Source organism: Mustelus asterias, chromosome 5 (genome assembly GCF_964213995.1).
Source record: "Mustelus asterias chromosome 5, sMusAst1.hap1.1, whole genome shotgun sequence".
NCBI lineage: Eukaryota > Metazoa > Chordata > Chondrichthyes > Carcharhiniformes > Triakidae > Mustelus > Mustelus asterias.
In genome coordinates this window covers 68,132,046-68,276,224 of record NC_135805.1, presented here as the reverse complement: position 1 = coordinate 68,276,224, position 144,179 = coordinate 68,132,046, and the positions used below count along the sequence as shown (strand labels likewise).

The window sequence follows — 144,179 nt, the reverse complement described above, 5'->3', positions numbered from 1 at the left end:
AGTGCTGTCATAAAGCATGTATGACAGCAGTAGTTGTTGTACTAATTCCTTAGTAAGATGTGCATGTCGAGCGCTCCTGTAACTTGTATATATTATTGTGAGTATTCAATAAAAATGACCTAAAGCATTTGTTACCACTCATGTGTGTGATTACTAAGTTTGTGTGATGAACCTGGTAATGCAACATGGTGGCAGCCTTGCATTTTTGAAGATCACATTACAGAAGTAAATTTGAAGTACAAAAGTGACGATCAGAATCTTGCTGATTTACTTCAGTAGTCATGTAATGGAGCTAGTCCAATGATTGGAAGAAGCCAGAAAATCATGAATTGGGACAACACAAGTGGTCTGCTACAAAGAGCATGAATAATACAAGACACTTCCCAGGGATTAGTACTCAAAAAAGCAGTGAGTAATGTAAGGTTTGATAATCCTACAAAATTTAAGCATTTGTTGGTAGCCTGTAACGCCAATGGATTTCATTTCTTAACGGTTCTTTAAATAGTTCAATCAGAATTTTTGTTAGCAAGACAATGGGCAGCCAAGGCATTGGGATGCTTTGCAGCTATTGTTTGTGAGAAACAGATATTTAATTGTTTCATGGCTTGAGTTGCCTAAAAGTTGTGTTCAGCAGCTCTGTTTGAAGAAATGGCAAAATGTTGTTTGCTCTTCAAATAACATCTTATCTTTAAACAAAGCACACATTGCATTAATTGTACCAGAAGGAGACCTTTATTTTCTGATATTGTGATAGAAAGCATTCTTAATATTTTTCTTGATGGTTTTATTATTTGTGGGAATAGATCAAAATGTGCTGACAAGAGAATGAGACTTTTCTTGTAACTATTTTATCAAGAGAAATGCATTATTTGTTTGCAATAGAATGTAAACTCTGAGGGGCCAAGGAAACAAAGGATGAACATTTGTCTTTAGTCTATATGGTTCTAATTACCTAAGTGGGGTGACATGTGATGGTTCACACCATAAGTCAATGGAAGAGGTGAATTTGGACTATTTCCAGGAAAAGGAGGAGGAATGAGGTTGACAGGTAAAAGTTGGAAAATTGTCATCCTTGTTGGCACAGTGTCATCATGGAGAACAAGGTGAAGAATTAAAATGACAAGCCATCGGAATTTTGGAGTCATAGCTGCAGACTGAATGGAGGTGTTCCTCAAAGTGGTCACCCAATTTACACTTGGTCATCCCAGTGTAGAGGAGGTGACACTATGAGCGGCAATTAGATTGAAGGCTCGCAGCAGACTAGATGGAAAGAATACCTAAATTGTTGTTTTAACTGGAAGTGTTGAGTGTTGGAGTGTTGAATAAGAACCTGACCATCAGATGTGAGGCACTATTTGTGGCACAAGTCTGGCCTTTATTTTGCTCCTGTGCTGTGGCAGTCACCCAAGAAATCTTCAACTTTATCTGGAGATTGAAGGTAGATCATGTCTGCATGTACAGGTCTCTGGATAGAAGAAGGAGAAATGTACCCAATGACAACCTCATCTTCATATACAGTTGCATCAAATTTCGATACACAAACACCAACAAGTGTTACTATGTGCTGAGATTCTTTCTATCTGTCTCCCTGGTTTGCAGATGTATTTGGCATGGTTGCCATTGAAGGCTCAAAACATGTGGTCAATTCTGTACCTTCCGTCCCTCACTGAAAGGTTTTTTTCAGAAAAACATCATTGACCACAAGTCCACCTGACAGTGGTCCACACATAACGTCCTTGAGGCCCTGTAGGAAAAGATGGTCAGCCACTTCCCTCAGGAGTCTGTCAAAGTCATTTGTCAGAATGCGTCATGTTGCAGTGTACCTTTAAGGGATAGCGGCATTACATCACTAGAAGGTAACTGCACCATGCAATCCAGTCTTAGGTTGATTTTTTGCAGAGTACATTCACAAAGCTCTGCTGCTGATTATTTCAAGCATTTTACCTATATATGCATGTACCTGGTCTAAATACTGGATGGTGGCACAGTGGCACAGTAGTTAGTACTGCTGCCTTACAGTGCTAGGGACCTGGGTTTAATTCCGGCCTCAGGTCATGGTTTGTGACGCGTTTGCACATTCTCCCACGCGTCTGCGTGTGTTTCCTCCGGATGCTCCGGTTTCCTCCCACTGTCCAAAGATGCGTGGGTTAGGTGGATTGGCCATGCTAAATTGCCCCTTAGTGTCAGGCGAATTAGCTAGGATAAATTCCTGGGGTTATGAGGATAGGGCCTGGGTGGGATTGTGGTTGGTGCAAACTCGATGGGCTGAATGGCCTCCTTCTGCACTGTAGGATTCTATGATTCTAAATAATTGAACCCAGAATGTGTTTACATACTCCCATATGAGCAAGTGGTGGATATATCAGTGAAACGTGACACTTTATTGCCAAAACTTTCAAACAAGCACCAAGATGTAATTTGGCTGGTGGTGAGATGGGTACTCCCTGTCAGTTCATGCACACCCAAAGCCTGAGCAGCATCACACATTGCCCTCAAAGCACCTGCAATGGGGAAGAGGCCATCATACACCTCCTTCTGAAATGTGCCTTTGCAAAGAAGGTCTGGAAAGAGATGCAATGGTTCCTGTTGAGCTTCATTTCTGAGCAGCTCTGCATGCAGGATCCAATGCTCTACAGGCTGTTTCCAGGGATGGACTCCAAAACAAACATTAATTGCTGCTGGAGAATCATCAACCCAGTGAAAGACACTCTTGTGTCTGCCTGAAACTGATTGGTCTTCCAGTGCACAAGTGTTGCAGATTGGCACATTCCAAGGTACAGGATTATGCACTGAGGGTCACGCTAAAGTTCAGGACATCTGCCAAAAGGCTCAATGGGGAAAGACCACAGTTTAAGGCCTGCCTGCCATTGTACACTGAGGGGCTGGAAACTGGGTATAATGTCTTGCTCTGTATGCTTGATAAGAAATGTATATTGTATATATCATACGCATTGCAATTATAATAAGGCATCTCAGGGTGCAACATGCTGTACGGCAAAAAGTTGAATTTTATTGCACTTTCTGTAATTCCAATTTGAAATGCTATGGAAGGTACTTTTGCAATTTTATAAATAAACTATCTTTTTTGGGGGAAAAATAACAGGTTTGATAAAGGTGGAAATTCTGTTGCAATCATCCATCTTGCATGCAACATGCATTTTTTAGAGGTCAGCAAGGGATTTGGGCAGCAGAGCTTTGGCACAGGTTTATCTTGGCTATTGCAAGAACTGAAATACCATAAGGTTCCGAATGGTGGAGCACTTCACAAGTGATTAAATTATTTTTTCTCAAAATTTTGTTTATTTTTACATATATATGCATCTGTAGTTCAGTATATTTGCTTATATGTCATTAGTTGCTGTTAAGAGTTAACCTATTGTTGATTAAAGGGTACTTTTTCCAGTTGGTGTGCCTGGTGACAGTCTCATCCATTGAGAGTACCTTTCAGTAATTCTGATGTCCACTGCTCATGGTTTTACAAAATCAGCATTAATTAATTTGGTTGAAAATGTTTTCAATCCATTGCTAAAACATGAAAACATAAAGCAAAAAGTATAAAAATAAAAAATAAAAGTAAATCATGCGAATGCATCCAGTTGTAAAGTGTGCATGTCTCAGTGACACCTGTACAGTTTACAAATGGATGAACTCACAAAATGCATCCAGATTATTTAACCATGAGCTCTTGCACAACAGTTATCTGTTGAATCCACTCACTGATAATATTAGAGCATTTTCACAAAGTATGCTTATCTTGTATGTATAATTGCTAACAGGAAATAGATAAACATAAGCATACAACAGATCTCGGAAATAAATATTCGGATAATGAATAAGCCGTGATACAGATTATCTGATTAATCATTGCACGTAGAATTTCACTTTTTCTGAAACAGATTTTTTTTTAACTCAATAATGTTCATTTTGGCTGGTTGACACATTTTGAAAAAAGATGTCACCATTGTTGAGAATTATTCAAAATTTTTTCCGAGTTAAACCTTGAATGAAATTCCACTTGACAAATGTCTCTGATATAATGTTATTTCTGAAACGCTGCATGGATGTTTCACTCTCCTTGCTGTAGCAACTTGTGCATTGTCCTGTACTTCAAGTTTCTCATCGTTCACCTCGGAGATCATAATATATTCCGATAATTTAATATATGAATAAATAATTACACTTACTGACAATACTTAAAGAATCTCTGGCATTTGTACTAAAATTTAAATGCAAATTTAATTTATGCCTACCTTAAAAATCCAATGCCTCCAAAAATATTCCATCTAACTTCCTGGTCTCAAACTTTTCCTATCACAAGTTTCTAATAAAAAAGATCTAAATGCTAATAAAAATACACCATGACGACAGTATAAGTATACACTTATTGGGAGAAACTTCCCCTTTGAGGTGGGGATCATGAGTTGGGAGATTTCCTGACATCACGGTCCCGTCTCCTGTCTGGCACTGCCCACCCATGCTATTTTCATGCATAGGAGTCAGGGGCAAGCTGGAGATGCAGCTGCCATCTCTCAAGGGAGGGCAAAGACTGGAATGAGGTGGGAGACCAGGTTAGAAGGCCTGTCTCCATGCACTGGGAAATTGGCCTCGTTCAATGCATGAGTGTTAGGCATCAAAGTCTACACCTCATCTCTGATCCCCCTAGTCCCACACATCCTTTCATATCCCAAATGCTTCCCATCCTCCATGCACCTTCCATCCACATACATGACTCCTCTATACCTCCACCTCTATCCTTATGCTCCCTCATACCAACCACGTCCCACCACAACCCTCCACCACCAATCCTCACTCACCCACTATCTACAATTGTCAGAACCCAGGAGTTCCATAATAACATTAGGAAGACTTTGAGATGCTCATGGATCTATTAAAATAAACAAATAGTCATTCCAACTTCACTTGAGGAAGCCTTAACCCTATTAAAATTTGACGCTCAATACTGTTGAATGCAGAAGAGCACTTTATCCACTTGACATAGCACTCTAATATACCTGCACACTTTCATAATTCTAGGTCAATTTAATGGTCACAGAGTTGGCCACAAATACTGGTCACCAGGGAAGGAGGAGGGGTCTGGGGCTGAGCTAAGAATCTGGGTTTAACTAACACCGATCTTGCATTTGACATTGGTGGCACAGCAACGAACTTGCCTTGGCAGAATTCATTTAAAATTAGAGGTAGATAACATGTTAAATGATGTTTCCTCCTGATCCGACCCATGTGCGGATCGGTTTGTGAGGAGCAGGAGAGAGGGAAAGGGCTTGTGTGTATGTGCCCCACACTGAGCAGCCTCTGTACATGAGTGTGTGTGTGTTCAGTTCACTCCAAGTCTCAGGGTTCTCTCTCGTTCTCACACTCACACACTCGACTCATGCACGCACTCACTTGCGCGCGCACACACACACACACAAACACACACACTTACTTTCACTCACACACACACTCACTCTCACACACTCACACACACACTATTACTCTCACTCACACTCACACACTCACTCTCTCACACACACTCTTTCACACATAAACATATACTCTCAGTCTCTCTTTCCTGCTTTAGTAAAAAGGCCCAAACATCTCCAGTTTCACTTCTTAACTCTATCTCCTCATCCTTCATAATATCCTGCTGAGCTTACAATTTCCCTTTTCTATTATGGATTCAGGCTGTCACTCCAATATCCCTTTATACCACAGGACTTTGTCCTGGAGCGGAATGCCCAGCACACGCTTGTCTGTGAACACATTGAGGTAGGCAGGTGGCCACTTGGGAGAGGGTGGCAGTGCTGCCCGAGTCCAGCCCCACAGAAGACATGATTAGCTTCATGTGCACCCCACTCTCCTGTGCCCTGCCTGAGACATCACTGAGGAGCAGAAAAGCCAGAATGATGAAATTTTGGAGGTCTTGAAGAATTTTGACAAACCATTTTGAACACTCTACTAATGTTGTTTATAAGTGCTATGTGTTCAGCAGCAGAGCTCAGGAAGAAGAGGAGAATATTGACCAGTATGTGACTGTACTGAGAAATCTAACTGAATCTTTTGAGCTTGGGCATTTAAAGGATAATCTGATCAGATATAGGATTGCCTTATGAATGAGAGCCTGCCATGAGAACGTATACACTGAGGGTAATACCATTGAATGTCAAGAGCAAATGTCTCTCTTGTTGAAGATGTCATTTGTGTGGTGTAAATGTTGCTTGCCACTTATCAGCCCAAGCCTGAATTCTGTCCAGGCCTTGCTGTATATTGGCATGGGTGGCTTTGTATCTGAGGAATCCCGAATGGTGCTGAACATTGTGCAGTCATCAGTGAACAAGCCCACTTCTGACCTTATGATGGAGGGAAGGTCATTGATGAAGCAGCTGAAGATGTTTGGGTCTAGGACACTGCACTGAGAAACTGCTGTGGTGACATCCAGGGACTGAGATGATTGACCTCCAACAACCGCAACCATCTTTCCTTGTGCTAGGTATGACACTAACCAGTGGAGAATTTTCCCCCTGATTTCTATTGACTCCAAATTTGCTAGGGCTCCTTGATGTCACATTTGGTCAAACGCGGCACTGATGTCAGGGGCAGTCACTCTCATCTCAACTCTGGAGTTAGCTCTTTTGTCCACATTTGAACCAAGGTTGTAATGTGTTCAGGAGTTAAGTGATCTTGATGGATCCCAAACTGAGAATCAGTGAGCAGCTTATTGCTGTGTAAGTGTTGCTTGATAGCACTGCCGACAATCCCTTCCACCACTTTAGTGATGATTAAAGGTAGACTTATGGGACGATAATTGGCCAAGTTGGATTTGTTCTGCTTTTTATGGGCAGACATACCATACAACTTTTCACCTTGCCAGATAGATGCTATGTTGTCGCTGTTCTGGGACAGCTTGGCTAGGGGCACATCTAGATCTGGAGCACAAATCTTCAATATCTTTGCCAGAATGCTGTCAGGGTCCATAGCGTTTGCCATATCCAGTGCCTTCAGTGGTTTCTTGATATCACGTGGAGCGAATTGAATCGACTGAAGACTAGCATCTATGATGCTGGGGACCTCAGGAAGAGATTGAGATGGATCATCCACTTGGCACCTATGATTGAAGATGGTTGCAAATACTTCAGCTTTGTCTTTTGCACTGATGCAATTCAATGTGAGGAAGTGTGAGATGATGCATTTTGGCAGGAAGAGTCAATGTAGAATAAAGAAAACATTCTAAAAGGGGTACAGGAGCAAAGGGAGCTGGGTGTATATGCACATAGATCATTGAAGGTGGCAGGATAAGTGGAGAGAGCAGTTAATAAAGCATACAATATTCTGGGCTTTAATAATAGGGGCATAGAGTACAAGAGCATGGACAGACATGATGGCACAGTGGTTAGAACTGCTGCCTCACAGCGCCAGGGATCCAGGTTCGATTCCCGGCAATCTGCTGATTGTGTGGAGTTTTCATGTTCTTCCCGTGTCTGCAAAGGTTTCTTCTGGGTGCTCCAGTTTCCTACCACAGTCTGAAAGATGAGCTGGTTAGGTGCGTTGACCCGAACAGGCGCTGGAGTGTGGTGACGAGGGGATTTTCACAGTAACTTCATTGCAGTGTTAATGTAAGCCTACTTGTGACGAATAAATAAATAAAACTTTAACTTTAGGTTATTCTGAACTTCTACAAGATGCTGGTTAGTCCCCAGCTGGAATTTTGTGTACAGTTCAAGGTACTACACTATAGGAAGAATGTGAATGCATTGGAGAGAGTGCAGAGGAAGTTTACAAGAATGGTTCCAGGGATGAGAAACTTCAGTTATGAGGATAGGTTGAAGAGATTGGGACTGTTCTCCTTGGAAAGAAGACAGCTGAGAGGAGATTTGATAGAGATGTTCAAGATCATGTGGGGGCTGGTCATGACGGGGCTGGACAGAGAAGATAGGGAGAAACTGCTCCCCCTCGTAAAAGAATCAGGAATGAGCAGACACAGGTTTAAGGTGATATGCAAAAGAAGCAAACGTGATGTCAGAGAAAACCTTTGGAATAGAAACAATATACAGGTGTACGGGGGAAAGGCAGGGGGATGGCATTGAGTCATGATGAATGGTTAGAGCTAAATGGCCTTCTTCTGCACTGTAACAATTCTGTGATTCTGTGATGTATTAAGCTCCTTCATCCATGAAGACGGAGCTATCGTGGAACTTCCTTCAGTTAGCTGTTTAATTGACCACCATCATTCAGAACTGGATGTGGTAGGACTGCAGTGCTTAGAATCCCTACAGTGCAGAAGGAGGCCATTCAGCCCATCAAGTCTGCACCGACCACAATCCTACCCAGGCCCCACTCCCGCAACCCCTCATATTTACCCTGTTAACCCCCTGACACTAGGATCAATTTAGCATTGCCAATCAATCTAACCTGCACATCTTTGGACTGTGGGAGGAAACAGGGGCACCCGGAGGAAAACCACGCAAACACGGGGAGAATGTGCAAACTTTACATCGAGAGTAACCCGATGCCGGAATTGAACCCGGGTGCCTGGCGCTATGAGGCAGCCATGCTAACCACTGTGCCACCGTGCCGCCTTAGTTCTGACCCATTCCTTGTGTGAACACTTAGCACTGTCCATGGCATTCTGCTTCCGCTGTTTGGCATGCAAGTAGTCCTTTATTGTAGATTTACCAGATTGACACCTCATTTTTAGGTATGCTTGATGTTGCTCCTGGCATGAGCTCCTCCACTCTTCATTGAACCAATTCAGGCACTTCATAAATGATTGGGAAAGTTAGCATGATACATCTTCTCCACACTATCCTCAGTCAAAAACTGAGGCAGTGGTGAAAATTGTCAAAAGGACCATCAAAAAATCAAGTAAATCCAGTACAGATGTGTACAAGGCAATCTTGGAGTGGAGAAACACACCTACTGGAGACCTAGAAAGTAATGAAGCCCACCAACTAATGTCACACCGCACCCAAACAACTTTACAAAAGTTAAAAAACCTACTTAAGCCAGAAATAGAGTGACAAAATCAAAGTGAAAGAAAGCCTATTTTCACTCTGCGAAGGCAGCCAGATCTTTGCCAGAGCTGAGAATTGGAGGGCCGCTAAGCGTGCACACATTCAACGCACCCAACAACAATCAGTCTACCTGGTAACTTGTAAAGCAGTTGACACCTCGATTGTACATGGTGAAAGTGAACAATCAGATATATCATCACAACTACTCGGGCACACAGGTGCAACCGGAGAAGCACCTCCTTCACAGCAGACAGCGACGAGGAAGATTTGATTTAACCAGTGGAATAAAGAACAGAATGACCATCAGTCCCTGAGGCCAACTGCTCCCCAACAAATATGATGGATCAGCAGCAACATTCACCACAGCAACGACATACCTTGGAGAGGCAATGTCACCCCAGGAACCAACAGACACCAGACGAATAACCAACAATCCATTAAAAGACCTGAACATTTTGAAGATTATGGGTGCGATCTGACCGGCCGTTCACCTCCTGCTGCTGCTGCAAGCGAGAATGGAGAAATTGGCGCCCAGCCAAATCTCCATTCACTGCAGCAGGACCAGAAAATCCCACCGGTGTGAGTGACCGTAAGATTCTGCCCTATATATGCAATGAGTGTATAGAGACTGACAAAATTGAGACAGACTAGAATGAACAATTTTCCATTCGTGCATGATGACTCTCTTTATTGACCATATAGGTGGGTAGTGTGCAACTAAATAACCGTGCATACAATGTGTTTTTCTTTTTCTGAAAAAGGGGATGTTTAGAGAAATGCCTTTGTGCATGGCTGGTCCTTGTGTACTGTGTCTTGCCGTACTCGTATGGCCTCTGAGCTCATTTGGACAAAACAAAGCATTGAGACAAAAGCTATTTTTAAACACCGCACGGAACACATGCCACATCTCAGTGGTTGCATTGGCCTCCAGCATTTACATTATGTTGTACTGAGGTTAGGTAAGGAAGAATTTCCGGCTTAATAAGCGGTCACTTTCAGCTCAGCCCTGTCCACACTGATGACCTTGTTTGGGTGAGAAGGGGCTCCACCACCATACAAGGCCATTCTGAACTCTCTCACGAACACCAGCTGGTATATCCAGGTTTTGGTGGTGTTTCCGGCTAATGCAAGCAAATTCAGGGCCAATGTATCTTTGTGCCTTAAGGCAGGTGCCAAGTTACTTATTTCAAATGAGATATTAAATTAAAATTGGGGACCCTTTCTCCAATGCATTTTTTATTACGTATCGTCTCTCAATTGGACAAATATTTCAGTATTCCTGGTTTGCCTGACACTGAAACACATACTTCCTGAAAAATGAGCAGATGCTGGATGAGTCATAGACCAGCTGACATTCTGCTCTGCACACCCAAATATAAAACGGTTCAATAAAAGGGGTGCTGCTCCACTTCTGAATAATTACTGCCATTTTAAAAAAATATATGCATTTTTTTTACACCGCAAAGGAGTCATGCAAATATGCCAATTTTAGTCCTCCTTCCAGTGGCAATGTCTTTAAAACTGTCACTGAGTTCACTGGTTAGGAATAATGAATGGTCTTTCCTGAGGCCTGAAGGAGGTTTATTGACAGTAAAGGCAATAATTGCCCAAGGTCAAAAGTTGAGGTAATTTTGATTGCCATTGGGCAAATACTTTGATGGTATTCTTGGAGACAGATCATCGCTGTTATCAGCCAATAGGCACTGAAAGACCATAATGTTAGACAGTGACATCACAGAACAACAACATATAAATATTGATGGCAGATTAATACAGTTGTGCGTAAGTAACAGTGAGAGTTGTGAAATCCTACCTATGCTAAAATACCAAATAACAGACTAAAAACGTTATTGCAAACTCAGGATAACTCCTGTAAAATTCAGGCTAATAGTACTCGAGGCCAGAAAATTCAATTTGTCGTTTAGTTTTTTTAAATGTTGCTGCACGTGGAGTGCACTGAACAGCACCTTTTGTGACATAGATCTCATACCTGGAAACGTTTATAGTTTCATCCTGAACCTGTTCTGCTTTTCTCCAAGACTGAACACCCTCACCAACATGTGAATGGCATGCTAATTTGGGATACAATTATTGTGAACATCCAAGTGACGTGTTAACTACCTGCACTTTTAGCATCAGAAACCTGTATCCTTCAGCTCTGTGTATCTATGTAAGGTCCTCCAACTCACGATTTTTCTGAACATTTTTTACAAATAACTAATTATGGCGATGATGGAAAGGTTTTCATACATATCACAGTCTTTCAGCTGATACAAATCCAAAATCTTTACCAAATAGAAATATTTTTTATTGTTATTGTCTTACAGTAACAACATTTTCTTCAAGCTGTTGCTCACTTGAGATCAAAAGCAAAGCGTGCTTCGAAATTAAGGCCAAGAGCTTGACTGTTGCTCTAGCAACCCAAAGGGTAAAGGTCACTAGTTTACCAATTATAACCTGCAAACAATGCAATCAATGATTGATTAGAACATTGAGCTAATAAGTTCAATAAGAAGACTAGGTTGTTTGAGCCCCCTTGACAAGAAGTCAAGCAAACTCTGATGTGAGAAACATTAGTAGACTGCAGTCTCTGTAGCAAGTAAGGTTTGTTTGGCTGAGGGTGGGCTGGTCTAGGCTGGGTTGGGGGGATGGGAATATGTAATTCCAATTCATCAACCTAATCTGTAATTATTCTGTTCAGATTCTAGACTGAGGTTTCACGGTGGCATTCTGTTTCTCATTTTCTGCAAGAAAGGGTTTTGGTGCTTTCTGGAACATGAACTTTGCTTACTTACATTTGCTCCGCCGGTCCACGGATCAGCCAAAGCTAACTATGGACATTGTTTTTGATAAATAATGAAGCACATATGTGTTAGATAACTTTCATTGACAGACTAAACAGTCTGTATTTTCCATGCTAAGTGGGTGCATTTTGCAAAGAAACTTAGAATCTTTTTATCTTTGGTGTCACATGGGTCTCTTATAAATGGAGGTTGAGCTGCTAATGTAAAGTTCTGGTTAAATATTGTCTCACAGTTTGCCTTATGCCTTCTGTTGCTTTTACACTAAAGGCTGTGCAATTGTTAAAATCGGTATTTACTCAGCAATTAAACTTTTTTAGCTTCAGGATTTTGCACTCATTACACTTAAAACCATCTGTTCCAGTTTGATGACAGAATCTTTTTGGCTGATAAGTAAATTTTCCCAGAATGCTTTTCAGTTAACTTGATTCTGTGCAAGGTGATTCTTAGTTTTCTAAAAATTTAACACTTTTTTCCTGTTGAGAAATTTTCTGTTTTTCAAATGTGAGGTTAGCAGTTGAATTATGCCTCCCTTATTTAAAAAATCATATTCAATTGATTATTTGTTATGGCAGCATTAGTTTTATTAGGCATCCTTTATTCGTGGTGCATGGGTGGCATAGTTTTCTACGGATACAGCTGGGCTGTTACTTATATAACATTTGCAAGAAGATTTATGTGTGGCTTTACTCTTTGACCATTAAGTTCCTCATTGCAGTATCTTCACACTTTGTTTTAAACCTGATATGTTCAACCATTGAACTCCCACAAAGGGTAAATTGGGGATGAAATTTGACACCCTGCCAGCATATGAAGGCGGTGGGTATACATAAAATAATACAGGTGGCTAGCCTACCTCTGAGTTGCACCCCCCCCCCCTTGCCAATTAAAGACCACTTAATGGCCTCTTTCTACCTCTGCCTCCACAGTACAGTGGGTGGAGGAAGATAGAAAGAATGTGCTCAGCCCGGATAGAAGGAAAGTAGCCAACCCACTACTTTTCCAACTTATGCTAGAAGGTAGGATGTTACCACAATTGGGGGTTTCTCCTGTGCCCATCGGAGGCACACTAACAAGTTGATACCATCCTTTGTGTCCCCCTCCTCAGTCTCTTGAACCCAATCCCCCTTTCCCCAACAAGGTCCCTGAACGCAACCCCCCCTGGCCAAAAACCCCACTTTCCTTACCGTCCAGTATCCATGAGATCTTCAGGACTCCCTTGCAACCCCACCTTTGGCCATTAGTGCATTCTGGCACTTTTGGGGACTATTCAGCTGTCATAGAAACATAGAAATTAGAAGCAGGAGTAGGCCATTCAGCCCTTCGAGACTGTTCCGCCATTCACTTTGATCATGGCTGATCATCGAATTCAATATCCCGATTTCCCCCCTTCCCCACATATCCCTTGATCCCTTTAGCTCCAAGAGCTATATCTAATTACTACTTGAAATCAGACAACATTTTGGCCTCGAGTACGTTCTATGGTAATGAACTTCACACATTCACCACCCTCTAGGTGAAGAAATTTCTCCTCACCTCAGTTCTAAAAGGTTTACCCCTTATCCTCAAACTTTGACCCCTAGTTCTGGACTCCCCCACCATTGGGAACATTCTTTCTGAATCTACCCTGTTTAACCCTGTTAGAATTTTATAAGTTTCTATAAGATTCCCTCTCACTCTTCTAAACTCCTGTGAATATAATCCTAACCGACTTAGTCTCTCCTCAAACGACAGACCTGCCTTCCTAGGAATCAGCCTGGTAAACTTTGTTGTACTCCCTCTATAGCAAGGACATTCTTCTTCAGGTAAGGACACCAAAACTGCACATAATATTTCAGATGTGGCCTCACCAAAAAGGCATGTCTTGAGGTGCAAGCAACTTTTAAAAAATAGAACTGATGATATTTGCCACAGTTTTCAAAATGAGCATTCTATCTTTGTATTTTAAAGAATTCAAATAGATTGATACAAAGACATGCTCACGTCAAATATTAATTTTAATTCATCAGCTGGAGACAGGCCTCCAAGTTTTTAAAATATAGTTTTTAACTATATTTACAATATATACAATTGCAATAATTGTCGCCAATCGGATGGGCCGGCAACTTTCAAGGCAGGACTTCCTATCCCTGAGGGGTGGAAGTCCAACTCTCACCTTGTTAAAGCTATCCCCAGTATACTTTCACTGCATGCCAGCTCTTTTCACTAAAGCTGGTGAGCTGCTGACTTTTGTACCAGGCGGGGGTGGATTTGTTGGGGGGGGGGGGAGGCAGGCAAGCAATATACCCCCCCCCCCCACTCCTAAACTTCACCCCTGGAGTTCTGCTGCTGAGCACCTCCTCGGTTGTGGTTTTCGTCTATGGCTAAGTTATACAATTGAGCACATATTCCATTTAAACAGTAACAGCACTGAAACATAAAAATCTAAGAGGAATACATGTTCAGATAAAGAATTCTTTAGAATAGGGAAGTTCATAAGGTGTTAACCAAAGGACAAAATCTTCCTAAGAGGAATTATCAGAGTACAAACTTCTCAGTCCGCTCTGTCACCTCCCGACACCCTTTAAACAGAAAATCACCCACAGACATAGAGTCATAGAATCCCTATAATGCAGAAGGAAACAATATGGCCCATCGAGTCAGCACTGACTCTCTTGACAGAACATCTTACCCAGGCCCACCCCCCTGCCCTATCCCCGTAACCTCACATATTTACCCCACTAATCCCCCTAACCTACACATCTTGGGACACCAAAGGGCAATTTAGCATCGCCAATCCACCTAATCCGCACATCTTTGGACTGCATGCCCATCCTGCCCCAGCATTCATAATCATTTAACAGCCTTTGTAAACTCTTACTGGGATCTTCAGGGGGCTGCTCCTTAATTGGCATGGAGACTAGTTCTCTTTCCAATTAAGGACTCTTGAAACTGGTGGGTCCATCAGAGAGAAGCAGCAAGATGCAATGGTAGATAAATAAGAGAGGGGGGTGTTCCAAAAAGGAGGGGCCCTCTTTCAAATTTAAAAAAAATTTAATTTAAAAAGTCATCTAAATGTAGACACCACTGTACAGGGGAGGGGTATTGCCTCTACAGGGCCGCCTCTGGCTGTGCTTGAACTCTGCGCCTGCCTTGAGCACTGTCCCATCACTTGTCATTGAATGCTTGCCAACAGGTGCCCCGACTGATGTGGGAACTTGGAAGCCGACTGGAAAATTTTAATTGATCTCCTTAATTGCAGTTAAATCGGGCCTGTTGTAGCCTAATTGGTTATTCCCCCATTTGTGGGCAGGTTGTCCTGTTAGCCCTGACCCCACCTATGTAAAAATGGCCCAGAGACAGGATGGAATCAATACTCTGGCTGGTGAGGCAAAGTTTTGGCCCAGCCTGCCTCCAAAACTAGCCCCAACAAAGGCCAAAAATCCACCCCATGTGACCAGCCTCCATATAAATACTGAACACTTCCCACTGGCTCATTTACATCAAGATCCAGTCTTGGTTGCGGTGTAAATATCCTCCGGTTAAATATTGGTAAGACTGAAGACATCATCACCATCATCGGCCACTACCACAAATTTCATCCTTCCCACCCATTATTTCCTGCTGAATGAGATGATTCACAACCTCGCTATCTTATTAAACCGTAAACTGAATTACTGAATTCATTTACTGTCCAACACAAACACTTCTACCTCCATCTGCCCATGCCACAGTGCACGTGCTGTTGAAACTCTTGTTCATATCTTTATCATCTCTAGACTTGATGATTTCAATACACTACTGGTTAGCCTCCCATTCATCATGCTCAGTTAAATTCAGCTTATCCAATGATGCACTGTCCATGTCCTGTTCAACTTGCACATCAGTGCTGTCCGGGCTGGCCTACATTGGCTTCACATTCTTCAAATTGATGTTTTAATCCTTGTGTTTATCGCTGTTCATGGCCTCGACCCTCTTCACCTCCATAACTTCATCTAGCCCTATCATCCCAGAATTTGCTATCCCTCTGCTTGTGCCATCTTATGCAACACTCCTCCTTTCACCTCACCATTAGTGATCATGCCATCAGTCACCTAAGCCTCACACTTTGCATTTCAACTCCAGAACAGCCAATCTTCCTTTAAGACAACCCTTTAAAAATTTGCATCCTGCCCACAACAGGAATCATATTGGGCAGGGTGCGGACCATGAAAATGTCCATTGACATTGGGTGGGATTTTCCAGTCTTGGAGCAAGTACGGTCGGAAAATCCCACCCGGCATGTCTTTGACCAGGCTCTCAGTTAACTCTGTTAACATTTCTTCTTTTGGTTCCATGTCCATTTTTTTTATCTGATTTACCCCACGAAGCATCTTGGAATTTTTCAATGTTAAAACCGCGATATAAACCTAAGTTATTGGTGAAATGTTAACTGAGGTGAATCTGTATTCCCCTCTCTACGATAAAAAGCATATTCCGCCTGAATACGGAAAAGAAATTCTGAAACCCAAAGGTCAAAACCAAGGTATAATGGTAATTAATTTTGGTGCAGTTCCTGTCTGAGATTTATGGAACATCTGGTACTCAGAGTACTAAACACTTAGCATCTCTTTGCTTTTGTGACTAGTGGATTGTACATTAACTGTCTATTTATTCAGTGATATCACTCCAACATTGTCCAATACAGAAACCAAATAATTACTATCATAGCACAAAGCAGATAAAACTAGAATATTAGATAAGATGCACAGCTCCAGTTTATCATCAGGGTTCGCTTGTTTTACTTCAATCACACAATGTGATAGACTTTTCATGAACCTTTGATTCAGCCTTTATGTGGGGGAAAGAAAAAATCATTAATTTGATTAGTTTGTCCCTTCGTTATTTTTAGCAAAAGTGACGTTGCTGGGATCATCTAGGTATCAAGCAGTCAACATTCGGAATGAATTACAATTATTAGTTTAGAATTCTTGCGCCTTGAAACGAAACTTGAGCTGAATAAACAAGGTGGTCATAACTTGGGTGCACATTGTTTATCAGATTTTATGAAATTAATTGTTAGTGTTTGATTTTGAGATTTTTATTAAGTTTACCCTTCACCCAAAGGGTTGTGAATCTATGGAATTCCCTGTCCAGTTGAGGCTACCTCATTGAATATTTTTAAGGCAAAGATAGATAGATTTTTGAACAGTAAAGGAATTAAGGGTTATGGTGAGCGGGTGAGTAAGTGGAGCTGATTCCACGAAAAGATCAGCCATGATCTTATTGAATGGCGGAGCAGGCTCAAGGGGCCAGATGGTCTACTCCTGCTCCTAGTTCTTATATTTGTATAAGAATATAAGACATATTTCAGAAGCTTCTGGAGGACAATTATGCGAGAACATGTCAACAACATTGTGTGGGGACATCAAAGCACTGCAAACGTTATTATTGAATTTCCTTAAGGTCCTAATGTACATTTTAATTGATGTTCTTTGAATTTTGGAGAATCGGGATACGTCAGGTCAGCAATGTCAAATGTGCATTGGTCTATCCATCAAGGTTTGCACATGTTGACACTGATAAGCTGATTTTGTACCACTGAATGAAAACAGTACATTTCACTTTGAGCTTGCCCAAGGTTTAACACAGATAGCAGAAGGACATATTTTACACAGAGGGTCGTGGGGGCCTGGAATGTGTTGCCGGGCAAGGTGGTGGAGGCGGACACACTGGGAACGTTTAAGACTTATCTAGACAGCTATATGAACGGAGTGGGAATGGAGGGATACAAAAGAGTGGTCTAGTTTGGACCAGGGAGCGGCGCGGGCTAATTGTTCTTTGTTTCTCGTTTCAAGGCTTCATTCTATGATCATCTTGCTGGTGCCAGTACAGAGCGAGACTGCGGATAGTTGGGAACCTGTCTCGGGGGCAGGGAATTCATATGGTGTTCGTGGAAGTGGAAATGAATAGGGTTGGGAAGCATTTTCCGATCAGGGCCAGTGTGATCTCCTGGACTCGTTCCGATCGCCTCAGGGGGTCGGAGAGGAATTTCCCAGATTTTTTTTCCCCATATTGGCCCTGGGGTTTTCACTCTGGGTTTTCGCCTCTCCCTGGAGATCACATGGTCTGGAATGGGGGGGTGGGGGTGAGTTAATAGGTTGTGATGAACAAAGCATCGTAGCTGTGAGGGACAGCTCGGTGGATAGGATATTAGTATGTAGATAGGCTGGAAAATTGGGCGGGGATCCTGGATTCAGGATTCAATCCTGGACCGGGGAGCGGCGCGGGCTTGGAGGGCCGAAGGGCCTGTTCCTGTGCTGTATTGTTCTTTGTTCTTTGGCACAGATCATTATGTATCGGATTTCTTCATAGCCATTAACACGTCAAACAGGTGATATAATGCCATCACAAAACAACTCACCAACACACAAATGAAAATGGAGATTAATATTCCAACGTCACCTGGATAAATGGTTATCTTATCATTTAGAAAATGAAGAGAATTTCCTTTTGATACAGTTGACAGGCCAGTCCTCAATTCAAAATAATACTTCAAACAGAAAAATAAGATTTTTACTCAGTCATGACCAGTAACTATGGGTGACACGGTGACACAGTGGTTAGCACTGCTGCTTCACAGCTGCTTCACTAAGGGAATGTGGCAGGGCCTGGATGGGGCAGGATGTAAGGGGAAGGGATAGTATGCTGTGCACTCTGCAACCGGGAATTGGGGGGAGGAACGTTGCGCATTCTGGAACCGGGATCGGGGGTTGGAACGCAGCACACTCTGCAATTGGCAACTGACCGGGTGGGGTCAGCGAATGACCGGGACAGGCCAGGGGTGTTTGGAGGCAATCACCCAGGACAGGGGTGAGGGGCGATTGGCCTGGCCGGGGTTGGGGTGTGATCAGCCACGCCAGATGTGGGGAGGCCATCGATAGTGCAGGGAAGAAAGGCCAGCAATTGCAGAGGGGGAGGTCAGTGATAGCAGGGTTGGGTGTCTGACAGATCTCTCCCTGCGTTGTTGCACAGAACAGAGAGATCTGCGCATGTGCAATGGCGCCCTCTGATGTAATCTGCTTGCTTCCCAGTGAGCTTAGGCCCCGCCCCATCCCTGCTGGCGGGAAACAGATCTTGCTGCATTTTTTTGCTCAGATTGTGGTAAGATTGGATTTTTAGCTTGCCTAAAAAATGGATCTGAAACTCTCCCATTTCCACGCTCGTTCAGGACTCAATGTTTTGGTTAGATTGCCCCCTGTTGTGGTCTGGTCAAATGTTAAGCACCATCTGATGCTATGTAACACAATCTAAAATATCACATCTATAGTTAATCTTGCTGCTAGGTTGAGCACAATTCATCAGGAACCACTGCTGCCCACCATTGGCTGAATAAAATGGCAAGGGAAGCGGTTGGAGATGGCTCACTGTCTCTTCCCTCCCTGAAGCAAAGTTGGCACAGAACCAACATGCTCCATGCTGACCCAGCCTACAGTCAGAACATGATGCCAAGCAGATAAACGAAGGCCAAGTGGGATTTCCGCCATTCACCTCTGTAGCTGCTGGTCTAATTGATTAGCTGGCAATTCCAAGAGCCTGTCAGGGGCAGCTGCTAAGACTACCTGAGAAGGAGGAAGAAGGCCCATGGATCCTGGGGGTACGCCTGGGATTTTGGACAGACAGGGTGTTTGTGTAGGTAAGGGAGGAGGACCAGGGAGGGGGGTTGGTGATGGGTTTAGAGTTGCGGTGTGTAGAAAGGAAAGGGGGTCTTGCTGTTATAAGGGCAGCCCCACAAAAAGAGCAAACACCCACTTCCTTCCTAACCTTTGAAGAAATTGCTAAAAGAAATCAGGCTGCCCACCTCCCACACCAAATATTTTATGGCGTGGGCAGCATATTATTCTTTAATTCATTCATGGCATGTAGGTGTCACTGGCTAGGCCAGAATTTATTGGCTATCCCTACTGTCCTTGTGAAGGTGGTGATGAGCTGTCTTATCGAACCATTGCAGGGCATATGGTGTCAGTTATACTCACAGTGCTGACCTGGAGGGAGTTCCAGGATCTTGATCCAATGACAGTGAAGAAATGCCAACATATTTCCAAATCAGGATGACATGTGGCTTGGATGGCAATGTCCAGGTGATAGTATTCCCATGCATCTGCTGCCTTTGTCTTTCTAGATGGTAGTGGTCATGATTTGGAAAGTGATGTCTCAGGAACCTTGGTGAGTTCCTGCAGTGCATCCTGTAGATGGTACACACTGCTGCCACTCTCCGTCAGCGGTAGAGGGAGTAAATGTTTGTGGATAGGGTGCCAATTAAATGGGTTGCTTTGTCCTTGATGGTGTCAGGCATCTTAAATGTTGTTCTTAAGCACTTACCCAGGCAAATTGAGAGTATTCCATCACACTCCTGACTTGTACCCTGTAGTTGGTAGACACACTTTGAGGAGTCAGGAGGTGAGTTACTTGCTACATGATTCCAAGCCTCTGATCTGCTCTTGTGGCCACAGTAGTTATATTATTAATCCAGATCACTTTCTGGTCAACAGTAACTCCCAGGATATTAATAGTGGGGGATTCAGCAATCAAAATGCCATTGAATGTCAAGGGGCAATAGTTTGATTCTCTCTTGTTGGAGTTGGTCATCGCCTGGCGCTTATTTGGCATGAAACAAAAACAGAAAATGCTGGAAAATCTCAGCAGGTTTGATAGCATCTGTGGAGAGAGACTTGTTTGGCATAACTGTTACTTGCCACTTGTCAGCCCAAGCCTGGATATTGTCCAGATCTTGCTACATTAGCACATTGATTGCTGCAGCATCTGAGGAGTCCCAAATTGTGCTGAACATTGTGCAATCATCAGCAAACATCTCTACTTCTGACCTTATGCTGGAAGGACACACTACCCTGAGGAACCTCTGCAGTGATGTTCTGGAACTGAAAAAATTGACATGCAACAATCCAACCACAGCCATCTTCCTTTGTGCTCATTATGACTCCATGTATGGTTTAGGCTTGGTAACACACCTAATTGACACTTGATTATTTATTTGAACATGGTGGGCAGGGTGCCATCAACCTCTCACGTTATGGAGGTGGGCGGGAAGGTGGTGCACTGGGCACCCACCCTATTTTATGTGCCCTTCCACCCTAAACACACCTGGTGAGACACATAAAATACAGCCCTCTATATGTGTTATTTAATGATATAGAAGGATTACGCAAAAGCACTGTGTGGTTCATTTATGAGGAACAGGCACTTGCGAATATATATACATGGACAGAAAACATGAAGACATCAGCAGCAGGGCTGTGTTCTGCTCCAGGCTGAAGTGAAACAGAGACCGGATCATGTGACACAGTTCCCTCAAAGTGATGGCACTCTGCTATCCCTTAAAGGCATATTACAACAGAAGGATCCAAACAATGTGTGGAACTTTCAACTCTGCTGGAAAATAAAATAGTGCCAATATTGGAATTTCACATACATTCTGCCCCATTACAATTACCAAAGTGTCTCATGTTTTCATGGTACAGAATGAAAGAAGGCATGCCGGAGAGATCAATTAGGATCTCTGGGTGCTGGCTGATTTAATATCAAACAGACAGTTCCCCCCAAAAGTTCAAAGTTCCAATTAACATTTTTTACATCTGATCTTTCCTTGCTAATGCAGTTGTAATTTATCCTTCACGTGTTACTCAGCAAGTTTGCTCATTATATAAATAACATATGAATCATTACCCAATTACACATCCTCTGTACAAATGGAAGGATTTGCATATGCTATTGCTATTATGATTTGGAAGGAAGTGAGCATTCATTAGTCTAGAAATTTTCCTGTCACAACTTCTGTCTAAATTTAACAGTTTATTTTAATCATACTATTTTTTGAGCATATTTGATCTCTATGAAAACATGTAGCTGCACATTTTGTCATATTTTTCCAGTGTTGCATTATAACATTAAATATTGTTTCAATCAATGCTAATCTTCCAATTTTATTTGCTCTTTGCATTAAATTAAAATCGTTCTACTTTAAACTGACCAAAAGAAGAATGCATTTCAAGATTGTAAAAAGTGACATGTATCAGGGATCCATCCAGAAGTGTAGGGAAACATTGTGGAATAATTCAAGAAACAACTACATTTCTGTGTGGGGGTGGGGTGGTGTGCAGTGGGAATATATATTACCTTTTATCTTGAAAAGGACTACTAAAACATACTAAAATGGGTTTCCTCATCTATGGGCAGGATCCTCCGATCTAGTCCATTCCTGCCCCGCTGCCAATGAGAATGGTGCTCAGCCAAAACTCAATTCATTGCAGTAGCGCTGGAGAATCCCAGCCATGGAGGAGGTGGGAGGCTTTTGGCGCATTTTTTTTTAAAAAGTAAAAAGTTCATCTATTAGTCACAAGTAAGGCTTACATTAACACTGCAATGAAGTTACTGTGAAAATCCCCTAGTCACCACACTCCGGCGCCTGTTTGGGTCAATACACCTAACCAAGTATCTCATGATTTGGATTCCTTGTGTTTAGAAATATTCCCCTCTTGCTTTCCCAGATTCAAATTCACCTTGTATCAGCTCATCCCATTCAACCTCCCCCCACCCCCCCCCCCGCCCCCACTCCCTTATTAACAATATACTGAAAGATTACTTTCATTTAGTTGCCCGCTGTTACTATTCCCCTGTTCCTGATATATTCTCACAGCTCCAGTTATATTTTCCTTCAAGGCCATTGGTCCGAGTTTTATTAAGGCTAAGTCATCTAGCTCATCCTTGCTCCATAACTGGTCTGAATGGTTCAGGAATTTGAATCGTTCCCTCACAGACCACATCTCCAGCGATGCATTGACAAAGATTGTTGAGTGGATAGCTACCAATCTCCATCTAAAAAGTGCAGATCTTGTAATAATTCGCCTGCATATGGGTGATACAGTTGTTAGCACTGCTGCTTCACAGCTCCAGGGACCTGGGTTCGATTCCTGGCTTGAGTCATCGTCTGTGTGGCGTTTGCACATGCTCCCCGTGTCTGCGTGGGTTTCCTCCGGATGCTCCAGTTTCCTCCCACTGTCCAAAGATGTGCGGGTTAGGTTGATTGGCCATCCTAAATTGCCCCTTAGTGTCCCGGGATGAGTAGGTTTGAGGGATTAGTGGGGTAAATATGTGGGGTGATGGGGATAGGGCCTGGGTGAGATTGTTGTCAGTGCAGACTCGATGGGCTGAATGGCCTCCTGCACAGTAGCGTTTCTATGATTCAGAAGCATAAGTTGGCCAAATTTGAAATTTCTTTGCAAATTAGAAGTGGAAGATGATGAGGAGAAAATGTGTTGGGGTGTCAGTGGCAGGAGGAATATTCTAGTAATCTGTTCTGAGTCCCCTTCTGTTTAAAATATCCACAAATAATTTGGAAGAGAGCAGATCTTGCAGAATTTTAGAATTTGCTAATGATAAGCTAATAGGTTATACGATCCTGTGGTAAATATATGTTGGAGAAAATAGTTCAATGGATATTTGTTGGGCTGAAGACTGGCAAGGGTCTTTAAAGGCAGAAAGGTTTTCGATTCTGCTGCTTCAAAAGAAATATGTTCACATGTCTAAAAAGTATCCTTTAACAAAGATAAGAGTCAAAAAAGGAATTGAGTATGACTGTTGATCATTTATAGAATTGTACCAGTTATTTTAAAGTTATCACCAAAACTGGCTGAAAACTTGAACTTTTAAAAAAAACAGACAAAAAAATCAAAGACTAAGGTGATGAGCTTACAACCAAGATGGCGACCTAATTTTCATTACTGTACATTTCACATTCCAACCCATTTAGATAAATATGGCGTATCTTCAAAATCCCATGAGACAATTACCTCAGAGAAATGTAATAAATCATATTTGCTATTCCAGTAGCACAATGTCCAGATACTCAGCTGGGTGGAGGCAAACATTCAACTCTAATCACTTGAACAATGGGATCTGGGCAAAGACGGGGTACACCCAGGCCTGACCTAATCAAGTTACAATTGGAATACATGATCATGTTTCAATTTCTGGTCAGTTGGAGAGGGCAGTCACATATGACAATCCAACCCTTTTGTATTTTTTGAGCACGCTTTCTCAGCTGAACTGATAATAAACAGCCGAGAGTCTCTCTCTCTCTCTCTCTCTCTCTCCAATCAACTTGCATATTTTTGGGCCTTGTCTGCTATTATTTGAGTCTCTCTCCATGTGCAGCAGATAGAGATTTTGCAGAAAGAACTTAACTCGAGCTGTGTCTCCAGAAGAACAAATTGATCGTCCATTTGCAGTTTTTAACCACTTCAACATAACAAGCAGAAGACAACCGAGTGAAAGCAGCAAGTCCATCGCATCCAGCCTGAAGCCAGCTGAGTCACCAAACTACAGACTATGAATTTCTTTAACTTTTATGGACTCTAATTTGATGAACCTTTCCTTCTCCACTCTGCTATCTGTATTTGGCTGTGAACAGACTTCAAGTGTGTGCAAAAATCCGTGCTTGTTTTATTATTTTATTTGGATTGATTTTGATATAGTAAAGCTAACGCTAAACTCAATCAAGAAAATCTATCCTTTGGGTTCTCTCTGAATTGGAATTTCCCAGCAAAAATAAAAAGTTGCAGTCAAATGAGGAGGGAGCAAAGAGGGGAACTATTTGCCCCTCCTCCTCACCTGGTTGTAACATCTACAAGGTAAAAAGGAAAGATTGTAGACAATAGATCAACACTGAGGTCACATCTTGAAAAATCTGTGAAATATTGGACCTTCTCCTTCATTCTTTTGACAATATGATAGAAATTAATTCTTTGGCATTTGTAATAACTCAAGACAACTCCATGTGACAGGTTACAAAGTAAAGTGTTGATTGTCCAAGAAAAACTATGTACACTAAGGGATTAACAGCACAACTATACAGGTCTACTCCTAACAATGCCCTGGCTCCAACTGAAGCCCTCCAGTTCTGGGCCTGCAGGCCCTCGCTGCCAATTGGCCCAGGCTCACTCACTCCACTGGTTCTGGTCTGGTCACATGGCCCACAAAGGATCGCCCATTAAAGGGGCCATATTACCACTGCTTTCTCTCAACGCTGTGCCATAGTTGCTCACCAAAAGCCATGATGCAGATTGGAAATATGCAAATAAGCAGACCTTCCACTTAGCAAATGGGACATGGAATTAGAGTGGCAGATGTGGCTAGAAAGTTACTCTGCTCATTTTCTTACATTTCAAATAATATTGAGATGGTTATCAAGGCAGAAAACAACAGTTTTCAACAAACCCCAGAAAAAACTTAGCATTTTAACATAAATCTTATGGATACTTTATATATTATGGACACTTCATGACTTTTTGCTTGCTGTGTGTTGAGCCTAGTTCACTAACAGCACTAAGTGGAATTTTGGGCTTGTGCTTTTCTAGTCATTTGCAATAATGGATGGAAAGTTGTGTTCAGCATGCGGCCTGCTCCACTGCCAATTAGCCTTTCCATCATCCACAAGACATTTAATGCCATTCATGCCTTGATCATGAACTGAACTGCTGCTGCCTACCATTATGACAATTTAACCATCTTCTTCTCCGCTTGCAAGCTGAAGCTGCATATAATAGGTGTGAGCAAAAACGGACAGGTTTCAGGACATATAACATCAGACTCATGAGGAAATAACTCTGCAATTGATTGTACACCAGAGCATGGGAATAGTAGAAGAATCTGAAGTCAAAAACCTTCTTTAGTGCAAGCATTGTGTCCTCTTTCTCATGCTCTTTCATCTCACCCGACTCACTCAGTTATAATTGGAACCAAAACATTTGCTAAGATGAGCTTGTGGCTTGTTCTGCAGCAAGAGATAATTGCAAAGGTTATTGTGATTGTCCCATTTTAATCCCTGCTCCTCTTTACTTTTTCTATGGTTTGCTGGCTGTGCATGTGCTGAATACTGTAGGCATCCACTTTCAGACACTGCTAACCATGCAACAGCATCTCCGTTACATCAAAGCTGAGGGATTCAGATAGTGAGATAGGGAAGCTGGATCAGGTGCAGGGTTGCCAACTATGTTAAATGTACTCCTGGAGGTTTGATTACATGATTTATTCCATGCTCCAGCCACAGTTTGGCCAACATAGAATCATAGAATCCTAACAGTACAGAAGAAGGCCACTCGGCCCACCAAGTCTGCACTGACAACAATCCCACCCAGGCCCTATCCCCATAACCCCACATATTTACCCTGCTAATCCCCCTGACAAGAGGCAATTTAACATAGCCAATCAACCTAACCTGCATGTCTTTGGACTGTGGAAGGAAACCAGAGCACCCGGAGGAAGCCCACACAGACACGGAGAGAATGTACAAACTCCAGACAGTGACCCAAGCTGGGAATTGAACCCAGATCCCTGGCGCTATAAGGCAGCAGTGCTAACCACTGTGCCACCGTGCCACCCCAGCCAACACATCCATCTTTGTGATGCATGGCCTTACTACACCAATTGGAAAGCAAAAAGATTCATTGCCCAATTGGATGATGCTTGACTGTTGGCCAAAGTGCCTTTCCCACTTCCAACCACCTGCTCCCCTCTCTCCATTTTCAATTGTTTTATGCCTGGTAAAGAGAAATGTTCAAAGAAAATGACCAAAACAAAATACTTTTTAATGTCCTCATGATTTTTCTCCAGGATTGCTCATAGCAGTGTCCTGGAGATTGATCTTCAATTCCTGGAGACTTCAGGCAGAATTCTCTCTTTTGAGACGAAGTCCCATGGCACGGGTGGGAAGAGGAGAGGTTTCCCACTGAGGAGGTGGCAGGAAACTATCTTCTGTCTCTGACCTCGCTTACGATGCACCCGGGAGTTTTGAGCCATGTTCTGTGGCGGGGTGGGTATGATGCATGCGTCTGCTATCATATCTGGGTGCCATATTGAAAATGCACCAACCTCACTGTCCCACCTTTGAAGAAAGAAAATGGACCTCCTGAAAATGAAAATGGCTCCAGGGACACTCCGGGTTTGGAAGATGACCCCCTTGGTGATACTGAATCTGGAAAGCCCACCTGTAGATGTTCCACCCCTACCCACTGCTGTGATGATCTGGGGTCCACTGTTGCTGGCAGCCTCCATTCTGAACTCCGGAGGCAGCATCAGGCATTGTTCAGGTAAGTCCTGACTTCTGCATGCCATATTTTCCCATTGGTGGGATGCAAATCAGTTTCCAGTTCTTCCTGGGACAGGATTCCGGTCCCTGTACTCTGAGACCTACAGCCAATTTCCCACAGGCAGTTTCCTCTTCTGTTTCCTCACTATTTTCCAAAGAGCTTCACTTCCTCTCTGTTGCTACTGCTTCCAGGCCAATGGTCACCAGGTCACAGGAACCAGTATTTCTTTATTATCCAGAAGTTATAATTGATCACTTGACAACTTATACAAACACTTAAAAGTCCTTTCGCAAACATTTTTTTTAAAACAACAGCAGAATCCTCAAACATTTTAAGGCAAATTTCCCTGTTGTTGTTGCTTCTGGGACAAAAATTGCAATGAGAATATTCTTGGAATAATTTCAGATACTGTTTTAAGAGTAGACTTAGATCCATGGTAGTTTAAATGCAGCAACTGACAGCGAATGAAAGCAAAGTAGAGGAAAGTGAATTTAGGCACACACGATAAATACATTGATGCTTTTGGTGAATTGGATATTTTCTGTTCATGGTGTTCATAGCCTGGCTGCAACTGGTTGACTTTCTTCTCCTGTGCTTTGGATGCTAATGCCTCATTGCATAACAAAGATGTGTAGCCTGCAGAAGATGATACAAAAGGCTGTCACCAGACTGAACTGCAGAATAACCTGACCTGTCAAGCTACCTTTAACTTTACTTAGTTATTCATGGGATATAGGCATTGCTTCAAAGGGCTAGCATTTATTACCCATTCCTAACTGCCTTTGGGAATGTGAGTATGAGACAATTTCTTGAACTGCAGTTCACATTATGTAGGTACACTTACAATACTATTAGGGAGGGCCCTTTTGATCCAGTGACAGGAGCAGCAATATATTTCCAAGTCAGGGTGGTATGTTACTTGGAGGGGAACTTGTGGATGGTGGTGTTCCCTTGTGCATGTGGTTCCTGTCCTTTTAGGTGGTAGGGGTTTGGGAAGTAGCCTTGATGTGTTGCTACAGTGCACTTTCCACATGGTAGACATTGCAGCCATGATGAGACAATAGTGGAAAAAGTGGTGGATGGGGTGTTGATCAAGTGCACTTCATTGTTGTAGATGGTATTGGGCTTCCTGAGTATTGTTGGAGTGGAATTCCTCCCGGTAGCTTGGGAGTAATCTGTCACACTTCTGACTTATGCTGAGCTGGTGGGTGCTTGGACCTACCTTGGCTGATAGACTGATGACCTTCAAAATGTCCTGACTAGCAGGCAGCCATCTTCATTTACATATGTTTCTACATCCTGCAAAGCACTGGGTGGTGCTTTGCAATAAGACTATTGCCCTAGAAATCCAAAGAGGGTCACCTTCCTCTACCACACTTGTTGCAACAAAATTTCCATTGAAGTATCTGGAAATATTGATGTGCCTGTTTTTTTTTGCACCTTATCGTCTTTGCGTGATGTATTTTTAAAAAACTTACGAGTAATTTTTATAGTTTGTCTACTTTGAGGTGCTACTATGATCTTTAAATTAAAGTCAAACAGCATAAGTACATTAATAAAAACAAAGTTTCCTTTGGAGTGAGAAAGATTATCACATTAAGACAGATGGTAACTGTTTGTGTGAAAATGTCCATATGTCTTTGGCGGTATTAAAATTACTTGAATATGTGGTAACATTGTTTATTCACCTCATTACTATCCCATCATGTTTGATAAAGTCGTTTAATTATTGCCTCTAGTGAAAAAGTAAAGCCGCCGTAAACATATATTTACCAAAATGAAATGTATTCTGAATTGGCCATGAATACGAGCTCTGTTGTGAAGGTGAAGCTGTCATTATTCAACATTAGTTGGGGTTTTAAAAGTGTGTGCCATTGGATCATTATGTAACTTCACTGTATCTGGTGGTTGTTCAAACATTCACTCTGATTTTAGTACTTTCCTAAAGTAAACCCGATCCAGCTGTTGGAGATTTAAAATTACTCATTTGCAATGTTTGTTTTTCATAAATCTCTGTTTACTTGAAGAAAGAGTGTCACACAGTATTCCAAAAATGCATGTTAATGATCAAGTCTCAGCTTTTTACTTCACAAACTTTCTTAGTCTTTGACCTTGGCAAACCATTGTCAGATAGTGCTACGACACATATTCCACAGAAACAAATTAAACCATAGATTAACGATGGCTAAAAGAGAAACGGGACAGCCAGCCACTTCTATTTTGCTTCTGTACACTTCAAGTTTGTTGAATAGTGTGCACATAACAGCACAGTTCAGACTTCAGCATTTATATTAAATTATCAGGCTAGGAAAAGCTAATGAACAGCTTTTTAAAAAGCTGACACAACCCCCAAAAAGCTGACAATTCAAAAAAACACAATAAGCATCTAAAGAACAGCACTGAGTAATAGTTTATGATCACGGCCTCTTCGAGATTTAGGACAAATTATTTTTTGTACAGTGAATACATAGAATTATAGAATCCCTACTACGCAGAAGGAGACCATTTGGGCAATCGAGTCTGCACCATCCCACTCATCTCTATCCCCATAGCCCCATATATTTATCCAGCTAATCTCCCAACACTAAGGAACAATTTAGTACGGCCAATCCATCTAACCCGCACATCTTTGGACTGTGGGAGGAAACTGGAGCACCTGGGGGAAACCCAAGCAGACACGGGGTGAATGTTTAGTTTGTTTATTTATTAGTGTCACAAGTAGTCTGACATTAACACTGAAATGAAGTTACTGTGAAAATCCCCTAGCCGCCACACTCCGGCACCTGTTCGGGTACACTGAGGGAGAATTTAGCATGGCCAATGCACCTAATCAGCACGTCTTTCAGACTGTGGGAGGAAACCGGAGCACTCGGAGGAAACCCACGCAGACACAGGGAGAACATGCAAACTCCACACACCGGTCACCCAAGGCCAGAATTGAAGGGGCGCCTCTGGCACTGTGAGGTAGCACTGTGCCACTATGCTGCCTAGGATATATTATTATTATATACAGGATATATTATTCCTGTTTTAGGATCACTTTCTGTTGCTATGACTTGTTTTCAATGAAAAGTAAAACTTCATGGCCTCACGTATGATATACAATGAGTAGTGTTATGGACAGGAGAGAAGGGCAAAACGGAACTCCTTTATTCTCTGGCCACCTGCCCATTATGTGGAGATGCCGGTGTTGGACTGGGGTAAACACAGTAAGACGTCTAACAACACCAGGGTAAAGTCCAACAGGTTTATTTGATAGCAAAAGCCACTAGCTTTCGGAACAGGCTGTTCCTTCGTCAGGTGGGTGGGAGTTCTGATCACAAACAGGACACAAAGACACAAACTCAATTTACATGAATAATGATTGGAATGTGAGTCTTTACAGCTAATCAAGTCTTAAAGATACAGACAATGTGAGTGGAGGGAGCATTAAGCACAGGTTAAAGAGATGTGTATTGTCTCCAGACAGGACAGCTAGCGAGATTTTGCGCATCCAGGCAGGTTGTGGGGGTTACAGATAGTGTGACATGAACCCAATATCCTGGTTGAGGCCGTCCTCATGTGTGCGGAACCTGGCTATCAGTCTCTGCTCAGCGACTCTGCGCTATCGTGTGTCATGAAGGCCGCCTTGGAGAACACTTACCCGGAGATCAGAGGCTGAATGCCCGTGACTGCTGAAGTGCTCCCCAACAGGAAGAGAACAGTATTGCCTGGTAATTGTCGAGTGGTGTTCATTCATCCGTTGTCGTAGGGTCTGCATGGTTTCCCCAATGTACCATGCCTCGGGACATCCTTTCCTGCAGCGCTGCAGAAAAGGATGTCCCGAGGCATGGTACATTGGGGAAACCATGCAGACCCTACGACAATAGATGAATGAACACCGCTCGACAATCACCAAGCAAGACAGTTCTCTTCCTGTTGAGGAGCACTTCAGCGGTCACGGGCATTCAGCCTCTGATCTCCGGGTAAGTGTTCTCCAAGGCGGCCTTCATGACACACGATAGCGCAGAGTCGCTGAGCAGAGACTGATAGCCAGGTTCCGCACACATGAGGACAGCCTCAACCGGGATATTGGGTTCATGTCACACTATCTGTAACCCCCACAACCTGACTGGATGTGCAAAATATCGCTAGCTGTCCTGTCTGGAGACAATACACATCTCTTTAACCTGTGCTTAATGCTCCCTCCACTCATATTGTCTGTACCTTTAAGACTTGATTAGCTGTAAAGACTCATATTCCAATCATTATTCATGTAAGTTGAGTTTGTGTCTTTGTGCCCTGTTTGTGATCAGAACTCCCACCCACCTGATGAAGGAACAGCCTGTTCCGAAAGCGAGTGGCTTTTGCTACCAAATAAACCTGTTGGACTTTAACCTGATGTTGTTAGACTTCTTACTGCATCTGCCCATTAGCAGAGGTGTTTTTTTGGTTTAAAATAGACTTTGATGTTTATTCCAAGAAACGATGATTTGTGTAGTCAATTTTTAAAGTGACTGGCAGCGAACCCTCTTTGGATTAAATTGGCAGGTTAGTTTATTTGCGCATTTAAACCTGGGGACTGATCACAACTTCACACGCATAAGCACCCGTGCATGCAGGCACGCACACCTTAAGAGAGATAGGAAAAAGGGGGTTTTACAACTATGAGTAACCGAACAGTAAAATAAAGTTACAGAAGAACATATCAGTTCATTTGATTTCCAAAGTCCAGAAATTCCAAATCCAGAGGGGTTCCATCAGGGAAAAGTTCCAATTTGGCTGAGTTTCTGGCTGAAGGCAGAAGTGCAGAATTTCTTTATCTCGAAAACATGAACAAAAGTTGTAGCTAGCTGCTTCATGCTGTTATAATGCAATAGCAACATGGGTTGCTAACAGGATTCTATTATGAAGCCAAAAAGGCATTCTGCCCATCACACACACATGAATAATGTGGTATATGAATTTCAGTACCAGTGTGATGCTAGATATATAAGTCATTTGTCCCAAAGACTGGCAAATCATTTCAAACAGTATGTTCCAACCATTGTTTGCAAAGGCCAAAGTACAGATTATACCCAGCAAGCCTATGTTCGAAAACCCAAAATACAGGAGGCAATTTTACCATCGCGCAGCACCCACTTCGGGCGCAAAAACTTGGTAAAGTTGGGTGTGAGGCGAGTAGCGTGATCCATGCCAGCCTCCACATTGGTTACCCCTTGACCAAGGCCCGAAAATGGCTGCGTCGGGACCACGCCCGAAATGGGCGCAACAACCATTTAAATGCATTTGCATGCATTTAAATTGACTTAATGGGCTGCACGCCCAAATTTACTGGCACTTACCCCTTTAGCACCGCGTTCGCCCATCCAGAATTGGCGTGAAACAGACATGCTCCATAGAAGTCCAATTTGGGCACTCCAGTTAGTGAGGAGGTAGGTGCCTAGCGTCCGACTGCTCTCTGCTTGAGATTGATTTGGGAGGGGGGAGGAGATAGGTCCGCTGCCACTCTGCCTGTGATCACTGGGGGTGAAAGGGGGTCCGCTGCCACACTGCTTGTGATGAGTGGGGGTGAAAGGGGGTCCACTGCCACTCTGGCTGAGATCGGTGGGGGGGAGGAAGGAGGGGAGGGGAGGGGAGGGGCCCGTGATTGGTCTGGGTGGCGGGGTTTGGGGGATAACAGGGTCAATAATGTTATGGGGGTGGCACAATGTCTGTGGGGGCCAGGGGGAGGTACTATCCGCCTGGGAGGGATGTGGCAGGGGAGCAGCATTCTAGCCCTATTTTACCATTTTGATTCTAAGTGCTGGGCGGATTTGAAACTGGGAGTGTTTCAGATCCAACTTTTAGACCAGTTCTCAGGCTGCCTGAAAAAATATCAGCGATTCCGAATTGCACTGCACAAGCCTGTGGGCGGGGCTTAAAGTGCCTGAAACACTGCAACTCTGATCAGTGCCTCCAACTGCGCATGCACAGAAAAAAAAAATGATAGAAAACTGCTCCCCTGCCACATCACTTCTAGGCCAGATAATGCCTTCCCCTGGCCCCCACAGACATTGCCCCACCCCCACAACATTACTGACTCGCTTATCCCCCCCACCCCCTGCCACCCAGACCAATCGTGGGCCCCTCCCTATCTTCCCCTCCACTGATCTCAGGCAGAGTGGCAGCGGACCCCCTTTTCCTCCAGTGATCTCAGGCAGAGTGGCAGCGGACCCCCTTTTCCTCCAGTGATCTCTAGTAGAGTGGTAGCGGACACCCCCCCCCCCCCCCCCACCCCGCCCCCCCCCACAGCGATCTCAAGCAGAGGGCAGTTGGATGCTAGCCACCCACCTCCTCACTAACTGCAGTGCCCGAATCGGACTTCTATGGAGCATGTCTGTTTTGCGCCGATTCTGAATGGGCGAACGCGGTGGAAAAGAGGAAAGTGCCAGTAAAGTTGGGTGTGCAGTCCATTGAGTCAATTTAAATGCATGCAAATGCAATGGTAAAATTGGGCCCTGTATCTTTCTTTTCTGCACATGCCCAGTTGGCGGCGCTGATCGGAGCTGCAGGGTTTCGGGTGCGTTAAGCACCACCCACAGACTTCTGCAGCGCGATTCGGAATCAAGATATTTTTTCAGGCACAGTGCGTATGGGGGTGCCTCAGAACGGATTTAAAAGTCGGATCTGAAACACTCCCAGTTTCAAGTCCGCCCAGAACTTAGAATCAGAATGGTAAAATAGGGCCCACAGTGTCCAACATTAGATGTGATTCCCTGATCGGACAACATTTGCTAAATAATCCTCAGTGTGCTGAATATTACACTGACAACCAGTTTGTGATTGTCGGTCTGGTTCACAGTGTGTATTTGTATCTATTGAAACTTATATATGTTAATACATAGGGCCTTATTCTTTGCAGACTGAAAGAACATATCGCACGTTGAGCATGTTTCAGCAAAATAAAATAAGTGATCGTCATTCCTCAGGGCAATGCCTTGACCAATCAGAGTCAAGCTGCCTGGTTTAAATGTCAAACAATGCTTGGCAGTTAACTGTCAGTCACCTTCAATTGGCACATTCTCCATTGGTGCACCTCCACCAATCAAAATCTACTTACCAACCAATCAGCCTCCTCCTTTCATACGTTATAAAGTTGTTGCTTCCGATGACATTTGTATTCTAGTGATAGTCCTGATGATTGCAAAACAAACAGCTTCAATAAAATGTCTTTTTTCAGCAATGCTCAAGAATTCTTTCAACGTGATGATATTGGAGTGAGATGAGGTCAATATTCAGGAACTTGGACCAGAACTTTCACGGCCTCGCTGTAGCAGAATCAGCCGAATAGGATGCAGTGGGCTAGCTGTAAGTCCATTGAGTTTTGGCAGGACTGGATGATCCCAGTGGCAGGCTGGGCCAGAAGATCCCTCCCTTGATCTGTTTAGCAGGAGGTGGCCAGTGGCTTCCAGATAAATGAGGAAGGTTTGTTGCAGGCTGTTTGGTCAGCTTGGAGTCCTCCTTTGGGATGTTGGCAGGTTGGAGATAAATCAGCAGAATGGCCCACCTTTTAGTTCTCAACTGTATAACAAGATTTCAAAATGGTCATTTGAGTCATGAGACCACCTTAGAACATAGAACATAGAACAGTACAGCACAGAACAGGCCCTTCGGCCCACGATGTTGTGCCAAGCTTTATCTGAAACCAAGATCAAGCTATCCCACTCCCTATCATCCTGGTGTGCTCCATGTGCCTATCCAATAACCGCTTAAATCTTCCTAAAGTGTCTGACTCCACTATCACTGCAGGCAGTCCATTCCACACCCCAACCACTCTCTGCGTAAAGAACCTACCTCTGATATCCTTCCTGTATCTCCCACCACGAACCCTATAGTTATGCCCCTTTGTAATAGCTCCATCCACCTGAGGAAATAGTCTTTGAACGTTCACTCTATCTATCCCCTTCATCATTTTATAAACCTCTATTAAGTCTCACCTCAGCCTCCTCTGCTCCAGAGAGAACAGCCCTAGCTCCCTCAACCTTTCCTCATAAGACCTACCCTCCAAACCAGGCAGCATCCTGGTAAATCTCCTCTGCACTCTTTCCAGCGCTTCCACATCCTTCTTATAGTGAGGTGACCAGAACTGCACACAATATTCCAAATGTGGCCTCACCAAGGTCCTGTACAGTTGCAGCATAACCCCACGGCTCTTAAACTCCAACCCCCTGTTAATAAAAGCTAACACACTATAGGCCTTCTTCACAGCTCTATCCACTTGAGTGGCAACCTTTAGAGATCTGTGGATATGAACCCCAAGATCTCTCTGTTCCTTCACAGTCTTCAGAACCCTACCTTTGACCCTGTAATCCACATTTAAATTAGTCCTACCAAAATGAATCACCTCACATTTATCAGGGTTAAACTCCTTTTGCCATTTTTCAGCCCAGCTTTGCATCCTATCTATGTCTCTTTGCAGCCTACAACCTTCCTCCATAATGACTTTATAAAGGGATGTTTATCTGGCGTCTGGACCCAGCTTTAGTTTTATGGTTTATAATGTCCCAGTCATTAGCCTCTGAGATAGTCATTATCCATTTAATAACCGTGTTTCATGTAGCTGTTGTTTTGGTAGAACCTCAGACTCCACTACAGAGGTAAGTTTATGATGCGGCAAATGACATGCATTTCCTTTCAATAGTTCTTTTTTCAAATGGACCTTGACAGTCCCAGGTGTGAGATTTCATGAGCAACATGTCTCCAGTGCATTCCATATAATGCTTTAGTGGTCACCTCACAATTCCAATCATCAAATGGCTTGTGGTGGCCATCCTTTGGTTCAGCAAAGTTCATTTTTAAATAAGCAAAAAAATACAGTTTGATTTATATATTTTATGATTTCTTTCATGTCTTACCAGTAGTTATCATCGGATTGTAGTGGATATGAAATTGTAATGCTTCAGTTGTAGCTATATCCAATATATCAATTGTTTTATACTTTTGCAGTGTGGAGTGGGGGGTGGGGGGGGGAGGTGGCTGAGGGAGACGGAAGAACAGAAGCACAAAAAAGTCTAATTTTACAATGCTAGATTTAGAAACTTTATTTTCTTCAGGCACCAGAATGTATAATCTCCAAGAAATCTTGGGGAAGACTTTGCAGTAGAGTGAAGGGGGTTGTTGATGGGTGAATTGCCCTCAGAAACTGCAGAACAGACATATGAAGATTAATGAGACAAGTAAGAAAACAAAGACAAGTGTAAAGGAGGCACAAATGGCAATAGCAGAATCAATACTGACAGCTACCATCGGAAAAATTGGCACAGTAGTTATGAGTTGAAATGGTTGATGTTTACACTGAGTCCAAAAGACACGGAAATTTCTACCCACCCCGTGGCATATTTCGCGGTTACGGATGGAGCCTGCCATGGCTGGTGGTGGAATCTCCTGGGCCCACCGCTATCATTGGATTTTCTCATTGTTCATACCCTCAGCTATTGGGGAACTTGCATCGGGGACTGTCATCGGTGGGACCGGAAGACCTTGCTAGTGGGAATGGCTGGAAAATTTTGGCCAAGATGCCGCTCCGAGAGTTGATGTTCCGAGAATTTATGTTAAGGTTTATTGGAATAGTGGAGGGGGCTGAGGACAGAGAAAGGGAGTGGAGTAGAACATTTAAAATGGCAGGTTGCTGGAAGTTGGAAACTCAGGGTCGCACTTGCAAACTGAAAGGGGGTATTCCACAAATCAATCATCCAATCTACATTTCCCCGGTGTAGTGGAAACTGTACCATGTCACAGTGAATAAAGAATGCAATAGAAGGAACAGCCCCTTCAGAGTACTCCGAGGTAATGGTGGTGACAGGATTGTGGAGGTGGTGGAAATGTCACCTTCCATTGAATGTGAAGATTGGTGGCTGAGCAGGTGAATAGAAGGGGAACACCATCATGCTTCTGGAGCTGACGGAAAGTAATGAAAACAGAAGTGCAGGAGATGAGATGGATACATTTTGAGACCGGCATAACTGCGGCCCATGTGGGTTCCCATAGCATACTGAAGTGATTAAAATGGATGAACCTTTTATTTGAAAGAAAAAGTGAAGCCGTAAGAAAAGTCCTTCAGTGTGATAATATATTCAGCTGGATGGAGTGGTGATGGGATTGGTTTGGTCTCTGTTTAGGCGGAAGTGGAGAGAGCCCCTGGACTGTCATGTTAAGGAAGGAGTTGTAGACAGATTGTTCATCCATAGTGAAAATGTGATGGATAGGGCCAGAAAACTGGAAACTGTTAAAGTGGTGGGAGGTGTTGGAAGAAATCAGCTCTGTGGGGCAAGCATTAGCTGAAGTGATGGTTCTGTTAGAACAGTCCTATTTGTGGATTCTGAAAACGAAGTAGAAGGGGCTCTGTGAGGTTGGGGTGAAGGAGGTTGGAAGATAAGAAGGAAGGTCTCTAGAGATGATGAATCCAGCCAGAGACTTAAAAACAATAGCTTGATTTTCAGAGGGACAGGGGAAGGGAAGTGAACTACTTCCAAGATTGCAGGTTCTGAAATATGCATTGCATATTAATTATGTTTGGAATCAGTGGGCATTTTAATTTTCATAGTTTATGAGACATTAAATTTGGTGTGAGTTCAGTGCTTTCCTTGGGGCCCACTTGTTTATGTTAATTTACACCTGTTTTAAGTTCAAGCACTTTCTAATGTGATTTACAGGGAATACAAACGTAACATTGGCATTGGTAGGATGGGCACAGGAATGGGCACAATATTTGGATTGCACCCACAGAGTAAATTCCAAACCCTGATACCTGTCGAAAACCTTCCAACATTAAGCCAGTTACAGAGAGGGTCATTCCGATGCTGCATCTCAGCTACACACAAGAAAATCCCTCTTCAAAGACGAGGTTCAGTCCAACATTGTTCACGCAGTCCTTGAAAAGTGATGTGTTTGTTTTGGCTCAAGTGACAACTGTCTCCAGCCCATGGTTTCATCGCCAATACAATACCAAGTTTAATGGTGTTTGTTGTTAGTAATATGTAAATTAGCCAGCAACTTGAAACAGGGAAGAGACACATCAAAAATTGCTTTAGAACCATAGAACCATAGAAAATTACAGCTCAGAAACAGGCCTTTTGGCACTTCTTGTCTGTGCCGAACCATTTTATGCCCAGTCCCACTGACCTGCACTTGGACCATATCCCTCCACACCCCTCTCATCCATGAACCCGTCCAAGTTTTTCTTAAATGTTAAAAGTGACCCCGCATTTACCACTTTATCCGGCAGCTCATTCCACACTCCCACCACTCTCGGCGTGAAGAAGCCCCCCCTAATATTCCCTTTAAACTTTTCTCCTTTCACCCTTAACCCATGCCCTCTGGTTTTTTTCTCCCCTAGCCTCAGCGGAAAAAGCCTGCTCACATTCACTCTATCTATGCCCATCAATATCTTATACACCTCTATCAAATCTCCCCTCAATCTTCTATGCTCCAGGGAATAAAGTCCCAACCTATTCAATCTCTCTCTGTAACTCAGCTTCTCAGGTCCCGGCAACATCCTTGTGAACCTTCTCTGCACTCTTTCAACCTTATTTACATCCTTCCTGTAACTAGGTGACAAAACTGTACACAATACTCTAAATTCGGCCTCACCAATGCCTTATATAACCTTACCATAACACTCCAACTTTTATACTCGATACTCCGATTTATAAAGGCCAATGTACCAAAGGCACTCTTTACGACCCTATCCACCTGTGACGTCACTTTTAGGGAACTCTGTACCTGTATTCCCAGATCCCTCTGTTCAACTGCACTCTTCAGAGTCCTACCATTTACCCTGTACGTTCTTCTTTGGTTTGTCCTTCCAAAGTGCAATATCTCACACTTGTCTGCGTTAAATTCCATTTGCGATTTTTCAGCCCATTTTTCTAGTTGGTCCAAATCCCTCTGCAAGCTTTGAAAACCTTCCTCACTGTCCACGACACCTCCAATCTTTGTATCATCAGCAAACTTGCTGATCCAATTGACCACATTATCATCCAGATTATTGATATAGATGACAAACAACAATGGACCCAACACCGATCCCTGCGGCACACCACTAGTCACAGGCCTCCACTCAGAGAAGCAATCCTCCACAACCACTCTCTGGCTTCTTCCATTGAACCAGTGTCTTATCCAATTTACTACCTCCCCATGTATACCCAGCAACTGAACCTTCCTAACTAACCTCCCATGAGGGACCTTGTCAAAGGCCTTGCTGAAATCCAGGTAGACAACATCCACCACCTTCCCTTCATCCACTTTCCTGGTAACCTCCTCGAAAAACTCTAATAGATTGGTCAAACATGACCTACCACGCACAAAGCCATGTTGACTCTCCCTAATAAGTCCCTGTCTATCCAAATATTTGTAGATCCTATCCCTTATCACACCTTCCAATAACTTGCCCACCACCGACGTCAAAGTTACTGGCCTATAATTTCCCGGATTTCTTTTGGAACCTTTTTTAAACAACGGAACAACATGAGCCACCCTCCAATCATCCAGCACCTCCCCCGTGAATACTGACATTTTAAATATGTCTGCCAGGGCCCCTGCAAGTTCAACACTAGCTTCCCTCAAGGTCCGTGGGAATACCCTGTCCGGTCCTGGGGATTTATCCACTCTGATTTGCCTCAAGACAGCGAGCACCTCCTCCCCTTTAATCTGTAAAGGTTCCATGGCCTCCCCACCAGTTTGCCCTATTTCCGTAGACTCCATGCCCGTTTCCTCAGTAAATACAGATGCAAAAAAACCATTTAGTATCTCCCCCATCTCTTTTGGTTCCATACACAGTCTACCACTCTGGTCTTCAAGAGGACCAATTTTATCCCTCACTATCCTTTTGCTCCTAACATACCTATAGAAGCTTTTTGGATTTTCCTTCACTCTGTCTGCCAAAGCAACCTCATGTCTTCTTTTAGCCCTCCTGATTTCCCTCTTAAGTAGCTTCTTGCACTTTTTATATTCCTCGAGCATCTGATCTGTTCCTTGCTGCCTGTACATTTCATACAACTCTCTCTTCCTCTTAATCAGTGTTACAATCTCCCTCGAGAATCAAGGTTCCTTATTCCTATTTACTTTGCCTTTAATCCTGACAGGAACATACAAACTCTGCACTCTCAAAATTTCTCCTTTGAAGGCCTCCCACTTTCCATTTACATCCTTACCAGAGAACAGCCTGTGCCAATCTACACTTCCCAGATCCCTTCTCATTTCATCAAATTTGGCCTTTTTCCAGTTCAGAACTTCAACCCGAGAACCAGATCTATCCTTATCCACGATCAGGTTGAAACTAATGGCATTATGATCACTGGATCCAAAGTGTTCCCTCACACTCACATCCATCACCTGCCCTAACTCATTTCCCAATAGGAGATCCAATATCGCATCCTCTCTAGTTGGCACCTCTATATACTGATGTAGAAAATTCTCCTGAACACATTTAGAATATTCTTGAATGACATGAAAAAGTGCTATGCTTTTCTTTCTCTTTTTATCTCTTTGTCATTGGATAAGGGTTGGATTTTCCAGCCTTCCCCCGTGGCATTTTATCCAGTGGCAGAGGCAGGCTACCATTGACCAGCAGCAAGATCTTCTGGTCTTGCCAATGTCCATGGGGTTTTGCATGCCCTGCATCCTCCATCACTGGGGAGTGTGCCGTGGGGGAGAGGGGGTGCAGGTCACCATTGACAGGACCGGAAGATTCCACCGGTGGGAAGTGCTGGAAAATTTCAACCTTTAATATTTACTACAAACTTGGGCTAACAAATTGGAAGTGACAGTAACTTGGCACACTTAGCATTCAGTTACAAAGCTATTCATTATAAAGGGAAATTCAGAATGGGCAATAAATGCTGGCCTAGTCAGAGTCCCACTCCCTGTGAAAGAACAAAAATATATATTTTGAAATGGTATGCATACATCACAGGCATCAAATAAACTGAAATTATGCAATCTAAAGTGTATTTTCTTCATGTATAAGTGCAGAATTATTCATCACTTTTTTATTGGAGTACGCTTGGTTTGGATGTTTATATTGAAGCATACTCTGACAGTATTTATTACAGCATTTTTTATATTTGACCAATCACCTGGTACAGTCTTGATTTAGCATTTGCAAAGGGAGATCGAGCATTCTGTCTGTTGATAGTCTTGTGGTGTGCCACCTATTATACTGGGTGAGGCCTAATTAACCTTTTTCATCTCCTGGCATAACAGATTTGGATAAATTCACCAATTTTGTACAGCTAGCAGGTTTCATGACTCAAAAAGGGAGTGACTATTGGAGATAGCATCTCAACACTATAGCGCTGATATAGCGACCCACCCTCCCTGTAAGTACATCTCCCAACTGACAGGAATGCAGAATCACTGAACTAAACATGTAGGTTTCAGTACGTTTTTACCATATCAGAAGCACCTGAGTAAATATTCATTACTATACTTGAGCAATTGAAATTGATTAGCCTTTAATATTTTTAATATTTGAAATATAGTCATTGCAGTTTATATTCTCATTGCTTAAAAATTGATAACCCTTTGCTAACACCTATTCCTTTCTTTGTACTTCTTTATCAACTGGGACTTTAGAATGAGGATAACGCCACATAGTATTGATTTATCATAAATAAACTCAAATGTAAAAAAAAGAGAATAATTTGAATTCAGAAATAGAATGAAGAAATTTGCCATAGCTAAGAAAATTCAGCCATGTAGAAACTAGGCGATAGGAACAGCAAGTTAAATTAAACCAGAGATTGTTGTTGCACAACGATGTGAATGTGTTAATTCTTTCCAAGCAAAGAAGATACATTGTAGTTTCGGTGTTTACATTAAATCCTTTGCAAATATCTCTCCTTGTCTCAAGTATGTGAAGCAGTGTTTACTGAACTGATTTGGGCTGCCATGTAGATTCAGGTCAGATGTGCTGCATGTGCCTGGAGCCAGATGAATTGTAAATCTTCTTTCTTATCATACATTGACAGTGAGAGGTAACAGCTTTATCTCCAGCTAATTCTGACAATGGTTATTACAGTATTTATTACCTGTGCTCAAACAGATGGTGCTTTTGTAAGGTAATATGTAGCCCAGATGTAGCATTTGCAAATTGGAGTTTGAGTATTCAGCCTGCTTGACCATCTTGTGGTAATTTAAAATATATACACCCCTTCCTACTGGAGGTCCATGAGCTCATGAAGTCCGAGCTATTTTCTGGCCTAAGTGTTCAAAGCGCCTCATCTGTAACTAGCACATGTTGGAAAATTATATTGCACCTAGAAAATTAGTCCCCACTTTCCATTCAAGAAAATTCTGCACAATACTAACCTCGGCAGTAAAGTAATTGTAAAAATATCATGGGATTAGCTTCCATTTTTCACCTTTTTCCATAGGCTTCCCAGAACTATATTACCTGGCCTGGCTGAAAGGGCAGGCAGATGGCTTGGTCACAGGGCAGCAGATAGAGGCAGTACACCAGCTGACTTGCAAAAAATACCACCTTGTCCTGTTTCCCTATGCCTCAACACCTCAAGATCAGAACATCAATGTGTTTTATAATTCTCCCTCTGGGGAACTGCGCTCCTGTGTATTTTTTTGTTAAGTATAACTGAAGTCTTCATAATTTACAGATGTTTTACAATAACTTTGTTCACATTGAAATGTATTATAAAATTTAAAACATGCAAATATTTCAGACCTAATCACAATCTGCAGATTGAATGTGTACATTCTGCTACCAAAGTATGAAATATATACATGTGAAGCTTTGAGCTACAGTTTGTTTCATAAGTATAGGACAATGTGAAATGTTCATCTTAAATAAAGAACAAAGAACAGTACAGCATAGGAACAGACCCTTCGGCCCACCAAGCTTGCACTGATCACGTTGTCCTATCGAGACCAACCGGCTGTATCCCTCTATACCCCACCTGTTCATGTGCCTATCCAGATAAGATGAAGATAATGAAGTTTACATTATTTACGCAATTCTTCAATTATCCTAAATCTGAAGACTACTTCATTCTTTTTTGCACTGCAAATATTCCAAGTATTAAAAACGTCCTTGTCATTCTTTTCTGAACTATTTCCAATGTATTGATGTGCAGTTAAAGTGAAGGGAACCATTATTGAGTGCAATATTATGAATGTGCTCAATGGATTGTAAAGGGTTAAAAGGATTTATTCTAACAAATTGAATGGAAGTGTTTCCAGACTCAGGCACTCCCAGTGAGGAGTTGAGCACACCGTGAGAAACTGCAGGCACGCATCCTGGGATTATTTGTCTTCCTTCAAAGAGATCATGACTGATCTTGGGCACGATTTTACCATCAAGTTGCTCCTGTTTTCGGGGCATGAAAACTTGGTAAAGTCGGGCGTGAGGCGAGTACCATGATCCCTGCCCCCCTCCGCACCCTTTACCAATGGCCGAAAATGGCTGCCATCGGGACCACGCCTGAAACGGGCACGACGTCAATTTAAATGCATTTGCATGCATTTAAACTGACTTAATGGGCTGCACGCCCAACTTTACCAGCACTTCCCCCTTTACCACTGCGTTCACACATCCAGATTCAGCGCAAAAATGACATGGTCAGCAAAGGTCTGATTCGGGTGCTCCAGCTTCTGAGGAGCTAAGTTCAGAGCTTCTGGCGGCTCTCTGACTTAGATTGGTGGTGGTGCAGGGGGGGGGGGGGGGGGGTCAGATGGCTCTCTGGTGGGGGCGGGGGGGAGGCGGGTCAACTGGCTCTCTGGTGGGGGGGGGTGTGGGGGGCAGGGACATGGAGGGTCCACTGCCACTCTGCGGAAACTGGTAGGGGGGGCAGGGGGGTCCGCTGCCACTCTGCATGCGATCAGTTGGGGAGGGAAAGGGGGGCAGGTGGCTGCGATCGGTCTGGGTGGTGGGGAGGTGGGGGGATAAGGGAGTCAGTTATGCCAGTTATGGGGTGGGGTAATGTCTGTGGGGGCCAGCGGGAGGCATTGTCTGGCCAGGAACGATGTGGCAGGGGAGCATTTTTCTAATTTTTTACTGCGCATGCACAGTTGAAACTCCGATCGGAGCCGCAGTGTTTCGGGCGCAATAAGCCCCGCCCACAGGCTTCTGCAGGGCGATTCAGAAGCGCTGCTATTTTTTCAGGCAGAGTGCATGTGGGGGCATCGGAGAATGGGTCTAAAAGTCTGATCTGAAACACTCCCAGTTTCAAGTCCGCCAAGAACTTTGAATTAAAATGGTAAAATAGGGCCCCTTATCTTAACTTCATCCACTCACCTTTGTTCTATCTTTGGCTAACAAAAATCTCTCAATCTTCGATTTAAAATTATTAACTGAGCTAACATCTACTATTTTTTTGTCAGACAAGTTCCACACTTATGTCACCATTTGTGTGAAACAGTTTTCTGATCCCTGTCCGAACTGATCTGATTCTGACTTGAACCAGTGGCCTTTGTTCAAGATTCCCTCACTAGCAGAAACAAATTCTCTCTATCCACCCCAGAAATCACAGAAAGGGGTCATTCATGTCTGCACCAGCTCTTCACCTGATATGATTCCCCCATCTTACCTCATAATCATGTACATTCTTTTTTTTCAGATAATTATCCAATTTCCTTTTGAATGCCTCAATTGACCCTTCCTCCACCGCACTCTCTGGCAGTGCATTCCAGATTCTGTGTAAAAACGTTTTTCCTCATTTCGCCATTGCTTCTTTTGCCAAGTACTTTAAACCTGTGCCCTCTCATTCTCAATCCTTCCACCAACAAGAGCAGTTTCTCCCTATCTACTCTGTCCAAATCCCTCACCTGATGAAGGGGCAGCGCTCCAGAAGCTCCTGATTCCAAATAATGCGGTTGGACTTTAACCTGGTGTTGTGAGGCTTTTTATTGTGCCCACCCCAGTCCAACACCGGCATCTCCACATCAAACCCCTCATGATTTTAACTACCTCAATCAAATCCCCTCTCAGCCTTCTCTTCTCCAAGGAAAATAGTCCCAACATCTTCAATCTACCTAAGCAACTAAAGTTCCTCAACCTTGAAACCATTTCTATGAATCTTTCCTGCAGGCCCTTTAATGTCTTTGTATCTTTTCTAAGGTGTGGTGCTGAGAATTGAATACAATACTCCAAATGAGGCTGAACCAGTGTTTTATACGTAACCTCCTTGTTCTTGTACTTTATGCTCCTATTAATAAAACCTAGATTACAGTAAGCTTTGTTAACTGCTCTCTCAGCCTATTCTGTCACTTTGCTCCTGCACTCCTTTAGAATTGCATCTTTTGTTTTATCTTGTCTCTCCGTGTCCTTGCAACCAAAATGAATCGTTTCATATTTCTGATCCTTGAGCTTCATTTACCACTTGTCCACCCATCCCACCAAATTGTCCATGTCCTCTCGAAGTTCTACACTGATCTCCTCACAATTCACAATGCTTCCAGGTTTTGTTACCTTCTGCAAATTTTGAAGTTGTGCTCTGTACACCAGGGGCATAACATTTGCAATTCTCCACCCAACTGATTCTTTAAGATCCTAAAAATCTCCAATAACTATTTTTATGTTCCAGGGAAAATGAGCCTAATTAATTTATTTCGATTCATATAACCCCGGTAAGATTATTCTGAATTTGTGCTTTTTTTCCATGGTCAATCATTGGCAATCGTACGATGATGGCTTGCATCGTGGTGGTCAACTCTGTGCTAAGCATCACCTGGTGTGGTTCAGGAACTCCCCTGTGACATGTCAGTCTCTGCTACATTTGCTGCAGAGGAAGACCGTGGGCTAAAAAGGTTCCAGTTTGCTGGCCTTTGTTTTCTCTGGGCCCGCTACTTGGCCAGCTGAGCTTTCTTGCTCACTTTTACCCTTCCAAGCAGTCAGCCTCCAGAGGTCACGGCTGCGAGGAACTGTCTCCAAGTTGCTAGTGTTAATATACACCATTTTCATTTCTCGCTTGCAGGTGTCCTTGGAGCATAGGTATGTATGTCCAGGAGGTTGTGACTCAGTGACCACGCTAATGATGCCGCGGTAGCATTCCACACCAAGGAAAACTTCAGTGGCAAATGGACAGACTCCTTCATGTCTGTAAAGAGTTTTATTTGACCCTCAGCATCAAGAAGACAAATACCATGGTCCAAAATGTTGTCCTACTACCGTCCATGAGCATTGACAATGTGATGCTGAAGGTTATTGATAACTTCTCATATCTAGGCACCACAATCACCAGCAATCTGTCACTTGATGTTGAAAACAACACACGTGTTGCAAAAGGTGCACCTGTTATGTCCAAGCTGAGTAATAGAGTGTGGAACAACAACAACCTGACTGAGAACATGAAACTGCAAGGCCAAGGCTAATATATATCCTTTCAAAGGTGCAGTGCACATATTCCAGATATGGTCTAACCAGAGCAGGAATGTGAGACGAACTGGACAGCTCTTTTAAAGAGCCAGCACAGGCATGATGTCCTGAATGGCCTCTTTTTGTACTGTATCATTCCATGATTCCCTGATTCCATTCGCCTGATTATTTTTGTACCTGGCCACTAAATTTTAGTAAGCTGTTTTGATGGTGCTGTCAAATGAGGCTTCAAGAGTTCTTGCACTGCATCTTATAAATGGTAAACACAGTCGACACTGAATCAGTGATGGAGGGAGTGAATGTTTAAGGTGGTGCATGGGTTGCCAGTCAAGCAGGCTGCTTTGTCCTGGATTGTATTAAGCTTCTATAGAGTCGTTGGAGCTACACTCATGCAGGCAACTGGAGAATATTTGATCACACTCCTGACTAATGCCTTGTAGATGATGGACAGATTTTGGAGAGTCAAGAGGTAAGTTACTCACTGCAGAATTCCCAATTATTGACCTGCTCTCGCGGCTGCAGTATTTATCTGATTGATCCAGTTTAGTTTCTGATCACTGGTAAGCCCAAAATGTTGATAGTTGGGGATTCAGTGATGGTAATGCCACTGAGTGTCAAGGCGCAATGGTTATGTTCTCTCTTTTTGGAGATGGTCATTGTCTGGCAATTTTGTGGCACAAATGTTATTTGCCACATTGTATTCCTTTTGAATTACTAGGAACATTTACTTTAATTTATTCAAATTCCTTTGACTATGATCAAATTTCCTAAGACTTATCCATATAATTTGTTAGCAAAACACATACCCTCCACCCAGTCGTCGAAATCTTGCTGCTGATTAGATGGGTTAGGTTGATTGGCCATGTTAAATTGCCCTTTAGTGTCAGGGGGATTAGTCAGTAAATACGTGGGGATATGGAGATAGGGTCTGGATGGAATTGTTATTGCTGCTGGCTCGATGGGCCAAATAGCCTCCTTCTGCACTGTAGGTATTCTATGATTATGCTGGCCAGATTTTGTGATCCCACTAACAGTGCACTCCTGCAGCGAAGGGTGCATTCAACAGGAAACCCCGTTGACAATGGCGGGACCATGAGATCCTGCCGTCAGTGAGTGGCACACCATCTCCCGCCGCCATGAAACACACTGTGGAGAGGGAGGAAAGTCCCGCACACTGTCCTCACTTAATTATCATCCAATCCTTACTCACACTTCCTCATTACTCTTTGAATATTTTGTTGGCTCCTGAATCTCTGTTCATCCCCTTCCTCCCTCATGTAACATGCCCTAAGGCATTGTTGCTGACCAATTCTATGCATTCGTCCATGATTATGCTTGGCAAAATACTGCAGTGGTTTGCACTTGCCTTCTGCAATATGGCTGATCAGGAAATTCTTCAACTCTTAATGTCTGACACCAGATGTATCAGATTTACAGGCTAATGATCAATCTGTGTGGCCATGTTATGAACACAACTTCTGTACCCATTAAGTCCTGAAATGGGATTTGAACCTGAAGCTTCTGGTCCAGAGTTAGGGGCACTACCACTGTGCTACATGACCTTCCCCTCCAACTCCTTCACCACTACCAGCCTCTCCCACCATCCCCCTCATTCTCACAATTCTTTGATCCAATCACATTTTTGCCTTCCTATAGCATCAAAACTGCCCTGCTGGAAGTTCCAAATTACATTCTTTATGACTGAAGTCTGAAAATGGTTTCCTTAAAGCAATAAGGGCAGCACAGTGGCACAGTGTTTAGCACTGCTGTCTCACAATGCCAGGGACCCGGGTTTGATTCCTGGCTTGGGTGACTGTGCGGAGTCTGCACGTTCTTCCCATCTCTGCTTGGGTTTCCTCCGGGTGCTCCAGTTTCCTTCCACAGTCCGAAAGACATGCTGGTTAGATGCATTGGCCATGCTAAGTTCTTCCTCAGTGTACTTGAACAGGTGCTGGAGTGTGGCAACTAGGGGATTTTCACAATAACTTCATTGCAGTTTAATGTAAGCCTACTTGCGACACTAATAAATAAACTTTGAACTTAATGTAAGTTTTCTCCAGATAAGTTGCTTGAAGAGATGGAGTTGTGGAAATCAGAGTTAATCAGATCTGTTTGATTGCAATGGACATTGTGTAAACTAAAGATTCCAGTCCAACTCTACCCATCCAAGGAGTGCTGACCATGTCAGTTGGAAAGTTAAGCACATTTCATTCATATTGTATAGGTCTTGTCCAAGTGCTGTGCTGGAAATGACAAAGTGTCAACAGGATGTGTGAGAGTATTGCATATTCTGTTGAAAGAATTGACTTCATATTTCATTGCTTCTCTGGCACCACCAGAGTGTCTACTGACTACTACCAGAGTGTCTGGTGCCCCCTGCTGGGGCGCCAGTTGGGCTCAGGGCAGCACGGTAGCGCAGTGGTTAGCACTGCTGCTTCACAGCTCCAGGGTCCCGGGTTTGATTCCCGGCTTGGGTCACTGTCTGTGTGGAGTTTGCACATTCTCCTCGTGTCTGCGTGGGTTTCCTCCGGGCGCTCCAGTTTCCTCCCACAGTCCAAAGATGTGTGGGTTAGGTTGATTGGCCAGGTTAAAAATTGCCCCTTAGAATCCTGAGATGCGTAGGTTAGAGGGATTAGCGGGTAAATATGTGGGGATAGGGCCTGGGTGAGATTGTGGTCGGTGCAGACTTGATGGGCTGAATGGCCTCCTTCTGCACTGTAGGGTTTCTATGATCATTCTATTTCTATGATATATTTATGTGCTGCTCAGTCCAAAGTAAATTCCAGTGGAAGATCCTTTAAGCAATGGTTCCTTTACAAGCCTAACAGCTGTTAAGAGAATCAGTTGAAGTAAATCAGCACCCATATAAATGGTTGAGGTATAACTGTGACAGCTCTTCAAAAGTACTTCTTTGGTTGTGCAGATATGCCCCGTTCAGAGCTCATTCTAATAAAGCGGCTTCATTTTATAGTGATTTTAAAATATGGAAACTTTCCCAAACAGTGCTACTGGTCACAGCCTCAGTTTTTGATTTAGTATAGTTACTGTGTATGCATGAGGAGATGTGTTTAGTTAATCATTACTGCTCATGCTTCTGATCCCATTGCCGTATCCACAGTGATTGCTAGGTTAACTTATTTAAGTAGCATCTTGAGAGCATATTATGGCATTGGTAAATTGCTCTTTAATCCACGTCTGCCTGCTGCCTAACTAGCTCCCTTGATTTTTAAAAATTTATTCATTGTGAGTGGCAAGGCCATCATTTGTTGCCCAATCCTAATCACCTTTGAAATTGTGGTGAGATTGTCCTAGAATTGCTGGAATCCATCTTTATAGAATCATAGAATTCCTTTTCTGCAGAAGGAGGCCATTTGGCCCATCGAGACTACACCGACTCTCCAACCGCACACCTTACCCAGGCCCCACCTCATTGGCACTGCTCCTGACACACAGGTGGTGTCCAACTGGCACCACCAGAGTGTCTACTGACTACTACCAGAGTGCCTGGTGCCCACTGCTGGGGCGCCAGGTGGGCTCAGCCTGATGGGCACCGCTTGGCCATGCCCCCAACCACCTGGGGACTTCAATGGCCTCCGAGGCCAGTGGCGTGAGCATCGAGCCAGGACACCGTTAGTGGAATCCAGTAGTGATTCTCCTAGTTATCATGTCGAGCCCAAAGGCCGGAGACTTCCGTGTGGTGGGATTTGAATGGGCTATGCATGTTTAAATGCTACTTTAAATATGCTAACCTGCCTTGTGCCCTTTCTGTTCGTGCCATTAGCAAGGGGCCGAGAGACTCACAAATTGTTTGGCGTTGGGTGTGAAACGGATTCTCAGGAATTCACATTATTCTCCGAGATCGGCACAATCTGCTAACGGCACAGCAAGGTCGGAAAATCACCCCCTAATGTTTCAGCAGGGTACTAGGAGGCCTTCAGGAAAACAGTGCAAAGATAATAAGACCCAACAGCTCAATTAAAGGAGTGTGACTCCCAAGGACCTGATTAATGCTGCACAAAGTCCAATGGTCGTGAAGGTCAGTGAGCTCACCTTCAGAATGCCATTTCTGACTCACCACACCAAAGCCCTGCTCAATGGATCACACCCCTGTCATTCAAGCATCAACAATCTCAAGAAATCAGGACTCCTGTCTAACAATCAACTGCTTCACCATGACCTTACACTTACCAATGCTCTAAGACCACACCCACATCTAACAATTTCCACATATTTCCAGGAATTATTGGAAGAAGTTAAGTGAGGTTGCCATACACAATGGCATTATTAATAGCGTACATTGCCGACGTTGCCATTGTAGGAAATTATATCCCAAGGAAAAGAACTTAGTGACATATTAATGTGTCAATGCATAAATATGCTGAAAAAAGTCATTGAAACCAAAGGGACAGGCATAATTGAATTTTACAGAAAATAAACAGTAGCACTCCAGACAGAATAAATACACGACATCAATGAATATCCAATAACAAGTGACATTGCATTCTTAACTAATAATTACATACAGATTTTGATTGCAGCATGTAACACAATTATAAATAATTATAAACTGAATATTACAAGTTTACTATTTCAAAATTAATGTCTGTCCAATTTGCCTTATTTTATTTTTAGAAATGAAGATTAAGTTATCACTTTGAGCAACATTCTTCATTTTTGGCATTGGCAAAGTCTATCATTGGTATACTCCACATTGTGATGCCATTGTCTGTTTAGAAAGGAGTGAAGCGTGCAATCAAAACATCCCCACAGTTTTTGGATTTATTGGCTGCAACAAAATTCCTGGAACATTGTTCAGACGATCCCAGTAATGTATATTTTGTTTGAGATACACTGCATATTTGATAGTTTAAAGCTTTGAATGCATGGTCAAACACTTTTACGTCCCTCCAGCTGTGGACCCCATGAACACCGTGTTAATTGGGGGTAGAGATGATACCATATTCGTCACCTCCCCAGGTTGTCTGTGGGCATCTATTGGATCCTGAGAATTATATTGACCTGAGTTGTTGCTGTACATGCATTGGGAAGCAGATGAAGAAATCACACTTTGCATATGTGAAGCTGCAATAAAGAAAAATAAAGACCATAATTTAACAGCATACTACGGTGCAGATCCCACAAAGCACTTCCTCTCAAAAACAAAATTCTTTATCCTATAATTGTAAAAGTATTTGCTGAAATGTTACAATATACTTCTTTTGAAAAGCTGTTTACAGTGCACTGTCAATCTTGAAATAGTTTATTTCAAATTATCTTGAAATTTTGAGCTAAATTATTGCTTAGCTCTATTATTTGTGCTATGGGATAAGTCAAGTTTTGATACAGAAAATGACTGATTTACCAGCAACTAAATATGACATTGTTTTAGCTGGAAGCAATGAGCAATTATTACATGATGCAACCATACATATATGATACAGACATGATCAAACAAGCTTTCTGGAATGGACTGCATTGAAGTGCAGTAGACTGCAGTAGTTTGCACAGTTAATGTTCAGCCACAGGATTAATAACTCTTCATTACTGGATGGTGTACTTCAGGATTGTCATGAGCAATAAAATATGGCACTTAAAGATTCAACGCACTAAATATATTTTATTAATAAAATGTGACCAGACTGAGTAATCATTTCTGTATGTCCTTTCATTTTTATTGGTGCCGGAAAACTCAGTTAAGCTTGAAAACATGTTTATAATGGAATCCTTCGTAATGGAAACTGGCAAATGAAAGAAGGTACACAAAGCAGAAAGAGGGAAGCACAAATCAGCAGCTCTTTGATGTTATAAAAGGACAATGGTAATTACAAACATCAAGTAACACTGTTTGAGATTGGATACAGGTTGTAATCAACAAGAAAAAAAGTAAAATGTCACGACATCCATGAAATTAACTTTTGTACGGAGATTTGCTTGTTTATGTGAGGAGTAAATGCACATTATATACTCTACGTTTGGCAGCTGATTAAGGTAACTATAAAATTAAAGGCCGAAATTCTCCGGACGTTCACGCCGGCGGGATTCTCCGATCCTGCTGGCAGCACACACCCGCTCACGCATTTCCTGCCAGCATGGGGTGACGTCAATTGAAATTCCCATTGATAGCGGCGGGACCAGAGAATATCACCATCAGCAAACAATGCGCCACCTCCCGCCAGCGGGAAACACGTGGCTGGGAGGCCGGAGAATCTCGCCCACGGTATCTAGATTCTAGTGTCAACGGGTAAAACCAAATTTGGTATCAAAACATCATTAGGAACTGGAAGATGCCACATTGAAGGGGTAGCAGTACAACACTACAATCTGGGTAAGATAAAAAGCTGGGTCAGTGCAGGCCTGGTGGGCCTCTTCCTGCACTGTAGGGATTCTGTGATTCTATTCTATGATTCACAACCCTCTGAGGGAAAGAAATTCTGTTCATCTCCACCTTAAATGGGAGATCCTTTATTTTTAAACTTTTTAATTTTTAGAAACATCTTCTCAACATTCTCTCTGTCCAGTCCCCTCAGGATCTTACATGTTCCAATAAGTTCATCTCTCATTCTTCTAAACTCCTGTGCATACAGGCACAACCTGTCCAACTTTTCATCATAAGATAACCCCACTGCACCCAGCACTCAGAGGAGTGAGTCTTCCCTGAACTAATATAATGATGTCCTTTTTTAAATAAGGGCCAAAACTTTCCAGCCGCTCATGCCAGTGGGATCTTCCGGTCCCGCTGACGGTGCAACCATACCAGGTGTTTCACGACAGTGAGGGGCATATTCAATGAGAAACCCCATTGACAATGGCGGGACCAGAAGATTCGCTGCTCGCCAATGGCAATCCGCTTCTGCCACCACGAAACACACGATGGGTTGCATGGAAAATCCTGACCAAGAAGACCAAACTGTACACAGTATTCTTGATGTGGTCCAAGCAGCTGGAGAGCTGCACATTCATTTTCTCACCTCAGCCAACATTCACGGCTCGATTTTACCATTGGGTCACACCTGAAAATGTGGTAAAGCCGGGTGTGAGGCCATTAACACGATCCGCGCCCACGCAGATACCCACTTTACCAAGGCCCGAAAATGGCCGTGAACCAAATCGCACCCGAAACGGACGCAACGGCAATTTAAATGCATTTACATGCATTTAAATTGAATTAATGGGCTGCCCGCCCAACTTTACCAGCATTTCCCCCTTTACCATCGCGTTCGCGCGTCCAAATTCGGTGCAAAACAGACATGCTCGGCAAAGGTCTGTTTTGGGCGCTCCAGCTTCTGAAGAGGTAAGTTCAGAGCTTCCAACAGCTCTTGTACTCGGATCGGTGATGGGGGGTTGGGGAGGGGGAGGTGGGTCAGATCATTCTCTGGTGGGGAGGGGCGAGAGAAGGGAGGCCCGATCATTTTCTGGTGGGGGGGCGGGGGGGAGGAGGAGGCGGGTCAGATGTATCCCTGGTGGGTAGGAGGCCCGATCGTTCTCTGGTGGGCAGAGGGGGGAGGAGGGAGGCCAAATCATTCTCTGGTGCGGGGAAGGCCAGGTGGATCTCTGGTGGAAGGGGTGATGGGGGAGGGGCAAGGGGGACCACTGCCACTCTGCAGGTGATCGGTGGGGGCGAAGGGGGCTAGGGGGTCGTGATCAGTCTGGTTTGCAGGGGGTGGGTGGGTAAGGGGCACAGTTATGTTGTGGGGGTGCGGCGATGTCTGTGGGGGCGTGGCGATGTCTGTGGGGGCCATCACTCCTGCCTTTCACTCCCGGGCTGCTTTATCCGCTTTATGCGGCGCGGGAGCGATGTGACAGGGGTGCGATTTTCAGTTTTTTTTTCTCACTGCGCATGTGCAGTTCAAAGCTCCGATTGTTTCGGGCGCAATAAGTCCCGCCCACAGCGCAATTCAGACCTGCGATTTCTTTTTCAGAGCAGATTTCCAAGTCGGATCTGAATTATGCCCAGATTCAACACTTGGAATGAAAATGGTAAAATCGGGCCCTCAATGAGAAGATGCCACCTGAACAGTCAAGAAGCAGACCGCTCCAATTATCCACTGGCGGGGCATCTAATATTTTGGGGGTGGGAATGTAATTCAGCAAGTTGGCCTCTTAATGAGTGTTCATGAGTTGCAAATGAAAGGAAATGTGTGACACAGATTAGCGGGAAATCCGTCTTCAACCTGCAATCAAAGTCAGGAGAACAAAATTCCAAACTACCTTGCCACCAGTGGGAAACTGAATTTTTCCATTACACCAAATTTGGTGTCCCCGTCCATCACAATTCCTGCCACTGGTGGGAGCGGAAAATTCCACCTGACTAATTTTGGCTTCAGGATTTGGTTCTTCAGCTCTCCCCTGTAATCCCTAACCTACTAATTTCTATCAGTAGCTGAATCAATTTTCTTTAATTCAACCACTGAAATACTGGGAATTGTAGTGGGCCGGGGGGAGGGGGGGGGGGGGGTGGGGGGGGGCGGACCATGCAAAGGTCCGTTGACCTTGGGTGGGATTTTCCAGTTTTGGGGCGAGAGTGGCTGGAAAATCCCTCCCCAGATTTTCTGGTACGTAGTGCACAAACAATGTGTGGTTTACACTGTCACTCTGGCGGGGCAGGGCCTGATAGAGCCAGCAAGGCCGACTCCAAGGCATCAACAAGTGATTCTGAGCTAAATGCTTTGGTTTTCTTCTTGCAGAACATCCTCCCCCTGTATAGCTCCCTGTTCCATTTCTTTCAGGATCATGGTAGACAATGCCTCTGCATGAAAGGCAAACAACTTTGCACCATCCTCATCAGATCCAATTTGCTTGCCCATTTCTACATTTGTCTTTTGGATTTTCTCAATAGGCTCCACATAACATTTGATTGTTAACACATTCTGGCTACAACTTCCTCTACACAACATTCATATTGGATGAAGTAACTTAATTCCATTCCACAGAGATGTTATCAATGGCCTTAACAATGTTGTAATTCTTCCACAACCTTTTACAGATAAGTCCGTATCGTCAGCTGTGTCTTGTTTTTACGTTGCAGGATGATTGACACCATTACGGCAAAATAAATTAATTTATAACACATTTCATCCTATGAATGGATTTTAAAAATCAGAACACGAACACACAACTGCAAGGCATCTGCAGCCTTGCTACTAACTTCCCGAACATGTGCCATCTGACCTTTGACCCCCCCCAGGTCAGTGACCCCATGTAGTTCAATGTGCACCGTATTATACCTAATACTGGTGTCCACTACCCCAATCACCCTATTCTTTTTTTATTCGTGGGATATGGGCGTCACTGGCTGGCAGCATCTATTGTCCATCCCTAGTTGCTTGAGGGCAGTTAAGAGTCAACCACATTGCTGTGGCTCTGGAGTCACATGTCGGCCAGATCAGATAAGGACAGCAGATTTCCTTCCCTAAAAGACATGAATAAACCGTTATCTAACTATTGTCATGACATTTCCTTTTTTTAAACAAAGAGCTTCAGGCTAGTTTCTCTGAAAACAAAATAGGCTGTGAGCATGGCCTACTCAAGTATGCACAGTCTCTTATCTATTCTTTCACACTTCGTTTTGATCAGTCCGTTTCATCTTTTACTCAAATCTGTATCTCTTATTTTTTCACAATTCTTGCACTGTATGTTCTGAATGGTGACAGCTGGTTTTGAAGGACAAGGAGCTTGCTCCAACTCTGCATCACTTTCACTCCTTAAACAGTTTTCAGGACTCTCAGGCTTTGTCTGGTTATCTATTGCTTCATTGAATGTAGCCCAATCCATCATGCAAACCAGCCTCCCATCCATTGACTCTGTCTACACTTCCCACTGGCTCGGCAAAGCAGCCAGCATAATTAAGGACCCCATGCACCCCGGACATATTCTCTTCCACCTTCTTCCGTCAGGAAAAAGATACAAAAGTCTGACTCAAGAACAGCTTCTTCCCTGCTGCTGTCAGACTTTTGAATGGACTTGCCTTGCATTAAGTTGATCTTTCTCTACACCCTAGCTATGACTGTAACACTACGTTCTGCACTCTTTCGTTTCCTTCTCTATGAACGGTATGCTTTGCCTGTATAGCGCGCAAGAAACAATACTTTTCACTGACATGTGACAATAATCCATCAAATTAAATGGTGGATTCTGCTTCTTCATCTTCAGCTACATTTTCTGGTTCAGAGAAGGGTCACCATTCGTTTGCCTTCCATAGGAATCTCCGGTTTCTCCTGTACTATCATCTGTTTCGAGTCTGCACAATGTAAGACCTTGCATTTGCTGTGATTCCTGTGACAATAGCAGGATTCTAGATGCCTTCCTGGTGAATCCTCACCGTCTCTCCCATGTTCACTTCAGGCAGAGGTCGGGTGCCTCGATCAAAATACTGTTCCTGTTCCTGTTGTCCCAGTTCGAGCAGGTTCTGCACATTGTCGCTCACTGACAGTGGAAATAGCTGTCCCCTTCTCCCCTTCGGGAGCTGTGCTGGTGATGGACCAATGCCCTCTAATGGAGTATTCCTGAAATCTAGCAGGACCAGGTAGGGAAATCTTCAGTTCGTCTTTGCTTTCTTCAAAAGGGGTTTTAAAGTCTGCACGGTATGTTCCACCATGCAGTTGGATTGTAAGTAGTTGGGACTTGACATAGTGTGGCGTAACTCCCAGTGTCTATGCAAATTTGTAAACCTCAGTGCCTGAGAATTGTGGACTGTTGCCTGAGATGAGCACTTCAGGAATGTCATGGTGAGTGAAAATTGATTTCAAGTAATTTATTATTGATGCTCTTCTCAGCAGCACAGACTCAAAAAAACTGAGTAACCTTCTACTGCTAGTAGATACTTACTGTTGTCAAATGTGAACAAGTCCACTCCAAATTTCTGCAGGGCGTCTCCGGAACACTGTGGTTGAACTGGTTTGCTGTACTTTTGGCACACTACACATGCATTCACCATTTCCCCAATCTGTGCTCAAATTCCAGACTAATACATGACATTTTAAGGTGTTCTGCTGCAAGTTTCTATGCTGAGGTAACTTGCATGTTTGCATTGCAGCATTTCTTTCCTCAGTGCTGCAGGAATTTATCTTTTCTTCCTTGGAAAGTTCCTCTTCAAAGTTCCAGTACCCTTGTACAGCAGCAGGGGTTCCCCTCCGATGTGTGGGCCAGCCAGTTTGCATACTTTGTTGCAGTTTAGCCAGGGTGGCATTGTCCTTGATCACTTCCCTGATCTCATCCAGTTTGGTTACAGCCACAGGTAGGTTCTTGGTCAGCATGTGAAACTGCATGTAGTGTAATATATTTAAATCAGATTCACACCCATAGTGGGTTCAAGCTTGATTTAAGTTGTGAAAATCCCTCAGTGAAAATCCCCTCATCGCCACACTCCAGTGCCTGTTCGGGTACACAGAGGGAGAATTTAGCATGGACAATGCACCTAACCAGCACATGTTTCGGACTGTGGGAGCATCCGGAGGAAACCCACGCAGACACGCAGAGAACACACAGACTCTGCACCGACAGTGACCTAAGCCAGGAATCGGACCCGGGTCCCTGGCGTTGTGAGGCAGCAGTGCTAACCACTGTGCCACCATGCTAACTGTCCCTTTTCAGCAGAAAACACTTTAAAATCACTGGTTCTTTTTTTGGGCTCATTATGAAAGAATATTATGGGTGAAATTGACAAATTGTGCCATAACAATCAAGACAACAAAGATGGCGATGGGAGATAACTGGTGTTTTATGTGATTCACAAAATGGTGAATCACGCACTCCACCTCTCTAGGCTGTAGAAGAGGTGGTGAATATTTAACCAGCATCTTTTAAAAAGACTGGAGACCAGTAAAGGACAATGCCAACTGGGCCCAGCATTAATGAAAGCCTAAGGTTCATCACCACCTCCCAAGATTGCCTGCTCCCCACCTCACCTGTAGGCTGAATATGGGAGTTACATTGGACATTCAGGTGTGCAGCGACATTAACAGAAATAGCAACAGTGCAATGCAATTGCATGGTATTAATTGGAGATCAACATTAACATGAAATGATGTCGTGCAGGAGGACCTTAAGTGAGGACTTCCTGTGGTTACAAATATAAATAAGTGAAGAGGGCATTCAATAGAGTGCATACCTCCGCCACGCTGTGTTAACTCAACGTTGTTACAATTATGCAACTCTTCCTTGAAGTTTTTCCCTGTCTGATTGATGCTCTGTAACTACAAAGCTGAAAAAAGAAATATTTTTATTAAGAGCTTCAAGCTCAGTGAGGAGGCTTCAGGCCAATCCACATTCAACAACCTGCACTGGAAACTCTGCCACACTTTGTTACAAAATGATCCGGAAATCGGCACAGAGCTGATTACAATATGGAAAAGGTATTCAGTGGAAAAACCAGGTAACAAATTAAAATAATTCTCCTGGATTTACCTCGGTATCTGCCACCCCTATGCCCACCACCTCCCTTTTATCCAACTGCAACTCCATTTTATTTTACCACAATGCACTCCTTCTTCTACCATCCTCTCTCTGCCCTACCATCACTACAGCAAATACTAGATAAAATTGTTATAGGAGAGCTATGTCAAATTCATCTAATTAAAAATGTGAAGTATCAAGTAGGCTTTCCATTTTATTGATCTTCCACAACGTATGATAGCTCTCACTTGTTTGACATTAAACATTAATAAATTGTCTTTATCTTTGCATTGATTGCATTTGAATTATAAAATGTCAAATTAATTTCCTGAACCATATTTATCGATTGATTTATCGAAGCATGAAATTTGACAAAAGTTTGTTTCAAAAGCTTCAATATTACCTCATTCAGTTAAGCAGCTACCATCTTTAGTACAATATTCACATTTATCAAGAAAGCTGGAAATTCTGTTCTTTTGTGGAGTGAAGCATGCTCCACAGAGGAAATATAATTTGGTGTAGAACCTGGGTCCATCAGATTCCCACCAGCAAATTCAATCCTGCCAGCAGTTTGGGAATATACCCTCAGAAAAGCCAGATCAGTCACTAAAGAAGGCCAGCAATATTTATGTCTGCAGAGAGAAGCTATGAATAACATTCTGGTCTGTTTGCAGTACTGAAGTCTCACTTTGCTCAGGCCAGGGAAATTGCAAGACTACAAAGTTGAGAGACTTCTAGCTCCCAATAGCAGAAGCTGAGCAGTGGGTGGAAGTTTCACTGCACGATCAGGCTTATAGCTAACTCACCTGACGAAGGAGCAGCACTCCAAAAGCTTGTAATTCCAAATAAACTTGTTGAACTTTAACCTGGTGTTGTGGTGTTAACCTGGTTACTGTGCTTACCCCAGTCCAACGCCGGAATCTCCACCTCAAGTCCAATAGCTGATAAAGGTATTGTTTCATTTATTTTAAATATATTGGTTGAATTTTATCAGCCCTCTGTAGATGTGCTGGGGTTTAAGGGGGGAAGCGGCAAAATGGTATGGGGAGGATGGGAAGAGTGCAGGGTGTCATGTTGTCAGCAGCAGACATGGTAACAGATCCTCTGTCTGCCTGGAGCCCAATTGAACTACTTAAGTGGTTATATAAGGGCCTCCTCCTGGCTCCACAGGCATTTTGTCTATGTTGGAAGGGCCCACAGCACACAGCCTCGGCACTGCCATGAGGTGGGGCCTGGGAGTGCCAGGGGTCAATACCAGGGGCAGTGCCCATGCACTGTTCAGGCATGGTCCTCTTCCTGCCCGGGCATGGCCCTCTACTTGCCCGGGCATGGCCCTCTCCCTGGCTGGGCATAGCCCTTTACCCACAAAGATATGCATTCACCGGCATTCCCCTGAGAGGTCTGCATGCCATGTGCACACCTTGGGAGACCAGTTGTGATTCATGCTGCTTTGCCTTCATGCCAAAGTGAATAGATTTTCTGATGATGGGTGGATGATTCAGGTGTAGAGGCCTAATGTTTAGATGTTAATGGATTCAACATTCCTGATGTTGAACGTCAAGAAATGTGCCCCATCACTGGAGGGGAGGGGACAATCATGTCACATGTTTACATTGGAGTGAAATGCGAGTTGGGAGCTTTCGCTGGGTGTTTTGCTCCTGTCACCAAACCCGCCAGCCGAAAACAGGAGCGGAAAGTTCCAGGACTTATGTTTCATTCTTTTGTACGTTTCATTCATTTGTATTCTCCCTTCCAAATGATAGCTTCATGTTTATATATTCCAGAGGTTACAATCTGAAATCCTAATAAAATAGTCAGTGCCTTTGGTGGTGAAAATCAGTATTCTCTCAATGGTAAAGATTTAATCTGCTTTGCCAGCAACACGTTAAATCAATGGTAAATAAATCTTTGCGTAAAGAAATTATTTCTGATTTCATTGGAGCTGATGCTTATTTTCAGGTTCTCACATCAACAGGCTGTAAAATCGAGCCAACAGCTGACAATATGAATATGCATTTTGGTTCTTCAAATGATCAAGAATCCCTCCACATCAGACTCAACAGACAGTCACCACATTTCCTGGTGTTCATTTTCATTCCCAATGAACCAGACAGATAAAGTAAAATATCTGAAGCAATTTACTAGCTCTGCCTTATTTTGAGATGAAAATAGATTCTGGCTGTGTAGATAAGATCCAATTTGGGCTGTTGACTCTGATGTTAATGCCTGAGCATCCATCCTTGGTGATCTTCTCATGTTCTGTCACTTACTTTTGGCCAACGTTAACCAAATGATCAGTTAAGGTGAGGGTGTTCTTATCTTATTTTTGACAATGGGAATCTGTGGCTATTTTTAATAGTGTAGGACTATATTCATATTTTTGGCAGTTGTTTGGATGGAGTTGTCTGTCAACATTGGAATTGGATTATTAGATTTGACCTTATGAGCAGAGTAACCATACGTATCCAAAAAACACTCCCAGTTCCAGAGTAAATGACATAAAAGTTGTTTTTATTTGGTAATTAATGACTAGGTTAAGCGAATTAATCATGATAAATTCTCCCTCAGTGTACCCGAACAGGCGTCGGATTGTGGTGACTAGGGGATTTTCACAGTAACTTCATTACAGTGTGAATGTAAGCCTTACTTGTGACTAATAAATAAACTTTAAAAACTTTAACTTTAGTAAGAAGGACCAATCCAATTCAACTCTATTGAGGATGGAAGTATAATGGTAATGTTACTGGACTAGTAATCCAGAGGCCTCTGGACACGTGAGTTCAAATCCCCCCTGTGCAGAATGTGGAATTTAAATTCAATTTATTAATGAACTGAAATACAAAGTTAGACTCAGTAATGATGATCATGAAACCACTGGATTGTCAAACAAGCCTATGTGGTTCACGAATGTTTTTCAGGGAAAGAAATCTGCTATTCTAACCTGGTCTGGCTACGTGTGATGTCAGACCTGCAGCAAAGTGGTTGGCTCTTAACTGCCCCTGAAATGGACCAGCAAGCCACTCATTTATGTCGAAATATGATAGCAAAGTCGAATAAGAACAAAACCCGACAAATCAACCAGCATCAACCTAGGCACTGAAATAACACAGCAATGTGGAACTTGAAAAGTCCTCGTCACCAACATCTGGGGACATGTGCCAAAATTGGTAGCGCTGTCCTGCAGACTGGTCAAGCATCTGCTTGATATAGCTGTATTCATTGAATCATACCTTGTAGCCAAAGTCCCACACACATCCCTGCTTATGTTCTGTTCCACCAGAACAACAGATGCATCACTGGTGGTGACACACTGGCATATAGTTAGGACAGAGTGCCCTTTGGAGTACTCACCTTGACTCAAGACCACGTGAAGTCTCATGGCATCAGGTTCAATGTGGGAAAGGAAACCACCCCACCCCCTGCTGATTACCAGCTTCCTCAATTGATGAATCTGTACTCTTCCATATTGAACGCAACTTTGAAAAAGCACTGAGGATAACAAAGGAAAATAATGGATGAGATTTTATGGCCTCGCTCGTCCCAAAACCATAAAATCCCGCCCAAAGTCAATGGACCTTTCCATGGTCCGTCCCTCGCCCGCTCCGATTCCCGTGGCAGTTGGCCATTAAAATTCTGGCTGATATATTTTGGGTGGGGGAACGTCAATGCCCATCACCAAGAGTGGCTTGGTAGCAGCACCACTTCTGCTCCACGGGAGATTTCTGTCCTCCGTGAGCTTGCCTTAGGACACCTGCGATACGGTGTGACAGTTGTAATGGCCCCAGCCAATCTCCCCAACTGCCACTGTCCGCGGAGCTGGCAGAGCTTTGAAGAATCTATCTGTCATGATGGACCTGCAAGAGGTGGTGAAGGAACCAACAAGACGGATAAAACTTACTAAACCTCGCCCTCATTAGTCAACCTGCTGCAGATGCATCTGCCCATCTGCCCATGAGAATACTGGTGGGAATGACCACTATATAGTCCTTTTGAGACAAGCCAGCAATAAGGATAATGATGATCAGAGGAAGGGACAGAGCATTCAAACTTAACGAGTGTGACCACTGATAAGGCAAGCGTTTACAAAAATAGCAAAAAGACAGAACTAAAGGCTCTTTATCTGAATGCACACAGCATTCATAACAAAACAGATGAATTAGCTCAAATAAAATTAAATATGTATGACCTGACAGTGATTCGAGAGATATGGCTGCGAGGTGACTAATGCTGGAACGTAAATATTCAAGTGCACTTGACATTTCAGAAGGACAGGAAGCTAGGAAGAGAGGTTGCTCTATTAATTAAGGATGACATTATACAATAGTGATAGATAACATTAGTCTTAAAGATCAAGATGTGGAGGCCTGTGACTAGTGGTGTGCCGCAGGGATCGGTGTTGGGTCCATTGTTGTTTGTCATCTATATCAATGATTTGGATGATAATGTGGTAAATTGGATCAGCAAGTTTGCTGATGATACAAAGATTGGAGGTGTAATGGACAGTGAGGAACTTTTTCAAAGCTTGCAGAGGGATTTGGACCAACTAGAAAAATGGGCTGAAAAATGGCAAATGGAATTTAACGCAGACAAGTGTGAGATATTGCACTTTGGAAGGACAAACCAAAGAAGAACGTACAGGGTAAATGGTAGGACTCTGAAGAGTGCAGTTGAACAGAGGGATCTGGGAATACAGGTACAGAATTCCCTAAAAGTGACGTTACAGGTGGATAGGGTCGTAAAGAGTGCCTTTGGTACATTGGCCTTTATAAATCGGAGTATCGAGTACAAAAGTTAGAGTGTTATGGTAAGGTATTGGTGAGGCTGAATTTGGAGTATTGTGTACAGTTTTGGTCACCTAGTTACAGGAAGGATGTAAATAAGGTTGAAAGAGTGCAGAGAAGGTTCACAAGGATGTTGCCGGGACTTGAGAAGCTGAGTTACAGAGAGAGATTGAATAGGTTGGGATTTTATTCCCTGGAGCGTAGAAGAATGAGGGGAGATTTGATAGAGGTGTATAAGGTTTTGATGGGTATAGATAGAGTGAATGCAAACAGGCTTTTTCCGCTGAGGCTAGGGGAGAAAAAAACCAGAGAGCATGGGTTAAGGGTGAAAGGAGAAAAGTTTAAAGGGAATATTAGGGGGGGGCTTCTTCACGCAGAGAGTGGTGGGAGTGTGGAATGAGCTGCCGGATAAAGTGGTAAACGCGGGGTCACTTTTAACATTTAAGAAAAACTTGGACGGGTTCATGGATGAGAGGGGTGTGGAGGGATATGGTCCAAGTGCAGGTCAGTGCGACTAGGCATAAAATGGTTCGGCACAGACAAGAAGAGCCAAAGGGCCTGTTTCTGAGCTGTAATTTTCTATGGTTCTATGTGGAATCATTTGGGTAGAAATAGTAAATAACAAAGCTAATTGTGCGAGTTATGTATAGGCCCCCTCTAATACTAATGAAGCTGTAGGATGGGGTATATGAAAAAAAATAATGGGGGCTTGGAAGAAAGGTACTCCAATAGTCATGCCTGATTTTAATCTACATAATTGTTTGGGATTTTCTCCCTCTCCGCAACGTGTTTCAGGGCAGCAGGAAGTGGCATGTGCTCGCTGGTGGCAGGATCTTATGGTCCCACCATTGTCAATGGAGTTTCCCATTGAACGTCCCCTCACTGTGTGGTGAACCATTGTTGGTTCCCACCAGGTAGTGCTGAGCCAGGGTCTGGCCAGTACTATGAGTCTGTATATATGTTACTGTTGGGGTTAGGGTTGGGCTGTTCTACATGTTACTGTTGGGGTTAGGGTTGGGCTGTTCTACCTGTAATATAGTTCTTATGGTACATCCCAGTCGGGCTCCGCCTCCTGGGAGAGGTATAAAGGTCACTGCTCTGTCTGGGACCCTTTAGTCTGGGATCGTGTATTATATATGGTAGCTCTATTGTTGTAGTCAATAAAAGCCTTTATTTCCCCGAGTACCTCTAGCCTCGTGAGTTATATCGCGCATCGCACTGCCGGGAAGCCTGTGGTACAGGGTGCGTCATCGGCAGGACCGTAAGATCCCACCAGCGTGAACGGGAACAAGATTTCAGCAAGAGACTGGATGAACCATTTTGGCAAAGGTAGCCTAGAAGATGAGTTCATAGAGTGCTTCTGGGACCATTTCTTAGAGCAGCCATGCTCCAGGTCAACCAGAAAGCAGTCAATTCAAGACTTAGGAATGTTGAATGAGGCAGGATTAATTAATGGTGTCATAGTAAATGAATCTCTAGGAGACAATGGCCATAACATGATTGAATTTCAGTTTTAGGAGAGAAGATAGGGTCTAAGACTAGTATTTTAAACTTAAATAAGAGTAATTAAAAGGGTATGAAGGCAGAGTTGCTGAAGTAAACTGGGAAATTAAGTTAAGGGGTAAGTCAGTGGCAACCCAGTGGCGAACATTTAAGGAGATATTTTATAATGCTCAGCAAAGTTAGATTCCAATGAGAAACAAAGACTCTGGGGGAAGAATGCATCAACCATAAATAAGTAAGGAAGTTAAAGACAGCATCAAATTGAAAGAAAAATCATACAATTCTGCAAAGTTAGTGGCAGATCAGAAAATTGGACAGAATTTAGAAAGCAGCAAAGAATGACTGAAAAAGTAATAACCAGGAAGAAGTTAGAGTTTATGGGAAAGATAGCTAGAAAAATAAAAACAGATAATAAGTTACTCCAAGTATTTAAAAAGGAAAATAGTAACTACAGAGAGCTTGGGTCCTCTAGAGAGTGAGTCTTGGGAATTAATGTGAAATGAAGAAATGGCAGAAGTGTTCAACAGATAATTTTGTCTGTCTACATTGTAGAAGACACAAATAACAAGCCAGAAATACTTGTAAATCAAGAGGTGAGGGAGGGGGAGGGAGGAACTTAAAAAAATTATAACCAACAAGGAAAGGGTTCTGAGAAAACTATTAAAACTGAAGGTTAACAATCCCCAGAACTTGATGAGCAGCATCCTAGGGCCTTAAAAGAAGTGACTGCAGAGATAATAGATGCATTGGTTGCAATTTTACAAAATTCCCTAGATTCTGCAAAGATCCAATTAGATTGGAAAATAGCGAATGTAAATTCCCTATTCAAGAAGGGAAACAATAAGCCAGAAATCACTGGCCAGTTGACCTAACATCAGTCAAAGAGAATATGCTATTATTAAGGAGATTTTGTAGCAGGGCACTGAGAAAATCTTAATGCAATCAGGCTGAGTTTACATGGTTTGTGAAAGGAAATCATGTTTGACTCATTTATTAGCGATCTCTGAGGAACTAACATGAATTAAAAGAAAACTTGCAGATATGGTTTATTTGGATTTCCAAACGACATTTGATGTTAAATCTGCCCAAGTCACATCAAAGGTTACTACACAAAATAAGGGTTCATGGTGCACCGGTAACATATTATCAAGGGTAGAGGATTAGTTAGACAACTGGAAGCAGAGAGTAGGAATAATTGGGCAATTTTCAAGTTAGCAAGCTATAACTAGTAGAGGGCCACAGGGATCAGTGTTGGGGCCTCAGCTATTTATAATTAAATGGATTAAGGGGCTCAATGTATGATTCCTAAATTTGCTGTTGGCACAAAGGTGAGAAAGAAAATTGTGATGAGGACATGGTCTACAAAGGGATTTAAATAAGTTATGTGAGTGAGCAAAAATTTGGCAGAAGGAGTACAATGTAGGAAAATGTTATCTTGTCCACTTTGGCAGGAAGAATAGAAAAGCTGTTACTATTTAAATGAAGATTGTAGAACTCTGTGCTAAAGAATCTAGGGCTGGAATTTTAACGGCACGCCTGCCCGAGGCTCATAAGATCTTGCCCGAGGCCAATGGAGAATGCCATTCAGAAAGCCTCGCCCGCCCCGATGCCGGTAAAATCAGGGTCTGGGTATCCTGGTACAGAAACACAAAAAGTTGGTGTGCAGGTACAACATGTGACTAGGAAGCCAAATGGAATGTTGCTGTTTATTGGAAGGGGAATTGAATGGAAAAGTAGGGATGCTTTGCTACAGTTGTACAAAGTATTGGTGAGACTACATCTGGAGTACTAAGTAGATTTTTGGTCCCCTTACTTAAAGGCATCTTCAGAGAAGATTCACTTGACTGGTACAGAAAACGCTGGAAAATCCCAGCAGGTCTGACAGCATCTGTGGAGAGAGAATAGAGCCAATGTTTTGAGTCAGGATAGCTCTTTGTGACGAAGGGTCATCCTGACTTGAAATGTTGGGTCTAATCTCTCTCTATAGATGCTGTCAGACCTGCTGAGATTTTCCAGCATTTTCTGTTTTTGTGTCAGATACCAGCATCCTTGGTATTTTGCATTTATTTATTCACTTGACTAATTCCTGGGATGAAGGGTATCATATGAGGAAAGGTTGGACAGCTTGTCCCTATATTCACTGGCGGTTAGAAGAATGAGAGGTGGTCTTATGTAAGACATGTAAGATCTTGAGGGGGCTTGAAAGGGTGGATGCTGAGAGGATGTTTCCCATTATGAGAGATATTAGAACTAAGGGACATAGTTTTAAAAAATAAGGGGGTCTCCCATTTAAGTCAGAGTTGAGGAGAATATTCTTTTCTCAGTGCTTCGTTAGTCTATGGAATTCTCTTTCACAGAGAGCAGTAAAGGCAGGGTCATTGAATATCTTTAAGGCTGAGTTAGATAATTTCTTGATGGATAAGGGAATCAAAGAGTATAGGGGTACACAGGAAAGTAGAGTCAAGCCACAATCCGATCAGCCATGATCTTATTAAATTGCAGAGCAGGCTCAAGGGACTGAATGGCCTACTCATGCTCTTAATTGATATGTTTGTATGAATTTCACTCTGAGGTCACACTCCATTGTGCTATGGGGCACTATCACTATGCTAAATGGGATAGATTCAGAACCAAACAAGCAGCTTAAAACTGGCTATCCATGGGGTGCATCAGAAATAACAGAATTGCATTCAGCCACAATTTGTAACCTCATTGGCTGGCACACCCCTCACTTCACCATTAACATCAAATCAAGGGACCAATCCTGGCAAAATAGAGAGTGCAAGAGAGCTTAGTATTACAGGTTTACCTAAAGATAAAATGCCAACTGGTGAAGCATGCTAAACAGTGACAGTGTGAAGTCTCACAACACCAGGTTAAAGTCCAACAGGTTTATTTCAAATCACGATCATTCGGAGCGCTGCTCCTTGATCAGGTGAAGGACACTCACCTGAAGAAGGAGCAGCGCGTCGAAAGCACGTGAATCCAAGTAAACCGTGTTGGACTTTAACCTGGGTTTGAGAGACTTTTTACTGTGCCCACCCCAATTCAACGCCAGCAACTCCACACACAGTGACAAAGCTAAGTGCAACTAACACATCAGATCAAAGCTTTTCAGTTTTGCTACATGCAGCAGCGAATGTTAGTTGACAATTAAGCAAATAATCTGATGAGGAGGCTTCACAAACATCTTCATTCTCAATGATGGGGTAGCCCAGCATGCTGGTGCATAGGACAACATTGATCATCTGCAGCCAGAAGTGCTGAGTCACTGATCCATATCTGTCTCCTCATGAGGTTGCAAGTATCACAGATGTCCATTTTTAGCTAACTCATTTTAGTCCAGATGATATCAAGAAATGGATAAAGGCATCGGAAAAAGCAAAGACTACAGGAACTGACAATATCCTAATTGTTTTCGTGAAGAGTTGTGCATAGAAATAGCCATGCCCCTGGCCAAGCTGTTCCAGTGCAGTTTCTACCCAACAATGTTAAGTCTGCTCAGGTATTTCCAGTCCACCAAAAACAGGACAAATCCAACCTGACCAATTACCATACCCTCCCATCAAACACCTCCATCCATCCACCTCCTACCACTGCCCACCATCAGACTACTCTCAATCACATGGAAGGTGTTGTTGACAGTGTTATTGAGCAGCACTAACAACCTGATCATCAACGTGAGCAACAACCTGATCACCAACACTCAATTTGGCAGCGCCAGGGCTACTTGGCTCCAGACTTCATTACAGTCTTGGTCAAAACATGGACACAGGAACTGAATTCCAGAGTTAAGGCCAAATAGATACTGTGACAGAAAGAGAAGGTCAAAGGCTGGGAATTATGCACAAGTAACTTATCTCCTGACTTCCCAAAGCCTGTTCACCATCTTTGAGGCACAATTCAGGCATGTGATGGAATACTCTTCAGTTGCCTGGATGAATGCCAGTCCAACAATACCATTCAGGCCAAAAAGCCTGCTTGATTGGCACCCATCTACCACCTTAAACATTAATTCTCTCCACCACTGACGCACATCAATAAGCTGCACTGCAGCAACTCATCAAGCCTCCTTCCAAACTCATGACCTCTACCTCCTAGAACAACAGGGCATCATTTGTTTGGGAACATGACCACCTGTAAGTTCCTTACCAAGTTGCACACTATTCTGAATTGGAACTATACACTTATTCCTTCACTGTCGCTGGTCAAATTCCTGGAACTCGATTCCCAAAAGCACTGTGAACTGCAGCCATTCAAGGCGGCAACACACCACCACCTTCTCAAGGGCAATTAGTAATGGGCAATAAATGCTGGCCCAGCCAGTGATGCTCACATCTCATGAATGGATAAAAATGCTAAAATAGATATTCTGTTGTCTTCTTCTATTTACTTTGATTTCCTATTATTACTTGTACAATTCTTTTATCTGCCATATAATACATTTTGCATTAAGTATTTTTAAATTAGTATATTCTCTTTTAGGCAACTAGTCATGTAAGAAAACTTAGAAATGGACATCAACTACAGAGCAAAAATGCAAGAGCCTTTTCAGGTCACAGCAAATTATTTTATTGTCTTTACATGGCAATTTTAATGATATTGGATGAGAAAGACACCCAATCCCTTCTTTATGCCTCCTTCTTAATGTCTTACATTAATAGAATACCTACAGCTTATAGAAAATGTGAGGAAATTAACGGTAACTCTTTCTGGGGTGACAACCCAATTATTATTTTCAAGTTTGGGTTGGATCACCAGCCTAAGCAGATGATCTCTCCGTCCCCTTCAACCTTGCAAACATTGAAACTAGTTTTCAATCCCAGCAAGGTAAGTCAGATAGATCTGAATGTTGTCCGAAGCGACAACATGATTGTACAATCAGATGTAACAATTCCAATCCTATCTGAATGGACTCCTGAAAATTCAGAAAGCCAAACTGATTTGACTCTGTCAATTTATTTCACTCTGAGGGCCCGATTTTACCATTGTGTTGCACCCCTTTTCGGGTGCGAAAACTTGGTAAAGTCGGGCGTGAGGCGAGTAGTGCGATCCGCGCCCGCCCCCATGCTGGTTCCCCCTTTATCAAGGCCCGAAAATGGCCGTGATCGGGACCATGCCCAAATGGGCGCGATGGCCATTTAAATGCATTTGCATTTAAAGTTGGTCCGACGACTCTCTGCTTGAGATTGGTGGGGAGGGTGAAAGAGTGGTCTGCTGCCACTCCGCCTGTGATCAGTGGGGTGAAAGTGGGTTTCGCTACCACTCTGCCTGAGATCAATGGGGGCGGGGGAAATAAGGGGTCAGTAATGTTGTAGGGGTGGGGCAATGTCTGTGGGGGCCAGGGGAAGGCACTATACGGCCCGGGAGAGATGTAGCAGGGGAGCAGCATTCTATCATTTTTTTCTGCGCATGCGCAGATGGGGGCACCAATCGGAGTTGCAGGGCTTCGGGCATGTTAAACCCCACCCACAGGCTTGTGCAGTGCGATTCGGATGCGCTGATATTTTTGCAGACAGAGTGCATATGAGGGTGCCTCAGAAATGGTCTAAAAGTCGGACCTGAAACATTCCCAGTTTCAAGTCTGCCCAGCACTTAGAATCAAAATGGTAAAATAGGGCCCTGAATGTGAATGTGGGATTTTTGTTATAGTGAGGCATAAATCATTTGAACATTATAGGGGCTTGTATGAAAGACCAACCTAGTCAAGCAGAGTGAGAAAAAAATAAGTGTTGATATTAATGACCAGTTCTTTTATATTTGTCCATCCACCTCTTGAAGGCAGTCTGGTTCTTGTGAGTCAGCCTTCATGGGCTAATGTTTGGTACCACTGAAGATATTGGAGCACTGTTTACCCTTGAGTTTCATGGTACATTGGTGGCCATCTATGATAGAGAGAAAGGACATTGTCATTCATTGTCATACTTACAGTTCATAAAACAAGATTTTTTCATCATTTCATAATGTGGACTCTGAAAGGAATTCTATCTTGGTCATTTAGGTTCTATTTATAAATCATGACCACTACTAATCAATTCGTTTAAAACTGGGGTGTCGGAGGAGAGATTACATTTCGACAGAGGTTCTCCTAATTGTCCGTTCTAACTTAGGTGGTAGATTCACAGAAACCACAGAGAAAAAATGTAAATGACGTTTAACATTGTTTCTCAGGGGTATTCATGGATCTTCTGCTTAAGTTATGATGGTGATCTAAAGAAGCCCAGCGTAAATTCAAAGCATGATGTGAACAGGTTAAATAGCAAATTTAGACACAATTGTTTTATACAAGAGGTCATAAGAATATAAATATAAATCACCAAAGCAGGATGTTGAATAAAAGACCATAAGGAGTTCAAGAAATGATTATGTTTCTGGAGAAATTGAGGGATGTAAGAAGACTGGGGTTAACCCTAAAAGAAATGGAATCGCTGAGCTAAATAGCCATATTTTAACATTTTCAGCATTCCTACAAATGCTGCTGTAATTACAGGAGTTAGAATCATCGGGTGGGATTCTCTGGCGTGCCCACTGCTGGGATCATCTGGGCCCACAGAAAGGCAATGGACTTTTGATTGGCCTGCTGAATATCCCACGGTGGATCCCGCTACAATGGGGCTGGAAAATCCCGGCCAAGTCATTCATAAAAGCACAGAAAGTCATTCAGCCCATCTAAGAATCTGCTTCAAATGAGAATTCATTTTGGCAACCTAAATCAATTATTAATGCATTAATCTATTTATTGATTTACATTATAGTTTGAAGGGGGAAAACATTTAGGACTGGGTGAGGAGAAATTTCTTCACCCGGAGAGTTGTGAATTTGTGGAATTCACTACCACAGAAAATAGCTGAGGCCAAAGCATTGTGTGACTTCAAGGAGAAATTAGATATAGCTCTTGGGGCTAAAGTGATCAAGGGAAATGGAGGGAAAGTGGGATCAGGGTATTGAATTTGATGATCAGCCATGATCAAAATGAATGGCGGAGCAGGCTTGAAGGGCCAAATGGACAATGCCTGATTCTATTTTCTATGTTTCTATTATTAAGCATTAAAAGGCATTAATTTACCTTTCTGTTATAACATCTGTCACTTTAATTGGTCAGCGTAAATAATGTAATTTTAATGCTAGATTTATATTCTGATTTTTTTTTTTGTTGCTTGATAGCCTACTTAGTCAAAAGCTTCAAATACAGCTTGGAAATTTGAATGGGAGTTATTGATGATTTTTTGAATTAATTAATCAAGTTAGGGAACATTTATGGCAATGCAAGTTGTATAGGTCTGGCGGTTCTGGTGGCATTAATAGATTATTCTCATTCTGTACTTGTCTGAGTATCATCCACATTTTATGAAATTAGCATTTTGGCTGAACTGTACTTAAAACTGAATCAAATCTCAAAATATTGTAAGCATATCTCGGTAGAATGTATTAACGGAGAAAACTTACCGTCATGTCTGTCCAAATTGGGACTTCAAGTTCTCCTTCTCCTAAACCATGGATCAGCACTTGAAGGATCATCTGTGAAAGTTATTCATCACCGAGGCGGATCATTTGGATGGGAGTAAATTACCCCATCGTGCCTTCATTTGGTCATTAGTTTATTAATGGAAATAAATTTTAGAAGTCCTCTGATGAGCGTTGTTCCTTTTTTACATCAAAGGCACTGCAAATTGTTGTTGCCACATGGAAGTAGCATTTAACTCGGCAACTGCTTCTCCCCCGCCCCCAAGTTCTTCTTGTTCTTCATCAGGTATAAGATACCAAAAGTATGTTATTTGCTATTGTTCAGAAGTTTTGTATCAGGATGTTCACTTCAGAATCCAGGAAATGTTTAATGTACTACATTCAGATTCAATTATTCTTGTTTGCCACCATTTTAAGCACCATGCAAAAAGAAATTATGGCACCAGATTTAGTTCAAAATCTCCGTATTTAAATAATTTCCAAAAGAGCAGATCCAGTGCAGCCCAGGACAATGATCGCTAATGAATAAAAACTCCTTTTGGAATAAGCTCCGTGGCCCCTGCAGATTAGCAGCGTAAATGGATCCTTGACAAGTGGCTTTTACTGCCTATTTGGAAAGGTGCCATAAGACATTTTTTATGTTAAAGGCAAAATATAAATAGATGTTTTGTTGTTACTTGTTAAACTGAGAAGGTTCTATTAATTACAACATGTGGGGATCCTTTCAATGCAAAAGTACTGTGATTGGGTATATTTGGTGACACAAATCTTACACACTGTCAAATGATTTTCTCTTCCACAAAAAAGGGGAGAAGTGAATCTCAGTTTTTTTTGTATTCAGTCGTGGGAAATGCTGGCCAGCATTTATTGTCCATCCCTATTTGCAAGGAGAGTTGAGAGTCAACCACATTGCTGTGGCTCTGAAGTCACATGTACGCCAGACCAGGTAAATCTGCTTCCCTAAAGGACATTAGTTGATTTTTAGTAGCCTGGTATATTAATAAATTTCAGTGTAAAAATATAGTGATCGCAATTTTGTTCCACTTCCTCTCTCGGCATATTTTAGGCAGAGTGTAACTGAAATGCATTCTACCATATTGGACAGAAGCAGGCATGTGATCACCTGCTCAAGCCAATGAAATTGTCCTGACGAACATCAGGAGACCGACTGTCTATTTCCAGTGCTCCCAAAACAGGCGTGTAAATTCAAACTCTATCACAGGCCTTTCAGATATGCCAAACACTGGAACTCCCTGGTTATAATTCCTGCTGCCTCTTTAGAAAGAACTCATCTAACTTCTGGCTGGGCCACCAGTATTCCCCGGGGCCTCCAATCTGAACAGACATGACAACAGAGCCTGAGGTTCAATTTTGTGAATCAACCTTCACATCAGTGTCACTAAGGTTGAAAAATAAATTAGGAGTTACGGTTCATCCTCTCCTGCCTCATTGCAACAAAACACTACGTTTGCACCCACTCGAAGCACAAGCTCTCCTCTCCAAGCCTCAGGTCTCAGTCTCCTAACTCAATTCGAGATACACACCTCAGAGGAAACCACAAAACTCCATAGCAATGTAAAGAAGTGGAAGCGAAATGATATGGGCTTCCACCCCTTTTTCCTTCAGGTCCCAGACAGAAAGCTGTGAAATTCTGCCCAGTCCATCTCCCCACCTTATTCAGGAGATGTATGGGTCATTCCTTTCAGAAACCCACCTTAAAAAATGAACCCTTTGTAACACAATTGAAATCTTTGCATTATGCCTATCTAGTTAGTAACATGAACAAGTCCAAAATGCAGTTTTTGTGCAACATCAGAAAACATCACAATCAAAACTTTGCAGCAGTTCAAAATAAGTTTAGTACATTGAACCCATTAATCTTTACCAGTTAGTGTATTGTTATATAGATGTTTTGGCCATCAATTTCCATGGGGTCAGAGGCACACTTCTGATGCAGATTGGCCTCCAATATAAATGTGTCCCGGAGCAATCAGGCCGAACATGCATATTTTGAGTCGCAGCCTATGTCATTAACTTCTGATGGGGTTTGATTAGGCAGAACATCCGTGCACTATACATGTGGTCAATGACAGAAGTGGAGTGGGCAAGGTCAGAGAGAGGGACCTTACACACCAGAGATTTCCTCAATCCCAGGCTCTCCATCATCTAGTAACCTGGATACGGTGATAAATGGTATCAGGTTGTTTAAGCATTGCAGGTGGGAATATCCAGGCCTTAATTACTTATTGAACATCAACAAAATGAGAACAACTGGTCTTTTTATAAAATGAAACAGAAATTTTACCCAGGTTATTCAAAGTGTGGCTTTCCTGACCTGCTTTTCTTGTACCTTAGTGGAACAGGTATCTGCTGCTCCTACAATGTACATCAGATGACCCTGCTCAGGACAGAAAGAGACTGGGAAGAGGGATCCAGTTTAGATAGGTAGCCTGAGCCCCTGAAAAAGGTCATGTAAGAATATATATATATATTTTGGCAAGTCATCTCACACAGAGGACCAACGAGGAGATGATTTTGGCTGGAGGAGACCTGAGTATATCTCCTGACCCCCATTGGTGAGCAGTATTGCATTTTCCAGTTGTGTGAGCCATGAGGGTTCTGGTGGGTACAACTTTGTTTGGGACGATATTTACACATCGGCCATTGTTAATGGTTACTGTAAACAGAAACATAGAAATGGTTTAAGGTATGATCTGTATTTCATCAACTCACCTAGCGGAGCTCGACAGACTAGTGGTGATGAATCTGCATAGAATGATCCAGCCTGTTTCCTTCCATTGTCATCCAGAATGTTGAGTGGATCATGGATGTCATTGTAATCAATTACTGAACGAATGCTGCTAACACTACTAATAACAGATACGTGTTGGTCAATCATGGACCCCATCCTGTGGGATTCTGGATAGTTATTGTTGCTATAATATCCTGCAGTTGAAAAAGAAAGACATTGAATCAATATTGACCCACGGGTTTGATTTTCAATTCACAGTTGGAAACCTGATGCCTGGATAATTTCCTGGTTTCGACACTGCGCCACATCTCTGGCACTCAGAAGAACATAAGAAATAGGAACAGGAGTCAGCCATTTGGCCCTTCAAGTGTGCTCTGTCATTCAATGAGATTTTGGCCTTAATCCTACTTTCCTGCATGCCACCTATAACCCTTGACTCCCTTGTATTTCAAAAATCTGTCCAACTCAGTCTTTGACCCAGTCTCCACTGCTCTCTGGGGTAGAGAATTCCAAAAATGACCCTTGGAGAGAAGAATTCCTCAAAGAACAAAGAGAACAAAGAAAGGTACAACACAGGAACAGGCCCCTTTGACCCTCCAAGCCTGTGCCGATTGTGCTGCCCTAACTAAACTCCTCATCTCTATCTTAACTAGAGAAAGCCCTTACTTTGAGACAGTACCCCAATTGGGTCAGAGAAGAGCTCAACACTCAATTTCTGGTTCCGAGCTCTGCAAGGAGGTGGGCGATGCCTGTTGGGCAGAAACATCAAAGCTGACCTGCTGACTAATTTTCTGACTCCTGGTTCCCAGAGAAAATGGTTGGAAAATTGCACACTATGCAAGCCAGCATTTGCAATACATGCTCACACATCAGGTCAAAAATTACTCTTTTATTCTTTTCTTATTTTTAATATCTATATCAATCACTCAAGTTAAGTTTATTTATTAGTGTCACAAGTAGGCTTACATTAACGTTGCAATGAATTTACTGTGAAAATCCCCTAGTCGCCACACTCCGGCGCCTGTTTGGGTACACTGAGGGAGAATTTAGCATGGCCAATGCACCTAACCAGCATCTCTTTCAGACTTGTGGGATGAAACCAGAGCACCCGGAGGAAACCCATGCAGGTATAGGGAGAATGTGCAGACTCCCCACGGACAGTGACCCAAGCTGGGAATCAAACCTGGGTCCCTGTGCTGTGAGGCAGCAGTGCTAACCATTGTGCCACTGAGCCACATGTCAAGAAACCTGACAAAGCAGCCTTAGTACTGACACAATGGTCGAATGGTGTTGGGTGATATAAGGATTTATGGGAATTTTTAGTGTTCTTCAGTAAACATTTTAACACAACTGAGGTTCATTTTAAATCAGCCCACATTAATACAAAGGTGATGATGAATAAAGTTGTAGATTTTGGCTCTAATAGGATTCAGTGCTTAAGAAAACTGCAACCGAGCAAAATAAATGAGGAACAGCTTGAACTTTTGTCTTTTCTTTTTCACATGCTGATGTGCATGATTTGTATTTCTTGCAGTTTCTGTTCTAATTTTACATGTATTATATTAGCTGATAGCAGCTCACAATACCGTTGACTTGAATTTTACTGATTAGCACAATCAAGTAGTTAATGGGATCAAATCATAAAGGAGCATGGATTGCCTCAATTTCCTGTGTTTCCTCAGCTCTTAGACCTGTTGGTTATTAGCAATAGTCCACAAAGGACCATAAACAACTCTCTCCATTACAGAAGGAGAGAGCAAGAGAGGGAGAATTGGTTATATATCGCTTCAGTGACACCACTCTCCACCATAGGGCAAGTTGAGGAGGCAAGCCTCCATGAACTATATAGGCAGGCTGACTAGGGTTAGCTTAACTAACAAAGAAATGTTTCTCTTGAGTTGAGGAAGTCATACTCATAATAACAGACTAATGAAAGTGACCATCATTGAATAGAAATTCGACTGGCAAGTGTATTTAAATTGTTGTTTTCTCTGCCATTGAAGTATTTGCAACATTTGGGACTTTGACAAATATAGAACTAGAAATTTACACCTACCCACATTTCAAAATGGGACAAATGTTCTGAATGTGAATCTAACTTTTCTGTTGCCCTAATTCTTCAGGTAAGGATTAAAAATGATGGATGCCGAATAACTTCAGGTCCACAGTGGTTAATTTTTCAGCTCAGACATGGGAGTTTGAATCCATTCATTGACTGAAAAGCAGATATTGCTTTCCTTCCACATGTGTAGAATTACAGGTTTACATAAGAACATAAGAACATAAGAAATAGGAGCAGGAGTAGGCCATCTAGCCCCTCGAGCCTGCCCCGCCATTCAATAAGATCATGGCTGATCTGACGTGGATCAGTACCACTTACCCGCCTGATCCCCATAACCCTTAATTCCCTTACCGATCAGGAATCCATCCATCCGCGCTTTAAACATATTCAGCGAGGTAGCCTCCACCACCTCAGTGGGCAGAGAATTCCAGAGATTCACCACCCTCTGGGAGAAGAAGTTCCTCCTCAACTCTGTCTTAAACCGACCCCCCTTTATTTTGAGGCTGTGTCCTCTAGTTTTATCTTCCTTACTAAGTGGAAAGAATCTCTCCGCCTCCACCCTAACCAGCCCCCGCATTATCTTATAAGTCTCCATAAGATCCCCCCTCATCCTTCTAAACTCCAATGAGTACAAACCCAATCTCCTCAGCCTCTCCTCATAATCCAAACCCCTCATCTCCGGTATCAACCTGGTGAACCTTCTCTGCACTCCCTCCAATGCCAATATATCCTTCCTCATATAAGGGGACCAATACTGCACACAGTATTCCAGCTGCGGCCTCACCAATGCCCTGTACAGGTGCATCAAGACATCCCTGCTTTTATATTCTATCCCCTTCGCAATATAGGCCAACATCCCATTTGCCTTCTTGATCACCTGTTGTACCTGCAGACTGGGCTTTTGCGTCTCATGCACAAGGACCCCCAGGTCCCTTTGCACGGTAGCATGTTTTAATTTGTTTCCATTGAGATAATAATCCCATTTGTTATTATTTCCTCCAAAGTGTATAACCTCGCATTTCTCAACGTTATACTCCATTTGCCATATCCTCGCCCACTCACTCAGCCTGTCCAAATCTCTCTGCAGATCTTCTCCGTCCTCCACCCTGAAGGAAAGAAGCTGGCCGCATGAATAGATGTTATGGCTTTATTTTTTGATATTTACCGTTGGAGCCACTGGCAGGAAATGATGCTCCTTGACATGCGACTGAATTCCCCAAGAAGTTATAGGTGCCGGCATTCAGCAACTGCATGTTGTGTGCTTCCTGTGGATTTGAAGATGGCCCAAAATTAGATGGAGCTCTGGAGTTGTAGGGTGACACGGCACAGCTGCTGCTAAAGTAGTCCCTTGACACAGGTTGCTCATTGAAAGAATTGAAGCGACTGGAATCCGCTCGATGGTGGTAGACTGCAGGAGAGGTGTGAGTCTGATTCCTGAACATGGTTTGATAGTTGGAGTTAGTGCCGTAGTAGTTTTGATTGGGTGGGGATAATGTCTGGTAGAGGGAGTCTGGGTATGTGTGACAGTGTGTGTGGACAGATAATGCTGAGCTGCCATTCTGGGATCGAACAGCCATTGGTCCTTGGTTGATTACACTTCCTCGGTTGCCCAAAGTAGGAGATAGAGGTGGGGTGATCACATGACCATTATTGTGAGAAAGTTCCATAGGATCTGCAAGCAAAATGATAGGAGCAGCATTTATACCATCTGTAACTTTCATGACATAGCAGGCTGCCTGTGCGTGACTGAAACACTTGTCCTTAAATTTCCCTTGTCTGGCACAACTGATGCAAATTCAACTATACCTGTTGCTGACAGATTTCCACACTCATTTGTCTTCCTTTCCCATCAGAAACAGCACCAAATAAACATTCAATGGGATGCTAACATTTTAAAAAATTACACAGGCATCTCATCTCTTCAATAAACCTGTTATCCTGCTGGGTAAGGTGCAAAAAATCAGAGAATCCCTTTCTTAAAATGAATACTGCAAAAAGTGACATTTGGGGCTACACTGAATGGATTATCTAAAATAGCCAAATGGACTTTCTCATCCACAATTATTTTATGATCTTTTGATTCTTCATAGATTTAAAGGCCTGTAGTGGTTGAATGAAACTGAATTATTCTTTTTAATTGTTTAATTTTTTTTGACAAATTCTGCTGTAAAACATGAAAAAATTTGAAAATTCTGAGTGAATTTAGAAATTGCTACAGAAGGAGAATAAAAGGCAGTCTAATTTTGAGGGGGTTGGTCTTACAGTCACAACTTTCAGAACAAATTTAACATTGATATGGGGTGGCATGGTGGCACAGTGGTTAGCACTGCTGTATCACAGCGTCAAGGACCTGGGTTCAATTCCGGCCTTGATGGCTGTGTGGAGTTTGCACATTCTCCCCTATCTGCCTGGGTTTCCTCTGGGTTCTGCCACGCTCCAAAGTTGTGTGGGTTAGGTTGATTGGCCATGTTAAATTGTCCCTTAGTGTCAGTGGGATTAGTCGGGTAAATACTTGGGGTTATGGGGATAGGGCATGGGTGTGATTGTTGTTGGTTCAGGCTCGATGGGCCGAATGGTGTCCTCCTCTACTGTCGGGATTCTTTGACATTTTTCACATATCTAGCCCCTCTGCATTCAGCTCCTTAATCCATGGGGTATGAGCAGAACTTTTAAAAGTTGGATATGGATGTTCTTACACTTTTAGAAACATAATAAAAAGGACCAGGAATAGGCCATTCGGCCCTCCAAGTCTGTTCCATCATTCAACATGATCATGGCTCATCCTCTATTTCAATGCCATATTCCTGCGCTCTCCCCATATGCCTTGATACCTTTAGAGTCTAGAAATTGATTTATTTCTTAAATATATTCAGTAACTAAGCCTCCAAAGCCTTCCGTGGTAAGGAATTCCATAGGTTTGTCACCTTCTGAGTGAAGATGTTTCTCCTCAACTCAGTCCGAAATAGCCTAACCTATATTCTGAAACTATGGCCCTTTATTCTAGACCGCCCTCCTACCCCAACCAGAGAAAACCACGTTCTTGCATCCAGTGCATCCGGGGCTGTCAGAATTCCATACATTGTGGGATTAGTCGGGATTAGGGCGGCACGGTAGCACAGTGGTTAGCACTGCTGCTTCACAGCTCCAGGGTCCCGGGTTCGATTCCCGGCTCGGGTCACTGTCTGTGTGGAGTTTGCACATTCTCCTCGTGTCTGCGTGGGTTTCCTCCGGGTGCTCCGGTTTCCTCCCACAGTCCAAAGATGTGCAGGTTAGGTTGATTGGCCAGGTTAAAAAATTGCCCCTTAGAGTCCTGGGATGTGTAGGTTAGAGGGATTAGTGAGGGATTAGTAAAATATGTGGGGGTAGGGCCTGGGTGGGATTGTGGTCGGTGCAGGCTCGATGGGCCGAATGGCCTCCTTCTGCACTGTAGGGTTTCTATGATTGTCCTTAGTCTCGTGTAATTTGTTTCGATGCAGGCAGTCTGTTTTTGTCCTTGTGGTTTGTCATCCTTGGAATGCTTATGGCTTCTTCAGAACTACTCTTGTTTAATTCTACAGCATCCTCTAAGTATATGCTATTGATTGGAATATACTTTAGTTTGCCACTCTAAATGAAATTAGGGAACAATCTTGTCATTCAAAAATGGTAAGAACTTTATATCTGACATTGTGAGCTGCACCTTAGAAAAAGCTTTTCTCTTCTATTATTTTCAAAACTCATTAATTTGGTGAGGGAGTCCAGAACTAGGGGTCATAGTTTGAGGATAAGGGGTAAACCCTTTAGAACTGAGGTAAGGAGAAATTTCTTCACCCAGAGAGTGATGAATCTGTGGAATTCACTACAACAGAAAGTGGTTGAGGCCAAAACGTTATGTGATTTCAACAAGAAATTAGATATAGCTCTTGGGGCTAAAGGCATCAAGAGAAATGGGGGGGAAGGGGGATCAGGGTATTGAATTTGATAATCAGCCATGATCATAATGAATGATGGAGCAGGCTTGAAGGGCCGAATGGCCGACTCCTGCTTCTAGTTTCTATGTTTCTATGTAACACAATGGCAAATACATCTATTTTAAAACACTCAAGATTTTATGTGGAATCAATATGAGGGATCAACATGATGAATAAAAAAACATTCTATTTAACTATTTTATGCAATATTTTATCCTGTGAACAACCAGGATGGGAATTGAACTATTTTAATGGAAGAAATGTATTGCGATTAGAAAGTTATTTTTGCATGTGCTATATCAAAACCTAACTCTCAGATAGCAAATAGCTACAGCAACAGTAAACTGAAACAAAGCTTAGTGTTATCACGAGAACTGATATTTGTTGAGGACTGAAAAAACAATTGTTTTTGACCCGAAAAGAAATTGTAAGCAAGCATAGGATATTCATGCTAAGGTTGTAAATTTAATCCTGAATATTGTTTGCATTATGTCTGTCAAAATAAATCTGCCACCCAGTGTGCCATGCGCAAACTCTTGTGCAATTTTGACTTCAAGGTGTGGTAATATAATGACTAAAGTAGACTTAGTCAATGTCTAACAGTTTTACCACATTTTAATATATCTGTCAATGCTCACCACAGAGAATTGGCATAAGCCTAGTTGTTGTGAGGCTCAACCAACAGCAGGGATTCTTACATGTTTAAGGCTCAATGTATCCCTACAACCAATTTGTGTGGCAGTTGTTTCTCCAATTAGTGATTTGGGAGCAAATAATGAGTTTGCATTATCAGCATATGCAGAGTTAGTGTATCAGTAGTCCTAATTCCACTTGTCTGCTTTATTCCCCTGTCTATTTATTCCCCTTTTTCTCTAGTTAACTACCTACTTTACCCTATGCACAAGTGTTCTGTGCTTCAATCATTAACTCTGATAATGCATTCCTCAGATTTGCAACCCCCTGTGTAAAAATATATTCTGTGACTCTTTATCCTAACTTTGCTACATTTAATCTTATATCTATGACCCTTTTCCCAGGCCACTTAATCACCTTGTCCTTCTAGAGTATGACTAACATCTCAATTACTTTCCTTTTATATCTCTCCTATTATTTTTAACTAATTTAGGATTGGCTGATTATACTGTGATTAGTCAACAACTCAATTATCATTGTAACATCTAACTGCCAGGATGTTAGAAGGTGAACTATATGAAAATTTGTCTTTATTTCTTTCGCATAGCAATTCTCTAAAATCTGCATTTACTACTGAGAGGAGGTTCAGGGGATACTCAGCGACAGCATAGTAGGAAATATTCTTGGAACAACAGGTATGGATGCTAGATGCAGTGTAACTTAAGCATAGTTAATCATTTCAAAGCATCTAAAACAGTAAATCAATTACACAGCAAACAAAATGGGGGGAAAATAACAGATTCTGGCAGCAAATACTGCTCAATGAGGTCTTTGAAGGGCCAAGATCCAATGGGCTCGATTTTACCATCAAGTTGCACCCATTTTCGGGCGCATAAACTTGGTAAAGTCAGGCGTGAGGCGAGTAGCATGATCCGCGCCCACCTCTGCGCCGGTTCCCCCTATACCAAGGCCCAAAAATGGCCGCGATTGGGACCTCGCCCAAAATGGGCGCGATGGTCATTTAAATGCTTTCACATGCATTAAAATTGACTTAATGGGCTGCACGCCCAACCTTACTGGCACTTCCCCCTTTACCACTGCGTTCGCCTATTCAGGTTTGGCACGAAACAGACATACTCTACAAAAGTCCGATTCAGGTGCTCCAGTTAGTGAAGAGGTAAGTGCCAGGCATCCGATGGCTCTCTGCTTGAGATCGATGGGGTGGGCGAGGCAATGTCTGTGGGGGCCGGGGGAGGCATCCGGCCCGGGAGCTATATGGCAGGGGAGTAGCATTCTATCATTTTTTTCTGCGCATGTGCAGTTGGAGGCGTCGATTGGAGCTGCAGGATTTTGGGCACTATAAGCCTCTTCTGCAGCACGAATCAGAATCGCTGATATTTTTGCAGTCAGAGTGTGTATGGGAGCACCTGAGAACGAGTCTAAAAGTCGGATCTGAAACACTCCCAGTTTCAAGTCTGCTCAGCACTTAGAATCAAAATGGTAAAATAGGGCCGAACATGTGGGAAATGAGTATCAAATGACTTGGTCAGGTTTAGTAGTTACATTGTTGCTCAGCTTGAATTTAAAAGATTTGGTAGGTTTTAATAAGCCTTGAACACAAAAGGACTAATTCCATGCATACACATATGGCAATGGTGAAGTTGTGTTGGAAGTGAGTGGAGCTCACCCCTTTGTTGCGTGTTGGAGAGGAACATTAGCTCTAACATGTGCACCAGGTTCAGAGTGGTACAAGTGCTCCTGGATATCAAGCACAGGATACATCACTACTTACAATAGAGGAAGAGGTTAGTATGCTGGGCATCCCAAGGATCAAAGTCTCAAAAATAAACATAAGCATAAAAACAGTAATGACAATTTAAAGGCACTGAAGAGTGACAAATGACCAGAGCCAAATGGTTTCCATCTCAGGGTATTAAAAGAAGTAGAGGTAAACATTGCAGATGCCCTAGCTATAATCGTCTAAAGTTCTTCCATTTGAGAACTTCATTCTCTCTCCCACAACCCCGAGTTGTGAGTCTCTTCACCCTCAGCATTCACCACTCAATCCCCGCCTGCCCGCATCATTGCAACCAAACTCTTTTGGCCCAGCAGCCAGCTCCTCCCCCACCCAGCATGGCAGCATCCCTCCCCATTCAGCATGACATGGCAGCCTCCTTCTCCATTCAGCACGGCATGGCAACTTTCTTCCCCACCCAACATGGCATAACACCTTCCTCACCTGCCGGGCATGGCACGGCATGGCAGCCTCCTCCCCCAACCAGTCCGGCACAGCGTAGCAGCCTCCTACCGCACGCAGCCTGGCACAGCTCCCCCTCGCCCTCTGGACCCAAAAGAAAAGGCATAATAGCCGTCTCCTCTTCCCCAATGGCCTGTCATGGCAATCTCCTCCCCTTCTGACCAGGCACAGCAGAACAAGACATGGCAGCCTCCTCCCCATGTGGCACAGCAAAACAACGTCCTGCCCAGCTTAGCTGTCAGCCTCTCCCTCCCCCCACCCGGCCTGACAGCCAGTCCCTCTGTCTCTCTCTCTCGACCTGCCAGTATCTCTTTTCCTGGAGCACACTCGATGTCGTCAGTGTTGCTTCTCTCCCACGTTTGTTGCTGATAGGTTCATGAGTAAACTTATCTGTGACAAATGTGGGAAAGGAATGGCCTGTGATTGGAGGAGCAGTTTCTTTCAGAATCTTCCACTCCACTTACTGACATTTTGAAAAAGACCTCCAGGAGACACATTGGGAGTTCACAGGCCACATCTGGCCCATAGGCCATGCTTTGGACAAGCTTGTTTTGGTCCCTCTGTGAAACAAACCTGAGGGCATCATTCTGTCATTGGATAGGTGGGTGTAAAGAAATGTTGAAGGAGAGAATGCCTTGGATGGCATTCATTCCATCAAGAGAAAGAACAGTCTATAGTTTTTAGTATGGAGCTAGATAGTGGTAGGATTCCCCCCTCCATCACCCCCCCCTCCCCCTCCCTAAAACTCGGTTTTGAAGTGGTCATTTTAATTGGGTCATTTAGGAGCAACCACAGAATCTGGTTTGAATGCAGAGCATTGTGTATCAGTTATTATAAAGGCCTGTAATCTAAATAACACTACAGTACTGATAAACTGACAGGGTACTTTCTTACCAGCCATTTGAAGAGCTTCATTTTCAGCATTTGGGAATGGAGTCAGACTGGTCGCTATATTGTGTTGGCTTGCTGGTAGAGATGGATATGGCTGCTCTGCTAGAGATTCATTTTTTACCACGGCATCGTTAGAAAGCAACGTGCTTTTATTACGGTTTGCAAGGAAACAGGAGCTTGGTGATGCTGTGAATGTTGCTTTACTCACATCTGTAGAAGTAAATCGAAAAACACTGAATAATGAAATGAAACAGCTGGGAAGACCTAACCATGTTGCAAAGTTGTTATCATGAAAATTGTTTACTTACGTCAGTGAGAGAAGAGGAAAAACAAAGAAAAGATTACAAATTAGAAAAACAATGGGAAATGCTGGAATATTCTAGGAATTTTCTAGATAAGATTAAGAATCTGAGGTGATTTGGGAGAAGAAGCAACTGCGACATGAAAAAAGCCTTTTTTGACACTTGTCAGTTTCTTGATGATCAACACATGACGCTTCTGCTAGGGATAAACCAGACCACTCTGCAGCCAAGATCGCTTCAAAAAGATACAGGCCCGATTTTCCCAAAAAAGTGTCATAACAGCAAGATCACCGGAGTGATCCGTGCCTGTCTCTCAGGTGCGCTCTGCGTCGCGATCAGCGCAACACTCGGTCACTTTTTTGGAGAATGGTGATTTGCCGGTTCTGCACCGGGGAGGGTGGGGGCCCTCAACTCACCAGTGAGCCCAGCTGCAAAGCAATCGGGCATGGTTTTGGAAGGGCATCCCTATTCCTCAGTGAACTGGAAGACTACCTCCCTCCCGAATGGACACCAGGACCGCCCCCCCCCCCCCCCCTACTTATTGGCGGCATGTTGTCCCACTCCCTCTCTGGCACAGATTGCCACCACCAGGTCATTGGAACCTTCCCAATGGTTTCCCTTTGTGACCCCCCTCATGTTTCCTCTGCAATCTTCACTCCTTCACAATTCCTCTTCATACTCCACCTCTGTATGACCCTCTCTGCACGATCCCCTGTATGACCCTCTCTGCACAGCTCCCCTGCACGACCCGCCTGCATGGCCCCCCTGTCATAGCCTCTCCCATCATTGCCATTCCCCCATCAAGGCTCCAACCCCACTCAGGCCATACTCCCTTGGCACTGTCCCTTGCACAATGGCAGTGCCCAGCCATGTCCCTGACCATCCAGGACTTTAATGGCCTCCGGGCCCCCCAGCGTGGCCATTGTGCTTGGTCTCTGCTAGTGGAGACCAGTAGTGATTCTCGCCAGTCTCGCACATACCCGAAGATCAAAAGATCCCAGGAGCTGGGAGAATCCGGCATCAAACAGGCTGTGCATATTTAGATACTACTTTAAATATGCTAATTGGCCTCACGCCCTTTCTGGGCGCGATCCAGTTTGCGCCGTTAGAAAGGGACCCAGATGATTGCAAATGGTTTGGCGCCAGGCGTGAAACTGATTTTTTGGCCCGCACGCTATTTTCTGAGATCGGCAGGCACAGCAAAGTTGCAGATTGGAACAGAGTCAAGTCAGAGACACTAATCTGGATTCTGAACCAGGTAGATCCACAATACTTCAGCAAAGTGCTTCTGATTTAACAGTTAATATGGCTCAGTAAGGGAACCTAAAGCAGAAGACTTATGGCTGAACTAGCATTCTTCCTTCATGGCTATCGCTAATTCCCAAGCCAATGCTCAAACTGATAAAGTTGCTTCTCACTGGAGAAGCAGCAATAAACTTGCCAGTGCATAGGGCGGCACGGTGGCACAGTGGTTAGCATTGCTGCCTCACAGCGCCAGGGACCTGGGTTCAATTCCTGGCTTGGGTCACTGCCTGTGTAGAGTTTGCACATTCTCCCTGTAACTGCATGGGTTTCCTCCGGGTGCTCCGGTTTCCTCCCACAGTCCAGAAATGTGTGGGTTAGATGGATTTGCCATGCTAAATTACCCCTTATCGTCAGGGGGACGAGCTAGGGTAAATGCTTTGGCTTATGGGGATAGAGCCTGGGTGGGATTGTTGTCAGTGGAGAGTTGATGGGCCGAATGACTTCCTTCTTCTATAGTATAGTACTTGGGCTGAGTGTCGCTGTAGCCACTTTCATGCATTTTTCTGAAACTCCACCAATGCAGACAAGTTGTGACGGGAACATATCATGGAGTAATGGCATCATTGCTTTTTATTCAATTTATTGTTCTGCAACTCCTGAAGCCACCCTTTATAATTGCAATTTTGTCTGACCCGATGTTTATGATGGTTTATTCATTTTTGTTTGACTTACTCTGGTCCAGTATAAAACTGGCTCACACACTGGTCATTTGCCTTTCTCTACTGAGCTAACCCTGTTTTGGTCCTCTCTATGCGCTGTTCCACTCACTGGCTGTCAGGCCGGGTGGGGGGAGGGAGAGGCTGACAGCTAAGCTGGGCAGGAGGTTGTTTTGCTGTGCCACATGGGGAGGAGGCTGCCATGTCTTGTTCTGCTGTGCCTGGTCAGAAGGGGAGGAGATTGCCAGGGGGATCTGTCTGTTTACCAGCTCTTTACTTGAGGACTAGCTCAGTGCTGAGTCTCCAAAGCTTTTCTTTGCGGTCACCCACTACATTTTCAATATTTTTTGATGCGGCAACCTTGTTACAGTCTAACCAAAATGTTGAGGTTTGTCTCATGCCACATAGCCTGACCAAAGGCTGTTCACCCTGTCATATATGTACTTAATATGCTGATCACCATTTCGTGTTATTGTAATGATATAACATCTTGAGCTTATTTGCTGTCGAATAATTAAGTCATTAATCACTTGTCAGGGATTGGATAAACGTGTTGTAGGTTCATTTATTAAGACTAGGCTCATGAGAACAGTTATACATAGGTATAAAGCTTGAAGATATCAGGGTTGTTTGTTTGTGTTCTGCTTAAAGCAAAAGTGAAATTAAGACGAGATCACATGACATATTTTCCTCCGAGTGATATCATGCTGACATCCCTTAAAGTCATATTTCAACAAATAGCAGGCTTTCTCATATAAGAACATAAGAACATAAGAAATAGGAGCAGGAGTAGGCCATCTAGCCCCTCAAGCCTGCCCCGCCATTGAATAAGATCATGGCTGATCTGACGTGGATCAGTACCACTTACCCGCCTGATCCCCATAACCCTTAATTCCCTTACCGATCAGGAATCCATCCATCCGCGCTTTAAACATATTCAGCGAGGTAGCCTCCACCACCTCAGTGGGCAGAGAATTCCAGAGATTCACCACCCTCTGGGAGAAGAAGTTCCTCCTCAACTCTGTCTTAAACCGACCCCCCTTTATTTTGAGGCTGTGTCCTCTAGTTTTAACTTCCTCACTAAGTGGAAAGAATCTCTCCGCCTCCACCCCATCCAGCCCCCGCATTATCTTATAAGTCTCCATAAGATTCCCCCTCATCCTTCTAAACTCCAACGAGTACAAACCCAATCTCCTCAGCCTCTCCTCATAATCCAAACCCCTCATCTCCGGTATCAACCTGGTGAACCTTCTCTGCACTCCCTCCAATGCCAATACATCCTTCCTCATATAAGGGGACCAATACTGCACACAGTATTCCAGCTGCGGCCTCACCAATGCTCTGTACAGGTGCATCAAGACATCCCTGCTTTTATATTCTATCCCCCTCGCGATATAGGCCAACATCCCATTTGCCTTCTTGATCACCTGTTGTACCTGCAGACTGGGCTTTTGCGTCTCATGCACAAGGACCCCCAGGTCCCTTTGCACGGTAGCATGTTTTAATTTGTTTCCATTGAGATAGTAATCCCATTTGTTATTATTTCCTCCAAAGTGTATAACCTCGCATTTATCAACGTTATACTCCATTTGCCATATCCTCGCCCACTCACTCAGCCTGTCCAAATCTCTCGGCAGATCTTCTCCGTCCTCCACACGATTCACTTTTCCACTTATCTTTGTGTCGTCTGCAAACTTCGTTACCCTACACTCCGTCCCCTCCTCCAGATCATCTATATAAATGGTAAATAGTTGCGGCCCGAGTACCGATCCCTGCGGCACGCCACTAGTTACCTTCCTCCAACCGGAAAAACACCCATTTATTCCGACTCTTTGCTTCCTGTCGGATAGCCAGTCCCCAATCCACTTTAACACACTACCCCCAACTCCGTGTGCCCTAATCTTCTTCAGCAGCCTTTTATGGGGCACCTTATCAAACGCCTTTTGGAAATCCAAAAACACCGCATCCACCGGTTCTCCTCCATCAACCGCCCTAGTCACATCTTCATAAAAATCCAACATGTTCGTCAAGCACAACTTTCCCCTCATGAATCCATGCTGCGTCTGATTGATCGAACCATTTCTATCCAGATGCCCTGCTATCTCCTCTTTAATAATGGATTCCAGCATTTTCCCTACTACATATAACTCCTCTAACTTTCCTGAGAGGATGTAGCAACACTCCCTTCCAAATCCAGCAACCAACCAGAACACCTCTAATAACACACCACAATTTTTCCATCAATACTGCAACAAAAGCAAGTAAGCACCTCAGCCGCTAATTGGTGGGCTGATTCCTTAAATGACACTAGTGGAGGATCCCTCCTGGCAAAGCATAAAATGTGGCTAAAGGCAGAGAAATTTGGGATAAGCTCAAAGCAGCCTCATATCCCTCAAGTGATGATGAAAATAAAAGCTGTCGAAGTGCTGGCTCCGGGAACAACTGCAGAACCAAATGTTTTGGCCATTGTGCAAGAAGGAAGGGCTGTCTCTATGGTAACAACATAGCTTGATTAGGCAAACTCATCAATTGCCTAATTAAGAAGTTGGCAACTGCCTCCCTGGAGGTGAGAATTGCTTAAAGTCTGGTACCCCACGCACTCCGAACATTCTTTCTTCCACCTTCTTCTTTCAGGAAAAAGATACAAAAGTCTGAGGTCATGTACCAATCGACCCAAGAACAATTTCTTCCCTGCTGCTGTCAGACTTTTGAATGGACTTACCTTGAATTAAGTTGATCTTTCTCTACACCCTAGCTATGACTGTAACACTACATTCTGCACTCTCTCGTTTCCTTCTCTATGAACGGTATGTTTTGTCTGTATAGCGCGCAAGAAACAATACTTTTCATTGTATGTTAATACATGTGACAATAGAAGTCATAGAAGTCATAGAAACCCTACAGTGCAGAAGGAGGCCATTCGGCCCATCGAGTCTGCACCGACCACAATCCCACCCAGGCCCTACCCCCACATATTTTACCCACTAATCCCCCTAACCTACACATCCCAGGACTCTAAGGGGCAATTTTTTAACCTGGCCAATCAACCTAACCCGCACATCTTTGGACTAATAAATCAAATCAAATCAAAAACTTGTATAAATCAGAATGCATGGCTCAATGTTTGCAATCATAATTGCTTTCCTGTATTGACCATGTTGATACGTAATTGAGGTGTACAACATGATAAGGGGGATTGACAAAGTAGATGTGGAGAGTGTGTTTCCTCTTGTAGGGCAATCTAGAACAAGAGATCATAGTTTTAGGATAAGAGATAGCAGGTTTAAAACAGAGATGAGGAGGAACTACTTCTCTCAAAGGCTCGTGAATCTGTGGAGTTCATCACCCCAGAGTGTGGTGGATGCCGGGACTTTGAATAAATTTAAGGAAGAGGTGGAAGATTTTTAATTAGTAATGTGTTGAAGGGTTATGGTGAATGAGCAGGAAAGTGGAGTCAAGGCCAAGCTGAGATCAGTCATGATTGTATTAAATGGCAGAGCAGGCTCGAGGGCTGAATTGCCTACTTCTAGTTCTCATGGTTCTTATAATACAGTCCAAGATAGACGGAATTTGTCTTATACATTGATCCACTGCAAATGCAGACTTTTCTCTCATTCTTCATTGTGACTGGCAAATCTTGTTTGGTCAACTGTATATTTACCTATTTGAATCATAGAATCCCGAAAGTGTGGAAGGAGGCTATTTGGCCCATCGAGACTGCACCAACAACAATCCCACCCAGACCCTAACCCCGTAACCTCATGTATGTTCCCTGCTAGTCCTCCTGACACTGAGGGGCAATTTAACATGGCCAATTCACCTAACCTACACATCGTTAGACTGTGGGAGGAAACCAGAGCACCCGAAGGAAACATACGCAGACACGGGGAGAATGTGGAAACTCTACACAGTCACCCGAGGCTGGAATTGAACCCAAGTCCCTGGCTATGTGAGGCAACAGTGCTAACCATTGTACCACCATGACACCTCTATTAATTTGTTACTAATTCTTCCTCCTAGCAACAGCACATGCTTGTTACAACATTAAATTTGACATCAATACTGTGTTATTCAAACATGAACATGGGACAATTAAGGATTGGAGATCCATGTTGTCATATTATTTATGTGACTATATATATATATCATATGTCTCACCCTCAAAAAGATCACCAGCCAGGTTAATGTCTGCTGAGACCAGTTGTAACAAGCCCCTAAATGACAGAACTGGATCCTACCAAGTAGCCTAGACTAACACTCATCCGGGACCCTCCAAAAATTCGTTTAAAACATATGGTCTTTTTAAAAGGGGTCACTGGGATAATGATAAGCTAATTATAGGAGGAATTGGCACCTTACCCACCCAAACTAATAAGTTTGCAGCTTCTGACTGAATATAGACATTCATTGGCATAAGATAATCAAGGGATAATTTTCAAAAGTCATGCTCCTACCAAATGAGGCATTCAATTCAGACTCAAAGTTGGAAATCTCATCATGCTGAGCTTCAACTCTTTTACACTACAAGGTGCAACAGAATCTCCAAAAGAACAGTATAAAACAGATAAACAGTTCAGTGTTTTAATGGGCCCTCTGGAAGAGTAACTGTACCAAAGGTCTTCAGTTTATATGAACATAGAGTGGGATTCTCCAATCTTATTTGCCTCGCCACCGCTGCCAGCCAGAACAGAGAATTTGGCGCTCAGCTAAAACTCCATTCACTGCAGCGGTGCTGGAGGATCCCAGCCATGGGCAAGGTCAGAGGTTTCTGGCGACCTCAAATTTTTTCCTGCCCTTACTTCTGCAGCTTATGATATGGTGGTATTAATTTTTAAAATTTCCAATTATTTTTAAATTCCCCTCCAAACATAGAATCATAGAATCATGGAATCCCTACAGTGCAGAAGGAGGCCATTTGGCCCTTCAAGTCTGCACCGACAACAATCCCACCCAGGCCCTTTCCCCGTAACCCCATGTATTTAACTTACTAATCCCTCTGACACTAAGGTTCAATTTAGCATGGCCAATCAACCTAATCGGCACATCTTTAGAACACTATATCACTGTTTCTTCATTGTCACTGGGTCAAAATCCTGGAACTCCCTCCCTAAAGTACTGTGGGTGTACCTATACTACAGGGACTGCAGCAATTCAAGAAGGCAGCTCACCACCACCGTCTCAAGGTCAAATAGGGATGGGCAATAAATGCTGGCCTAGCCAGCGATGCTCAAATCTCATGAAAGAATTTTTAAAAATCAACAATTAAACTTCAGAACTCAAGCAATGATGCCACCTGTCCCTGCTTCTACGCCTGCCCCATTTCAATAGATATGGTATAAGGAAGGCAATCCCCTTCTTGCTGTATTTCTTGGTGACAGAAAAGCATGGCTGGAATATTTCATGTTTTCATAAGTAAGATATGATTTGGCCTCTTCAGCTAAAGTACCTGCATTTTTCATATATCTGTCCAGGAGATTCTGTAACTCCTGCTCCTTGTCATTGTTGAACTGTGTCTCCATGGCCAGTAGAATATATTCATCTAGCAGCATTCGAATGAGATGAAAGGAACCTAGGAGGGGTGAGAATGAAGCAAAGTTATCTCAGTGACCATCTGCTCACTTTAAGAAGCGAGGAAAATAAAATTCATTGTTTGACTGCAAATGACCCTCTTCTACCTCAAACAAGGCACTGTTTTTTTAATTCAGACCCTAATCTGTTGTAAGGCTCACCTGCTTTTTACTTTGTTTACTGCCCCCACACACTGTTTAACAACTAATTACATGAAAGGAAAACACTGATGAAAGGAAGGCAAACTTCAGTCACAACGCAGGTACATATTTATACTTTGCGTATTTGTTTGCGTGACACTTTCTGTTCTCTAAACCTTCAAAAATGACACTAGGTGCCTGTTCTAAAAAGGGGACTATGCCTGAATCAAAAAAAACCTCTTTTACAGCTGATGAATTATGAACAGCACTTTGTAGTGAGATGTGCACAATACCTTTGTGAGTTGAGTCGGTGATCTCTCCACAATTAGCTCCCCAGACTGGGGTCAGGAACTAATGCTGTGCTGACTCTTCAGGGGAAAATGTCTATCTTATTCTTCAATGATGGCTCTGCTTGATGTTCTTCTGAGTGGCCACTGTTTAGAAATGGAATCATAAGCTACACTGAATGGCTAATTGTGCAGGCCAACACACTCTCTGGGAGGACGTTCCCTTCTGGGGGGGGGTAGGAAACAGATGTTGGGACTGATTCCTGATGCCAAAACTGCACCAGAAAAAAGAGTCACTCGTCATGATTTTCACAGGGGCGGTCTCTTAATTGACCTGGGGATGGGATCATCACCCAGTTAAGGGTGGTGGGTGGGTTCTTGAAGCTGCTGCAAGAATCAGATGCTTTCCAGATTAAAAGGAGCAGTAGGCTGTAATAGAGGGTAGGTAAGGGAATGCGTGCTTCAAGATGGAAGCAACCTACCTTCATATCTTCAATCTTAAATTTTAAAAAAACAGTGTGGCTTATGTCAGCTCCTTTACCCAAGCAGGCAGAGAGGAGCTCTAAGTCTGTCTTCATGGAGCGTTGGTCCATGAAGCGTTGGAGCTGCGAGAAGCCCAACTTGAAGCACATACATTGAACCTGGTAGCTCCTGGAAATCATGATGTGGAGATGCCGGCGTTGGACTGGGGTAAACACAGTAAGAAGTTTAACAACACCAGGTTAAAGTCCAACAGGTTTATTTGGTAGCAAAAGCCACACAAGCTTTCGGAGCCCCAAGCCCCTTCTTCAGGTGAGTGGGAATTCTGTTCACAAACAGGGCATATAAAGACACAAACTCAATTTACATGAATAATGGTTGGAATGCGAATACTTACAGCTAATCAAGTCTTTAAGATACAAACAATGACAGTGGAGAGAGCATCAAGACAGGTTAAAGAGATGTGTATTGTCTCCAGACAGGAAAGCCAGTGAAACTCTGCAGGTCCAGGCAGGCTATGGGGATTACAAATAGTGTGACATGAACCCAATATCCCGGTTGAGGCCGTCCTCATGTGTGCGGAACTTGGCTACCAGTTTCTGCTCAGCGACTCTGCGCCGTCATGTGTCGTGAAGGCCGCCTTGGAGAACGCTTACCCGAATACCAGAGGCCGAATGCCCGTGACCGCTGATTAGCTGTAAGTATTCGCATTCCAACCATTATTCGTGTAAATTGAGTTTGTGTCTTTATATGCCCTGTTTGTGAACAGAATTCCCACTCACCTGAAGAAGGGGCTTGGGGCTCCGAAAGCTTGTGTGGCTTTTGCTACCAAATAAACCTGTTGGACTTTAACCTGGTGTTGTTAAACCTCTTCCTGAGCTCCTGGAAACCCAGAGGACGACTTTGAAATACCATTCAGCCTCCCAATTGACCTCAATGAGTTAATTTCGCTCTCCACTTTTGTGGCTGGGAATCCCGGCCATTCAACCCCCTCCCTCCCCCTCGGACCCCATCTCTGCAAAATGCCCGAGGCGGAATGATGTCAGAAAACATCATGCCAGTTGGCAGGGCTATTCTCTGTTCCTGCCCACCTCTGTTCCTGGCCCCAATAGGAGCTCAAAATCCTGCCCTTAAGTTCCTTGCTCTTAAGTTGGCACTGATTCAGCTGACCCCAAACAAACCAAATACTGAGCTTTACAAATGACTTTTGGATGTGGAAATGGCCAAGTCAGTCAGGATCCTTACTGTGAATACTACTCATTGACCCTCTCAGATGAAATTGTGCATGGATAAATATTTAGTGAGAACAGGATGAGGTCCAACCACAATGGTATCCATCGTTCGATCATCTGCAGGATTCAGCAGATACTTGCATGTTTTGCTAGTTTCAAAATTTTGGAGTTATAATAAATATTCTAAAAATAAAACACATCCTTAAATAGTAGGAAATACTCTTGAAGGATGACCCAATAAAAAGGGGTCTAATTTTACTCAGTACTACTTAATATACCAGACATGGGATTTTATTAAGGTAAATCAAAGAGAAAACACTTTAAACAGCACAGTTATAATATCTATGTGGCACTGATTTAAAATAATTTGAAGTATAGATTAGTGCAAATCATGCAGTAAATCCTAGGAGAGAAATTGGCCAGAATATCTTCAAGCAACTAATTTGAGATTAACTTGGGAAGATGAAGGGATATTCAGTGATTTGGCATTCCCAGCCGGAGGTCATTCTCACCATGGGAACACACCATGGGAAATCCTGAGTGCTCAGTCCACAATCTCCCAAAAATGCACTGAATATAAACACCACTCCTTGTTGGAAGTACCAATTTATAGGATTGTTCTTTTAATCCCACAATTTGATTTTGTACTTGGTGCAATAGAGCTGCAGCTAACGGCAAACTTCAAAAAGTTAGCAGGAATGCAGAAGAGCTTTTTAATTGTGAATAAGAAATGACATTGAATGTACAGCACAGAAACAGACCATTTATCTCAAATGGCCTATGCTGTTGTTAAAGCTTTAAAATTATCATGGAAAGTACTTTTGTTGGTAGCTTTTATTGCTGTATTTCTCTGTGATGGGACCAGATGGATTGAAAGTTGGAGAATTGCGGAACAATGATGGTGATAAGCTGATGTGCAGAGAGAAGCCGAGTCTTGGCAGACACTCAAAGACAACCCATGCAGGACAAAGGGGTCCCTCATGGCACCTCCCTACACCTGGTGACAAGGTTATGGAGGATTCAGCAGACCATCACAAATTTGGAGACACATTCTCCAGAAAATTTGTAGGGCTCCCTCAGCTATTCGGACTGCAGAACCATTGCTTCAGAATGCTGATGGACTGCTCCACAATGTTCCTGGTGACACCTTTGGTAGGAACATTGTATTGTGCTCAGATAGTGGAGGTTGGGGGTGTAGACTGTGGGCGGATAAGTCATGAGCCATGTACATTGGGTATTCCTTGTCTCTAAGCAGCCAATTTCTGGTTCATCATCATGGCCGAAAGACAGCAGGAATGGCAGACTGTCTTAAGTTGAAAGTGTCCTGGCCACTGGCAGAATGGCAGGCATTTAGAAACACAATGATTTGGGGATTTCTACACACCAACTGCACATTAATGGTGTGGGATGCTTTTCATTTATGGTACATCTCATTATTTACAATGGGGTCTGCAGAGCCACATGTGCAGTCAATGGCTTGCGCTATCTATGCCAGGAGAGGAGGCAATTGAGTCTTCTCATCTGGTGTACAGCACCACTCTGGAATGCCGAAATGATGGTAAATTGGGAAATTTCGGAAATGTTACCTCCACCTCCATTCAGCTGTGTAGAAGTTGAGAGTGACAGTGACCTTGTCAGGCACTGTCAGAGCTGTCCTCAACCTGTTGTGAGGGCGCAAGTCCTGTTGAAAGAGCTGGTATAGTTCTGTGACCACCTCCTTGGTAAATTGCAGGTGACTCGGACATTGCTGTTGTCTAAGGTGGAGAGAGGAGAATTGCTATCTGAAAAACCTTGGTGGAGACGGCCATTTGTGGGAAGGCCTCTTTCTCCTTCCTCAGTGCATGTCTCCCCTCACTGCAGATTCAGCTCTGTTATGTTGCAGACCAAGCATGGCTCCAAATATAGGCCCCAGTACTCCTGCAGGCTTTCTGCACACAGGGCAGAAAACTCCAACTCCATGTCAAAATGCACTTCCTTCAAAGCCAAAGAAAGCAGTAAAACTTCTTCAACGACATAGTACAACCTTTGCAAAATCAAGTCAAATGCATGTCTCCTGCAAATTGGATGGCTAACCCTTTAAACAGTGCCACTGGGAGACTCACTGCTGAATGAATGCGTGTTAAGTTGGGTGTGTTTAGGTTGGGACATTCGCTGAACGTACACATTTTAAATTGTAAAACAAGCGTCAAATCAGCCTGGCAAGTTGTTTGATGTCACAATCTGCCCACTTTCAAAGCTTCAGGTACACATATGGCACACCCGTGCAGGGCACCCAACCAAGCACACCATATGGCACACCAAACAGGTTGCACCAGAAGTGCCCAAAAGGTATGCGTCTGCCACCTTGAGGTCTCTGCTGCCCATAGCAGGTACTCATGTGGTGTTAGAGATAGACTTTGCAGCTCTGCTTCTCTCTCCACAGATGCGGTCTGACCCACTGAGATTCCAGTACTCACTGTGTTTAGTCAGTAATATACTTTAATGCTGCCAGGTCCATAGTGCTTTTTGAGTTCTATGAAAGGGAAATTAGATAGACTAAAGAGATTGAAATGTCTCCAGTCCATATGATAAGAAAGTCACGCAAATACAAAACAGTAAATCCCATTTTGTGCTTGTGTTGAATCTATTGTCAACAGGAAGAATTTTGCTCTTTAGACCTTTACTTTTATTATAAACATGCAATAGGATTGACTCTCAGTCCAATTGTTTATCTGTTAAGCACCAATTGTAATAATTATTAAGATGTTCTGCCATAGAAACATAGAAACTAGAGGCATGAGTAGTCCATTTGGCCCTTCGAGCCTGCTCCACCATCCATTATGATCATGGCTGATCATCAAATTCAATATCCTGATCCTCCCTTCCCCCCATATCATAGAGGCCATAGAAACCCTTGAGTGCAGAAGGAGGCCATTCAGCCCATTGAGCCTGCACCGACAACAATCCCACCCGGCGCTATCCCCAAAAACCCCATATTTGCCCTGCTAATCCCTCTAACATACACATCCCAGGACACTAAGGGACAATTTAGCATGGCCCATCAACCTAACCTGCACATCTTTGGACTGTGGGAGGAAGCTGGAGCACCCGGAGGAAACCGATGCAGACACAGGAAAATGTGCAAACTCCACACAGACAGTGACCCAAGCCGGGAATTGAATCCAAGTCCCTGGAGCTGTGAGGCAGCAGTGCTAACCACTGTGCTACCGTGCCGCCCATATCCTTTGATCACTTTAGCCCCAAGAGCTAGATCTAGTTTCTTCTTGAAATCAGACAATGCTTTGGCCTCAACTACTCTCTGTGGTAGTGAATTCCACACATTCACCACCCTCTGGGTGAAGAAATTTCGCCTCATCTCAGTTCTGGAGTTATGTCTTCAACCAGTCACTAAAGGTTGCATATTGTGTTTGCCAATTATACCTGAAAGCTGTTTGAAAGATCAGGCATTAATAAGTCTGGATGAGGGGAATGAAATGACAAAACTCTGTCGAAGACATTAGGGGATGAAAAATCAAACTGGCACTTCCAGCAAGCAGACTCTCAGCCTCAGAGGTCGGATCCTTCCATGATTCGCGAAGATTCACTTTCAGTGAATAGTGTTTCTTTCTGAGAGTAGATTCAGATCTGCAGCTCCTGAATTAAGAGTATGAAACTCACTAAACATTGCTATGCAGTCTCATCATAATACCACACGAAAGTACTCACAGATATTGATCTATGTAAATAAAATGAAAATATGAAGTTTTACCAAAGCTTGAAGCATTGTTGAGAGTGAGGTTATGCATTACACGGGCTCCGAAAAAGCTCCATCTCAAAAGAAAATCTTGGGCTCTCTTCTTAAGGGACCTTCCATTTTGTTTACTTGGCTTAAAAAAAAACAGTAAGTTAAAAGTCACAATATTAGAAAAACAAATAATATCGAAAGTAAGTCTGTTTTTAACTCTTATACAAATATCACACATCTGAAAGATACCTTGATGACTCGTTGCTCTACTATTATATCCAACCATTCAATGAATGATTCCACAGTAGCATTTTTCTTCAGCAGGTCCTTCAGTTCTTGAAACACTGTAATAGAGTCATCTAGCATGTAAAAAAGGAAAATATGAGATTGCTCTAACTATTCGAAAACTCAGAGCAGTCAGTTTCAAATGGCAACAGGCGATCAAAAGCATAAGAAAACTTCTGATTGAGTATATGCTGGATTCTGTTGTATGGGTCAAATTTTGATGAACCGGTGCACAGACCACTAGTCCACCTTTTTTCCCACACCTACCAGCTCAAAATGTTTTCAAGGGGTAACTTGCTGGAAGAGTCAGCTGATAATAATATGGGAAGGGCAATGGGGCATTAGGAAGACTGAAGGATTGAGAAAGAAAGAGATGGAAGGTGAATTAGAATAGGTGATTTAGAATCAAATCATAAACAGAAAGAAAGTCTGAAGTAAAATTTGAATTAAGAGGGAAAACAGAAACCAAAATTAGAGAACAATTTAATTTTAAATTCAAGGCTGCTAAATTCTCTAACAGCAATTCACTACATACTGGAATGAGATTGAACAGCTTAAGTTGATCCCTTGTTGGCCAAAGAGGTTTATTAGTTTACATTAACAATTATCAGGGCAGTGCCTAGTGGGCAGTACCTGTTTGCTCCATGGGAAGTGTCAAGGTGCCAGGCTGGCACTGCCCAAGGGGCAACTCCCTTTGCCTCTGCCTCCCGGGACGACCGACAATGGCCTCTGTCCCCACCAGCAGGGTGAGGATGCCTATTCCTCGTCAGTGGGCAGCAGTCGTAAACCCCACTGGAGGGAACCACTCCTGGCAGAGTATGGCGGGGGTGGGGGGGGGGGGGGGGGGCGGCAGGGCGGGAAATGCTAGTGGGCCTGGAGAATAACATCCTGGGCCCACTAATCATATGGAAATGGTCATTTCCACATGATAATCAGCTCCATGCCGATTTCCGGAACAGAGCTGACTGCACTAAAAAATGCGCTTGGTGTCTCTCGGGCCTCTGCGCTGCTCGAGCAGCTCAGCCCATATCTCCTAATCCCCTGAACTTTCTTGCTGATTTGTGCAGTAATAATGGAGTGTCTCACTAACAATTATACACTTATTTTTCCTGCAAGATTTGGCCCAATGTATGGAAGAAGTTCCAAGACATAGCAATAACACCAGTGTTGGACCAAAGGTCTACTTTTGACCATCACAGTCTCCGTTGCAGTTCTGGGTTTCTGTAATTTTCTCTCAGAATCACATTTTATTTAAAAGCATCAATTAATCTATAAAGACTGGCCATGCTGATATACAGAGCTATAAATTATGTGTGGTGATATTATAGGAGTGATTTTACCTCTCCTCAATCAACAGGAAAATAGGGTGGTAGTTAAAATGGAGCCACTCAATTTCAGCTCAGTTTCTGTTGATCTGGGATCTTAATGCCCCTGGTTTGGTGACAGATGTGGTTCCTGTCTTATTAATAAATGTAAATTGTACATTGGAGATTTAGTCTATTCTACCACCTTCTTCCATCATGAAAAAGATACAAAAGCCTGAGATCATGTACCAACCGACTGAAGAACAACTTCTCCCTTGCTGCCATCAGAGCTTTGATTGGACCTACCATATATTAAGTTCATTTTCCTCTCCACCCTAGCTATGATTGCAACACTATATTCTGCACCCTATCCTTTCCTTCTCCCCATGTACTCTATGAACAGTATGTTTAGTCTGTATAGCCTGCAAGAAACAATATTTTTCACGGTATACCAATGCATGTAACAGCAATAAATCAAATTTTTAAAAAAGCAGGATGTCCCTTGGTGACATCCGCCGCCCCCCCTGCCCCGCCCCTCCCCGCCCCTCCCCCCCGCCCCTCCCCCCGCCCTGCCCTGCGTACAATTAAGTCCTGGACTTCACTGTCCTTGGGCTTAGCTGTCCTTGGGATCTGCCCTCTAGTTAGTTGAAACACACCCATTACCACCTCTGACCTAACTTGCTTCTGTCTTCTCTTGGTGTTGAAAGGTGACATCTGTGCTGGCCAACTGTTTCTTTACATCCTGAGGTGCATGAAATTGTACTTCTAAACTGGCCTAAATGCATCTGCTTTCCACCTTGATAATGGGAGCAATGAGGTCCATCTTGAACTTCCTAGAAGTTTTGCATCTCTTAAAATCTTTGTAGAAATCCTTACCTACTCCATCTTGCTATCTCCCAAAGTTTCCTGAAAAACCTTGCCTTCTGCAGTGCTCTTGATCCCTATTGTAATCCTCTCCAATCTAGGTTTTCCCCTACTTTTTTTGGAGTGAACTTTTCCTTTTCCCCTTGAACATAAAGTACCTCGACATGTCTTCATGCACATTTAGAATGCTGTGAAAATTCAGTTTATAGCAACATTACAATTGTAATTGGCCATCTACAAAATGATCCAAGTGGTGCTGACTGAGTTGCACACTATAACTCTTCTAACTCCCGCCACTCAAAGCCTATTCCTCCTTTTTGACAAGCTTACTTTATTGGCAGTTTTCCCCAACTAACTGGTTGCCTTTGTGAATAATTACCAAATGACTCTTCAGGTGATCCTCTCATGTGTTTGTCCTAACTCATGATTTCTTTGATGATTGTATTTAATCCATTTTGTTCCATTATCTGTGCAACCTGTGAAAATGAAAGTTGCCAAAGTCCCCTCTCCCCTTTGAGAGGGAGAGCTGACTGGTGGTGATTCGACCTGAGGATCAGGTGAGCGGCAAGGTTGAGAAGCCTTGAACCTGAAGGAATTGAACCTGTGCTGGTGGTATCACTCTGCATCATGAACCAGCTGTCCAACCAACTGAGCTATACGATGGTGCTAATTAAAATTGATTATTATAGCATGACCAGGTGTCATGTACTTACAATCAGAATACAGTTCAAAGTCCTGGTCTGTTCCACCTGATACGGTGAGAAGGGCTTGTGAACTAATGCTGTTTAGATCCACCTTTTCAATGTCAGCCACCATGGAATTCACAACAGTCTGGTCAAATAAAGCAGGTCTGGCAATCTGAGCAGAAGAACACATAAACATATTTAATAGAGATTCTAGAGGTACAATGCAAAAAAACACTCAAATAGTCAAGTGTTACTCAACACATGCCTGTGCAAGATGTAAGAATGAAGTTTGCCGTTTTAAAGAAGACACAAATCTTTGCGCGATAGGCAGCTTCTTTTCTGAGAGGTTATCTGGGAGATTTTCCAATGATGAAGACATCCAATGCTCCCAATGCTTCGCAAAATTTCTGATGTCGGCTAGCAAACTGAAAAATAAAAAATGAATTGAATTAGCAAATTGTAAGTAATGTCCCTAAACCTCTTGTAGCAAGTTTCTTTGGTTTTTTTGACAGACCAAAGTATCAAGAAAACTGCATGAATCCATTATTCTTGTTACTGTAACTAAGTACATATTAAAAAATTATAAACCGATATCATTCAAAAGTAGCAAACTTTAATAGAGAGATTTTCATGAAATCCTATTTGTTCTTTAAGGTTATCTATGAAAGCAACAACTGCCCAGTGACTCAAGCATTGCAGCCACTTTATTATGCTGTTTGCCAAGAACAGTGGCATATACATAAATATTTGATTTGCTATATACCCATCCTCTGAAAGGAACTGCATGAAGGTGCGCCAAGCATAATTTTAATGCTTGATTAATTTTGATGTAAAGCAATAAGTTGTTGCAACTGGTCCCCGAGCAAGGTCCCCCACCTTGATATGATTCCAGATGGGATGCCTCCAAATTGTTATGCTCCTAGGTGAGGAGGGATGAACGATATTCAAACCCTTGGGTCACAACAAGGTTAATTTAAAGAGAATCCCTTCCCTTGTGGATACCTTTCCCCAGTCCAAATGCACTTACAAACAAACAAATGAATTAGGAGCAAGAGTAGGCCACTTAATCTCGCAAGCCTGCTCTGCCAATCAAGTAGATCATGGCAGATCTGATTGTAACCTCAACCTCACATTCCTGCCTACCCTACCTATCCCCATAACCTTTCACCCCGTTGTTAATCAATAATCTATCTAACACTGCCTTAAAAATATAAAAATATTCAAAGACTCTACTTTTACTACCATTTACCCAATTTAACCAGGCTTTCTTGATTAAAGTGAGTATATTAGCTCCCAAAACGCAAGAAGAAAAATTATAAAATTCAACATGCAAACACAGAGATTAGAAATGCAAAGTGAGTCCCAAAATAAAAATTAAGGAAGATATACAAAGCAGTCTTTGGCTTGTCTGTGTGGAGTAAATGGTGAAACGTTGTGGCCGTTAATTTGGGTGATTCCAGTAACACTGGTTTTGGCAGCTGAGCATTTAGTATGGAGATTCTTGGTTCTGCAGGTTAGCTGAAAGCAGTTATCCTGTTTCCTTTTTGATGGCAGCTTTGCTGGCATGTGACTTGCTCCAGCGATCAGAGAAAGAGACTTTTTTTTAACCAGCAAACGCAGGGATGCCTAGTGGATATTCTTCAGCTATGACCTTCACAGCACACACAAGCAGACTAAAGCTAGAACACCAGGCTAGCACACAGAGACCAGGACTGCAATTGGTCTTTAACCCCTTTTCCTGTGTATTCCTGGAAGGGGGAGAAACATAAACATGTCTTTCACCCAGAAACTGCTTTATTTCAACTCACATCATGTCCACAGTTGGGATATAACTCACAGGACATGGTTTCTGCTGTGATGGTAATCATCTTCCATTATCTTTGCAACCACAAAAGATTACAGTTCAGTTTTTGCACTGCACCTCTTCCGTTGAAGCGTCTCTGTCTGGAGTTCCTTGATGACCTTCAGTTGCGATATTTCATGGTCCCTCTCAGGATTGAGTATAATCCACACAGGAACTTTCCAGTCACTGAATCATATTCTCAGAATTTACATTCTTAGCCATTGTTGGCTTGTATTTTTAAAAACACGTAACTGACTTAAAGTTCAATTTGTCCAAATGTAATTCAGGGCAATGATCAGTTGCCATGACAAAGGAACTATCATTATGCAAATAAAATGCATACAAAAACTCATAATAAGTGTTTGAGTCGTTTACTTCAAAACCAGCAATAGGAAGTTCAAGTCACCCTCTGTTCATTTATTCAGCAAAATCACAGTTAGCAAACTGTACTTCTCTCCGATTGCACTTAAGGGAACGCTGGGTCAAAATCCTAGAACTACTTCCCTAAAGCACTGCAACGGTTCAAGAAAGCAACTCACCACCAGCTTCTCAAGGGCAATTACGGGTGGGCAATAAATGCCAGCATAGTCAGTGACACCCACTTCCCATAAATGAATTTAAAAACAGCAGTCTGTCAACAAGTGTGTGTTATCTGGTCCGTCAAAGATGCACGGAGAACTTCCCTGCTATTGGCCTTTCCATATTGTTATAGTCACAGTCAGCAGATGTGCTCACCTCCAAAGTGATGCATGTTTGAAAATGTGGGTTAGTGACAGCAAGAGCTGTTGGTTAAGAAATCGAACAGGACATTTGGAAAGTCAAAATGCAATCCATCAGGGTTGGCATGGTTTTACAAAGGTTAAATCGTGTTTGACTAAGTTGTTGGAGTTCTTTGAAGCTGTACAAGCAAACTGGATAATGGGGATATACAGAACAGGTGGGGAGGTAGACTTGAGATCAGGGAGAGATCAGCCATAATCTGATTGAATGGCCGAGCTGGCTCGAAGGGCTGAATTTGCCTACTTCTGCTCCTAATTCCTATGTTCCTATGATCCTGTAAATGTAGTTAGACTTTCAGAAGGCATTTGATAAGGTGCTGCACAAAAGGTTAACACACAACTAAGTTCATATGGGTTTAGGGATAATTTATTAGCTTGGTTAGAACATTGACTAACCAAAAGAAAGCAGAGATTCAGGATAAATGGGTCTTCTTACGGCTGGCAAGCTGTAACTAGTTGGGTGCCACAGGTTTGGTCCACGGGTCCCAACTATTTACAATTTATATTAATGACTTGGATGCAGGGATAGAAGCTACCATAGTCAAATTTGAAGATGACATTAAAATAGGTGGAATAGTAAATTGGAAGAAAGAAATAAGCAATTTACAAATGAATATGGATCGTTTTGGTGAATGGGCCAAAATTTGGCAGATGGAGTTTAACGTGGATAAGTGTGAGGTTATCCATTTTGGTAGAAAGGTGACTTAATATTTAAATGGAGAGAAGCTTCAGAGTACTTCAGTGCAGAGGGATCTGGGCATCCTTGTGCATGAATTGCAGATAACTAGTATGCATGTCCAGCAGGTAATAAGGAAGGCAAATGGAATTTTGGCATTTATTGCCAAAGGAATAGAATATAAAACTAGGGAAGTGTTGCTGCAACTGTACAAGGCAGTAATGAGACCGCACTGGGAGTATTGTGCAAGGTTTTGGTTCCCTTGCTTGAGGAGCGATGTAGTTGCATTGGAGGCAGTTCAGAAACATAGAAACATAGAAACTAGAAGCAGGAGTAGGCCATTCATCCCTTTGAGCCTGCTCCGCCATTTATTTTGATCATGACTGATCATCAAATTCAATATCCTGATCCCCCCTTCCCCCCATATCCTTTGATCCCCTCAGCCTCAAGAACTAGATCTAATTTCTTCTTGAAATCAGGCAACGTTTTGGCCTCAACTACATTCTATTTTAATGAATTCCACACATTCACCACCCTCTGGGTGAAGAAATTTCTCCTCATCTCAGTTCTAAAATTACCCCTTATCCTCAAACTATGACTCCTAGTTCTGGGTTCCCCCGCCATTGGGAACATTCATTGTATCCACCCTTTCTGACCCTGTTAGAATTGGATAAGTTTCTATGAGATCCCCTCTCGTTCTTCTGAACTCCAGTGAATATAATCCTTAACCAACTTAATCTCTCCTCATATGACTGACCTGTCATCCCAGGAATCAGCCTGGTAAGCCTTCGCTGCACTCCCTCTATAGCAAGGACATCCTTCCTCAGATAAGGACACCAAAACTGCACACAATTCTCTAGGTCTGGCCTCACCAACGCCCTATACAATTGCAGCAAATCCCTATCCCTACAATAAAATCCTCTTGCTATGAAGGCCAACCTGCCATTTGCCTTCTTTCCTGCCTGCTGTACATGCATGCTTACATTCAGCAACTGTCTTCCTATTATTGCTGCAAATTGGATAACCTCACGTTGATCCACATTATACTGCATCTGTCATGCATATGCCCACACACTCAGCCTGTCCAAATCACGCTGAAGCATCTCTGCATCCTCTTCACAGCTCACCCTCCTACCCATCTGCAAATTTTTAGATAGTATATTCAGTTCCCTCTTCCAAATCATTAATATATAATGTGAACAGTTGGGGGTCCAAGCACAGATCCCTGCGGAACCCCACTAGTCATTGACTGCCAATTAGAAAAAGACCCATTTATGCCAACTCGTTCCTCCCTATCTGCTAACCAGCTTTCTATCCACCTCAAGACATTACCTGCAATCTCATGTGCTTTAACTTTACATAGTAGTCTGTTATGTGAGACCTTGTCAAAAGCCTTCTCTAGAGTTTAGAATGAGGGGAAATCTAATTGAGGCATATAAGATACTAAAGGGGATTGACAGGGTAGATGTGGAGAGGATGTTTCCTCTTGTGGGCAATCAAGAGTGAGAGGTCATAGTTTGAGGATAAGGATAGCAGATTCAAAATAGAGATGAGGAGAAATCACTTCTCTCAAAGTGTCATGAATCTGTGGAATTCACTACCTGAGTGCAGTGGATACCAGGACATTGAGTAAATTTGAGGAGATAGACAGATTTTTAATTAGTAATGGATAGGAGGGTTGTGGAGAACTGGCAAGAAAGTGGAGTTGAGGCGAGATGTGATCAGCTATGATCGTATTGAACAGCGAAGCAGGCTCAAGGGGCTGAATTGCCTACTCCTGCTCCTAGTTCTTATGTTCTAAATCCTTACATATGACATCGATCTGGTCTATGTTGCAGAGAAGTGGAGTAAGTTAGGTGCATGCCTTGTCAAACCAGGAAGTGGATGTTTCTTTGAAGTATCAGCTTTGGTCAAAGTGATTAGAAAAACACTTTTTTAAACCAAGAAAGGTTTCAGAAAATTACATTTGAGGAGTCTCACGCACTCACGCTTTTTGTCATGCAACCTTTACCATCAGGCGAGCTATCAATACTCCTATTTATGATGGAAGCACAAGAGCAGAAAGAAGAGGAAATGAAAGAAGCCCCAAGAATAAACTCCACCAGAGAAGAATAAGATCAACCAGGAGAGTACCTTTCACCAGAATATACAGGCTACATTATTTCCAAGCATGATATCAGACACCAGGCAATAATTCAGTAAGTGGTAATGGGCAGAGCTGTGTCCCATCACAAATTGACTTCCAACCATCCTCTCAAACATAACCAGCAAATAAAAACAATTATACTTCAAATTACAGGACTTATCACAAGGTAGGCTTACTGTGCACATATATATTTACACAAAGGACTGAATTTGCAGGATGGTGAGAGCTTGGCATCCACCAACTCTGACAGGTCTGCTGCCATTTTACATTCAAATAAGCATTGATTGGCAGCAGGTGGGACTTTCATCTGCCCTTGGATGGAAGTCCAGCTGTGGAGAAATGTTGGCCAATCAGATTGGCTGACAGCTCAACAGTTCCTCCAGGTACAGCATTGCAGTGGCTGGAAGAGATACTGCAGCACCATGCCTGAGATTAAGTCCCGCAACTGCACTTCAGTTAATTACCATGGGTCCCAGGGGCAGGAGGGTAGGAGATGCCATGGGGGGTCATGGGGGAAGGGAAGGGAGTAATTTCAGTGTCAGGATGTAGGCTGAGGGGTGGAAGGGAGGGACGGATCTCCCAGGTCACTGTGGGGAGGGCGTCCCAAATCTGAAACCCCCCACCTCCCTTCACTTGCCTGCCTGAGATCAAGGGTGAAGACTCTTTCTCTTTGGCACCCGGATCCAACCTGTGCCCACCAGCCTAAAAATTGAGGCTGGGCAAAAAAATGTCCCGAAGTGACTATGAAGCAGATGTCCAGCTTGAGATGCATGGAGATTTAGCAGATGTACCAGAGAGATTGCGTGTCCTAGACTGTGGAGATGTTCTTTGAAGCTATCTGCACTGCAGTCATCCACTATTCAGCATGCCAAGCTTCCTCCGTGGACAGTCTGGTGACAATCCTGTGGGGACAAACTGAGTGCATCACAGATGCAATCAATCCAGCTCTGACCTGCATACCAACGGCCTGGCTCTGAGCTCAAGGGCCCAGAATCAGGGCGACAGAGGGTCTGGGAGCCGGGATGCTGAATCAGCTCCTGGGAACTTATGAGAAGGCAGCGAGGAACAGCTAGTCCTTGTGGCAGAGGGTGGGCAGTTACTATTGTCATCTGGAAGCACTTCTCAGGACACTTCTGATGAGGGTGTCCTCTCCTCCACTCCTCTATCACTGGCACTATCCTCCTTGATTGCTGCAATGACAGAAGGAGCTTCTGCCACTCAGCACGAATCTTCTAACATGCTGGTGTCCTTCAGGCCTCAGAGTATTCCGCCAAAGTCATCCAGGGCAAGGGGACAAGCAGATCAGCAGGCTTTCTGCAATGTGGCAGTAAGTGAGGGCAAAGCACGGTGCTGCAGCATGTGGAAAAGAATTAAGAAAACTCCACAGTGACCACACACCAGGTTGCATGGGTGCATTCTGTAGATGTTCTCATGAGAAGGACCATTGCCCATTTGTTAATAAACGTTCTATGTATTATCCCTCATGCAGAGATTGAGTTTATCTATAATCGATTTCTGAAATGTCAGGAGAAAAGATTCCTGAATTGTCGGTGGTGAACTTTGGTCAAGAAGCAGGTATCGAGAAAATGAATATGCTGACATGACTTCCTCAGTAAGATTGCAGTGTAGATACAATGACGTTGAGACACATGCAGTGATCGCATCTCAGAGGCCAAGAATGCCTGAACTAATAAAACCTCTGCCTTATTATGGTCTTCCATGTGTCATGGCCATTCATGCACTCCTGTGCAAGCCCTTACACTTCTTCATCACGGTATTCCCTCACCTTCTCATTAACCTCATCATCAGAGGGATGACTGCCATCTTTCTCTGGCCCAGCCCTTCTCTCAATGGTTTGGTTACGCAGAGTGCAGCACACAATGTCCACCAGTGAAACTCTGGATGACGCGTACTGCAATGCTCCTCCTGATCTGTCCAGGCATCAGAACCTTATCTTTAGCAGCCCAATTGTCTGCTAGACATCTCTTCAAAGGATTACCCCTGTCACCCAGAAACCAGCCATCCAAGTCATCAGATCCATCCGGGAAGGCAGTGGCATAGTGATATTGTAACTGGACATGTAATCCATGGGCAAAATTTAGGGGCCAGGATTCGTATCACCATGATAGATTACAAAATTTGAATTCACTAAAACGTCTGGACTATAAAAGTCATAATTATTGATTGTATTTAAAACTAATGTTTACTAATATCCTTTAGGAAAGGAAATCTGCCATCTTTATCTGGTCTAGCCTACATGTGCCTTCTGAAATTAGATTGGAGCATTAAATACTTGCCCAGTGATGCCCATATCCAATGAATAACAAAAAAATTGTCTGCCACCTGTGAGCTCCGGAAAATGTAGAATGCTGCATGGGTATCGAGCACATACCAATTCACATACCAAATGTACAGGGCTGGTCTGTTAGCATCATTATCATTCCCTGAAGCCAAGGGAAACCTACTATTGCTGCAATATCTCTGGCTCATTCAATTTGAATGTGGCAGTCCATGGAAAATGCGATGTACTGACCTGCCCTTCATAACATTGCATTGGGAAAGTCCTTAACACAATGGTGGGCAATAGCTGCATGATGCCATTGAGGTCTCCACAGACTGCCTGGAAAGATCCAGTGGCAAAAAAATTCAATGCAAGTCACCTTTACAGCTATTAGCTTTGGTTAACTACATACACAACTGAAAGTCATCTCCCCTTAAACACCTCACAGAGAGATCATTGTGGCTTGAGAGTGACTGAGTCCCCTCCAGCACTGTTAGTGACAGTTGAAGGTAACTCATTCTCTGCCTCTATATTCAATTGCAGTGACAAATTTACAGTTAGTGGAGTTCTGTGCTCAGCTTCATTTCTGGTTGCCCTCCAGGTCTCGTAAAGGCCAAAGCAACAAATATTCACAAATTGATCAATGCTTCGTCAGTTGTAGAAACATGTCTGTATGGAAAGTTATCCTGTTGAAATTCAAGCTTACCTCTTGTCTGACTGAAGGTAAAGACGGTAAATATTGTGAAGTGGTGTGAGCGAACATGGAACTTGCCTTTACTGTATGCAAGTAACCAATACAATTCAGTATGTGCCTTTTCTTTGGCTTGTTTCCTGAATGTGCTCCCCTCAAACAAACTCACTCAATCTGATTCCCTCCAAACTGCTCACAGTGATTCCACCACTCGCTTTCAGCAAATCCTTCTGGGTCTGTTTCTTCAATAATCCTGATCTACATCAAGTCATCTCTTTAAACACAATATACTTCCCTCATTCATTCAATTAAGCAAGTTCCTTAGACCCAAGCACTCAGCGAGGTACCCTTAGATCTCCTTTCTCAATAAGAACCCTGACTGACTCGATGAATGGAAACCCTCAGATCATTTTCTAAACAAGATCTTGCTCACTCTCAGGTCACTCACATGAGATCCCTCACAGCAGTCCTGAATAAGTTCCCCTGTAAACTTTCTCTCTGAGAGGCCCTCAGATTCACTCTCTCCAAGAGAGCTCCCCAGACCTAATGCCAGAGTTTGGGGTTATTTTCTTCCAAAGAAAATTCTGACACAAGTAGTTTTCTAACACTGCGATTTGAGCAGAAAATTGTCTCAAAAGGATTTGTTTCCTGAGATAGCTCCATGATAAGTGATGCCTCCATATTTAGGCAGGAAATATTTAAAATCCACCCCCCACCGAATCATTACAGGGGATCTAATGTTTATTACAGGGAGATCTAATTTTTTATCATCTTTCACCCCACAAGTCTCTGTATTTGATGGATAACTCTCGGCCATTTCTGATACCTTTACGGAAATTGCATCATCAAACACATCTTACCCTCCACTTCCCTTCAGCATTCCGAAGTGACCATTCCCACCATGAAACCCTGGTCCCTGCTCCATCATCTCTAACACCTGCTCCTTTCCTACTTGATTGCAGGTGATATAACCCCTGACCTTTCATCTCCTGCCATTCCATCTTTCAGAGCCCCAAATGCCTTCTGAGTGAGACAAGAGATTTACCTGTACTTTTCCCTACCCTGTATACTGTGCTTGCTGCTGACAGTGTGGTTTTCTCAATAGCAGGGAGACCAAAGGTGGATTAGGGGATCACTTTGCTCAGCATCTCTATTCTATTTGTAAGAATGAAGGTCCTGCCGGCGGGAAGGGCCCACCCAAGTTTCTCAATGAGGCACCTGCAAAGTTACTCTGTCCCTTTTAGATCAGAGTTAACTGATCATTTGGTGCGAACCAAATCCATGCAGTCACCGCTATAGATTAATAGCTGAGAATGAGCTGAACTAACTTTGTGGAAGAGCCTGATTCCCAAGCAGAGGGCAGTTATAGATTCTCATTTCTTTAGCCCATTTAGTGTACACTCCACATTGTTACATGAATTTACCTGCTGCCTCCATCCTTCTTTGTCAACCCCCGACCCTTGGATCCAACACCACGGTGACTTTGGCTCGCCTTTCTGGTCTCTGCACATATAGCTAACTTTCAATGTTGTTTCATTTCCGATTGAATGAAAGTTTCATGTTTGTGCCCCATGCTCCAGCGCAAGCACCCAGCCCTCAAGTATTCCAGGCTGGAAGATTGAGGAACGGTAGAAGTCAAGCATCCCGATGGGAAAGAGTCAAACAGGGTCCCGAGTTTGGAGAGCTGAGTGACTTTGCAACAAGACTGCTCTTTGAAAAATGTGAGTGAGCTATTCAGCCAATCGTCAGCTGATAGCTCCCTAGTGAGCCTATCAGAAACAAATGGAGGGTGGAATCAGCCAGTGATTCGCTGTATGGTTTCACAGTGTTTTTCAAACAACAGAGCAGTCAATAAGTCAGCCATGGCTGCATGGGAAAACTTGCAATGTCAGAGACCTTGCATTCGCCGGTTAATATCTCCCGGTCGAATTCAGGAGGAATCACAGAATTGTTACAGCACAGAGGTAGGCCATTTGGCCCCTAGTGTCTGCTTGGAGGAAATTCTATCTGTTTCCGAGAATTAACAGGAGAGAATGTTTTGAAACTCATTCATTCCACCCAACCCCATCTCCCATCAGCTTGGGGCCCATGCCAGAGCATGGTGTGTTTCATTGTAAATCTACCCCTGCTCGATTGGCATCAGAAGTCCTTGCTCTGTGCCTCCAGTGTTACAGTATCCCACCTTCATCAGCTACTCTCACTCACTCTCATGCACCATCCTCCCTCTGACTATCTGGTCTTCACTCTCTCCCTCTCAATCTCCTCCTTCTTCTCTTCAACCTTCTTTCATCCTTACTGGAGAATGTGTCCCCCATGGAGACCAATATCCCTATGTTCTTGCAACCTAACATGCTGAGATGCAGATGAGGCACTAACTGCATTTTTCTGCAGACTCTTTTTTTGGTACCTTTCGGTACTTTATTTCTAATGGAGTCTATCATGGTCCCTGCATGAGGGACAAACAAGATCTAAGCTGACAAGACAAGACTGTGCATTCCATCTTGGGCTTGATCAAACAAGACCCAAGCTGACAGGATGAGACATTGCATCCCCTCCCAGGCTTGATCGAATGCTTCATCTTCGCCAAAAGACCAAGAAAGCTTTGAAAAATTGCATATGTAAAGCCTCGATTTAACCTCACTGGCTACCCTGATCCTTTACTCTACCGTAGCCTGGGCAAACCACAATTGCGGGCATCAGCACACCCCAAGTGCAATGGGATTGCCTCATCCCCTGCCTAATCATGGTTCCACTCCTTGAAGCCTCAAAATAACAAAGGGATCCCCTGGAAACACAACAAATGATAACAAAATGATAGCAAATGGTAACAGTCCTCAGAGCAGCCTGCGCTGCTGAGGTCAAACAAAGGATACAGCTGGTGACTTTTAACCCGCCTTTACAATCATTCAGGGCAAAAAGAACGAGATCCCCCTCTGGTATGCTTCACACTCTAAATGTTTTATTACTCCCAGCATATATTATTCCAGTCAAACGTAACTTTAACAAGGAAAACAAACCAATTTAAATCAATTTGAATAAGGTGGACGGTAGTAGAAGTAGAAAATGCTGGATAAATTCAGCAAGTCTGGCTGCATTTGTGGAGAGAAACACAATTAACATTTCGATTCCCTTTGACTGTTCAACAGAAAGTTCCGTGGAAAGGTCATAGAGACTCGAGTGTTTCTTCCTCCGCAGATGCTGCCAGACCTGCTGAGTTTATCCAGCATTTTCTACTTTTATTTCAGATTTCCAGCATCCGCAGTATTTTGCTTTCATTTTCCTGATTTCTAGTGTTGCCCACCTGGCATATTATCGTGTTCTCGGGTGACGATATCAGGAAATGTGACTCAAGGTCATCATGCCAAATAATACGACACAGCTTTGTTTTCACTGCGTATTATTCAGCCCATTGCTAACTTTTCATCCTCAGCCATTGTCTTGGCAGTGGCTGTATGTCTTCAGGGCAGGTTCCAAGTCTGCCTCAACTGGAGCAAGAATCAAACCCACGCTGTTGGTGTTATTCCTGAACCAAATGCTAGTTATCTAAACAACTACGCTAACTGGTCCCCATGTTATATCTCACAGACACTGATAAATGGTGATCCCAAAACTTTCAGAACTTAGTTGCCAACATTTATTTGAAGTGGTCCACAAACGCATGAATACCAGTGGTCAAAATATCCATATTAGATTCTAAAATTCTCTAAGTGCCATCACTTTCTTCATATAGCATTGCATTTCATCCAATCAGTCTCAGATATTGCACTGAGGATGGCACTGGAGGAAGCACTGAGATGACGAGGGCACAGCATGTACTTTGGGTGAGTGTGGTGAACCATCGTTGGTTCCCACCAGGTAGTACTGAGCCAGGGTCTGGCCAGTACTATGAGTCTGTATATATGTTGCTGTTGGGGTTAGGGTTGGGTTGTTCTACATGTTACTGTTGGGGTTGGGGTTGGGCTGTTCTACCTGTATTATAGTTATTATGGTACATCCCAGTCGGGCTCCGCCTCCTGGGAGAGGTATAAAGGTCACTGCTCTGTCTGGGACCCCTCAGTCTGGGATCGTGTATTATATATGGTAGCTCTATTGTAGTAGTTAATAAAAGCCTTAATTTCCTCGAGCATCTTTAGCCTCGTGAGTTATATCGCGCATCAATTTTATTAACTACTAATTGAACTCTCGTCGTTGAAAAAAAAAGAAAACGATACAGAGAGCATGGAGCAACTGTTAAAACCCGAACGTCTTACGCTGGACCCACGTGCGGCGGGCGCCTCCAACACCTTCGACCACTGGTTGAAATGTTTTCAGGACTACCTCGAAGCCTCTGCAGCGGTCACCACGGACGACGACAGACTCCGGGTCCTCCACGCGAGGGTAAGCGACGCTGTATATCTAGCGATCCGTGCGGCCACCGACTACAAAGGGGCCCTCGAGCTTCTTAAGAAGCGCTACATTAAACCGCCAAACGAGATGCATGCTCGATATCTCTTCGCCACTCGACGACGGCAGCCCGGCGAAACAACGGAACAGTATGCGTGCGAGCTCCTACAGCTAGCCAGGGGCTGTAACTGCAAAGCAGTGTCGGCAGACCAGAACATGAACGACCTCGCTCGAGATGCGTTTGTGGCGGGAATTGGATCATCTTATATCCGACTTCGGCTGTTGGAGCAAGGTAATCTCGATCTCACTGAATCTATAGAGCTAGCGGATACGCTAGAAACGGCTTCCAAAAGCCTGGCAATGTATCCCGAAGACCACGTGGAGACAGCGTGGCAGGAGCAGTCACAGACCCCACTTCGTCCAGCGGGTCCGAAAAGCTGCATGATGGCGTGCCCACCCTCGGGCCTGACGACGGCAGCAGCTCCGGGCAGCCCGCGGTGTTACTTCTGTGGGGGAGTGAAGCACAATCGGCAGCGATGTCCCGCTAAAGCGGTGTTGTGCTCCGCCTGCGGCAAGAAGGGGCATTATTCGAAGGTATGTCGATCCAAATTTACTTCCAGGAACAGCAGTGCGGCGTGTGACTCCCCGGAACCTGGTTCTTCGTCGTCGGTGTCGTCAAGGGTTTCTTCCACGTGCGAGGCCAGGACGCCGCCATTCCAGATGACGGAGTCGCAAGAGACGCGCGACCACCAGGGGTCGCTGATTTTGGCGCCATCGCCCACGTGCGACCTATGGGAGCAGCCATTTTGGTCGGCACCGACCGCGAATGACCAGCAGGGGTCGTCATCATCCATCTCAGCTGCCTGCAGTGGCGCTCACGAACCAACGGTGGCGTCGATCATCCTGGACCAGGCAAAGCCTCACAGACTCGACAAGTCCATGATGGACATACAGGTAAACAAACGCATGATTTATTGTCTGTTTGACAGCGGGAGCACGGAGAGCTTTATCCACCCAGACGCCGTGAAGCGATGTGGCCTCCAGATCCAGCCTGTCAAGCAGACAATTTCGATGGCATCAAGGTCCTGGTCTGTCACCATGCTAGGGAGTTGCGTGGTAAATTTAAAGGTGCAGGGCACAGTTTACGAGAGCTTCAAGCTCCTGGTGTTACCGCACCTTTGTGCGCCAATACTCCTCGGACTAAATTTCATGGTTCACTTGAAGAGTGTAACCCTACAGTACGGTGGGCCACTCCCTCCGCTTTCAGTGGGAGAACTGCAGCCTCCAAATTGCCCAACGCGCTCCACTTGTAGCCTCTCGATGCTTAAGATTACCACACCCTCCCTATTCCAGAATCTCGTGCCAGGCTGCAAGTCCATCGCGACTAAGAGTAGGCGTTACAGCGCTGAGGATCGGATCTTCATTCGATCCGAGGTTCACCGGCTCCTCAAGGAAGGGATCGTACAACCTAGCGCTAGTCCTTGGAGAGCGCAGGTCGTGGTGGTCAAGAGTGGGAACAAGCCCCGGATGGTCATTGACTATAGTCAGACCATTAACAGATACACGCAGCTGGATGCGTATCCCCTCCCGCGCATTTCTGACATGGTCAACCAGATTGCGCAGTACCGGGTGTTCTCCACCATCGACCTAAAGTCTGCCTACCACCAGCTCCCCATTCGCCCAGAGGACCGACAATACACGGCTTTTGAGGTGGATGGTCGCTTGTACCATTTTCTAAGGGTTCCTTTTGGTGTCACCAATGGGGTCTCGGTCTTCCAGCATGCTCTGGACCGAATGGTGGACCATAACGGACTGCGGGCTACCTTCCCGTACCTGGATAACGTCACCATCTGCGGCCATGACCAGCAGGACCACGATACCAACCTCCTTAGATTCCTACGCACTGCATCTCGCCTGAATCTGACCTACAACAGGGAGAAGTGTGTATTTCGCACGCGCCACCTAGCTATCCTCAGATACGTGGTGGAAAACGGGGCCATTGGCCCCGATCCAGACCGTATGCGTCCCCTTCTCGAACTTCCCCTGCCCACTAGCGCAAAAGCACTGAGAAGATGCTTAGGCTTCTTCTCTTACTACGCACAGTGGGTTCCCAATTACGCGGACAAAGCCCGTCCGCTCATCAAGTCTACCTCTTTTCCCCTAGCACCAGAGGCTCGTTTGGCCTTTGAAAAACTAAAAGCCGACATCGCGAAAGCCACGATGCACGCTATCGATGAGTCCATCCCCTTCCAGGTGGAGAGCGATGCATCTGATTTCGCCCTGGCCGCCACACTTAACCAGGCGGGCAGGCCCGTCGCCATTTTTTCTCGCACCCTCCAAGGCCCCGAAATTCGACATTCAGCGGTGGAAAAGGAGGCCCAGGCCATTGTGGAGGTCGTCCGGCATTGGCGCCATTACTTGGCGGGAAAACGGTTCACCCTGATCACGGATCAGCGGTCCGTGGCGTTCATGTTCAATAACACGTTACGGGGCAAGATCAAGAACGATAAGATCTTGAGGTGGAGAATCGAACTATCCACCTATAATTATGACATCATGTATCGTCCAGGGAAACTCAATGAGCCCTCGGATGCCCTGTCGCGTGGAACATGCGCCAGTATGCAGGAGAATCGTTTGCAGGCTCTCCACAATGACCTCTGCCATCCAGGGGTCACTCGGCTCTACCACTTCGTAAAAGCCCGGAATCTACCCTACTCGGTGGAGGATGTCAGGTCCATAACTAGAAGCTGCCGGGTATGCGCGGAATTCAAACCGCACTTTTACCGACCTGACAGGGCACAACTCGTTAAGGCCACTCGTCCCTTCGAAAGACTGAGTGTGGACTTTAAGGGCCCCCTTCCCTCGACAGATCGGAATGTGTACTTCCTCAATATCATTGATGAGTACTCACGATTCCCTTTTGTCATTCCCTGCTCTGATACGACCGCTGCCACGGTTATCAAGGCATTTCGTGATCTTTTCACCCTGTTCAGGTACCCCTGTTACATCCACAGTGATAAGGGCTCGTCGTTCATGAGCGATGACTTGAGGCAATAACTGCTCTCATACGGGATTGCCTCTAGTAGAACCACGAGCTACAACCGTAGGGGTAACGGACAGGTGGAACGTGAGAATGCTACAGTCTGGAAGGCTGTCTTACTGGCGTTGAAGTCAAAAAGCCTTCCAGTCTCCCATTGGCAAGAGGTACTCCCTGATGCGCTCCACTCCATACGCTCACTCCTGTGTACGGCAACCAACGCTACTCCCCATGAGAGACTGTTTTCATTCCCTCGGAAGTCTTCCTCTGGGACCTCATTACCGTCTTGGTTGACGTACTCAGGACCTGTCCTCCTGCGGTGACATGGTAGGGCCCGCAAGTCCGACCCTTTGCTTGAACAGGTCCATCTCCTCCACGCCAACCCTCAGTATGCCTATGTGGCATACCCTGACGGGCGAGAGGACACGGTCTCGATTCGAGACCTGGTGCCAGCAGGGGGCTTGGAAACCCCTGTCGCTCCCATACCTCCTGTTAGAGACCCCCCAACTACTGTTTCCCCTCCTGACACGGCGCGGGCAGCATCGGAACCATCACTTAACCCTTTTACTCCCGTGTACAGCTTGCCTGAGTCCAGGAGATGGTCGCCACTTCAAGGCGTGTCCGAGCTCAACGAATTGTCACCACCTCGGGGTCAACCGGCCCGTGAGACATTGGAGGAGCAGTTGGACACCGCCTTGGGGAGAACCTACTCCGGTGTCATCGCCGGTGTTGAGGAGGTCACAACGACGGTGCGGTCCCCCTGACCGTCTGAACTTATAGACTGATGAACAATTGTTCTGTACTTTTTTTTGTACCCCGCCGGCCTTTGTCTTCAAAGGAGGGGTGAATGTGGTGAACCATCGTTGGTTCCCACCAGGTAGTACTGAGCCAGGGTCTGGCCAGTACTATGAGTCTGTATATATGTTGCTGTTGGGGTTAGGGTTGGGTTGTTCTACATGTTACTGTTGGGGTTAGGGTTGGGTTGTTCTACTTGTTACTGTTGGGGTTAGGGTTGGGCTGTTCTACCTGTATTATAGTTATTATGGTACATCCCAGTCGGGCTCCGCCTCCTGGGAGAGGTATAAAGGTCACTGCTCTGTCTGGGACCCCTCAGTCTGGGATCGTGTATTATATATGGTAGCTCTATTGTAGTAGTTAATAAAAGCCTTTATTTCCTCGAGCATCTCTAGCCTCGTGAGTTATATCACGCATCAGTGAGCGACCTCAATGTCTATCACCAACAGTAGCTCGATAGCACCATAAAAGGCTGAGCTGGCCAAGTCCTAACGGACATAGTTGCTGACTGGGACTGCAGGAGGTGATGAGGGAACCAACAAGAGGGAAAAATAAACTTGACGTCATCCTCACCAATCTGCCTGTTACAGATGCAACTGTCCAATACAGTATTGGTTGGAATGACCGCCACACAATCTTTGTGGACTCAAAGTCCCATCTTCACGTTGTGGGTACCCTCCCATTGTATTGTGGAACACCAACGTGCTAAATGAGATAGAGTTCGAAAAGACCTAGCCACTCAAAACTGGGTTTGCATGAGGTGCTGTGGACCATCAGCAGCAGCAGAATTATACTCAACCACAATCTGTAAACTCATAGCCCAGCATATCCCCCACTCTACCATTAGCATCAAGCCCAGGGATCAACTCTGGTTCAATGAAGAATGCAAGAGGGCATGTCAGGAGCAGCATCAAGCATACCTAAAGTTGAGGTATCAATCTAGCGAAGCTACAGCACAGGACTAGTCGCATGGCAAATAACGGAAGTAACAAGAGAGACAGAACTATGCAATCCCAGAGCAAATAGATCAAATCTAAGCTCTGCAATCCTACCACATCTAGTTATGATGTGGAGATGCTGGTGTTGGATTGGGGTAAGCACAGTAAGAAGTCTCACAACACCAGGTTAAAGTCCAACAGGTTTATTTGGAATCACAAGCTTTCAGAGCACTGCTCCTTCATCAGGTGAAGGAGCAGCGCTCCAAAAGCTCATGATTCCAAATAAACCTGTTGGACTTTAATTTGGTGTTGTGAGACTTCTAACTGTGCACATCCAGTTATGGTGGTGAAGAATTAAACAATTAACAGGAGCAATTTCCACATCCTCAATGATGGGAGAGTCCAGCACATCATTGCAAAAGACAAGGCTCGAGTATTTGCAACAATTTTCAGCCAGAAGTCCTGAGTGGAGGATCCATCTTGGCCTCTTCTGGTGGTCCCCAGCATCACAGATGTCTGTCTTCATCCAATTCAATTCACTCCACGTTATATCAAGAAATGGCTAAGGCACTGGTATTGCAAAGGATGAGGGCCTTGGCAACATTCCAGTAATAGTCCTGAAGACTTGTGCTCCAGAATTTGCCGTGCCCATAGCCAAGCTGTTCTAGTACAGCTACAACACCAGCATCAACCCGGTAATGTGGAAAACTGCCCAGGTATGTCCTGTAAACAAAAAGTAGTGCAAATCCCATCCAATCAAATACTGCCCCATCAGTCTATTCTTGATTATTAGTAAAGTGATGAAAAGTGTCATCAACAGTGCTATCAAGCGGCACTTACACAGCAATAACCTGGTCACTGATGCTCAGTTTGGGTTCTCCAGGGCCACTTAGCTGCTGACCTTATTATAGCCTTAGTCCAAACATGAACAAAAGAGCTGAACTCAAGATGCAAGATGAGAGGGACTGCCCTTGATATCAAGACTGCATTGGTTTCATTGGTCAGAACATTGAATACAGGAGTTGGGACGTTATGTTGAAGTTGCACAAGATATTGGTAAGGCCACACTTGGAATACTGTGTACAGTTCTGGCCACCCTATTATAGAAAGGGTATTATTAACTAGAAAGAATGCAGAAAAGATTTACTAGGATGATACTGGGACTTGATGGTTTGAACTATAAGGAGAGGTTGAATAGACTGGGACTTTTTTACCTGAACTGTCGGAGGCTTAGGGGTGATCTTATAGAGGTCTATAAAATAATGAGGGACGTAGATAAGGTGGATAGTCAACATCTTTTTCCAAAGGTAGGGGAGTCTAAAACTAGAGGGCATAGGTTTAAAGTGAGAGGGGAGAGATACAAAAGGGTCCAGAGGGGCACTTTTTCACACACAGGGTGGTGAGTTTCTGGAACAAGCTGCCAGAGGTAGTAATAGAGGACTGCATGTGACCAATTGTGGGCGGCACGGTAGCACAGTGGTTAGCACTGCTGCTTCACAGCTCCAGGGTCCCGGGTTCGATTCCCGGCTCGGGTCACTGTCTGTGTGGAGTTTGCACATTCTCCTCGTGTCTGCGTGGGTTTCCTCCGGGTGCTCCGGTTTCCTCCCACAGTCCAAAGATGTGCGGGTTAGGTTGATTGGCCAGGTTAAAAATTGTCCCTTAGAGTCCTGGGATGTGTAGGTTAGAGGGATTAGCGGGTAAAATATGTGGGGGTGGGGCCTGGGTGGGATTGTGGTCGGTGCAGACTCGATGGGCCGAATGGCCTCCTTCTGCACTGTAGGGTTTCTATGATTTCTATGACATCATGAAGCCAAAGAGGAAGCAATGACATAGTGTATTGTCACTGAACGAGTAATCCAGAGACCTAGGATCATGCTCTGTGGACCCTGGTTCAAATCCCACCATGGCAGATGGTGAAATTTTAATTCAATAAAAATATGGAATTAAAAGTCTAATGATGACCATGGAACTATTGTCAATCGTTGAAAAAACTCACCTGGTTCACTAATGTCCTTTCGGGAAGGAAATCTGTCATTCTTATCTGGTCTATATATGACTCCAGACCCACAGTAATGTGGTCGACTCTTAAATGCCCTCAGGGATGGGCAATAAATGCTGGCCCAGCCAGTGACGTCATAGAGACTTAGAGGTTCATAGCATGGAAACAGCCTTTTGGCCCAACTTGTCCATGCCACCCAGTTTTTACCACCAAGCTTCGCAACTGCCCGTGTTTGGTCCATATCCTTCTATACCCATCTTACCCATGTAACTATCTAAATGCTTTTTAAAAGACAAAATTGTCGATGATTCAAATATCTCTGCTAAGGGACCCGCAATTTCCTCCCTAGCCTCCCACAGCATCCTGGGATACACTTTATCTAGTCCCAGGGATTCATTCACTTTGAGGCATTTTAAGATTTCCAGCACCTCCTTCTCTGTAATATGTACACTCCTCAGGACATTACTATTTATTTCCCCAAGTTCCCTAACATCCATGCCTTTCTCAACAGTAAATACTGATGAGAAATATTCAATTAGGATCTCATCCATCTCTTGTGGATCCGTACATAGATTACCTTGTTGATCCATATCCCATGAACAAATAAAAGAAAAAGAAAAACTAGAATCAAAGGGAATCAGGGGGAAAACTCTCCACTGTTTCCACCAAACCTAGCACCAGAGGAAAATGGTTGTGATTGTTGGAGGTTAATCATTTCAGGACATCACTACAGGAGTTCCCCAGGATGGTGTTCTAGGCCCAACTATCTTCAGCTGCTTCACCAATGACCTTCCCTCCATCATAAGATCAGAAGTGGGCATGTTCGCTGATTATTGCACAATGTTCAGCATCACGTGTGACTCCTCAGATACTAAAACCATCTGTACCTATTTGGAGCAAGACCTGGACAACATTCAAACTTGGGCTGATAAATGGCAAGTAACATTCGCACCAAACATGTGCCAGGCAATCACTATCTCTAATAAGGGAGAATACAACCATCACCCCTTGACATTCAGTGGCATTACCATCACTGAATCCTCCACTATCAACATCCTGGAGATTACCATTGACCAGAAACTTAACTGGACTAGCTATATAAATACTGTGGCTTCAAGAGCAGGTCAGAGGCTGTGAATTCTACAGAGAGTAACTCAACTCCTCACTCACCAAATCCTGTCCACCATCTACAAGGCACAAGTCAGAACTATGATGCAATACTCTCCACTTGCCTGGATGAGTGCAGCTCCAACTGCATTCAAGAATATCAACACCATCCAGGACAAGTAGCCTGACTGATACCCCATCAACCACCTTCAACATTCACTCCCTCCACTCCTGACACTCTTGGTCTCAGTGTGTACTACAAGGCACTGGAGTACCTCTCCAAGGTTCCCTCGAGAGCACCTTCCAAACCAATTATATTTACCATCTAGGACAAAGGCATGGCAGCACCGCCATCTGCAATATCCCCTCCATGTCTCTCAACATCCCAAACTGTTGCTATTCCTTCATTGTCACTAGGTCAAAATCCTGGAGCTTCATCCTAACAGCACCATAGGGTGTAGCTACACCACATGGACTGCAGCAGGCATTGCTGGCTAGACCAACATTTGTTGCTCATCTCAATTTGCCCTTGAGAAGGTGGTGGTGAGCTGCCTTCTTGAACCTCTGCAGTCGCTGAGTTACACCCACAGTGCAGTTAGGGAGGGAATTCCAGGATTTTCCATACCAACATCTGAATGCACTATTTGTGCAGCATCCTTGTTTTAAAAAATTAGCCACCTGGAAAATGATGCGTGCCGACCTTGTGTCAACCTTATATTGGAGTTCCAGTACTTAACATCACAAAGCGGAGACACTGAGCCGAAGTAGAACAGTGTACATTATCTTGCAAGGTGTGTATAGACTAGCTTGGCCTAAAAGAATAATACTGAAACTGAGATACCCAAAATCTCTGAAGGTTACATTTTAAATGATCTCTCATTGATTTTTCTGTCGTTAATTGACATTGGAAGTACTGCTGTAATTATAAACTTAAACTCTTTGTTTGTACATGCATATTCTGATAGTGTGAATAAATCTTTCTTTCTGATTGCCATAAAGCAATGAACTGGTTAGCTGTAGCCACAGTACGATAGAAAATAATTAACATTTCCTTTGAAAAAAATTCAGTAGAGTGTCAGATGATAATACTCTCACATCTGAGCCACAAGGTTTCAGATTCGAGTCCCACAACAGGATTTGAGCACAAAAGTCTATGCTGACACTCCAGAGTAGTACTGAGGGAGTGCTGCACTGTTGGAGATAAAACATTAAAATGAGTCTCCATCTGCCAGTGCTCATAGATGGCATTTTTTTGAAGAAAATCAGGGAGTTATCCCCAGTGTCATGGCCAATATTTATCCATCAATCAACATCGAAAACAGATTACCTGGTCATTATATTGCTGTTTCTGGGACTTTGTACAAATTGGCTACCTCCATTTCCTACATTACAACAATGATAACACTTTAAAATTGCTTAATTGATTGTAAGATGCTTTCAGTGCTCCAGTGGCAATGAATAGCTTTCATTTGGAATTTTCCAATTTGTAAATCCAACAGAAATAGGTCTATAAAAGGATGTTTCTTTCATTGCCTAACAATGCAACAAATGGTCTTCTGTAATTGTTGCAATGAATATTCACAGATGAGGTTTACTAATGAATACATAAAACGGGCCAAATTGTCCAAAAAATGACTAAGGGGGCAATTTTCCAGCCTCATATGTGCCTGACATAGATCATGCAAATCCTGGAAAACTGTGTGCGGGCCTAAAAACAGGTTTTGCGCTAGGTGCCAGAGGGTTTGCAATCGTCCCGGTCCCTTTCTACTGGCACAAACCAGATTGCTCCCAGAAAGGATACATCGGCACTGCCAGGGTGAGTGCCAGTTGGCACTGCCAGGCTGGCACTGCCAGATGGGCAATGCCCAGCCATGTCCCTGACCACTGGGGCTTCACTGGCTTCCAAACATCCCCCCCAGCATTGCCATCATGCCTGCTCCCTAATTGTGGAGACCAATTGTGATTCTCATCAGGTTCTCGCTCGCCTGATGATCAGAAAATCTTGAGAGCAGGGAAGATCCGGCCTCGAACAGACTCTGCATATGTAAATGCTCCCTGACTGGGCAGGAACCAGATTCCGTCCGGGAGCGGTGGGTGGGAAGATACTGACGAAGTTTGGTGCCTGCGCAGAACACACTAAACCACTCACATGCAATTCTCTGGCCCCGCTGCGCCCAAACACATTCTGTGGCATATGCGACACCGCCGGAAGGTCACAGTCAACATCTCATTGAATTCTCTTCAGAATGTAGCTTTGTAATGTAATTATCATATTCACGTTATTGATACATCATTTTGTGATAGCTAAAATATTTTTTCTATTTATTTTTCCATTATGCGTGAACTCTTACCTTTCCGGCATTTCTTGCATTGTTGCTGGAATCAGCACATCTGTCAGGACCTTGGGGGAAATATTAAAGAATATGACACTTTTAATTTGCTCAAAGCAGGTGAGTTTTAGAGATCATCGGCAAATCTGATCAAGTATCTTCCAATTCCAAGAATGCATAGTTAACAAGATATGTTAAAAATTACAAACCCTTGGATCTAAATTCTGGATGGCCCTGTATTTCTACTACCTAATTCAATATGTGAGGGAGAAGTCTTCAGTGACTGCATTGATCTCATTTTCTTCTGTATGACTGAGTGCCATTTTCCTCTTATTTTTAAATTTGAGCATGTGAACTGTCATTAATTGTACCCGTTTCCTTCAGTTTGAGAAACTCTTCGAAATAAGTCGGTTTTTAAAAGCCACAAAGGCACCATATGCACATTTTAAAACTTTTCAAATAGTAAAAAAAAATTTACTAAGAAACTGACCAGTGAACACCAATTAAGCCAGTAAATGGTCAGTACAATTTTGTTTGAAGTAATTATCTGTAATTAAAAATCAGGGTGCTCTCATGTGTTGGATTAGACACTCTTATTAAAATGCTTATAGTTTTGTGATAAATCCACTCTAAGGCATGATAATATAATTGCACCAGGTTATCACTCTTAAGTACATCAATTAATATTTATTAATGCAAGGAACAAAACATTTCTTTATTCAAACGTGGGGCATGGGTGTCGCTGGCTGGCCAGCATTTATTGCCCATCCCTAGTTGCCCTTGGGAAGGTGGTGGTGAGCTGCCTTCTTGAAACACTGCAGTCCACATGCTGTGGGTTGACTCACAATTTCATCAGGGAGGGAATTCCAGGATTTTGACCCAGTGACTGTGAAGGGACAGCGATATATTTCCAAGTCAGGATGGTGAGTGGCTTGGAGGGGAATTTGCAGGTCGTGCTGTTCCCATGTATTTGTTGCCCTTGTCCTTCTAGTTTGGAAGTGGTTGTGCATTTGGAAGGTGTCATCTAAGGATCTTTGGTGAATTGCTACAGTGTATCTTGTAGATAGTACACAGTGCTGCTACTGGGCGTCAGTGGTGGAGGGAGTGGATATTTGTGGATGTGGTGCCAATCAAGCAGGCTGCTTTGTCCTGGATGGTGTCAAGCTTCTTGAGTGTTGTTGGAGCTGCACCCATCCAGGCAAGTAGGGAGTATTCCATCACATGACTTTGTTCTGTTGACTGATTGCACTGTGTCCTGGAAGATTTTAGATCCATAATCATGCATATTCATTGAGGCAGATATCTGAACCACAACATTACTTTTGGTAAAAACAGCATTTCTCCATGTCCAATTTGTGTCCAGATTGCTGACTGGAGCCAAGGTGGAAACTTTAACCCTGAAAATGGATAGACAAGAGGACTGGGTTCTGACGTTCTCCTGTGCTACAGGGGTGTTTAATTGGGTCACACTTACAGCATGCTGCTGCTCTTATATATTTCTGATTGATTTATGCAGTACTCACTTTGTAGAGTATGGAATCACATACGCAGAATATATCAATGATGACAGGATTCTCCAGCAATGGAAGAAGATGGTCAGGCATCCCTTGCCAAAAGTGTAATAAAAAGTTCTGAATCTGAAAACCATGTCCGACACAATACATTTATCATACCTTTTGGATTAAGTGTGTTTTAAATGTTTCTTAGGCATGCATAAAGAAAGTCAAGACCATAACGTCTTTTAAATAATCTCACCTCTTCAAAGTTTCCATTGATTGCATTATCCAGGATACATTGGCAATGAGTTTTGTACATCATAATTAGTGTATCTACCTGTGTTCAAACAAATTACTGTAAATGATATTAGAATGACAATCTGGAGTTCTTGCTGTAACACATTGCACTCACTCTATGTTTAAGCGTTGACTTCAAAGGCCTGACACGGCAAGTTCCACCTCAAAAATGAACCAATTCTTAGATGTTTCCAGGACTTTCAAGCAAATCAGATGAACTTCCATTGGCCTCCTATGATGCAAATATTGTCAGAGCCAAAAGCAAAGATGCCCCATGCCCCGGCCTATAGAGCTTTGCCTGTGGCGGCTGATGTTAGTCAAACGACAGATCAGGCAATGACACAGAAATTGCTGGCAAAATAATGGTGAACTCATGGCACCCACTATTACGAGTGCATTAAAAAACAGCAATTTGTAGTTGAAAAGAGAGGACACCAGCTGCAGTTCAAAGGCCTCTACCCAGAATGATATTGTCAGTACAAACAAGGCCATACCATTGAATATTCTGGGCGGAGGCAATTAAAATGGCCCCTATTAGAAGAACAAATAGTGAGTTTGTTCTCTACTTCGATTTAACAACATTGGGCTACTATTTGCTATCAGATAAAATAACCCGAGTGTAAAAACCCATGTGAAGTGTCAAACTCTCCATTTGTCGAAAACAGTGGCACAGTGGTTAGCACTGCTAACACACAGCAGCAGGGACCTAGGTTCAATTATGGCCTTGGGTGGGCAGCACAGTGGCCTGGGAGACTTAAGCGGAGGCCGTTTAGTGGGCTTCCTGCTGGGCACCGCGGCCTCCGCATGTGTCCGGCCACTGGATTTCCGGCATTGTCAGCACTGGGCCAGATATCAGCAAGGAGCTGGATAAATTATTTAAATGTGCATTTCCCTATCATTCATACAATGTTGATAAATAAGAGGTCATCCATTTTGATAGAAATAACAGCAAAATGGACTATTATTTAAATGGTAAAAAATTGCAGCATGCTGCTGTGCAGAGGGACCTGGGTGTCCTTGTGCATGAATCACAAAAAGTTGGTTTGCAGATGCAGCAAGTAATTAAGAGGGCAAATGGAATTTTGTCCTTCATTGCTAGAATGATGGAGTTTAAAAACAGCGAGATTATGTTGCAGCTGTATAAGGTGCTGGTGAGGCCACACCTGGAGTACTATGTATAGTTTTGGTCTCCTTACTTAAGAAACGATATACTGGCACTGGAGGGGGTGCAGAGGAGATTCACTCGGTTGATTCCGCAATTGAGGGGGTTGGCTTATGAAGAGAGACTGAGTAGGCTGGGACTATACTCATTGGAATTTAGAAGAATGTGGGGGATCTTATAGAAACATATGAAATTATGAAGGGAATAGATAAGAAAGGAGCAGGGAGGTTGTTTCCACTAGCAGATGAAACTAGAACTAGGGGCATGGCCTCAAAATAAGGGGGAGCAGATTTAGGACTGAGTTGACGAGGAACTTCTTCACACAAAGGGTTGTGAATCTGTGGAATTCCCCGCCCGGTGAAGCAGTTGAGGCTACCTTGTCGAATGTTTTTAAGGCTAAGATAGACAGATTTTTGATCAGTAAAGGAATTAAGGGTTATGGTGAGCGGGCTGTAAATGGAGCTGAGTCCACAAAAAGATCATCCATGATCTTATTGAATGGCGAAGCAGTTTCAAGGGGCCAGCTGGCTACTCCTGCCCCCAGTTCTTATGTTCTGACTCTGATCTCCCACTTCTACAACCACTTGAATTTTATCACAGAGAGATATAAGCGAACCCAGGAATCCCAGTGAGTGACATTCATTCAATAAACATGTTGCATGGTGGTGGTATAATTTAGAATTGTTTGGAGTTATTTCTGCATTGGAATTATTAACACACAAAGAAAAAGCAAAACTTGCAAAGACAGAAATCTGAAGTGGAAAGAGAAAATATTGGAAACTATCTATTTGCAGCTGGGAAGAGCAAGCAGGTCAATGATTTTGCCCTGAGCCTTCCTCAGATATAAAAAATAAGGCAACGTTTTACTCAAGTCAAAGAAAGGGGAAAGAAAAAGCAAACAGATGGTGAAAGCACAGAAAGGGAAACTGTGTGTTGAAAGGAAAAGCAAAAACTTTGATTAAATAAAAAGTCTCAGACAAGAGAATGGGGATTTTTTCTTGAGACATTTAAGAATCAATAATGTGAATAGCGAAGACAATGGGAAATCCACCCATGGAAGTAGGTTAGAAAATGAGAGGAATTGTTGATGCAGCAAGCCTCCAAATAAGATCTAAAATTCATTCAGAAAAAATAGCAAGATTCATTAAGTTCACCTGCCTCGAAAAGAGGAACAACAAGCTATGATGAAAGTCATCAACCCCACCTTCGCTACCAGCACTATGCCCTGACAAAGAGTTTCCAACCAATTATCAACCCATCTCCCCTGACATTAAGAGTGAGATTTGCCAGGAGGTCAACAGACCTTTTGTTTGTCCATCAAATTCTTCATTCCGCCCGTGACAAATCCCATGGCAGGCGGGACGGGAAGATTTAGACCTTAGTCACCAGCATTCTCTTGAACCAGACCACCACCTGGTCATTAAGTAGATAAATGATGGGTGGAATTTTCCCAAAAACACCTCAGCTAGAAAATTGGAGCGGTCCGCACCTGTCCATCAGGCACATTCTGGACCGCAATCATCCCACACTCAGTCACTTTTTGTCTTTTGGAAACTTTACAACTTGCTATGAACCCTTCACTTCGCAAGAAATTCCCATGAACTTTAAAGCATTAAAATCATCCAAGAAACTACAGGCCTGCTGTGATGTTAGCGCATCTTTAAGAGTTTTTTTTCAATTTATGCTCACAATCCTAGGTGATGTCATTGTTGGGAGGGGGAAAAAAACTGTGGACATTGGCGGTGCCTATTCAGCCAGAGTACTCAGGCACTGTTGAACAAAGGTGCCCTAATCTCACTGCACTGGAAGACCCTGTCCCTCCTCCCATGATCATTGGGGCACCCCCCTCCCATTGGTGGCATGTTTCCCTATGCTCTCCCCAACATGGATTGCCAGCATCAGGGCTTTCCCAATGGGTCACCCAATCTGGCCACCAACATGCCCCCCATCATGGCCCCCAACATGTCCCCTTTGTGCCCCAGGCCTGCATGACCTCCTCTCCCCCACCCCTGTTTACCCCTCCCTGCATAGCCCCCAATCAAGCCCATCCCTGATAAGATCCCACCCCCTTGGCATTACCCCGGCACACTGGCAGTGACCAACTGGCCTGAAACCAATTGAAAGGATATTATCTGCTTTGAATGGGTCACCCTAAAATCATAACAGTGACAGTCTCAAATAATCAGAGGTCTTAAACCACAACACAGGATGTGTAATCAATCTGAACACGCCACCTTATTTGGAAAAAAAATTGAACTTGGGAAAAGTCACATGGAAAGAACTACATTATTTGTGTCTGTTTGACTGATTAGCTAGGAACTATTCACAGTTAGTTCCACCAAAGCCACTGACCTATCAGCTCAGACAGTCGATGTACCAGACTAGGAACAAACTGTGATACATCAGGAAGCCAGAGTATGTAACTTGTTCCAGTTAAAGTACATTTGTGAATGAACCTTTTAGAACTGTGACTACAAGAAACTTCACAATCTGCTATGAACCTTCACTTCACAAGGAATTCCCATGAATTTTAAAGCAATAAAATCATCCAAGAAACTACAGGCCTTTAGTGTACCTTTAAGAGGTTTTTTTTCAATTCATGCTCAGCCTTAGGTGATGTCATTGTTGGGAGGAGGAAAGAAACTGTGGGCAGGTCGGGTGACAGGAGTTCATTTTCAGTTTGGGAGTTGGAGTGTTGTCAGAAGCATCAAGCTGAAAGAGAAGTCTCTCTCTCTCCCTCTGTTTTTTTCCTTTGGAAATTCTGTTGGTTAGCTGAAAGCAAGATCTTGCTTTTCTGAAGGGTGAAAATCTGTTGTTGTTGGGGGCTGGACCAGAGTCTCTCTGGTGTTTTGGGAAGTTGTCTTGTCTTCAAACTGTTCTGAGTCTCAGGAGCATTTGACTGCAGAATTCAACTAACGACCTCAATCCCAGTATCACGAGAGCAGTAGACTTTGTTGTAATGAACCAGTTTAAAGGGTTTTACCTATGGCAATGGTTTTGGTTTGATTGGAACACATTAGATATATTTGTTAAGGGTTATACATTATAGTGGTTATTTTGTTTCTTGTTTGTAATTGATAAAAGTTCTTGCTAATTTTCTTACTATGCGTGTTAACTGTATTCTTAGATAAACTTTGTTTGAAAAAAGCTCCCTAGTGGGTCATATCTGCAGTGACACCTATCATGCTTATCCTAGCCAAATTCAAGATGCAAAACTTATGATTCAGGCAGGCTCTGTACAACATTCTGGAGTTTCTGACCTGAACCATAACACTGCCCCATGAGAGACCGGAGATCATAAACCAGAGACAGAGATAGCTGTAAAAGTGCAAAAGAAAACCCAGAAGTTAACCAGCAGCCCAAGAGGAAAGGAAGAGCAGCTAACATATATGAAGGGGGTGAGCCTTTAAATAGCGCTTCTGTACAGGTCTTGCTGACAATTAGTTTCTGCTCATGTTTATCTCATGGCAAGTTAGGTGCAGAACTTTTTGTAACAGCCAGCAAAAGTACCTTATTTAAATATTATAACAAGTTTCCTGAGTCATTCTGGAGAATGCCCTGGACAAAAATAGGGCAGTCTGACCCAACGTGGTGGGTGGTTCCTATGCAGTCAAGGAAGCTGAAAAATCATCAATGGGTACTTAAATCTCTAGGCATATATGTGCACATTTAAAAAAACTGATAGAAACCTTTAGGTCCTTAAACCTAAATCACCCTTTTCGAATGTACAACACTGTCCAGTTCCCCCAATCTCCCATACTTCAGTATTTAATCAATAGTTTAGTTGGGTTCTCATGATAATACATCTTTACTGTCCTATATTTATTTGTGAAATAATTGAAGTTAATACCTCCTTTAAAAATATTACCTTCTCCTTTGAGATAGGTCCATGAAGAAGAAGATGCTGTGCATTGGGGAACTCGGGGAGCAAGGTTCCAGTTTTTGAACTGAGCGAATATTTCCGCGTAAAGCCTCCCTGTAAACATACCAAAAATGTTCAATTAATTTTGTGACAGCACACAGATTTCTAAATATACGATCAAATGCTGAAGCATTTATTATTGCCACCTGTTCAAAATCAATATTTAACTGTGCCAAAATAAAGGCAATTATTTTAAAATTATATATCAATAATTTTAGATGTGCGGATAACCCATTTTGATTCAACTAATATTTGAAATATAACTGGACTAACCTTGATGCATCAAGTTCTAATCCATAATTGTTAGCACATTAATTGCATTTGTTTATAAGTTTCTTATTTTAGTGTAACACAAATATCATGGCCAAGTCCAATTATAACAGCTTGTCCAACTTTTAGTATGTGCCTACCCTGGTTGCCAACATATTGTGATGATGTGAGTGGGTATAAAGCTTTGATAAAGTGAGTTGCATTAAGTCACTCTGTTGGTGAAAAGCTAATATTAATAAAATTTAGATCAAGTTAATGGATGTGCATTATGAACATTTCTGCATCATTTTCTGATTTGTATATAAATATTCTAAAATTCCTTTTATAACTGGGAACATCTGTTTCTAATGACCATTTAACATTATGATAATGATTGCAATATTATCTGCTAAATTACCCGTGAAGTTTTTAATAATTAACAAATTTGTTCAGAAAACAAGATTGCTGGCATCCTAAAGAAGGTTCCTTTCTCCCATAGAAAGGTGAGGCTGAAAAGATAAATACATTGTACATTGTATCAAAATCCTTTTTTGTCAACTTGCTTTCTGTGATCAAATTTTATAGTTTCAATTTCAAAAATGAAGTTGTTTTAGCTGATCCTGTGAAGTTTGTAAATTGAGACAACATTTTTTTTTAGTTTTAATCTCATTTTGTTTGGCAATGCATCAATGCGCTCAATAAATCTATTGCAAATGCTTTAAGGTGAGAAATGAAGAAAGAATAAGAGAAGATTCAAAATTGGTGTATAAATTGTCTGCCTGCTTCAATGGGCATGAAAGATACTATGATACTATGACACTGTTTAAAGATAGCAAGGAACTCTGGCCAACATTCTCTTCAACCAACATGGGTACCAATGATTTAATTAACTGTGAATGTCAATGTGGTTTCTGGAACCTGGCACCAAGTGAGGTAGTCCTACAAAGTAATTCACTGTGTGTGAAGTGCTTTGGAACATCCTGAAAGATATGATAAAGCAGTATAAAAATATTATTCATGCTTACTAAAACTGCAAATATTTTAAGAATAAAAATAGAAATAAAACATATGGAATCTTTTTGCTTTGTTTACAATGTCACGACACAGAGAAACCAGAGAAAATCTTAGCTCCCACCCAAAGTTAGGATGACTACTTTTATAAAATATGAACAGAAAGATATGGGAATGGGCAACCTAGAGAATATGGAAATGTGGTGCATCTAGGAGTAAATATATCAGTTAGAACACATAGCATAAGACGTATGGTTAACTACACCAGCAGCTAAAAGACCAACAAGCTGAGGGCAATAATAGGCGACTGAAATGCTGCAAGCTTTATACAAAATAAGGATTAAAAGCATACACTATGTAATGTAGCCATATATACATTGCATGTAATGTATGTGCATGTTACTGATGGGAATGTTGCTACTATGGGCATCTTGGCAAGCTGCCTCTAAGGCAGATGAAGTCGGTATCCTCCTTTTTAAAAAAAATATTTTAATTGTGTCATACTGTTAGTGTTCAATCAATTTTCCAACAATTAATTGAACTCAACTTACAGACCATTTAAAAAGTAAACCTTCTTAGCAAGTTACAACTTTGGGTGTGGCAGCATTCCAAATGTTGAGGGCAAATATGTTGATTATCATAAGATCATTGGAAATAGGAGCAGGAGTAGGCCATTCAGCCAATTGAGCCTGATCCACCATTCAATAAGATCATGGCTGATTTGATTATGGCCTCAATTCCATCTTGCTAACTGCATTCTCGTAACCCTTGGCTTCCTTGTAGATCAAAAATCTTCCTAACTCAGCCTTGAATATATTTAAAGATCCAGTCTCCAATGCTCTCTATGGAAGAGAATTCTAGTGATTAAGTACCCTCATAGAATAAATTCCTCTTCATCTCCTTTTTCAATGAGAGACACCTTGTTTTTAAACTATGCCTCCTAATTCTAGATTTCCTCCTTAAAGGGAAAAAACATCACGACCTCAACCCTGTAAAGGCCCCTTAGAATCTTATATGATTCAATCGGATCACCTTTTATTTTCCTACACTCCTTTGAATATAAGTCCACTCTGCTTAACTTTTCCTCATAAGACAAACTCTTCATTCCAGGAATCAACATAATGAACCTTCTCTGAACTGCCTCCAGTGCAAGTATATCCCTCTTTAAATAAGGAGACCAAACTGTATGCAGTATTCTAGGTGTGGACTCACCAATGCCCTGCACAGTTGCAGCAAGACTTTCATACTTTTATACTCCATCTCCCTGACAATAAAGGCCAACATTTCATTTGCCTTCATAATGACTTGCTGTGTCTGCATGCCATCTTTAATTGAGATCCATGTACAAGGACATCCAAATCTCTCTGTGCAAAATAATTCTGCAATCTTTCCACAGTTAAATAATATTATTTTCTGTTCTTCCTGTCAAAGTGGACAACCTCACATTTTCCACGCGGATGTATTACCCTCAGCACCATGTGCTGTTAGACTGTGTAATAACCTTTTATGTGGCACCTTATCGAATGCGTTTTAGAAATCCAAATACACTACATTTACTGGTCACCCTTTATCAAACCTGCTTGTTAATCCTCAGAGAACTCTAATACATTTGTCAAAAAGGAGTTTCTTTTCATAAAGCCACATTGTTTCTATCTGATTGTACGATGATCCTTTATATTTCCGGCTACTACTTCCTTAATAATGGATTTTAGCATTTTACCAGTGGCAGGTGTCAGGCTAACTGGCTTATAGTTGCCTGCTTTCTTCCATTTCATGAAAGAGGTGTTACATTTGTAATTTTCTGATCTGATGGGACCTTTCCCGAATCTAGAGAAATTAGGAAGATTACAACCAAGACACCCACTATCTCTGCAGCCATTTGTTTTAAGAGCTTAAGATGCAGACCATTGGGTGCAGAGGCCTTGTCAGTCTTTAGTCCCATTAATTGTCGTAGTATTTTTTCTCCAGTGATAGTGATCTCTTGCCTTTTGATTTTCAAGTATTCTTGGGATGCTTTTTATGTTTTCTACCCTGAAGACAAATAGAATCATAGAACCCCTACAGTACAGAAGGAGGCCATTTGGCCCATCGAGTCTACACCAACAACAATCCCACCCAGGCCCTCACCAGCTTTGGACTGGGGTGGGCATAGTAAGAAGTCTCACAACACCAGGTTAAAGTCCAACAGGTTTATTTGTTATCATTTGCTTTCGGAGCGCTGCTCCTTCAGCAGGTGAGTGGAGAGTTGGGTTCACAAACACGGCATGCCTTGTACAATTGTTACTGATTATTTAAGACATTACTATATACATCATATTTGCAGTTGGGTCTGTTTAGGTGGGTCTTCACGCTATGATATCACCAAGGCTAAAGATCTAGGGGACGATTCTCCCATCCCGCTGTGCTAATTTTTTAGCTTAGCAGGCTGGGAGATTTAGGCAGCACCAGATTGGCGCAATCCATGCTGGGCGTCCGGCCCCGAGCGTATCTCCCAGCGCCAGATTTCCAGTGCCGTCAGCTCCGCACCAGAAATAGGCGCAGAGCTGCATTATATATGCAGCCCTTCATTTGCATCTGTTTTAAATGGCGTTAGCAGGCCCAGGACAGAAGTCTCCAGGCCTGCTAGCCTCTCCTCGCCTGCCAGGAGCATTTCACACCAGCGGGGATTACTATAGCTCCTCACTTGCAGAGAGCTACTGGCCCGACCCTGCTGGAATGAAGGGGGGGCAATCGAGGCTGCCCAGAGGGTTGGGAAGTGGGGTTGGGTGCCCCCTGGGCATTGGCACTTTGGCAGTGCCAACTTAGGCCCTGGCACTGCCAAGGGGCATAGTGCCAATGCCCAGGGAGCACCTTGGCACTGCCCACTGGGCACAGGGCAGTGCCAAGGGGGTGGGGCCTGATGGGAGGCAATCAGTGGAGGTGGGAGCTCCTGCTGCCACTCTGTAGTCAGGATCAGTGGGAAGGAAGGCAGCGATTGGGGTTGGCCATTGGGGTGTGGGGGGGGGTGCCTACTGGGAGGGTCGGGGCTGCAGCGGGGGGGGGGGGGGATCGGCACTGCAGGAGGGGGAATTGGAGAGGGTGGGAGATCAGGGCTGTGGGAGAGGAGGTGATGAGTGGGGCGGGGGGGGTGGGGGTGAAGCTGGACCCGGGCATGCTTGGGGGGCCAGCGATTAGGCTCTGAGGGGGGGTGGGAGAGATTTAACTGGCCAGCAGACAGGGACCATTGTGCATGCGCCGAAGTCGGTGCTGATAGATCAGTGCAGGCACAGTAGCCCACTCAACGCAATGCTGCCAGCCTCTCCAGTGGGAATAGGCCCCTGATTTTTTTACGTGATTCATGCTAGTGCACTCTGCGGTGCACAGTGTAGGAGATTCTTCTCTAAACTTCCACTGAAAAATCCGATGTGATTTACTCCAGTTTTCATGCAAATTCGACACTTAGAATTTTTTTGGGAGAATCGCCCCATCCTTCCCCCCTTTAAATTATGCAGAATACTTGTTGAAAAGTAATATGAATGAATCATCCAAAGAGTGGTGAGCCTGTGGAATTCATTACCACGAAGTAGTTGATGCCAAAACATTAAATGTATCCAAGAGGTGGCTGGATATAGCACTTGGGGCAAATGAGATCAAAGGTTATGGGGAAAAAGCAGGATTAGGCTATTGAGTTGGATAATCAGCCATGATCGTAATGAAAGGCGGAGCAGGCTCGAAGGGCCAAATGGCCTCCTCCTGCTCCTATCTTCTCTGTTCCTATGAGTGAGCAGAAGTGTTTACAAAACACATTCTCAATCAATTGCATTTTTAAAGCCAGTTAAAAATCAATCAATTGTCCCTTAAATTATATGGTGGTAAGTGGTACAGCATTATTTGTTAGCAATCATGTGATAGATAAAACCCAGAAATACTAGAGTGTTGGAAAGGCTCAACATATTCTCCTTCATCGTCTTGACATTCCTATTTCAATTTCATTTCTATTAATACATGAGCCAGGAGTTAAGCAAAGGTGGTGGTTCCATCCACCAGCCAAAACATTGGGAGCATGACAACTGCTGCCAATCCTGGAAATCATGACCAGATTTTGCAGTTGACAGGTTATGGTGTCCACCCCTCCTCCACCCCCTCAAGGCAGGAGGCAAGAAGTACCACAAGTGCTCCCAGTCAATCAGAGAGCTGGTAGCTCTTCAGAGCTAGCAGTATCACTGGGAGCAGTGGTCATCATTGGGAATGCAGCCAGTCCATGACCAGAAGTTAGAGGCTGTCTGAACAGGAGGGTGCCCCAAACCTGCAATCAAGCACCTAGGGGTACGCCCTGGCAGCCTAAGTATCTGACATATGCAACACTGCTGCTAGTAAAATACCAGCAGCAGGGGTAAGAAATGATTCAGTGGCCCTTAACTTGCCAATAATGTATTTTCCTATATTCTACATTCCTGCATATTTCCTGATATCAAGCAAACATTATACTAGTATGATGGAAAACACCCATTATTATTTATTACCTATGGTTTCTCCCTGCACAATTAACTCATCCTGATATAGCATTGGGTTTGTGAAAATGAAAGAGTAGCCCCTTATTTACAATACAAACATCATTTATATTAATTCAATGCAACTGGTCCCGAAATGTATAGGCAGATGTTGACCCCCTTCTTGTTTCAAAGATTTTTTTATATGCACCCATGCTTATGGCACTATATCATGCTCATGGAACACCATATGTGCCTGTAAAGCACAATTCCCCACCCCCTCGCCCGACCTTGAGCCATCTGTTGTTTTATATATAAAACATAAAACAGACAGAATGTGGCAATCATTTATTTTTGATGAAAAATTGTTTACCTTTAAAGTCTTCATTGCACATTAACATTGTGTAATATTTGCTCAAGCACTACCACACATGTTTTAAATTCATTATTTACAGTCGTTGCTTTTTGGCCGTTTATCAAGCTCAGTAATTGCTGCATGGTGAAATCAATATCTGGTTGTATACTATGGTTTGAGAAAGAGAAGTGAACACTGTGTGGAAAGTCTTATTTCCATCAGTATTATCCTTTATTTTCTTAACAATAATGCAGCTGTCCATTTACAGATGATTCAGAATAAAGAGATCTGAAGGTTCTTAACGTGGCTTTAATGATACATACCTCACTTTTTAGCTTGCTTCCTGAAAACCTGTAAATAATGAAAAATATTAATTTGTATTTTATCCAAGATCAATTAGATAAGTCTTACAAACCTGACTTCTTCAAATGGCTTAATCACAGGTGTTATTTTAGTTCCAACAAAAATGCTTTGTTTCATTAACATTTGGTCAATTTTTCAAGGGGAATGGGGTCATAGAATCATAGCATCTCGACAGTGCAGAAGGAGTCCATTCGGCCCATTGACAACAATTCCACCCAGGCCCCTATCCCCATAACCCCATGTGTTTACCCTGCTAATCTGCCGACATTAAGTGGCAATTTAGCACGGCCAGTCAAGCTAATCCGCACATCTTTGGACTGTGGGAGGAAACCGAAGCAACTGGAGGAAACCCACACAGACACAGGGGGAATGTGCAAACTCCACACAGACAGTGACCGAGGCCAGAATTGAATCCGAGGTCACTGGCTGTGAGACAGCAGTGCTAACCACTGTGCCACTGTGCTGCCCAGACCACTGTGCCATCTTGCTGCCCAAGGCTGATCTTTTTCACTGTCTCATTGAAGATTTCTCACTTTATTCTTTTTTCTACCCTGCATATTTACCTTTCATGTTGCGTAATGTTCTACAATAGATTCGCATTTTCAGAACACAATATATTAAGAAATCTCACCGTGGAAACCTCCAACAAAACATATAAATAGCATTATTAATTCGAACATACATTTGTAAGTTAGTGAGATGCAGGAGCAGGAGAGAATTGACCCAAATTTCTTGACAGTTCAATGACATTCAAGTATTAGCAATTGTGTGCCCATAAATATAACATTTCCAATTCAGATAGATTTTAAAATTCTGCGAAACACGTCAGAGCATTTTTCTACATGAAATGGATATTACAAATGAAAGTTTTTGATTTTGTTGCTGTTATAAATAAATAGGAGAACATTCAGGAGATCAACAGCCCTATAGGTCAATTGTATTGCGATTTCTCCACTGAAGTAACCAGTCCACATGGAGAAAGTAATTGTTTATACAGTCATTTATATCATTAATTTTAGGGCACTTAAGAATTTTAGAATCCCTGCAGCGTAAAAGAAGACCATTTGGCTCATCGAGCCTGGATCGACAACAATCCCACCCAGGCCTTATCCCCGTAATTCCACGTACTTATCCTGCTAGTCCCCCTGACATTAATGGGCAATTGATCATGGCTAATCAACCTAACCCGCACATCTTTGGACCGTGGGAGGAAACTGGAGCACCCGGAGGAAACCCATGCAGACACAGGGAGAATGTGCAAACTCCACACAGTGACTCGAGGCCGGAATTGAACTCAGATCCCTGGCACGTTGAGGCAGCTGTGCTAACCACTGTGCCAGGCGCAAGTGATACAAAAACATTTCAAGTAGGTATTGCTGAATTTCACACTGACTGCAATATAACTTTTAATTTAAATGGTTCTCTCCTCACTCGATTCGCTGGCATAGAAAGATCCACATTCAATTTCAGACTATGCTGAATTAGTTGATCTCATGCAGAGCTATAGATTGGCCTCTGGACCAAGGAAGGAAAAATCAGCCAGAGCTGCTGCTCTGGAATACAATCTAGTAGAAAGTGTATAGTTGTGAATGTCTTAACATAAATGTTAGAATAGGGACCAACTCATGTGCAAACTCACATGGGAAAATAAGCTGGTGGCACTCAGTGTCAATTCTTATGTAATGACAATTTGCATAAGATCTCAGGTAACAAATGGTAGTTGCGAAACCACACCCCGATAAAGAATGAAAGTCTTGTTGAGGGGAGAGGATTAAAGGGAAAAGATTAGAAAGGAAAACATACAATGTTAAACTTCAAGAAGAATCTTACTTATCTGCCAGCCTTTGCTTTTTAATATTTAATAAAGAGCTCAGTGGGCTGTCAGTTCTTCACTATTATTAAAAAGTTCAGCAGGTGAAACAGGGTACAGCATTTAAATGCATATTTGCCCAGAGTTACAGATTCCCTGGGCTCGGTTGTAGATTTTCTTAAGAGAGTGAATTGCATGATTGGAAATCTGTGATTTTTCACCAGCTAAGAGTTAAACTCAATATAATAAAAGCCTGATGAGGGTCCATCAGTTTAGCAGAAGTGATATTTGCTTCACTACTTCCCAGTTAGATTGTGAATCTGCCATTCACGTTATGTCACTACTTGAATATCCACATGCCACACTAGATGTGTAGTCGAGGGAAATAACATGAATGCATTTAAAGTGAAGCTAACAAATACACCAGAGAGAGAAAGGACTAAAATGTTATTCTGATAGTGTTGGGTGAAGTAGGGTGGGAGGATGCTATGTGGAGCTGAAACGCCAATTGGGTCCATTGGGCTATTCCTCTGTTCGACATTCCGTTAATGGCAGTATAATTGTCCCCCTAACTGAGTGCCATTTATTTGTACCACCAGCGCAGAGCAACCAACATTTGATTTAGTAATGCAGGGTATCACAAAAGTAGTTAAAAGCAGTCTGTTAGATCTTCTGTGTCATTCACCTGCAGAGTGTTCCTCCAATCTCTGAGAATAGGGTTTCTCACAGCCCAGAAACAGATTGGACTTTGTTTGATGTCACAGTTATTGCACTAATCCTGTTAGCTTTCACCTTGGCAAATATAATTTACGTTAGGACACAGATGAGTAATAAAGCAAGTTCCTGATTACACTAATAATCATTTTCAACGAAAGAGGGAAATGATGTTAAACTGATATGTTATATAGGATAAATTTACCTTGTTAAGCCTTTACCAGAGTAGACCGAATGGTAATATGCACTGCTCTCTTTGATGCCAATTCCATAATAGTGATATCTGCAAGACAGTGCCACGATTTCTAAGTTACCTTTGTTTTAAGGCAATGAGAAAACAAGTTACTGCGATATCGGTCAAAAGCGATGGCTTGCGGCAATTCCTTTTGGCCTGTGTGACTGAGCCTTTCCACGATCTTATTCCATTGATAAATAAGGAACTGGGAAAGGTAACAATGGCTCTGTGGCCCCAAGATCAGGATTTACAGTGGGTTCATTTTGACAGAAGCTGGTGACAACATCGATAGACTGATGTAAAAATAACTCGAGCAAGTTGCCGCTATGTGAATCAGACGATAACTTTCCAGAGCGTTTCCCGGTTTGACAAGTCCAAAAGTGTATACAACCAATGAAGTTGATAACACTGGCAACTGAAAGAAGTGGAGGTCACCCAACAGTGATATCTAAATGACTTACTTTGAGTGTCCTCTTGTCCCAAGTCTTCTGGTGGTGAGGAGCGGGAACTTCTGGCGTATTGTCTGAAAAAAAAATGGGATGATCTAAAAAGTTTATTTTTGAAGAAATTAAAATGTCTTCTCTCGTTGCAGGATGTCCAAACGAAGACTTGGGAAGTTGTTTGCCCGTTGCCATTATATAAAACAGCTGGTTTGAAAAGTAGTTGATTTATTTTAATCTATTTGTTATACAAATCAGCTGAATTGGGATCAAACTGGAGAATGGGGAGAGTCGGCTGGTGAGGGCGATATAGTTTAAATTTAATTGTGGAGAGCGAGTACTAACAGTTTCCCATTAAAATCGAGCACTGGTATAAATGTGGATGAATAAACAAGCCTTACCTTGCCAAAGGTGGCTGCACAGGCTGGTTCCAATTTTTCTTTCCTACAAAAATCTAAATAGTGTGCATAGAGGATACACCTGGGTAAACAGACCCCTTCACACACGATGTAGTTTTCTTCCAACCTGACAAAAGGACATTAACAAATGTTAGTTAGGAGCTTTAAGCACGTTCAGCGACATATCTAGCCCAAAGAAAATCAAATCCGATGTATTGTGAACAGTCATTTGCTTCAGATTGTTTTAACGAACTCGCCAGCAATATGACCGATTAGCTATTTATAAAATATACCGCGATTTCGTTCACATTGGATTATCCACAGCTCTGAAGCAGGGCACCCGAGAAGGTTTGATCCAGTAAACGTTCTGCTGTTAGCCCGGTGCCCTGTCTTTTACCATTGCAGTGTGAGCTGTGTCTGCTTCTTCTTGTCCCGGATGATCTGAGTTATGGTCTTCTTCTGACACTGTTGTTTCTCGCTCAAGAATGCCTTTCCTTCCGAAATACTCCCATCCTCTTCTTCGGACGATGCGATTTCGTTACAGTTTTCTGATTCTGGTGGGAACAGCGAACGATCAGAGAGCCCTTTTGACGCAATTCGATCTACTTACAATTAATTGTTTCACTGTTTGTGTTACGAACAGCATTAAGTTGCCGTGTCCATCGGCATTTTAGAGTTTGACTCAACATTGCTGTATGAACCGCGGTTTGAATTATTTTACATTGTTTGCTGGGTGTGCAGATTTCCTTCATCATATTCCTTCACGTTATATCCACATGCCATCAATTTCTATGGATGTCGCTTCTATTCAAACACAACAAATTGTCTCTTATTCAAAACCTTAAACCGCAGAGTACAATTGGCCCCTTTTTGATGTTTCGTTTACCAGGACTACACAGAATTATACAATATTGGGACCGTTAATTATTTTTTAAAAATTACTTCAAGGAATGGATGGATTTGGCCCAGATAATTTGATTCGGGTTTATTCCAGGCTTCTATAAAATTAACACAATTACATATCGAGGTTGAATTCTTCCTCTTGTTTGTTATTTTACTGATTTTTTAAATAGTGGTCGTGTGATTAATTAGAATAGGATTAAATAGAATTGTAACTTCACACTCTGTGCACTTGACTCAAAGTAATGAAGAGCGCTTCTAAATAATCCCTTTTTCCAACAACTTATCTGATGTGTGTACAGCAACACAATTCTTTACCGCAGGCTGTTGGTGTGGCTGATAGAATCCCACCTGATTTAATGCCCAGCTCAGTCCCTATCTCCTCCTCTCCACAAGCAGGCAATGACACCGAGCTCTTCCCCAGCTCTTCCCTGCCGCCGCAATCTTCCGCGAACGAAGCCAAGTGTTCGCCGATCAGAGTCATGTAGGGTTCGTCTGGAACCCGAGCCGCCAGCTTGTGCGGAGGCTGCAGGTGAACCACGGATGACCCCTGGGATTCAGGCATCCTCTTCATGGGCATCTTCATGGCGAACGTCAAGGACACTATGGACTGCCCGAGTCCCCTTCCCCCCTCCCCCGTCCCTTTGTAATGGGGAGCCGCTGGGATCAAATCAAAGACTCATGATCTCTCTGAAAGGGTAGGATAAATTGATCCCTCTCCAGGTCCTCACAACATCCGATGACAAACTCCTCAATCCGATCCTCAATATTCCAATCGGAAAACACTTGGGTTTCATCAGTTTGGGATCATTCCAGTCAGTGGCTATACCGAAGCTGCTCCGGTGCGGTGAACCATCCCGAGGTGAATAACGTGTAAAGCAGGGTGCACAGTCAGTCACAATAACTATTTAAACTCCTCCTAGCACGGCTGCTTGTTTGCTCAGTTCAGATATCAAAAACCAAGTCTGCACTAACGAGCAGATGGGTGAATTTGATCTGAGGAGCTCTTACTGTGAAGGTGAGTACCTCAAGCTTCTTAATTAAACCCACAGTTACGTCCTGGTGATGAATCACGTTTATTTATCATTTAAAGGAAACGTGGAGAGCGGATTCCTCCCCCCCCCGCCCACCCCCAAAAAGAAATATATATATTAATGATTAACTGGAGGGAACAATCATTTCTGATTGTGCTTTTCAGATTTGTGTTTATCATGCGTTTTGATATCTGGCCGTAGATAGCTGAACCCATTGTACAAGGATAGAGAGCGGCTTAGAGAGAATCAACAAATCACTGACTTTTTAAAAATTTCTACGGAAACACTGCTGAAAGGCAAAGTAATACTGTCTTTCATGGGAACAGTGTTCTGACACAAGATTATCGCAGGTGGCAAATTAAAGAGCAAGCAACATACTTCGAATTCATTTCCTATCTTGCTAATTGATTTTGTATCTACTTTTCACTTTGCCGGTTTGTTCTTTCCATCTGGCTCCACAAAATACCATGGTGAGTCATTGCTTTATCCCTTAATACAGCTTTGGTTTCTGAAACCTGCCT

General features: G+C 43.3%; 1 protein-coding gene across 1 annotated transcript; it reads right to left on the bottom strand.

Annotated features, from left to right (window-relative positions):
- Positions 1 to 51,179: 51,179 nt before the first annotated feature.
- rfx6 (regulatory factor X, 6) lies at positions 51,180 to 143,210 on the bottom strand. Its single transcript, XM_078213550.1, has 19 exons — positions 142,943 to 143,210; positions 142,122 to 142,326; positions 141,728 to 141,851; positions 141,348 to 141,409; positions 140,857 to 140,934; positions 138,088 to 138,115; positions 131,627 to 131,734; positions 126,559 to 126,636; positions 126,327 to 126,440; positions 124,825 to 124,874; positions 102,064 to 102,223; positions 101,826 to 101,970; positions 98,909 to 99,018; positions 98,684 to 98,801; positions 92,675 to 92,797; positions 84,969 to 85,175; positions 78,400 to 78,906; positions 75,154 to 75,366; positions 51,180 to 51,364 (listed from the first exon to the last, which is right to left on the bottom strand). Exons 1-19 carry the CDS (start codon positions 143,208 to 143,210, stop codon positions 51,180 to 51,182), a joined length of 2,883 nt encoding a protein of 960 aa, XP_078069676.1.
- Positions 143,211 to 144,179: the final 969 nt, after the last annotated feature.

Bases quoted from the DNA above. Each gene is read 5' to 3' on its own strand.
- rfx6 (XM_078213550.1), bottom strand. From the start codon at position 143,210: ATGAAGATGCCCATGAAGAGGATGCCTGAATCCCAGGGGTCATCCGTG. The intron at 126,637-131,626 runs GTAATATTTTTA...GTTTGAACACAG, and splicing joins GACCTATCTCAAAGGAGAAG to GTAGATACACTAATTATGAT. The intron at 78,907-84,968 runs GTAAGAAAGTAC...TTTTGCTTGCAG, and splicing joins TGAAGCTCTTCAAATGGCTG to ATCCTATGGAACTTTCTCAC.